This window comes from Chionomys nivalis, chromosome 14, assembly GCF_950005125.1.
Source record: "Chionomys nivalis chromosome 14, mChiNiv1.1, whole genome shotgun sequence".
Taxonomy (NCBI): domain Eukaryota; kingdom Metazoa; phylum Chordata; class Mammalia; order Rodentia; family Cricetidae; genus Chionomys; species Chionomys nivalis.
The window spans coordinates 47657668-47801419 of NC_080099.1; the positions used below are offsets into that span (position 1 = coordinate 47657668).

Below are 143752 nucleotides of genomic sequence, written 5' to 3' on the forward strand. Positions count from 1 at the left end.
TTAATTTTTATAGATCTTACACCTTAAGGAAAACTGTTAAAGAGTCAATATAAAATCAAAGGATTATGAGATTAATGGCAATAAAGCCGTCCTTAAATTTTTGCTTTTCTTCTGTCCCATATCAGGTAGCTCTTCTAACATGAGACATAGATTTTGAATTTCACTTTAAAAAGCATGCTTGGGTTTAGAGAAAGAGAGAGCCACACTCCAACTCCAGAGCCAGCTTTAATCTTTAATTGGACGGGACTACAAAAAAACTGTTTGCATTATATGTCTTAAAAAATAGCAAAAACAAACATTTGGAAAGATTTATGAAATTTAATCCTGTTGGAAATGTGATATACCAATAAGCCAATTTACTCTTATTCTTGAGACATTTTTTTTTTTCTGGATGATTTGTCCTTTTTTTTTTTTTTTTTTTTTTTTTTTTTTTGGTTTTTTGAGACAGGGTTTCTCTGTAGCTTTGATGCCTGCCCTGAAACTAGCTCTTGTAGACCAGGCTGGCCTTGAACTCACAGAGATCCTCCTGCCTCTGCCTCCTGAGTCCTGGGATTGAAGGAGTGCACCACCACTGCCCACCTTATATTGACTTTTGATTGTATTTATTTAGATCTAGGATGCTCTCAGTAGATCCGGATCTTAATTTCTTAATTAATAAATTTTGTGTATGTGTGTGTGTGCTTATGCAAGGACAAATGTGGCATACATGTGTCTGAGTGTTGTGCATGTGGAGGTCAGAGGACACAACTTTCAGGAATCGGCTCACTCTTATTATGGGGTCTGGGGATCGCGGTCAGATCCACGGGCCTGAGCAGCGAGGACCTTTAGCTTTGTCTATAAGTGTCTTTAAGCCCTGTTTTCCTGTTTGACCTCTGTTTAGAGGCCAGATCTTGTTTGTTTGTTTGATTGTTTTTGTTTTTCAAGACAGGATTTCTTTGTGTAGCTTTGGAACCTGTAGATCAGGCTGATGGAGAACTCACAGAGATCCACCTGCCTCTGCCTCCCAAATGCTGGGATTATAGGTGTGCGCCACCACTGCCTGGCCAATCTTTTTTTTTTTTTTTTTTTTTTTTTTGGTTTTTCGAGACAGGGTTTCTCTGCGGTTTTGGAGCCTGTCCTGGAACTAGCTCTTGTAGACCAGGCTGGTCTCGAACTCACAGAGATCCGCCTGCCTCTGCCTCCCAAGTGCTGGGATTAAAGGCGTGCGCCACCACCGCCCGGCTTTTTTTTTTTTTTTTTTTTTTTGAGTGGTTAAAATTTAAAAGCATGGGTTGCTCTTCCAGGAGACCTTAACCTGGGTTCCACTCCCAGCGCCCACATGGTGGCTCCCAGCTGTCTGCAATGCTAGTTCCACGACCTGATGCTCTCTTCTGGTCTCCATGGGCACCAGGCACAAACATGATACACAGACACACATGCAGGCAAAACTTCTGTATATATTTAAATTTTTAAAAAGATTGGCCAGAGCCGGGCGGTGGTGGCGCACGCCTTTAATCCCAGCACTTGGGAGGCAGAGGCAGGCGGATCTTTGTGAGTTCGAGACCAGCCTGGTCTACAAGAGCTAGTTCCAGGACAGGCTCCAAAGCCACAGAGAAACCCTGTCTCGAAAAACCAAATAAATAAATAAATTTTAACCACTGAGCTGTCTCCAGATTTATTTATTTATTTACTTATAAGTTTTCAGGATCAAACCCAAGATTTCCCACAAACTAGGTTTGTACACTACTTTTTATCTATGTCGCCAGTCCTTAGAAGCCAGATTCCCCCACCTTTTCTCTCTCTTTCTCTCTGAGACAGGGTCTTACTATGTAGCTCTGGCTGTCCTGGAACTACTCTGTAGACCACACTGGCTTCAAATTCACAGAAATCCGCCTACCTCACCCTCTTAAGTGCTGGGATTAAAAGTGTGCACCACCATGCCCAGCTCACCTTTCTCTTTTGAGACAGGCAATCATAATTTAGATTGTCCTGAACTCCCAGTGTAGCAGATGACCTCAAACTTGTTATCCTGCCAGGCTGATCTCTGTGAGTTCAAGGCCAGCCTGGCCTACAGTTCCAGGACTGGCTCCATAACTACTGAGAAACCCTGTCTTGAAAAACCAAAACCAAAAACAAACTCGTTATCTTCTCGTCTCAGCTTCCCAAATGTTGGGATTACAGACACGCGCGAACCCTGTCTGCAGTCTCTGTCACCGATTGTTACTTGGCATGTGACTCCACTTGTCAACATCGCTACAAATCTGGAACCCAGATGGCTTTGGTGGGTGCTTCCAGCTCAGGATCTTGAGAGGCTGCAGACGGTGGTGGGTACTAAAGTCTCAGCTGCAGATTCAGCAAGGCTGAAGAGGGAGACTGTTCACAAATTCGCTCACATGGTGGTTGGCAGGGTTAGTTCTCACCCGGTGGACTCTCCACGGGCTTGGGGTTGTCCCATCACAAAGCTGCCAGCTTTCCTGCGGTAAATGATCTAAGAGAAAGAGAGAAAACACCCAAGAAGCCATAGACTTTTTCTAGCCCCATCTGAAAATGACGTCATATGACATTTGTATTTTGTTTGTTACAGATGCATCAGTGTGTCCAGACAGTTTACACTGAAGGGAACCCCACAAAACACCAAGAGATGAGGTGGGAGCGATCACTCAGCGGTTAATAGTGTAAACTGCTCTTCCGGAGGACCAATCCCCAGCACCCACACGGCAGCTCACAATTGTCTGTATCTTTGGTTCCAGGGGATCTGATTCCTCACACAGACATGTAGGCAGGCAAAACACCAATGCATATGAAGCACCAAGAGAATGCTGTAATTGTCTTAGAAATGGTCAGCAACACACTCATTTTCTTCTCTCTCTCTCTCTCTCTTTTGTTTTTTCAAGACAGGGCTTGGGGCTGGAGAGATGGCTCAGTGGTTAAGAGCATTGGCTGCTCTTCCAGAAGTCCTGAGTTCAATTCCCAGCAACCGTATGTGGCTCACAACCACCGGTAATAAGATCTGGTGCCAACTTCTGTCTGCAGGGTTACATGCAGGCACACCATTGTATACATAAATAAATAAATCTTTTTTTAAAAAAAAGACCCAGCACTTGGGAGGCAGAGGCAGGCGGATCTCTGTGAGTTCGAGACCAGCCTGGTCTACAAGAGCTAGTTCCAGGACAGGCTCTAAAATCACAGAGAAACCCTGTCTCGAAAAACCAAAAAAAAAAAAAAAAAAAAAAAAAAAAAAAGACAGGGCTTACTTGTGTAACAGCCCTGGCTGTCCTGGAACTCACAGAGATCCGCCTGCCTCTGCTTCCAGAGTGCTGAGATCAAAGGTGTACGACATCATACCTGGCTTCATTTTCTTATTTAAGATAAAAATTACATTTGTTTATGTTAGGAATATTTTCCTAATGCGAACTCTCTGCCAACACAAAATAATCCCAATAAAGCCAAATCAGACCATATTAAAAGATATCCAGGTTGAATTAGACACCTGTGCTCCTGTTTGGCCCTGAAGGGAGGAAAGTCACCAGTTGGTGACCACCTGAGCAGAAAAGGGAAAATCACGTGGGGAGCTGCCCATGGGAGTGGTCTTGACCTTTCCTGGGAAGGGGTCAAGATTCAAAGGGCATAGGGGAGGGGTCTCCAAAAATGGAGACCAGAAGCTGGGATTTACAGTTTCTTTCTTTTTTTTTTTTTTTTTTTTTTTTTTTAAATATTTATTTATTTATTTATTATGTATACAATATTCTGTCTGTGTGTATGCCTGAAGGCCAGAAGAGGGCGCCAGATCTCTTTACAGATGGTTGTGAGCCATCATGTGGTTGCTGGGAATTAAACTCAGGACCTTTGGAAGAGCAGGCAATGCTCTTAACCACTGAGCCATCTCTCCAGCCCTCTTTTTTTTTTTTTTTGGAGCCTGTCCTGGAACTAGCTCTTGTAGACCAGGCTGGTCTCGAACTCACAGAGATCCGCCTGCCTCTGCCTCCGGAGTGCTAGGATTAAAGGCGTGCGCCACCACTGCCCGGCAGATTTACAGTTTCTAGTGGTATATTTGTCTTTATTTAATGAATGAATCTTGCCTGAAGACCAGAGGCAAAGCTAAAGCCAGTAGAGGCCAGGGAATGGTGAGGCACACCTTTAATCCCAGGATTTGGGATTCAAGGACACCCTAGGCTACACAAGGTCAAAGCAGAAACAAATCCGGGTGGTGGTGGTCTACGCCTTTAATCCCAGTCCTAGGTAGTCACTCCTTTAATACCAACCAGCACTAGAGGAAATATAAAATGCAGGGACAGAAAGTCGTCGCGGCTTAGTTTGCCTTCACCCAGCCTTGGTAGAGGTAAGTCTTCTCTAGTGGTTTGACTTCCTTGCTTTTCTGGTTTTCGGGTTGAACCCCAATTTGTCTCTGGATTTTTATTATTTGTGTATATTTGTTTATTTATGGCTTCATTTTCTTATTTAAAGATTAAAAAATTAGCCGGGGGCCGTAGTCCAGCCTCCAGCCTCAGCGTGTCTCAGTCCACTGCCATCCCTTCTGTCCCAGCCGTGCCTGCTCCTTGTCCCACGGAAGTCTAGCTTACACCATGCCGGTCAACGCGGAGAGCGAGAGCCTCAAAAACATGCTCTTTGGATTTAACTTCATGTTGTGGCTGGGCGGATTTGCGATATTTGCCTTTGGACTATGGCTCCGATTCGACTCTCGACTCTCAAACCAAGAGGAAGAATCGAATCCCAGTTTCTACACGGGAGTGTACTTCCTGATTGGAGTTGGGGCTCTCTTTATGCTGGGGGGTTTCCCGGGCTGCTGCAGAGCTGTGCAAAAATCCCGGTGCATGTTGAGATTGTTCTTCGGATTTCTCCTGGTGATACTCGCCATTGAGATAGCTGCAGCCGTCTGGGGCTATACCCGTAAGGATGAGGTGATTAAGGAAGTCCAGGAATTTTACAACAACACTTACCAAAAGCTGAAGAGCATGGATGGGCCCCAGCGGGAGGCACTCAAAGCCATCCACGCGGCGTTGAACTGCTGTGGCCTAACGGGAGGCAAGGAACAGTTTATCTCGGACATCTGCCCCCAAAAGCAAGTTCTTGTAACCTTGCAGGTTAAGTCCTGCCCAGAAGCCATCAGTGATGTCTTCAACAGCAAGTTCTACTTCATTGGAGCAGTGGACATTGGCATTGCCTTGGTGATGATCTTCTGCGCAATTTTCAGCCTGGTTCTGTGCTGCGTCAACCAGGAGCCGGGAAATGATCCAGAGTCGGCCCGACCCAGAGCGGGAGCATCGGCCCCGAGGACTAATGGGGCTGTTTGAATTTTTTAAATACTAATAATAGTATTTAAAAGACCTGGATAAATCCAGACCCCCCTAGCAGGAAAAAATAGAGCCAAAAATCTAAGCAGGGAGAGAAGAATCAGAAATCTGGGACTAGTCGGTTCAGTAACTCTGTTTCAGGAACTAGCTGAAGATAAAGTTAGATTGTAATCTTGGGAATAATCTTGAGAAACAGGGAGTTGCCCCCTTGTGATCATCACTGGTATTTTTGAAATTTTCTATGATGCCCTCCCTGCCCTCTTCGGATTACTGAGCTGTGGTTTCTTCCCTTAAAAACCCCTTCTCCCAGTTACTTGGGGTCGAACTCCTCCCCTGTGTGGGTTAGAGTCTCGGCCCCAGTGCACTGGTAACCTGTCAATAAACCTTGTGTGATTGCAGCAAGGACTGTTTCTCGTGAGTTACTGGGGGGTCGTGTTATCCCGAGACATCAGTGAGAGTCCTTCCACACCCGGGGTCTTTCATATTCATTATGCATTTCTAAACAAAAGTTACTCTGTATTTGTCTTTAATGCTTTATTCACCATTGACATTTGTAGTTGAGGGAACTGGGGGTTCATTTTGCTTTGACTTTTTTCTTCTTTTTTTTTGGTTATTTTTGCTTGTTATGTTAAGCAAAAATCCTACAATGAAAGATGCTATATTTGCCAGACTCTAGACAGTAGATATTGTACATAAAGAGATTTTTTTTTCCTTTAAATAGATAAAAGAGTCTATCAGATTTAATCAAGTTTTAAGTTATATTGAAGACAATTTGATATATAATAAAATATTATTACAATGTCTAGGGAAAAAAATTAGCCCGGAAGTAGTGGCACACACCTTTAATCCCAGCACTTGGAGGGGAGGCAGAGACGGATCTCTGTGAGTTCAAGGCTAACCTGGTACAAGAGCTAGTTCTGGGACAGGCTCCAAAGCTACAGAGAAAAACAAACAAAAAGATTAAAAAGATACATTTACTTATTTATGGAGGGTGGTGTGCACACCGGAGCTCAGAGGACAGTTGTGGACACAACTCTCTTTCTACCATGTGACTCTAGCCTTTAGCAGGAAACACCTTTATTTGCTCAGCCATCATCACCTCGCTTTTAAAATGTATTTATTATAGTGTGTCTGTAGGTGAGACATGTGCACGTGGGTGCTGCTGTGTTGTGTGTGTAGTCATGACATGCGCATGTGGGTGCTGCTGTGTTGTATGGGTAGGCATGGAATATGGGCATGTGAGGGCTACTATGTTGTGTGCATAGGCATGACATGTGCACGTGAGTGCCACTGTGTCATTGTGTAGGCGTGACATATGTGCATGTGGATGCCGCTGTTTCATATGTGTTGGCATGAATGATGTACACGTGAGCACTGCTATGCTGCATGGATGTCCGAGGACAACTCCTTGTTGGAACTGGTGCTCTTGCTCTTCCTTTATGTGGGTCCTGGGTTGGAACTCTGGGTGCCCTGCCTGCTAAGCAAGTGCTTTCCTCCCTGAGCCATTGTGTTGGCTTCTATTTCATTTTCAAGATTCACATGCTGATCCTTTCAATAGTAACGTTTGTTTTTTTTTAAGCTATTATAAACAGTATTATTTTCCTGATTCATTTCTCAGCATTAAAACCAGTGTAAAGAAAACAAATTGTTAAAAGCTGGGCCTTGTGGCACATGCCTGCAGTCCTGGTACTTGGAAGGTAGAGACAGCATCAGAAATTCAAAATCATCGGCCGGGCGGTGGTGGCGCACGCCTTTAATCCCAGCACTTGGGAGGCAGAGGCAGGCGGATCTCTGTGAGTTCGAGACCAGCCTGGTCTACAGAGTTAGTTCCAGGACAGGCTCCAAAACCACAGAGAAACCCTGTCTCGAAAAACCAAAAAAAAAAAAAAAAAAAAAAAAAAGAAATTCAAAATCATCCTCAGCTACTTTGTGAGTTCCAAGCCAGTTTTGAGACTCTGTCTCAGCCCAAGAAAAGAGCACTGCTTCTTCTTCCAGAGGTCCTGAGTTCAATTCCCAGCAACCACATAGTGGCTCACAACCATCTGTAATGAGATCTGGTGCCCTCTTCTGGCCTGCAGGCATACACACAGACAGAAATTTGTATACATAAGAAATAAATAAATAAATATTTAAAAAACAAACAAACAAAAAAACAAAACACAGGCTGGACTGATTGTCCGCGGGATGAGTGTAGAACATCATAGGAGAAACAAGGTTGACCTGCAGAGAAGTTGGGCTGTGATGGGGAACCTCTGAAGACCTTCAGCTGTTCTACCATGGTCATGCTAGAGCTGGCAGGATCCTGTAGAGTTGGTACCAGCTGCGGTAAGGGAGCTGGGCCTGCTGGGCTTTCACCTTCCATACTGTCAGCCGCTGGATGCTGGTTGGTTCTGTAATGCCTTCAGTCAAGTGTTCTCTAAGTAGGGTTGCCCATGGATGGTCATGTCAACACTCCCAGGAGCTCAGGGTAAGATCTGCATTCCCAGAGAATAAGCTTAGTATCCATGACTTCTATGATCCAGAACAGATCCTGAAGCTTCCGGAGGTGAAACACGTGGCTTGCCCAGAGGGACAGGAGATGCCCTCAGAATGCTCAGAACTAGATGCTAACATGTGGTCAGATATAGTGGCGCTTCCTAGAAATCCCCAGCACTGAGGTTAGCTGAGGCTGGAAGAATCTTTTTTTTTTTTTTTATTATGTATACAATATTCTGTCTGTGTGTATGCCTGCAGGCCAGAAGAGGGCACCAGACCCCATTACAGATGGCTGTGAGCCACCATGTGGTTGCTGGGAATTGAACTCAGGACCTTTGGAAGAGCAGGCAATGCTCTTAACCTCTGAGCCATCTCTCCAGCCCCTGGAAGAATCTTGAATTCAGGGCCAGCATGGGCAGCATGGTGAGATCCCATCTTAAAGCCAAAACCCAAACAACAAAAAATAGCCACAAATAAAACAACAACAAATCGTACAAAACAGGCTGGAGGGATGGCTCCATGGTTAAGAGCATCTCCTGGGAAACAGGAGGACCAGAGTCCACATCTTAGTGCCTGTATATTAAGCTAGGTGTCCCATGAGTACCTGTAACTCCAGCTCCGAGGAGTCTGCTGCTTGTGTCCACAGACACACCCCACCTCTGCACACGCACACAAACACGCATACTTTTGAAAAGGCTGTCAACTTGACTACCTTTGGAATTAACTAAAAGCCCCCGACACACCTGTGAGGGATTTGTTGTTGTTGTTGTTAATTGGATTGTTTGAGGCGGGGAGATTCACCTTAAATCCAGGTTGCTTGAGGTTGGAAGATCTACCTTAAATCTGGATGATGTGAGATCCACAGACCCATCCTAAACTGGGCTAGCCTAAGCTGGCAGCCTCTGTAAAGGACAAGAAAGTTTTCCTCTTTGCCTGCACTGTGGCCTCCTCCTTCTGGGTTCTGCTGTGTCCTGAAGACATCCAGTTGAGACATCCAGCCCCATGGACTGGACGACTACTGGATTTTTGGCCTTTCTGTCAGAAAACATCCATTGTTTGACCAGCAGGGACCCCAGCCTGTAAACCATTTTAATACCCCCATTAATATATATTAATATATAACAATATAATGTATTATTATATGTATATATCAATTATATTTATATAATCAATATATATTTTTCAATAAGTTCTGTTCCTTGAGAGAACCCGGACTGATACACACATGAAAGGTGATTTTTTTTTTTTTTTTGGTTTTTTCGAGACAGGGTTTCTCTGTGGCTTTGGAGCCTGTCCTGGAACTAGCTCTCTAGACCAGGCTGGTCTCGAACTCACAGAGATCCGCCTGCCTCTGCCTCCCGAGTGCTGGGATTAAAGGCGTGCGCCACCACCGCCCGGCTGAAAGGTGATTTTTATTTAAACTTTTTTTCTTGGTTTTTTGAGACACGGTTTATCAAGTGAAACAGACCTAGCTATCCTGGAACTCACTCTGTAAACCAAGCTGTCCTTGGACATGAGTTCTGACCGCCTCTGCCTCCCAAATGCTGGGATTAAAGGTGTGCGCTACCACCATCCACGAAAAGTGATTCTTAACCTAGAATTCTATCCTGACTCAAATTATGAATCAGAAGCGTGGGAATACTGGAGATATTTTAGATAGAGTGTTTACTTCTCTCTAATTCTGAAACTCATATAGTCTAGGCTGATCTCCAACTCACTACATACCAGAGGCTATGTAGGCGAGGCCCTGCCCAGAACTCAGAGATCCACCTGCCAATGCCTCCTGAGTGCTGGGATAAAAGGCAGAGATCACTACACAGGGCCTGGCTTTGAAGTCTTGAGACTCCAGCCTCTACCTTGCTCCCGAGAACCAGGAATTTGGGTGTGCTCCACCACGCCTGCCTTTGAGCGGTTTCTTTTTTTTCTTTTTTTCTTTTCTTTTTTTTTTTTTTTTTTTTTTTGGTTTTTTCGAGACAGGGTTTCTCTGTGGCTTTGGAGCCTGTCCTGGAACTAGCTCTTGTAGACCAGGCTGGTCTCGAACTCAGAGCGGTTTCTTAAGAAGTAGTTTGGCAAGGAGTCTGGTAAATCTGCAGGTGTGCGAGGACCACCACACTGAATGGTTCACAGCTTCCTGTGATTCCAGCTCCACAGGGTTTGGCCTTCTTAGCCACAACTTGCACTTACATTCACGTGCATGCACATACACAGATCTCAGTCTTAAAAATTCAATTAAAAAGAGGCAGGGACTGTGTCCAAAGGAGGGTCTTGAGAGGCACTGGGGTTCAGTCAGTGTTGTGAGACCCCAGACAAGACTGCAGAGCCGCTATCTGGTGCAAAGACAAACAGGTTTAACTGATTAAAAACCAAGCTTGGTCCACTTGGAGGAGGGCGGCCCTGAGTGTTTACAGGGTTTATATAGGGAAAACCAAGTGGGTCACAGCCTGGTCAGAGGGTCTTGGGGTCGCTGACATTTCACCTGATTGGTTCTGGCGAGGGGAGGTACAGAACTGAAGAGTAAAGCAGTTAAAAATACATCAGGCGTGGCTGAGGCATGTGGCTAGCGGCTGGCATAACTATGTGGTTAGTGGCTGTCATCACTCATACGCAGGGTGGAGTTCGGCTCATTGCTGGAACTTGGGGGATCTTGGGATCCTAGAGAGTGCAAAAGAGGGGTGGTCTCAGCTTGGTTCGAATTTGACCCTCACACTGGCATGTATTTTGTGACCTGATTCTGTTTTAATATGTAGGTATTTGCTTTTTAGTTCCATGCAATGTCTCCTCTGCTCCTCCCTGGCCTTTCCTCCCTCTCTTCATGCATACACACCTATACCACTTTTCTATTTCTGTGTGCACACGTCCGTTCACAGGTTTGCACACATCACACTGTAAGGGTGCCCATGGAGTCAGAAGAGCGTTGGGTTCCCAGGAGCTGGACTTACAGGTGGTTGCGAGCTGGCCTAAGGGTCTAACTTGGGTCCTCTGGAAGAGCAGCAAGTGCCATCTCTCCAGTGCCTCTGGTATATTTTAAAATAAATTATTTAAAGGCAGTGAGGCCATCTGCAGCTATACCACCCTGAAGGCTCCTGTCTCATCTACAAACAGCTAGTTGTGGTGGTATACACCTGCAATCCCCAAACTCAGCAGGATTGCCGTGAGATTGATGCCAGTGTGGGCTACATAGTGAGGCCTTCCCTATCTTAAACAAGCACTGGAATAGGGCATGGTGGCACATATCTAGAACTTGAGGGACAGAGGCAGGAGGATCACTTCAGGAAGTCCTGAAGTAGGAGACCAGCTAGGGCTAACCAGTCTCAACGAAATAAAACAAACCAAAACAACCTAAAATCACAGGGCTGGAGAGCTGTCTAGGTGGTTGAGAGGAACGTGTTTTCCTGCCTCGCAACTGTCTGTAATTCCAGTTTCAGGGGAACCTAATACCGCCTTCTGGCCTCCTCAGGCACCAGGTATGCCATGCACAGACCGAGGCAAACATGCATACACATAAAAAAATGATAAAAATCCCAAACCAAACCCAAATTAGCAAACAAACAATCAAAGACAACCAAAAGGTGCCTCTACCCTCTGAGACATCTTCCTGGTCCTGTGAAGGTATTTCTTTTGGCCTCAGAACACAGTGGAAAATTTCCAACACACTCTGAGTTCTTTGCGTAGAGAAAGTTTGGGAACTTCCAGTATATGAAAAGTCCCTGGCACACACATCCCAGGTGGCCAACAAACACTATAATCTACTAAGGCGTTTTCTACAAGGGAGCAACAGACACACGGAAAATGTCAGGTGACTGAGCGAGGGGGCTGAAGACAAAGGGTCTTCTTCTTCAAACACCCGAGCGAGGCCACCGGAGTGAGTAGCCTTTTTTTTTTTTTTTTTTTGGATTTTCGAGACAGGGTTTCTCTGTAACTTTGGTGCCCATCCCTGAACTAGCTCTTATAGACCAGGCTGGCCTCGAACTCCCAGAGATCCGCCTGCCTCTGCCTCCAGAGTGCTGGGATTAAAGGCGTGCGCCACCACCGCCCGGCAGGAGTGAGTAGCCTTGGTCTCATCCTCACATCCTATAGTTGGCACAGGCCATCAAACCAGAATTTGTTCTTTCCCGATGATTTTAGTGTTTGGCTCTGTTCTACATCATAGCTTTCTGTTGCAGAATTGTTGCTTAAAAATGTTCCATGGTAACGGGCAGTGGTGGCACACGCCTTTAATCCCAACACTCAGGAGGCCCAGGCAGGTGGATCTCTGTGAGTTTGAGGCCAGCCTGTTCTACAGACCAAGTTCTAGGACAACCAGGGCTACACAGAGAAACCTTGTCTTGAAAAACAAAGAAACAAACAAACAAAATGTTCCCTAGACCCCAACAGGTTTGGAAACTGTTGGTGGCAGTCTGGCCTGAGTTAAAAACAGACCTGGCAGGCGGTGGTGGCGCACGCCTTTAATCCCAGCACTTGTGAGTTCGAGACCAGTCTGGTCTACAAGAGCTAGTTCCGGGACAGGAACCAAAACCACAGAAAAACCGTCTCAAAAAAGCCAAAACAAAACAAAACAAACAAACAAACAAAAACCAACTCTTTGCTGGGCGGTGGTGGCGCACGCCTTTAATCCCAGCGCTTGGGAGGCAGAGGCAGGCGGATCTCTGTGAGTTGGAGACCAGCCTGGTCTACAAGAGCTAGTTCCAGGACAGGCTCCCAAAACCACAGAGAAACCCTGTCTTGAAAAACAAACAAACAAACAAACAACAAAAAACAAAACAAACAAACAAAAAAAACAGACCTGGCTACATTACGGAAGGTGTCTCAAGCATGAATCGCATTATAGAAAAAGTAAATCAGCCATTGTGTTAGCCTAATTCACCGAGCACTGCTGCTTTTGAGTCACTATAGAACCAACAACAAATGATAATCTAATATTTTGTCACTTGGAAAAGCCACAGGAGCTCAGTGGGGATGTGGCTGGGTGGGTGGAGCGCAGACTGGGCAGGTATGAGCCCCAGCACCGCATAAACAAGGCATGGGCTACTTGCCTGTAATCTCAGCACTGGGGGAGTAGAGGAAGGAGGGATCAACAGCTCATTCTAGGCTATGCGGTGAGTTTAGGATCAGTCCGGGATACAGTAAATAAATTTATAATAATTTAAACAAAAAAAGATATAATTACGTTCCCTATGGACTGGAGTCAACCACCCTCTCAGGCAGCTCAGTATGTTCAATGAGCATGGCTTTTGTTTCTTGTTTGTAGACTAAGCTACAAACAAGCTCTGTAGGTAAGAGCTAATAGCTTTTAGAAAGCATTCCATTTTATTTGTTTGTGCACGCGTGTGAATGTGGTATGTGCCCGTCAGTGTGCACATGCAGAGGTCACGAGCACAGCCTGTGGGACCGGGTTCTCTTCCACGATGCAGGTCTTGGGGATCAAACTCAGGTTTGTCGGGCTTGGTGGCACCTTTACCAGCTGAATCATCTTGTCAGACCCAGGGTTTACAGCTTTTACCCAGTGGGAAAATGTCAGTCCCCAAGCTGTGCCCCCCTCCCCATAGCTTTAATCACCAAGCAAAGCTTTTGGAGCATACAATCCTTTGTGCTCTGTTCTGTCAAGTAAGAGTTTGCGTAACAGGAAGATAGGTTTATTGAGTTCTTTATTCTCCAGAGTGCAAGCCATAAACTTGGACTTTTGTTTGATCACGCTTCCTTGCTTTTTTTAAAATTTAGGATATCTTTTGGAAGAGTTCGTGAAAAAAATGGAGGATGCGGTTTATGAGGATAACTTTTAGAAAATTAGTTGTTAAAATAACAAACACAAAAACCAGAGGCTAGCCTGGCCGTGTGGTGGTACACAACTTTAATCCCAGCACTTGGGAGGTAGAGGCAGGTGGATCACTGTTAAGAATTAGAAGCCAGCCTGGTCTGTAGAAGCTCCAGGACAGTCAGAGTTACACAGAGAAACCCTGTCTCAGAAAACAAACAAAACCAAAAACTAAAACCAAAAACATGTCGCAACAGACTGGTTAAATCTCTCTCTCTCTCTCTCTCTCTCTCTCTCTCTCTCTCTCTCTCACACACACACACACACACACACACCACACAAAAAAACCCAACCCAACCCAAACCAGAAAACCCAAAAAGCCAGAGGCTGTTTCTTCCGAATATTTCTCAGATTTTAAAATTTAGTCAGAATATCAAAGGATGGGGTGGCGCACACCTTCAATCCTAACACCCAGGAGGCAGAGGTGGGTGGATCTCTGTGAGTTCCAGGCCAGCCTTGTCTACAGTGTTGATGACTCTACCTCAAAGAAATGACAAAATGGCCTGGCTGTGTCAGTCCAGCGGAGGCAGGAGGATTTGTGAGTCTGAGGTCAGCCTGGTCTACACAGTGTTTTTGTGTCAGAAACAAAGAAACAAACTCAAAAACAAACAAAAGATGGGACTGGAGAGATGGCTCAGTGGTTATGAGCGCCTGTTGCTTTAACAGAGGTCCCAGGTTCTATTCCCAGGACCCATACAGTGACCCCCAGCTGTAACTCCAGCCCCGGAGGGTCCCGCGCCCTCTCTAGCCTTTGCAGGCACTGCACTTGGTGTAAGACATTCATGCTGGTCCAACAGTCATACACATACGAATAAAATAATAAAAACAAAAAACAACAGCCCAAAGCTCACCGGAAACAAAGGTGTGCACCACTACGCCCTGCATTCATTCTCACTGTTCTGATTTTTGTTGATTCAAAGTACAAAAAAAGTCTTGTTCCTTCTGCCAATTCCTTTGCAAGCTTAGATAAAGATTAAGAATTTGCTTGCATCATCTCTTCCTATGTGCCCCGTATTTAGCAATCTGTTGCAGATGATTCCCAGTAATTGGGGGTGGGAGGCGTGCAGACCTCACGATTGGCTTTTGGTTTAAGTAGGTATGCTTATCGCAAAGTGCGAGGGAACGGTCTGCTGTCCGCAGTCTCCCACCCATTTTCCTTAGTTGAAATCAAGAGGCAGTGAGGGAAGGTGGGGTCGCATACGTAGTATTTGTTCCCTCAAAGGGTTAAAGGAAAGCTTTGCCCAGAGCATTCAGCCAATGGGGGTTTATCTTAATGAGGTAATGCTTTCAGCCTAGGCTTCGTTGGCAGCCCTTCTCATGCTGGCTTTTCTCTGGGAGGCTCGGAAGGGATGCGTTTTTCTGGAGCTTGCCAAGTTCCCTTGTAATTTCTCGCCGGCTCCCTGATGCCGGCTCCCTCATGCCGCCGCCTCTGGCGGAGCTGGTGTGCGGAGTTGCTGAACGCAGGTGACCTCTCAGAAGAGCTTGGCATCGCATCTCTTTCTTCAAGTACCGGGGTTCTCGCAGTGAGAGCGCGAACACCGGCAACCCGAGGGTCCGCAGCGTTTCACTTAGCCTTCTCAGGGCTGGATGAGACTGCCTCCAGAACCACCCCTACCCTCACACCCCACCCACACCCCTACCCCATACTCCAGGGGCTTTTCTCCAGCCACCTTTCCTCTGTGGGTTTCTCTTTGGCCACTTCCCCTCCGGTGAAATTGTATGGAGTCCTAGATGCAAGAACAGGGGTCTTGGGGGTTGTTTTTTGTCGCTGTTGTTTTGTGCTGGGGCCTGAACCCAGAGTCTCATGTCTGCTAAATGCAAGTCTGGTCATTACATGCTCGGCCTGAGCTAGTTTTTGTCAGTAAACTTGGGCAACCTTCCTTACACTTAGACAAAGGAGTGAGGTCCTGAGTTCAATTCCTAGTAACCAACGCGGTGGCTTACAGCCATCCGTAATGAGATCTGGTGCCCTCTTCTGGCCTGCAGGCGCACATGCAGGCAGAACACTATATATAATAAATGAACACATAAAATTTAAAAAATAATGTAAACTACCGGCACTGCTGGTCAAGGAAATAAGAAAAACATCAAAGCCAGGCGGTGGTGGTGCACGCTTTTAATCCCAGCACTCGGGAGGCAGAGGCCGGCGGATCTCTGTGAGTTGGAGACCAGCCTGGTCTACAAGAGCTAGTTCCAGGACAGGCTCCAAAACCGAAAAACCAAAAAAAAAAAAAGAAAAAAAAAAAAGAAAAACATCAAATCAAATTACAAGTTTAAGATAGGAAAAGGGGACTTATAGCTTTGACGCCTCTTCTAGAACTCGCTTTGTAGACCAGACTGGCCTCAAACTCACAGAGACCTTCCTGCCTCTGCCTCCCGAGTGCTGGGGCTAAGGCGTGGGCCACCACTGCCCAACTGGGAAAGTGTTTTTTCTTTTCTGTGACTTTGTTGACTGCTTTTAGGTACAAGAATCACCACATATAGCCGGGCGGTGGTGGCGCACGCCTTTAATCCCAGCACTCGGGAGGCAGAGACAGGCGGATCTCTGTGAGTTCGAGACCAGCCTGGTCTACAAGAGCTAGTTCCAGGACAGGCTCCAAAAAACCACAGAGAAACCCTGTCTCGAAAAACCAAAAAAAAAAAAAAAAAAAAAAAGAATCACCACATATATACACACACCACATACATACATACACTACACCATACACACACCACATACATACATCACAGACACCCCCCACTATACCACTTACATACACACATACAAAACACACACACACATGCATACATACACACAGCACATGCATATATACACCACACACATATACACTACGCCACATACACACACCTCAATATACATATGCATATATATACTATACCACATACACTCATACATACAAAACATACACACACACCACATACATATATACACCACACACATACACTACGCCTACACACACACACACACACACACGCACGCACGCACGCACACACAGAGCCTCCTATGCCCTCCTGGTCTCTTTCCAGCTCACCCCACCCACCAACTGACAGGTCTCACCCTTTCCAGATTAGATTATTGCAGGAAAACAAAAGACCAGGAAGAAAAGGGATGATAAAAAGTCTTGAAGGCTGCAGGAGTTTTCCCAGAGCTCCAGGCTGAAACCACAGTCTCCCAACCTTTTCTGTAGGAGTCTCACTCGCACGCGTCTTTGGAAGGAACATGGTGAGTGGAGGCCGAGCGATCCCCAGATCTCTAGAGCCTAGCCCAGGGCCTGTCATGCTTTTATTTTATAATTATTGGGAAAGTTTTAATCAGATAGAAGTGGAAAGAATAGTTTAATGTGCTTTCATGTATCCATCAATCATTTTCAAGCAATTTTCAATTTATCACACGGGTATCTATCTAATGTTTTAGCAGTTTCTCTGATGTGATTTGGCTGAGCCTTCTCTTGAAAGACAATGAGTAATACGAGCAGGTCAGAGTTATATGTTTTTTGTTTCTTTTTAATTTATTTATTCCATATGCATTGGTGTTTTTGCCTTCATATATGTCTGTGTGAGGGCATTGGATCCTGTGGAACTGGAGTCACAGACAGTTGTGAGCTGCCATGTGGATGCTGGGAATCGAACCCTGGTCCTCTGGAAGAGCAGTCAGAGCTCTTAACCACTGAGCCATCTCTCCAGCCCCCATATTTTGTATTTTATAGGTTACTAAGAGTTCAAGAAACCACAGTAAAGCACAGTAAAGAAACAAAAACCCCAAACAAAAACAAAAAAAAATGTGCTTTGTTTTTGTTTTCTGTTGATTTTTGTCTTGTTTTGTTTTTTGTTTTTGCTTTGAGAGAGTTTTGCCACGCATCACTGATTGGTCTGGAACTGTTCAGCCCAGGTTGACCTTGAACTCAGAGGAATTCAGCACCCTGCTTGTTAGGATTACAGGTGTGAAATACCACACTCAGAGGAGACAGGAACAGCCTGTCCTGAGCTATTTAATGAGATGATCATACAGTAATCTCTTTGATTACCTACAAAAGGAGATGCTGAGACTATATATTTGGTTTTTATACCTGTGACTAAAAGTTCACCAAGGGGCTGGAGCGATGACCACTGTGGTTAAAAGCAGTAATGTTTTTGCAGAGGAGCCTAGTTCAGTTCCCAGAACCCACACCAGGCATCTAACAAGCACCTGTAACTCCAGCGCCAAGGACTCTCAGACACTCTCCTTCGGTCCCTACGCTCGAGCTCACGCCCCACTACCACGTACACATAATTTAAAATAAAATAAATCCTAAGACTATGTTTCCAAAGACCGTATGGCACAGTGTCATAATTCCAGCTACTCGAGAGGTTGAAGTAGGAGAACTGAAAGTTCAAGGCCAGCTTGGGCAAAATAGTGCGATCCTGTCTCAAAAATCAATCTAAGGGGAGGGGGAATGGCTAAGATGAAACTTCCGAAAAGTAGTTGCCCAGGGTTCAAGTCCTTGGAAAAAAAATCAAAGTAGAGCAGGACACGGCTTTAAAAGATGATGGCACATTTGTGGGAGGAGAGTAGCCCCTAAAGCGCATTTGTCAGGTTCTGGGATCCCTGCACCCACTCTGCCGCTGACTGAATGGGGCCAAGGTCTTCGTGTTTCTTGGTGTTCCCATTTTATTTATCTTTGACCCTTGTCCTGTGGGCTGGTTCTTTATCTTCTAAGGACAGAGATAAAATAGCCGGCTAAGTCTAAGTCTTCCTGAACAGCCTTTTGGGCAGTGCCAGCCTTGGTTCTGGGGAAAGGGCGGCTGCTGCAAAGCCCTCCGTTGTTGTGGACTGGAATGCGGACTTGCTGGGCTGGGTGAGTTCCTTCCCGCTGAGGTCTCCCTGGGTAAAAGGAAGTTTTGGGAAATGGCAGAGAAAGTGGAACTTTCAGAGTAAAACGACTAGGGTTTGATTAGGCCAGAGGTGGTGGTGCTTACCATACATTAGCTCTTGGGAGGCGGAGGCAGGAGGATTGTCAAGTTCCAGCTAAGCTTGTGCTACATTGCAAGACCTGTTTTAAAAAAGAAAAGCCCCATCTAAGGTGGTGACTGGCGCACTGCCAAGTGCTCCATGTTCATGATCAAAATGTGAAAACGGAAAGAAAAAAAACCCAAAACCAAAAAACAAGGTAGCAGGGATGGACGGGCAATCTCGGGGTGACACTGTCACCCCCACTAGGGACACAGAAACTCAGTGCAATCAAAAAGAAGCCATGGCTTCTGCTCCTCAGCCCCATGAGATGACTACATGCCAGGTGTGCTGGCTTGGGAGCCTACAGCAGGAGAATTGCCGTCGTGGGCTACATCATAAGCTCCGGGCAACCTGACAGGGTGAGATCCTGCCTCAAAGAAGAAATAAATCATGTACAGCATCTGTTGTCAGAGTTCAGGCAAATCTTAAGTGTTCAGGTTTTGTTGTCTAGATTTTTTTCTTTTAAAATTTATTTTGAGACAAAGTCTTCTAGAGTTCAGGTTGGACTTAAACTTGCTGGTAGTTTAGGATGACCTTGAATTCCTGATCTTCCTGCCTCCTGAGTGTTGGAATTACAGGTGTGTGCCGCCACACCCAGGCCAAGTGTTTTCCTTGGTTGTTAGAGTTTGCTCCACACAAAGACATGCATGAATATACAAGCGCATCATAGCACTAGCTTCATGGAAAAAAGCTGGAAACAATGTACTAATTCGACACATGTCTGTGGAATATTATATGTAAAAAGGAAATGGACGCTCTGGAGGTGCACGCCTCTACTCCCAGCATTTTGGAGGCAGAGACAGATCTCTGCGGGTTTGAGTCCAGTGTGGTTCAGATTAGCCAGGGCTATGTATGTGCATACATGTATTACTCTGTCTCATAGAAAAAAACCATCCACCCGCAAAGAGGAGATGGGATATTAGGGGGATGCTTTTATTTATTTAAAAATTTGTGTGCACTTTTAGGATTATCTAAAAGGATACCCTTGACAAGATTTACTTTTGTCAGAAAGGGAGTAAAAGTTAGAGTGAAAAGTGTTTTCTTTTGGTTTGTAAAAACTTCTTAATTTTGTATTATGCCTGTGTATATTGTGCAATGCATGTGTGTAGGAGCCTGTGGAAGTCAGATGAGGCATCGGATCCCCTGAAAGTGGAGTTACAGATGGCTCTGAGCTGCCTTGTCGATGCTGGGAACCGAACCTGGGTCCTCTGTAACGGCAGTTGGTATGCACTCTTGACTGCCGAGCCATCTCTTTCGCTGTCTTCCTTTGGTTTTATGAGACAGGGTCTTATTCAGTAACTCAGGCGGACTTCAAACTCATGACAATTCTCCTGCCTTAGCCTTCCAAATGCTGGTATTCCAGACATGAACTGTAATACAGGACATCCTTATGTAGCACAGGCTAGACCAGAACTTAGCATATAGACCAGACAGCCTTCAAATCCGCAGTGAGTCTCCCACTTCTATCTACCTGAGCATCGAGAGTACAGGTATGGCCTAATCTCTGGGTCATGAGAACTTTGATTTTTGTAAGGTGTTATTGTGTTGGGTGTGTGTGTGTGTGTGCCTATGGGCAAGCTGGGCATTGTGAATGGAGGGCCTTGCATGTGCTAAGCAAGTCACTGAGCTCCATGCTACCACTCGGTGCCCATTTTTAATGGCTCTGAGTTCCCAATTACTATAACACAGTCATTGTTTTGAGCCTAATCTCAGGAATGTGTATTACTTAAAACTTTGTTCCATTCCATTTGTTTTTCAGTGTATGTATGGGAATGTGTGCTACTGTGTGCACAGATCCTACCATGTGGGTACTGGGCTGGGTTGTCAGGCTTGGTGGCAGGCACTTTCACCTGCTGACCATCTTTCTGGACCCATGTATTTCTTTTGTACTTGAAAAAACAATGATGAGGTCGGATGTGGAGGTGCACACCTTTAATCCCAGCACTTGGGGGCAGGTGCAGGTGGATCTTTGAATATGAGGCCAGTCTGGTCTACAGAGTGAGTTCTAGGACAGCCAGGGCTACACAGAGAAACCCTGTCTTGAAAAGAAAAAGAAAAGAAGAGGGGGAGGAAGAGGAGAAGAGGGAAAAATAGTGATGATGAGAACTGGCCTGTTTCTCTAAGCCCTCTGGGTTCTTGCCTAGGTCTAGCGTCACAGTTGGGTGGAGCATGGTGAATCTTCATCCCAGATGCATGAGACGGAAAGCTTTAGCCACAAAGAACCAGATAAAAAACTGGAAGAAGAAAGGAGGAGAAGAGTGGAAGAGGGCACAGAGGCTTAGTTCTTCCAGCTCTTGGAAGGTAGAGGCTGAAGGATCAGAGTTCAAATTGCTCAAGACCAGCTTGAGCTAAATGAAAACTTGCCAATAAAGAGTAAAGGAGGGGGCTGGAAAGATGGCTCAGCAGTTAAGAGCACTGGCTGCTCTTCCAGAGGTCCTGAGTTCAATTCCCAGCAACCACATGGTGGCTCACAACCATCTGTAATGAGAGTTGGTGCCTTCTTCTGACCTGCAGGCACACATGCAGACAGCACACTATATTTATTACATACACATAATAAATAAATATTTTTAAAAAGTAAAGGAGAACATCCATGCTATCATGTTATGGTTGTTGGGGGTTACTCTTACAGGCTTACTACATTCAGGTGAGGTATTCTAAAGATGGCAGATTTGTTTCCCCACCCCCACCATTTTTCCCCCTTTTCCTTCCTTCCTTCCTTCCTTCCTTCCTTCCTTCCTTCCTTCCTTCCTTCCTTTCTTTCTTTTTCTTTTTTTCTTTTTTTTGGTTCTTTGAAATAAGGTTTCTCTGTAGCTCTGGAGCCTGTCCTGGAATTAGCTCATGTTGACCAGGCTACCCTCAAACTCACAGAGATCCGCCTGCCTCTGCTTCCTGAGTGCTAGGATTAATGCTGTCCCCCCACCTTTAATGCTACACTGGGCTCCTGAGGACTCAGAGGAATGGAGCCCTGGACCTGTCAGCTCTTGCCCGAATGAAGCATGAGGCATCCTTCCCTCTTCCAGTCTGGGCATTCATTTCCCAGTGTCCTTTTTGCTTGCAATAAGCACATTGCCCTACTCTAGCCCCTCTTGCAGGAGATTCTGGCTTCCCCTCTGGGGTCTCTCATCAGTGTCCCTGAGCTCTGCCACTACTGCTCAGGTCAGTCTTTTATTCTGCTTTTCTTCTACAGAGTCATGGTTATTATGAAGCTTCTGAGCAGTCTCCAATGATTGGGACCCATTCATACCCTCAACCCCCTCTAAGTTCTGAAGCTTCTTTCTACTATCCTGGGAGACTACATACAAAAGCAGTAGGCAGTTGCTCACTGGTCTTCTGGTACATCAATCTGGGTCTATGGGTGTGAATATCTGGTAGACCTTGACGAGCCCTCCAGGAACCCACAGACAATTCCTGGGGCTCTTGTATTACCTCACTCACCTTAGGCAGATTGGTAGCTTCTCTAGCAGTGACCATCATTCCTCTTAAAATGAAAATGTCTTGGCAAAATTGTTCAGAGCATCCTTCCCTAGGTAAGAGTTGGGGTCCCAGTCAGGTTGAGCGGAGGGGAAAATCCCTCTGTAGGCAAACATTTTTGTACCACCAGCCAGCTCCCAAATAACCACGCAGAGACTTATTAGTTATAAATCCTCGATCAATAACTGAGGCTTAGCCGGGCGGTGGTGGCACACGCCTTTAATCCCGCACTCGGGAGGCAGAGGCAGGTGGATCTCTGTGAGTTGGAGACCAGCCTGGTCTACAAGAGCTAGCTAGTTCCAGGACAGGCTCCAAAACCACAGAGAAACCCTGTCTCAAAAAACCAAAAAACAAAACAAAACAAAACAAAACAAAAAAACAAAAAACTGAGGCTTGTTTCTAACTATGTCTTATAATTTAAACTGACCCATATTTTTGTTAGTCTATGTACTACCAAATGATTTGCTTCCTTTTTTCAGCATGGCAAGTTCATCTCCCTGAATCTCCCTACCCCTCTCCATCCCTGAGAGCTCCCTCCCTGCCTGCAAGTCCTGACTAACCTCTCCCTGCCTAGCTATTGGCCATTTAGGACTTTATTAAACTAGTGAGAGCAACATGACTTCAGAGTGCGCGAAAAGATCATTCCAGAACACCCTCTATCGGGCAGTGACTCCAGCTGGCCAACACTCTGCAGCCAGATTCTGTCTGCTCCTCAGCAGGAAGAGGATGGCCAGGAGCTGTTGGCTGTCATCCTGGTTGGCTGACGGCTGTAAAAGACTGTTTTGAGGAGGCTGATGGGAGCCTGAGGATTTTTAGAGGATGGTGGGTTCTGAGTTTTCTAATTATACAAATCATTGATTGAAAAGGAGGTGTAAACTATGAAAGGAGAAGAATGAGAACTCCAGGGCTTGGGTCCACAGCTGAGTGTGTGTGTGTGTGTGTGTGCGCGCGCGCGCGCTCTCCCTTAGAGTCAGGATGGGGGACCTAACCCTGCCCCAGGGAATTTGTCCCAGAGCCCTACCAGAGCCACTCCTTTTGTGTGAAGGGGAAAGGGGCCTGAGGCAGAAGATACTATCTGCCTTTCAGTGTAGCCGGGGGAACTATTTCCTTGGGGATGGGGTCAGCTTCCTCTGGTGGGACGGAGAGAACAGGCAGAGGTTTGGGTTTCCTCTGGTAACCTGGACCAAACAAGAGGGTTCAGGTCCCCAGGGAGAGGGCACAGGTCTTAAGTCAAGGGGATGGATCTTGCACCAGAGAAATGTTGGTTGTTTTTCACTCTTTGGTTCTTTGCTCTTTTGGGAGCCCACAATCCAGCTCCCAAATAAATATATACACAGTGGCTTATTCTTTCTTATGACTGCCCAGCCGTAGCTTGGCTTGTTTCTAGCCAGTTTTTCTCAACTTAAATTATCCCATCTATCTTTTGCCTCTGGGCTTTTATCTTTCTCTACTTCTTATACTTTTTTTTTACTTCTTGCTGTGTAGCTGTGTGGCTGGCCCCTGATGCCCTCCTCCTTTTCTTGCTCCTTGATCTCTTCCTAGATTTCTTTTACTTACTCTCTCTGCGTGCCGACCCTGCCTGCCCTTTCTCCTGCCTCACTATTGGCCATTCAGCTCTTTATTAAACCAATCAGGTGTTTTAGACAGGCAAAGCGTCACAGCTTCACAGAATTAAACAAATGCAACATAAAAATTGCAATATATCTTTGCATCATTAAAACAAATGTTCCACAGTGTAAACAAATGTAGCAGATTTTAAAGTAATATTCCGCAACAGAGAAAGCCATTGGCCAATGATGGGACATTGGTCAGGGTGGCCATAGTCTCCAGTCACTATGTTCCAGACAGCCTGAACTATCTGGGGTTCAGAGATACATCATTGGACCTCCTAAGTGCAAAAAAACAAAAAACAAACAAACAAACAAAACAAAAAACAAAACTAATCTATTTCACAGAAGGTCCGAAGTTTCCCAGGAAAGGTACAGACACCATACCAACTTCCTTCAAGTGTTTTAACATACACTTTTGGTGTCTTGGGACTGCTCACTTCCCCTCTTAGTCATAGGTAGGGTTTTATTGCTGTGAAGAGACACTGTGACCACAGCACCTCTTATAAAGGAAAACATTTAATTGGAGCTGGCTAACACTTTCAGAGGTTTGTTCCATTTTCATCATGGCTGGACATGGTGACATGCAGGCAGACATGGTGCTGGAGAGGTAGCTGAGAGATCTCTATCTTGATCCACAGACAGCAGGAAGGGATACACTGGCCAGGCTTGAGGATCTAAGGCCTCAAAGACTGGCCCCCAGTGACACACTTCCTCCAAGGCCACACTGCCTAATAGTGCCACTCCTTAGTGACCAAGCATTCAAACACGAGTCTATGGGGGCATTACTATTCAAACCACCATTCCCTCCCATAGCAACTTCCTCCCAGCCAACAGAATTGACAAACACACACAAGAGTCACACAGACAGGCAACAATAAAGACAACCAGGGGTAGTCACCATACAGGCTTAAACCAGAGTTCCAATGACATCTCCCTCATACCCACACGCTAGGATTTGGGCTGTGTCCAGCCCTTCCTAAGTGTACTTTTCATAAGGTGCCATAAATACACTCATCTCTGAAGGAGACAGATCCAGGTGACTCTCCGTAATTGTCCATTTAGGGTGGAGGCTCAGGAGCCTCTGGGGCACCAGGAGTAGAGGCAGAAGTTCTCTGGGCCCTGGAATGTCTTAGGGTACACAGTTCTAGGGACTGTCCTTTCTCTCTGCTGTTGCCCCAGATGTGGTCTCAGACCCCCATTTCTCAGTCTTCAGAAAGTTGTGAGGTGAACACACTTTTTTTTTTTTTTTTTTTTTTGATAGAGAATTTTACGTAGTCCTCACTGTCCTGGAACTAGTTCAGCAGACCAGGCTGACTTTGAACTCACAGAGATCTACCTGCCTCTCCCTCCCGATTGTTGTGATTAAAGGTGTCCAACACCAGCACCTGGCAAGACATACACTCTTTTCTGTTTGCTTTTGTTTTTTATTTTTCAAGACTTGGTTTCTCTGTTTAGTCCTTGCTGACCTGAAAAGACCAGCCTGGCTGCGAATCTGAGACCCACCTGCCTCTGCCTCCCAAGTGCTGTAGAACTAACTTTCTTTCTCTCTGTCTCTCTGTCTCTCTGTCTCTCTGTCTCTCTGTCTCTCTCTCTCCCTTCCTTCCTCCCTCTCTCCCTCCCTCCCTTCCTTCCTTTCTCTCTGTCTCTGTCTGTCTCTCTCCTTCTTTCCTTTTTTGTTTTTTCGAGACAAGGTTTCACTGTGCAGCTTTGGAACCTGTCCTGGAACTCCTGGAACTCTCTCTGTAGTTCAGGCTGGCCTCAGATTCACAGAGATTTACCTGCTTCTGCCTCCCGAGTGCTGGGATTAGATTTACTTTTTATTAGTGTTCTGCACCAGACTTCAGAATTACAGATGGTTGTGAGCCACCATGTGGTTGCTGGGAATTGAACTGAAGACCTCAGGAAAAGCAGCCAGTGCTCTTAACCACTGAACCATCTCTCCAGCCCCATAACACTCACTCTTAAAACCAAATGTAAAGTCTTTATTGCTGGCTAGCAGCTGCATGGGGAACTTGCCCAAGTCATGAGACCCTGATCCTTACAAAGGTCTTTTATGTGCAAAAATCACATCCTGGTGACACATTTCAGTAAGCAAAAACAGTTAACAAGAAGCAGAACTACAGAAGCCAAAAAGCAAAGTTAGAACATTTAGGGGCTTTCCCGGATCCTGTAATTGTAGATTAGATCTTCAATTGATTAGGTCTTTGTTTGCATTTTAGCAGGTGTTGGTATACCTGCTGTGCTAGGTTTTAAGGTCAGAATGGCGCCTCTAACATGGTGTGTCAGTTGTGCTAAGTTCTGGGGGTCTGCTACAAGTCCACAGAACTCTAAGATACCAGAACATCCTGTCACTTGGTGAGGTCATCTTTTACTGCAGGGTGTCCTTGAACACCACAGCCTCCGTCTAGCAAACAGCGACGATGGGCAGTGGGACTGTGAGAGAAGCTTTATTTTCCTGTTTGTGAGCAGCTCCTCGATGCATTAAATGGAGTTGGATGTTGGGGGAAGTATCTCTCAGGTCTGGACAAATGACTTTGCCCATTCCCTTGGCTCTCTTATAAGCTTCTGGGATATTTTAATAATTATAGGTACATGCATTCTGATCTCCAGTACAGATAAGCAAAGCACGGTTAGAGAGGCGCCCATGGAAGGACACAAAGCCAGCCAGCTCTGCAGATACCAAGTGAATTGTAGGGTCCTGCAGAGGAGGTGAAAGGCTTAGGCATATTTCAGTGCATCCACAACAGGCAAGAACCATGTCCTGACGGCTAGAGTGCAAAAACAGAGTCTACGGCTGCGTTTCCAACACTTAGCGCCAGGCCTGGCAGATTGTAGGTGTTCAGCAAAAATTTACTGCATGGACACTCCAGGAGAAGCAAGAAAGAACAAACAAATAGCAAAACCTTACTATAGAGGCCCAGCTAGTAGCACACCCTTTTAATCCCAGGATTCTCGCAGTAGAGGCAGGTGGTTTTGTCAATTCTGGGCCAGCCAGGGCTGCATACTGAGACCCTGTCTGAAACACACACACACACACACACACACACACAGAGATAAAAATATTGATACCCCCTTACTATAATTCAACACATTTGGTTAAACTATGAAGTATGGATGTACTCTTCCTTTCAGTGTGGGTTTTCGTTTTGAAGCAGGGTCTCCTGTAGTTTTTTATCAAAGGCTGTCCTTGAACTCCTTATCTTCCTCGCTCTGTTACTACTGCTGGTATTACAGCCTGGGCGACCAGACTCTCTTTCTCTGAGACAAGGTCTCACCATGTAGACTCGGCTGGTCTAGAGCTCCCTATGTAGATCAGGCTGGACTTGAATTCAGAGAGATCCACCTGCCTCTGTCTCCTGAGTGCTGAGATTAAAATTATGTACCACCATACCCGGCTAATGTCCTTATTATTTTAATGAGTGTTTTCACGGCGATTGTCTTCAGTTATATATACTCTTGTAGTAAGACTGTAGTCTGAGCTGGGTGGTGGTGGCGCACGCCTTTAATACCAGCACTTGGGGGGCAGAGGCAGAGGCAGGTGAATCTCTGTGAGTTCAAGGTCAGCCTGGTCTACAAAGCGAGTTCCAGGACAGGCCCCAAAGTTATAAAGAAACCCTGGCTGTAGTCTGTAAGCATTTGGCTATCAGTTTATCGGTTTGCTACAGGCAGGGCTCCAGTGAGAGATGGATGAGGCGACAGGATGGTCAGACACCAGACGCCAGAGCCTCTGAGGAAGAAATGGGCTCTATAGAATGCTAAGACCATTTCAGGCTAAAAAGACAGACAACGGTTTATTGTTTTGTGAAGGTCACAATCCGAGCCTCTGTAAACTTTGTTTCCCTTCCATGGATACAAGAAGAGGGAGAAAGAAGAAAGGAACAGCTATTCACTGATATTTATTTAACTTATTTCTGACAATATTGTTAGATTGTGGAAAACAGATGATCATAGGCACTTCATGAAGAAGCCAAAACAAATTTGTCTACAGCAAATGCTTACATTATCGTCATACAAAGAATTCCAAATTGTTTGGCCAAAAATGTGGACTTGGCAAAGATGAGCATCACTGTGCATTGTTCTAGTTCCTCAACCTGATGTGGCTGGCACCAGGGGCTCCGCCAGTGAATATAGCAGCCGAAATCCACATTGGTCCTATTCCAAAGCCATTAGTTTTCCAAGCCATTATTTTTCCGAGAGATGTACGATGAAGCCTTTTCAGGGCAGACATCATTAATACTATCCCAGTACATCATAATAGCTGCTCAGGAAATTCGCACTAAGGATACGCATGACACCAAGGTTACTTTGGGTTGCTAAGAGCAGAACAGTGTCGGCCATTATTTTGGGTTCTGGCGTGGGATTTGTACACTCTGGAACAGTTTCTTCTCTTTGCAGCTAGTAATGATTTTTGTTTATGAAGAAAACACATTCTTGCCCTGGTACAAGGGTCCTGGGCAAAGTGGCACAGCCAGGCTTCTTGTACATTCCTCAGAAGAGGCAGCAATGCCACTCTCTAATGGTGAGTTGCTTCTCCTTTCGGAAGATGGGAGTTTTGGTGGGTTCTTAGTCTTTGCTTTCTTCACAAGAGAGGCAGGAGCGCCAGGCAAGGAGAAATTAATGAGCTAAGTTTGACTAACTTGATAGCATTCCAGGGCTCTTCAGGAAGCAGAGTTGGCGAGCTCCTTTCCCTGTTTGGTACTGCCTCCATCCCTCCCCCAGACTGCTTGTCTTTTCTCAGCCATAACTAAAGCCATGCCTTGGTTTACATGTCTTCTAATTAGGGAAGATCATTTTTTTCTTTTTCCCTTTTCTTTTCCTTTCTTTCTCTTGCCTCCCCTCCCCCACCCCCAGACAGGGTCTTTCTGGGTAGTAAGGTTAGGTTTGAACTTGCTTTGTATCCCAGGCTTGCAGTGATTATTCTGTCTCAGTCTCCTGAGCGCTGGGATTGCAAATGTCTACCATCACGTCTGGCAAGAAGAAATGTCTTTGAAGTTTAGTAGGTCTTAAAAATAGCACCAAGAAGCCAGGTATGGTCCGAGAGTTTTGGGGTTCTTGATTTTCATTTGAAAAGAAATTGATCAGGGATAGGGTATATAGGACACAGTTCTGGGTTGATCCCCAGAAACAAACAGGGCCAACTGTGGTGGTGAAAGCCTTTAATCCCCACATGGCAGAGGCAGGGAGGCAGGGAGAGGCAGGGAAAAGCAGAGAGAGGCAGAGAGGGGCAAAGAGGTAGAGAGAGGTAGAGGCAGAAGCAGATCTCTGTGAGCTCCAGGACAGCCAGGACTACACAGAGAAACCCTGCCACAAAAGCAAAGCAAAGCAAAACAAAACAAAAAGCCATAGCCGAACAGATGGATAAGCGTTTGGTGACTTCTGGGAAGAGTTCTCACACAGGGACCCATCCCTAGCAATAAAGATCTGAAACAAAGTATTTCCAGAGATGCTTTCTGGCTCACAGCAGGAGTGGGAAACGCTGCAGCACACTGTTCACTAAACACCCTTTAACATACCAATTCACGTTAGCTTTCCTGTTTGCCGACAGGGACCCTTGGTACTTGACCAGAGCCACAAGGCTAGTAACAGGGTCTAGAACTCAATACAAGTTTCTAATTTTAAGTTCAGTATGCCTATGTACTAAATGGTTGTGTTTTTAACTTTTTTTTGTGTGTGTGTTTTAAGTTATAGAATTGAGGATAGAAATGTCTTTTTGTGTGTGTTAATTCCTGTGGCTCATTTTTTTTATTAACATGGCATTAAAGATATAATGGCAATCTTGACTGAGCAAAACTGAATCCACTCTGAAACTTTGGGGTTGGATGAGATCAGTAAGGACAAGAGGGACAATCAATTCTGAGTTTCCTCCTAGCACCCAGAAGAGACGGGCATAGACGCCCGTTATACTATGAAGAACTAAATTCTACCAAAGGAATTAAAGGAGCCAAGAGGCCTATTTTCATTCTCTGCATGGGTTGTAAGGTGACAAAAGACAGTGAGGTCTCATCCCAGGCATACTTCTGCCCCTAGGCGGCAGATATGCCTGGCATCCAGGACATGCTCTCAGCTGCAGCAATCACTTGTTCCCTCTCCAGTGATCTGAGACACAGATTACCGAGTTCAGAGAAGTTAGGTGGAACACTTGCTTTACTGTGTGAAAAGTAATCTCGAAAAGAAAAGGTGAGAGACACCCCATTCCTAAACAACTTTCCTCATCTGGATTAATTTAGGGGTATTTAGAAACACAAAGGCCTGGGTGCTTCTCATAGCTATAGTTTTGACACTAGAAATATATCAAAATGTGAGTTCTAGCCCAGGATGACAGCATACACCTGTAATCCTCAGGAGGCGGGGAAAGCAGGAAGATCAGGAGTTCAAGGCCAGCTTGGTCTACAAGAGACCATCTCAAAAATAAAAGTCAAAAAAGGAAAACAAAACAAAACAAAAAAATCCAAATCAAATCAAAATATGACTTCTATGCCTATATATAGTTAAAACATTCGTAAGAAAAAAAGAAAAATATATGTAATTCTGGAACATGACTGCTGAACTTATAGATCTTTACTACATCAGAAGCTATATTCTCAGCCAAGGAAGATAGGGCTTGGCTCACAAAGCTACTTGGGGCCAAGTATGATGAATCCCAGGACCCATGTCTTAGAAGCAAGAACTGACTCCTGCACATTGTCTCTGACCTCCACACAAGTGTGTCCCCACCCCTAGTCAATCAGCATAGAAGAGGCTACTGTGTTCACTGTGGAGCATTCTGTGCTGTACATGGGGTCTGTTTCATGTTTATCTACCAACGACATGAAGATCCTGGCTGAGAACTGTTGTTTTGATTGAAAACATTCATTATGTATGCGTTTGGGAAGGGGTGGGCAGTGTGCTGTGGCATGAGTGTGGAGGTCAGAGGACAGCTTCAGACAGTCAGTTCTCTCCCTCCACCTGTAGATGGGTTCTGGGAATTGAACTCGGGTCACTGGGCTTGTACGGAACCATTGACTCTGGTATACTACTGTTTTAATGGAAGTACTAAGACATGACAACTCGCCCAGATTACCGGCCCCACCAAATCACCTCATTGAAGCACCCTCTGAGGTGCGTCCTTTTAGGGATTCCAGACAACAGCAGGACTGCGACACTAACTACGTGAGCTGAAAGGTGAAGGAAGAATGACAGGATTTCTTTGAGGATTGCGTCTGTATGCAGCCATCTTACCAGAAGCAGGCATCTGCCTGCCTCTGACCTCCAGCAGGTGACAGGGCCCTCAGCGGACCACTAGGTACTTGCCATGCTTTTCTTACAGTTAGACAGCATAGTGGGCTGTGTCTGACGCCCAGGGCTGACACTATTCTGGCAGCAGAGCAGAGGAATGCTGAATCCAAGCTAAGACAAGACTGCCCTCCCGAGTCTGAATAGGTTCGTTCATGTGAGCTTCCTGTGGTCCCCGTGAAGGCTGCACAGAGCCACGGCACGGTCGACGAGGTCGCAACAACAGCAAGTTCTCCCAGACACCGCAGGGCTGCTATATTTTTAGTTATAGTAACTCGTACCGAACCCTTTACCGCCACCTGCAGGAAAGCTGTCGGAAGTAGTACACATGCAAGCAGACAGACACACACATCTACAAGGAGGCGGCTATGGAGGACTGATCTTGTACAATGATAAGGGGTGGCCCAGGGCCTTACATCTTATCTGATAGGGTGGGCCCCACAAAGATGAACAGTCTTTAACAAGTGGCTGAAGGACAAAGTAAAACTCTTGTTAATATGTTTTTTTGCTCAGATCAAGGGAATTAAGGGTGAGAAATGATGGGCAAGACAGGAAAAGTCAGCTTTAAAGGTCTAAGCCCAGGGAGTATTAACTGATCACATGGAAGAAAGCCCCTTTCTGCGCCTTAATTCTCTCCCTTCCCAGTTGCTCTAGCTAGCAAGGTGCAGGAGGAGGCAGATTGGCAGGTTTCCAAGGCGAATGATCTGTTACCACTGTACAAGTTCAAAGGGATGGCAAAAGAAAGGTTTTTGTTTTCACGACAGGGGTTCTCTGTATAGTTTAGGAGCCTGTCCTGAAACTCACTCTGTAGACAAGTCTGGCCCCAAACTCACAGAGATCCACCTGCCTCTGCCTCCTGACTGCTGGGATTAAAGGCATGCACCACCACCGCCCAGCCTGAAAGTTTTTTTTTTTTTTTAATGAAAAAGAATGGAGGCAGAGGCAGGCGGATCTCTGTGAGTTCGAGGCCAGCCTGGTCTACAAAGGGAGTTCCAGGACAGGTTCCAAAGCTACAGAGAAACCCTGTGTCCTAAAAAAAAAAAAAAAAAAAAGAATGTAATTTTGTGTGCATGTGGTATATGTGTATCGGTCCAAGGCAGCTCTGGGGAGTCAGCTCTTCCTTGTCCCTTCCACCTTGTTGAGGTGGGGGCTCTCGTTTCGCTTCTGTCACACCAGGTTAACCGGCCCACGAGCTTCTAGGCAATCGTCCTGTCCCATCTCTCATCTTGATAGAGGAGTGTTGGGATCACAGATGTCCCCAGCTTTCTGTGGGCTCTGGGGACTGAGCCCAGGTGCTCAAGCTTCTACCTGCACAAGCATCTCCACGCTAGTCTTTTTGTTTGTTTGGTCTGGTTTTATGAGTCAAGGTTCCCTGAGTACTTCCAGGTTGTCCATGAATTCATAGTGATCCTCAGGTCTCTGCCTCCCATTGGGATTTCAGGTCTGTGCTACAACTTCTCACCAAACTTTGTTTCTATTTTAAAGATTATAGCCCAATGCTCCACAAACTGAATACTCTGTTATTAAGATCTAGAATTTGTTCTCTAAGACATGTTCTTGAATATCCCAGAGGGAAGATGCTCAGTCAATCAAATCACCGGTATTGAAAATCTGTACTTTAATACTAGAGCACTTAGCCGGGCGGTGGTGGCGCACGCCTTTAATCCCAGCACTTGGGAGGCAGAGGCAGGCAGATCTCTGTGAGTTCGAGACCAGCCTGGTCTACAAGAGCTAGTTCCAGGACAGGCTCCAAAAAACCACAGAGAAACCCTGTCTCGAAAAACCAAAAAAAAAAAAAAAAAAAAAAAAAAAAAAAATACTAGAGCACTTAGAGGCCAGAGAGAAGCTCACATCTTAGGCTTCACACGAAGCACGGCTACAGTCAGTTATGCCAACAAGGGCTGTGTAAGTGGGGCCAGGAGGATCTGCATTTTTAGGTATTACTCATGACTTGCTTGCTTATGATTAAGCTTTTGGAGCAATCTACTGCCCTTATTTTTCAACCATGGACTTGCAGGTAAAGGCTTTATTTAAAATGTTTAACCTGGTGAAATTCTTTTCTTAAAAACATTCTTACATTTATTTACTCACTTATCTACTTAACATGTGTGGGTCTGTGCCACAGTGTAGCCAGAGGTCAGAGGATAGCCTGTAGGAGTTTTCTTTCTACCATGCGGGGTCTGGGTCTCAGGCTCAGGCTTGGAAGCAAGAGCCTTTACCTGTTGGTCCATCTCACTAGCCCAGCTGGCTGGGATTTTCAATGTTAACAGTTTCATAGTCTTGTGAAAGTGTTCAGGATTTTAAAATCTTCTAAGTATTAGGAAATATCTGACAAATTAATATGGCTATATCCCCAGAAGATATTATTTGAAGAAAATGTAAAAGCTGAAAACATACTGTCTTTTCAATAGCTCTTAAAATTATTAGTTCCTTAAGAATTTTACAGCCGGGTGGTGGTGGCGTACGCCTTTAATCCCAGCACTTGGGAGGCAGAGGCGGGTGGATCTCTGTGAGTTTGAGACCAGCCTGGTCTACAAGAGCTAGTTCCAGGACAGGCTCCAAAACCACAGAGAAACCCTGTCTCGAAAAACCAAAAAAAAAAAAAAAAAAAAAAAAAAAAAAAAAAAAAAAAGAATTTTACAGTGTATTTTGATCTTATTTATCCCTTGCCTACACTTCATCTAGATCCTCACTATCCGTAGCCAGCTAACCTTGAGTCCTCTCCCCACCCCCACCCCTTTTTTTTGAGATAGGGTTTCTCTGTCATTGGAAACAGTTACCTCTTTTCTGGACAGAGTGGGAGTCCCATTGGATGTATGTACACCCGTGAATATTTTAAAGGCTTTGTTTTTAACTATCTGTGTGCTTCTGTGTGTGGGTATGTACCTGTGTGTGTAGGTGCTCACAGAGGCCAGAAGAGGGGTCCAGATCCCTTGGAACTAGAGTTATAGGCAGTTGTAAGCTGCCTAACATGGGCGCCGTAAACCAAACTCAGTTCTTCTAGGAGAGCGGGCAAAGCTTTAGAGCAGTGGTTCTCAGCATGTGGGTCGCGACCCTTCCGAGGTTAACCGACCCTTTCACAGGGGTTGCATTATCAGATAGCCTGCATAGCGGAAATTTACACGGTGATTCCTAACAGTAGCAAAATTAGTTATGAAGAAGCAACAAACATAATTTTAGAGCTGGGAATGAGCACACACGAGGAACTTTCTAACGGGTCACGCATCAGGAAGGTTGAGAAGCACTGCTCTAGCGCCATCTATCCATTCAGCTCCCGCAGGGTATTCTTACTCAGGTTCTGTGGTTCTAGACTTCTTGTGGACCCCACCCTTCAGTTATGACAGCATCACCTGGGCATGTGACCTTAGGTTACAGATAATTTCAGTCTCTCTGATGAAGTCTGGGAGCCACTTTGGTCTCTGTAACATTTGCAGAGAGATCATTGCTGAGGGTGACTTATTTTTTATAAATCTTTGTGGGTTTTTGAGACAAGGTAGTCCAGGTTACCTTAAACTCATTATGTAGCCCAGGGTGGCCTTGGACTCCCAAACCTTCAGCCTTTAGCCTGCAAATGCTGGGACGGCAGGCAAGGGGTACCACATCTGGCTGATCACTTTTTATAAATCTTGTGCCAAGGTCCGTGATTTTTTATTTTTTACACTTTCCAGGTTACTGACTTCTGACAAAGGCAGGTAGGTAGGAATTGCGGTGGTTTGCTTTTATTATTTTTGTTGTCTTTTTAAGTAGCTCAGGATGGTTTTGTACTTGCTATATAGCCCAAGTTGGCCTCCAACTCGAGGTGATCCTCCTGCCTCAGCTTCCAGAGAGGGATGCCACCACACCCCTGCAGTGGTTTATATTTTAGAGACAACTATAGTTCACCTTGCCAAAAACTGCGTTTTTCTCAACGTAAGCCCTCAAAGGCCTTAACAGAAGAGACGACCTAGTCACATTAAGGGTGTGAGGGCGCTGCAAGGTTGGTCTACGTGGCCACACAAGGAAGGTCATAATCCTGGGATCATAGCTTCTGTCTTCCTGCCTTGTAGCTCTGATTTAGCATCTGAAGTTCTCTGTGAGTAAGTAGCCTATTAACTTCCATATTCCGATCCCTCCGGGCACCGCGCTCGGAAATCTCTCCGGAGTCTAGGTCAGGTACTTAGGTAGAGCGGGGTAGGGGTGTGATGGGGCGAGGCAGAGCCCCAGAAATCCCTCATCCGACCCAAATCGCAAGCAAAAGGCAACACTTGGGTCTGACAGGCAGCTTCCTGTGACGGTTTATGCATCCTCACCGTAAGGGTTTCCAGAACCTTCTACGGAACTCGGGACACAGCTCTGCAGAGACCAGGCGCCCTTTCCCTTCTGTGCCTCCTTAATCCTCTCCTTCCCAACGTTCCCGAGTCGACGACCCCCAGCCCTGGCTCGCGCCTGGCACCGGACCAAGGAACCTACAAGTGGGCGGGCCAGAGCCGCCGCAGTCCAGAGCCGAATCCGGGTTGACCTGGGCGCCGCGAGCTCGCCCCGCCTCCCGCGTCACTTCCGGCCCGGCCGCTCGCCCTCCACCCTGCTCCCCTCCCGCTCGCCGTTAGGGAGGCTCCGCGCCTCAGCCACCACCGCCTCCGCTGCTCCCGCCCCCTTCTCCGCGTCTGCCGCCGCCGCTGCCCGGGGTCTCCGGGGGTCGCTACCGGGCTGGCCCTGCGCCACAGCCGTCGCTTCAGCCTCGCGCCGGAGGCCGCCTCTGGTGGAGACCCGCCGGCCGCCGTGTCACTTCGGGCCTCCGTTCTCGCCTTGTCGACGTCGCCAAGGGTTCTGGAGAAGCGGCCGAGGCCGGGGAACGGGGCTTCGCGGTTCCAACGGTGGGTAAACGGGCGGGTGCCCGGCATCGCGCATGCGCCGCTGTCTGCCGCGGCGGCCCTCCCCCCCCCTCCCCTCCGAGGCCGCCCGGCAGCCCCGGGTCCCACCCGCGGTGGCCGCTGGGCGCTGCGGGTTGGGGTCTGGGAGGTCGAGGCACAGCCCCGGTGGACATTCAGTCGAGGGGGCTCCTTTTCCGCTGGGAAGGGGAGGAAGAGGCGGTGGCCCTTGCTTTCGGGGGGTGTGGCAGCCTTGGCTTTGCAGCCGCTGCAGTGCGTGCAAGCGGGCGTGCGCCTCAGCTCCCGGCCTCGCCTGCGCCCCGCTTCTGCGCCACCTCTGCGCCCACTTCCTCCAAGCTGGGCAGAGGAGTTGCTGCGGGGGTGGGGTGGGGAAAGTGGTTTATTCCGGGCTCGACTGCGCCCCTTCTTAAGGTCACGGGAGATGAGTGGTTGCTGACTTCCTTAAGTCGCGCAGAGACCATAGCCAAAATTGGGCTGTTGGTGCCCGGGGACCTCATTTAGAACGCCCTGTGCCAGAGCCAGGCCCGAGGGGTCCCTGCGCAGGGCGTCGAGTTTCAGACGGGGCGCCTGGCTAGATAAGCTTCTAGGAAGTGGAATCCGTTGGCACACTCGCCTAGTGGGAATTGTTAAACTCTCTTTGTTTGTAATCAATTAAACCCAAACTGACTTAGAAGAACTGTTGCATAATTTCATCCGGTTTCCTCTTCGGCTAGGAGGAAGCCAAACTGAAAAGGGCCACCACAGCTACAGAATATTTGTCTATGTAACAGTAGATAGCGGTGGCTTGGAAGTTTGTAGGAGATATTAAAAGGATAGTTTTGAATATTAACTTTCTGTGTTCGGGTTAGTGTGAAGGTGTGCCTCCAACCCCCGCCCTGTCACCCCACCGCTACCCCCATCCCCTTTGTAACCTCAAAGTACTGTTTGACCTGGGTTTTCACAAGTACTGTGCGCTTAGTAAATACTTGTTCTGGTCATTACTTGTTTGCCTTTTAGGTACCTTCTCTTTTCTTTTTTTTTTTTTTAAGATTTTTATTATATATATATATACATACATATACACACACGGTATTATATATATTATATATATACAGGTTTCTTCCTGCATGTATCCTGCAGTACAGAAGAGGACACCAGATCTTATTACAGATGGTTATGAGCCACCATGTGGTTGCTGGGAATTGAACTCTGGACCTCTGGAAGAGCAGCCAGTGCTCTTTACTTCTGAGCCATCTCTCCAGCCCCCTCTTTTCCTTTTTTTTTTTTTTTTTTTCCGAGTCAGGGTTTCTCTGTAGCTTTGGAGCCTGTCCTGGAACTCCCTTTGTAGCCCAGGCTGGCCTCGAACTCCCAGAGATCCGCCTGCCTCTGCCTCCCGAGTGCTGGGATTAAAGGCGTGCGCCACCACCGCCCGGCTCCTCTTTTCCTTTTTAATTAGGGTATTTTCTCCAGTTTTACCAGTTAGGTGTCACAACACAGCTGAAGTCCTTGCCGTGTGTAGAAGGCCTATTCTAGTGGCATTATTCTTCGCTGGATAAAGTAGCTTCATTGTAGTATTTTTTTTTTTTTAATTAAAATGTTTTAGGATAGAAAGTGGCTGAATTAAGCCGGGCGGTGGTGGCACACTCGGGAGGCAGAGGCAGGTGGATCTCTGTAAGTTCGAGGCCATCCTGGTTTACAAGAGCTAGTTCCAGGACAGGCTCCAAAGCTACAGAGAGACCCTGTCTCCAAAAACCAAAAAAAGAAAAGAAAAGAAATGGCTGAATTAAATAGTGATTTACCAGTATGTCATCATCAGTAAACTGACAGTTCTCTTCTAAGACAGGGTGTCAGGTAGCCCGACTGACCTCACCCCTTCTCTATCTAGCCGAGGAAGAATAACCCTGCCCCTCCTGCCCCTTCCCAAGGGCTGGGATCAGAAGCACACACCACCATGCTAGGCTTCAGATTCTTAGACAAAAAAAAGTTTGTTGTGCAGTGTTCTTGTCTCCTGGCACATACTGCAGGTCAGAGGACAACTTTCAGTTCTGTCTCTTTATCCTCTGGGTGGGTTCTGGGATGAAACCAGGTCATCTGGTTGATGGTGAGTGCCTTTCCCCTTAAGTCTTCTCGTCAATCTTCAAATTATTTTTGAAAGCATTATAGTAAATATATACCTAAAACTTATCATTGCACAATTGACATACAATTTTATTTTTGATATGACCTTTGTGTACACCTAGCTGGTGTCACTCAAAAAATCTTACTGAAGCTTCCTGAATGTTGGGATTACATTACAGGTGGGCACCACTACATCCAGCTGTAACAAGTGTTTTTTTCCTTCTTCATAGAACCACCAGGTTCTACCTATAGCATGTGCACATATCCCCTCCCTCCAACTACAAAAACAAATTGTGTGTGCACGCTATTTACAGGGCTTCTGACAGTTGAATCTAGGTGTTCTCCCTCCTCCCTTCACCTCTGTTGAGATGACCAGCTTGTATCACCTGTTGCTGTGGTGTTGGGGACTGAGGAGGGCTTTGTGCATGTGAGGCAAGCACTCTGTCTACGGAGTCACATCTTCAGCCTCTCCTGTGCCCTATCTACGGAGTCACATCTTCAGCCTCTCCTGTGCTCTATCTACGGAGTCACATCTTCAGCCTCTCCTGTGCTTTTGATTATCGTTTCCTAAAGGCTGATAGTAGGCAACTGAACATTTTTTTTTTTAAACTTAAGTGTAAAAGTAGGCTTACGTGCATGGTGTGTGTAGTGGAGACCAGATCCCTGGAACTGGAGTTCCAGGTGATTGTAAACTGCCTGGTGGGTCCTCTGGAGGAGCAGCTGGTGCTCTTAACTGCTGAGCTCACTCAAGCTCTCATTCCATCTTTTTGTAGGTTCTGGGATTTGAACTCAGGTTGCGAGGCTTGTGGGGCAGGGAGCACCTTTCCCTGCTGGGCTGTGGCTGTCTCTGAGCCATCTCGCTGGCCCAAGGATAGCTTTTCTAAGCTTAGAAAAGAGAGTCCTGGATAGGGTTCTCTTGCTGGGGTGAAAACACCGTCACTCACAGTTCAGGCAGGGAAGGGTTTATTTCACCTTACTGGTCAGTCTTTCACCGAGGGAAACCAGGGCAGGAACTTGAGGTGGCACTGAAGCAGAGGCCATAGGGAGTGCTGCTTCCTACCTGCGCATGGCTTGCTCAGCCTGCTGTCTTACACGACCCAGGACCATCTGTTGGGACAGCACCTACCACAACATCAGTCCTTAATCAAGAAGATGCACCGCAGCCCTGCCCACGAGCCAGTCTGGTAGAGGCATTTTCTCAGTTGAAGTTTCACCTTCCAGATGGCCCTAGCCTATGGCGAGGTGACAGAGCTAAACAGCCAGCAGCACACTTCCATTTGCATATTTTGGGAGAAGTGTTTATTGCAAACCCATACCTATTTTTTGTTTTATATTTTTGGTTTTTTTAGACAGGGTTTCTCTGTGTAGCTTTGGACCCTGTTCTAGAATCCATACTTTTTTTTTCGTGTTGAGTTATAGGTGAAGTTAGTCTTTATTTTCTGCATGAGTTAAATCTTATTTGAAAATCTAATATTTCTGAACATGAATGAATTACTGTAATTTTATATAATATTCTGTTTTACAGATAAGCAGCAAAGAAGCTGATTTTATATCCAAAAAAGGTTCTCAGCCTAAGTTTAGTTCTCAACTAGGCACATGAGTACCAAGAATGTGTTTCTGTCGCATCAGTATTAAAAAGGCATATCTGATTACACACCTTTATTTCTAGTACTTTGGAAGCAGAGGCAAGCATATCTCTGTGGGAGTTTCTAGGCCAGTCTTGTCTATGTATTATTAAGTTCCAGGTCATCCAGTACTACATAGTGAGTCACTCAAAAATAAAAAGGTAAAATCTCCCCATTAAATGAAGACCCTATTCTAATCAATGAACAAGTGTATTTCAGAGACCACTTGTTTATCAATAAAGTATTTTTGTAGCATGCTAAGAACGTGGGAGGAGTTTACTACTGTAGGAAAAGGAAGGATGGACCCACGCGAGTGAAGTGGGACTTCTCCAAGAGAGAACAGGAAGTTCGTTTATGAGTAGCTGATTTTTAACTAGAAATGGGAACAGTGAAGGGTGTGGAACAGAGTGTAGTGTATGCCACATTACAACAATCACCCTGTGGCTTCATGATCTCAAGGGAAACGGAAGCAGCAGTTTTAGTGAGATCTGTATTTGTTAGCTGGAAAGGACATCCACGTAAGAGCTAGCTGCACCTTGTAGTCACAGGCTCAGGACTTGACCAGTCTTCAGTTGAGCATTTTCTTCTTTTCCTCCTTATCTCACAGGATAGTTGGAGGATTCCAATGGGTAGTGAACTGGAAAGTACTGGAAATGACAGCATCCATTCAAACAATTGGATTCTAGTTGGTCAGTTTAGAAATGTGGAAACAAACATGAGGTAGTCTTTGTTGTTGATTTGCTCGAAGCTCACAAAACAAATGATAGTCCTGATCATTCTTTGTTTGTGGAGTTTAGGTTTGGACCCATGGTCTTATGCATATCAGGTTGGTGCTCCTTTTGCGTATGTGCCAATTTTGTGTGTGTACATACTTGATGTGTACATGTGGGTGTGGATGCTAGTGTACCTGTGTGAGTTTTCGATTGAAGGCCAGAGACAAGTTGGGGCGTTGTTCCTCAGGAGCCATCCACTTTGTTTTTTGAGACAGTCTTTCGCCAGGAGCTGGGGCTTGCAGATTATATACTAGACTAGCTAGCTGGTCTGCCATTGAGCCCCTGGGATCTGCCTGGCTCTACCTCCCCAGCACTGTGGTGCCATGCCTGGCTTTTCCTATGGGTGCTGGGGATGGAACAAGGGTCCTCATTCTTGTGGGGAGAGCACTTAACTTTCCAGATCCCACCCCTCTTTTTATTTTCAGAGGAACTTTTTGCAAATTGTGTAAAATGAGATGAGGAAAGTTTTCCTCTCTGGGAACCCATTTGTCTACAGTAAGAGAATTCCTCTAATACCCTTTTCTGATTAAAAACAAGTAAATTGTAGTTTTATATTAACAATAAAAATGATAAACTATTCTATTCAGTCATGGTTTCACATGCCTGTAATCCCGGTACGTGGGAGACTGAAGCAGAAGGATCTTGAATTTGAGGTCTTGATTATATAGCATTACCCTGTCTCTAGAAAGAAAAAAAATAGTTTGGAGAAGATGGTTCAGTGATAAAGAGCACTTGCTCTGCAGAGCACATAGATTTAGTTCTCAGCATTCATATTGGGGGGCTCACAATTGTGTCTAAATCGACTCTAGGGGATTGATCCAACACCTTCTTTTGGCTTCTGTGTGTGTGTGTGCGCATAGATAATCTTAAAAATAATAAGGGGCTGGAGAAGTTAAGAGCCCTGGCTGCTCTTAATTCAATTTCCTGGGTCCTGAATTCAATTTCCAGCAACCACATGGTGGCTCACAATGTCTGTAATGAGATTTGGTGCCCTCTTCTGGTGTGCAGGGTTACGTGCAGGCAGCACTGTATTCATAATAAATAATAATAAATCTTTTAAAAATATTAAGATAAGGTTATCTTCTTCAAGTCCTGTTCCTCTTAGACCTTGGTTGTGGTCTACCCTGAAATTAGATGTCAGTATTCTAGGTCACTTATCTCAAAAGTAAGGTCTGACATTTGGACAGGCAAAATAACTCCTTAAAGTACATGTCTATAGTATTGAGTTGACTGCCTTCTGTAGAGCATGCTGCATTTAAATTCACAGAGATCTGCCTGCCTCTGCCTCCTGAGTGCTAGGATGAAAAGCATGTGACTGCACACTCAGCTTTATTACAATTTTCGTTTCATTCTTTCTGTGCCTCTTTGTGTCTGACTTGTCCACCCACATGTGTATGAGGAGGGTGTTAGGAGAAATCTTTGAGGAGTTGGGTCTCTCCTAAGGCTCGAGTTGAGGTCATTAGGCTTGACAGCAAGTTCTCATGCTGAGTGTCATGACTCTGGAGATGGATATCCTGCACATGAGATATTTATATTATGATTCATAAAGTAGCAAAATTAGTTATGATGTCACAATGAAATAATTTCATGGTTCCAACCAATTAGGAAGATTGAGAATCACTGTTCTAGCTCCTTAAGTTCCTTAATGTGTTACGTCTGTGTATGTTAGCGTTTAATGTATTGTTCATTACTCTGCTTTAGAAATGCCAGGCGACATGTCCTTATAACTCCCCTCCCTGAAATTACAGAACTGTGGGCAGTGGAAAACAGTTGAGAAATTTTATGCGTTTGAATGATTAGATTTGACTGGGAGACTGAGGCAGAATAATTTCTGTGAGCTTGGGGTCAGCCAGGTCTGCAGAGTGAGACCCTGGGTTTTTTGTTGTGGTGGTTGTTGTTTTTGTTAAGGTTTTTTTTTTTAGTACCTAACTAGGAATAGTTGTTAGATCCTGTAACCCCAGCATTCTGTGGTGGAGACAGGTGGGTCCAGGAGCTTATTGACTGGTCAGTCTACCTGAACTGAAAGCTTCAGGTTCAGTGAAGAAATTCTATCAAAAAATAAAATTGGGGGGGGGGGGGGGGCTGGAGAGATGGCTCAGAGGTTAAGAGCACTTACTGCTCTTCCAGAGGTCCTGAGTTCAATTCCCAGCAACCACATGGTGGCCCACAACCATCTGTAATGAGATCTGGTGCCTTCTTCGGGCGTGCAGGCATACATGGAGGCAGAATATTGTTTTTGTTTTTTTTTAAATATTTATTTATTCATTATGTATACAATATTCTGTCTGTGTTACCAGAAGAGGGCACCAGACCCCATTACAGATGGTTGTGAGCTACCATGTGGTTGCTGGGAATTGAACTCAGGACCTTTGGAAGAGCAGGCAATGCTCTTAACCTCTGAGCCATCTCTCCAGCCCCCGAGGCAGAATATTGTATACATAATAAATAAATCTTTTTTTTTTTTTTTTTTTTTTTTTTTTTTGGTTTTTTCGAGACAGGGTTTCTCTGTGGTTTTGGAGCCTGTCCTGGAACTAGCTCTTGTAGACCAGGCTGGTCTCGAACTCACAGAGATCCGCTTGCCTCTGCCTCCCGAGTGCTGGGATTAAAGGCGTGCGCCACCACCGCCCGGCTAATAAATAAATCTTTAAAAAATAAAATAAATGTATCTGTGATGTGTGTGTGCCTGATTGCACTAGAATTCATTAGGAAGCTAAGGATGACCTTGAACTCCTGATCTTTTAAAAAAAAAATAAAATGGGGAGTGATTGAAGACTTTAGACAAACACACATAAGGATGAGAATTGAAACAGTTGTTTTCTTTTCTTGTAGATTAACTGCTGAAGTACTGATCGAGTTCTGCGTTTCTTCAATGAGGAACTACAGGCTGATCTTCTGCCATAATCTCAAACAACCATAAATGACAGAAGGATGCTTGCTCAGTGAGGGTAGCTGGTGCAGAAGCCGTTTTTTAAACTTAGGTGTTTAAGTACTCAAAGGTAAGCTTTCTCAGTGGCAATTTTCTGTAAGTCTGCAAATCAATGATTCTTGTGGTTAGCTGCTGTTTGATTAACTTTGAGATTTTTATTTAATTAGCTGGCACCAAGTGCATCAAAGAGTAGATGTTGCTTGTATAAGACTATGTAAATTTATGGTTATCTTCTTGTTCCTAAGTTCATTTCTACCATTCCTGAAAATTGGTTGGATTGTTTCTTGTTATGCTATGGTGCCCTTGATCTAGCTAATACAGCTGATTCAATGTTAGTTTGAAACTTAAGAATCTTGGGATTCATCTTTTATCTGGCATATCAGTACTTGAAAAAGTGTTTCTTTCTTTTTAAAAGATTTATTTATTGTGTATACAGTGTTCTGTCTGCATGTGCATCTGCAGGCCAGAAGAATGCGCCAGACCTTACTTCAGATGGTTGTGAGCCACCATGTGGGTGCTGGGAATTGAACTCAGGACCTCTGGAAGAGCAGCCAGTGTTCTTAACTGCTGAGCCATCTCTCCAGCCCCCTAGTTTTTCTTTCTTTTAAGATAAATCTTTTCTCCTTTTGTTTAGTGAATGGATTTTTATTGAGATCAGTTAGTTATTTGGACTACTTGTTACCTAATGCTTCAGATACTAGAGACTCACTTGAGGCATTGTCTCCTGGCTTTACGGGTCTTCCTCCTACAAGGAGGCAACCATTTCTTCTGAACTAGCCTGGGGGTCTGGAATTTTTTGCCTCACTAAAAGCGGAAGCTTAGAACTAAACATTTTTCCTTTCTGGAAAAAAAGATGAGTTACAGCTGCTCTTATAGAACGAAATGATTATTCTTGTTCTTATCAGGCCTCAGTTTATAAAGTGATTGATAGCTAGACATGCCATATATGGTTGTATCCTAGCAGTTAGGAGGCTGAGGTAGAAGGATTTTGAGTTTAAGCGCAACCAGAGCTATACACTGAGACCATGTCTCAAAAAGGCCCATTAGTTTACAAAAAGTGATTCTTTTTCTGATTACCCACTTTGTGAATTGAGGGTTCAGAGATGGATTAGGTTTGCCTTCTTCCTACAACTGCAATATTACTACACTTTCAGAGTGAAAGTTGTCTTGGGGCAAATTTGGCCCTTAATTATCTTGGGATATTAATGTCATTTTCCACAAACTTTTGGATGACCTTTGACACTGTTAAAGTGTTCAGATATCACAGAGCATTCAGACCAGATTCTACTGAAATTTGTTTGTAGACTGTATCATGGGCCTGATAAGCAGAACATATTTAAATAGTGTACATTCAGGTGTAAAAGCATTTTTCTTTAATGTATTTACTCAAATAATGCCGCCTGTTAATTATTATAGTCTTTTTTTTCCTTTTTTCTATTTTCTTTTTTGTCTTTCATTTGGCAGAAAAGAGCTTTGATCTCTGGCTGCAAAAAGATATGAGGAAGAGCTCCTCCCCTTCCTTGAGTAACTGCAACTCCGATCTTGCTAACAAAATATTTGGAATTCCACTGGATGAGCTGCAGCAGGGAGGACATCCAGACAATGAGGTTCCGTTCATAGTCCGCCACGTTGTGGACTATATTGAGGAACATGGTATACATTTCCTTACTTTGAGGGCTAGCTTTTGTTGTAATAAACACAACTATCCCTTTTTGGTTTTGATTTAGTTTTTTTCTTGGTATGGATAATGCAAAGCATGAAGAAACAGTATAAACTGTAAGGCTGTAGTATATTTTCCTTAAATTGATTTACCTAGAAATGGCAGCTGCCCAGCTGAGAACATTTTTAGTTGGGGTAATAGAAACTTTTTAAATGGATATAAGGGTGGGATGAAGTAGACTATCCCTTGGAGATAGTGTGTTGCTAGATGACCAGTTTGCTTTTTTAGCCAAGTCTGGGGAGCCAGGAAAGCCTTTCCAAAAGCTTAAGAATTTTAAGTTGAGAATGAATATATGTGGCCAGGCAGTTAAGTTGCAGCTTAATTCTTACCTTGAACCAACATAGGAGGTCTGGAGCAACAAGGGCTGTTTCAAGTCAATGGGAACGCTGAGACAGTGGAGTGGCTTCGACAGAGATACGACAGTGGAGAAGAGGTGGATTTGGTTAAGGAAGCGGATGTCCCCTCAGCCATTAGTCTCCTTAGGTTTTTCCTGCAGGAGCTCCCTGAGCCCGTCATTCCTGGCAGCTTGCATAGTCACTTGGTGCAGCTTTCTCAAGGTAACAGTTGGTTCTTTCTTATTTATTTATTTATTTATTTATTTATTTATTTATTTATTTATTTATTTATTTATTTTAGATTTCTGCCTCCTCCCCGCCACCGCCTCCCATTTCCCTCCCCGTCCCCCAATCAACTCCCCCTCCCTCAGCAAACAGTTGGTTCTTATTTCAGTTATTTATTATTAGTTTAGAGTCCTTTTAGAAATTTGATATGTGGTCAGTTAGTATAGAATTTCAGAGATTTTTTATTTTCTCCATTGCTCTTTGAGTCTTATGTGGTATAGTAAAGGCAATGACAGATTCTTAGATCTTTGTATTTGTTTACAATTTTTAAATAAGTATTTTTGTGTATATGATGTGTGTATGTATTTGTGTATGAGAATGTACATGTACTACGGTGTGTGGACATCAGAGGACAGCCTTGAGTGCTGTTCCTCACCTTCCCACTTTTACATGGATTCTGGAGACCCAAACACTCAAGGCATCAGGTGTGTGTGGCAAGTGTTTTATCACAGAACCATCTCTTTAAAAAATTATCATTTAGGGGCTGGAGAGATGGCTCAGCAGTTAAGAGCATTGCCTGCTCTTCCAAAGGTCCTGAGTTCAGTTCCCAGCAACCACATGGTGTCTCACAACCATCTGTAATAAGGTCTGGTGCCCTCTTCTGGCCTGCAGGAATACATGTAGACAGAGTATTGTATACATAATAAATAAATTAATTAATTAAAAAAATTATCATTTATTTTGTTGTGTGTATGGATGTGCACGCTACAGTATGCCTGTGTAAGTTAAAGGACAACTTGCCAGACTTGATTCTCTATCATGTAGATTCTGGGTATTAAGCTCAGACTGTCTTGCTGCTCTCCCTTCCCTGATTTTTTTAGAATTGATGTTATTGAGCCAAAGACACAAAAAGGTATTCTCTTGGGAAGGTTTCTAGATCATTGGACACAAATTCTATTTATTTATTTATTTAGGATTTTCGAGACAGGATTTCTCCGTAGCTTTTTTGGTTCCTGTCCTGGAACTAGCTCTGTAGACCAGGCTGGTCTCGAACTCACAGAGATCCGCCTGCCTCTGCCTCCCAAGTGCTGGGATTAAAGGCGTGCGCCACCACCGCCCGGCTCTTAATAGATTCTTATAATTGTTTCCACCAGTTATAGGCATGATGTTTTAAAAAACACTAAAATTATAAAACAATTAAATATAACATAAGAATAATAAAATCATGTGGTGGTTTATGCCTCTAATCCCAGGCATGTTCCATTCAGGTATGACTTCAGAGTACTGGTGTATTTCAATGGACAGTTACTGATATCACAAAGTATAGGAAAGTTGTTGCATTTAAAAATCTTAAGTAAATCATGTGACTTTCCCCCTCCTGATAGACTTTGTGTATGTGTGAATACATGTGTATGGAGGCAAGAGATTGATGTCAATTGTTGTCTTCAATCATTCTCTACCTCATTTTTTGAGACAGAGTCTCTCATTGTGTTTAGAGCTCTGGCTAGCAAGCCCCCGGGTCCTCTGGTCTCTGTCTCCCTGGTCCCGGGATTACAGGGGTGTATTACTGCATTTGGCTTCTTAAGGGGATATTGGAGACCTGAACTCAGGTACTTAGTCTTGTGCAGCAAGAGTTCTGCTGATTTAAGTGGTCTCTCCTGACCCTGATAGACATTTTAGACCTCTGTTATCTTCCAGAAACGGCCAGTATTATCATGACAGTAGATAACCTTTTACCATTTTTTTTCTGTAAGTTAATTTTAAAAATCTGCAGAAAAATTAAAAAAAATGAAAGTAATAAATTACTTCATTTTTAAATATATCTGAGAAGTTCTCCAAAATTAGACCATCATCCATTATTGGGGTTTCTCAAGGCCCCATTTCTGTTAGTAAAAACTTACTGACGTAACAAACACAAGGCCTTGCTTCTGTAACCACATTCACTTGGTAAAAATGAAACCAGAGCCAGGTATGGGTGGTTTGTGCCTGTATCCCCAGCACCAAGGCAGGAGGATTGCCAGATTTGAGGTCAGCCTGGGTCAATCAGTCTAGGCTATCAAGTGAGGCTGTCTCAAAAACAAAAACCAAAAAGTTTTGAGGAGAAACCCAAGTGAGAAACAGAAACCTTCCTTTCAATTTAGTTGGACCATACTGTGTAGGTTGATTGGTTCTTTTCTGAATCCTGTCACCCTGTTCATTTCTTATTTTCTTCATTGTTCGCATAGGAGATTGTCATTGATCCTTACTTGCTTGTTGATGGCAGGTCAATCAATGTATTGTGACTTCTTAGAGTTGGCATTAAATGGAAACAGTAGTGTAATCATGCAGGAGACAGTATGATGAGAAAAGTTAGAGGCCTGTGAGTGCTAGGTGAGGAAAACATCCTACAGTAATTGAGGCTGAATCCTTCTCCGCCTCCCCCTTTCAAACTCTTCTTTGACTTAATTAAGTGAAATGCAAAGCCCTAAGGCGTTGGCCTCTCCAGAGGAAGTGAAGAGGTTTTGAATTATAGTAAAAAAAAAAAATGACGTGGGTGGAGTAATGTGAACCTGGCAAAATATCTGAGCTTGACTTTTTACTTCATGAAGAAAACCTGTCATTATGTTTTACAGATCATAATAATGAAGATGAATTTGGAAGAAAGTTGAGGTTCCTCTTGCAACAGCTTCCACCTGTTAATTACAGTTTGTTAAAGTTTCTGTGTAGGTTTTTAGCCAATGTAGCATCACATCATGAAGAAATTTGGTCTGCAAATTCTTTGGCTGCTGTTTTTGGTCCAGATGTCTTTCAGTAAGTTATTTCACAACTTTGTTTAATTTAAAAAAATTTGGATTTGTGAAATGGGATCACTATATCGTTTCCCAAGAATCATAGGATTCTTGGTGAACCATTATTATTTTTATTTTTATAGTCTATCTGATTAATTCTCACAACATTACTGTGTTCAGGGTACAAATTAGGTGGGTTTTACAGATGGGAAAACTGAGGTACGGAATGATGACATAAATTGCTCAGTCTCATAAAGTGACTCACTGGGTCTTTTCTCATTTTACCTGTAATTAATTTAAGAACTCAGCTCAATTTAAGCTTTTATTCTCAGCATTTACACGGATGTGGAAGATATGAAAGAACAAGAAATTGTGAGCAGGATAATGGCGGGACTTCTGGAAAATTATTATGAGTTTTTTGAGAATGAAGAGGAAGATTTTTCATCAAATGATCTGAGTTCAATTACTGAGCAGGTGAGCATACTTAACATTCGATTTCTTAGAAAATATTTGTATGAGTGTGCTCTTAGTGACTTGACAGAAACATAATTTACCTCCTAAACTGAGGTGGTTCTTTTGGTTATCTTTGTAATGAATGAGCTACACATCCATGTAGCGTGTGATTGGATTCTATACCCTTATCCCTACTTCCTGATCTTAGTTTAAGGTACTAAGCCGAAAACATGTATTATTTATTTGTAGTTCTGAGCATTGGACCTCAGTCTTTGTGCATGCTAGGTAAGCATTCTGTTACTGAGATAAATGTTCAACTAGGAAAATGACAGAGTTGCATAGTAGAAATTCCTTTGTACTTCACAATTATTCACTTAGAAATTGTGCGGTGGTGGCGCACGCTTTTAATCCCAGCACTTGGGAGGCAGAGGCAGGTGGATCTCTGAGTTCAAGGTCAGCCTGGTCTACAAGAGCTAGTTCCAGGACAGGCACCAAAGCTACAAAGAAACCCTGTCTCGAAAAAACAAAAAAGAAATTGTTGACAGCTTGACCTAGTATTTATAGACTTCTCAAATTTGCAGTGTATGCCTTGATTATACTTTATATTGTTGTATACTTTTGTGGTTTTCTGTCCTATAATTTCCTTATGTGTACTGAACTTTATGTCTACATGTCAGTATTGTCTTACATGTCACTACTTTTATATTTTTTCAAACATTAGAAAAGTTGGCTTTAAAATATATCGCATTTTACATTACATAGGATGATACTTAAATTAAGCAAGACTGAAGAGATATGTTGAATTCTGTTGGGTTTGCCCATAGATAGAAAAGGTATTAGTATATTGATCAAAATATCTCCAAGAAGTAGGGTAGTGAGGTGTTTTTCACGTTGCTAATTACTGGGATTTCTTTTCCTCCTTCCCTCCCTTCCGCCTTCCTTCTTTCTTTCCTTCCTAAGATTAATTTATTATGTATGCAGTGTTCTTTCTGCATGTACATCTGCAGGCCAGAAGAGGGTGCAGGATCTCATTACATGGTTGTGAGCCACCATGTGGTTGCTGGGAATTGAACTCGACCTCTGGAAGAGCAGCCAGTGCTCTTAACTCCTGAGCCATCTCTCCAGCTCCAGATCTCTTTTCTTTTAAAAAAATACTTAATTTTATGTTGTATGTATGGGTATATGTCATTACACCGTGTGCATGCTTAGTGATTTCAGAGGTCAGAAGAGGGCATTAGATTGCCTGAAACTGGAGTTACATATGCTTATGAACCACCATGTGGCTGCTGGGTCCTGGAAGAGCAGCCAGTGCTCTTAACCACTGAGCCTTCTCTCCAGTCCCTGGGATCTACTTTCTTACCCATCAAAAAAAATAAATAAACTTCTTGATTAGAGTGAAGTAACAGAAGTACAGATTTGTGAAGCTTGTTTTTCTTTAAGCAATTTGGTAAATTCAGTTTGATTCGTTAGTAGAATTGATGAGATATTTGAGTGCAAGTAAAATAGTCTCAAACTCAGCAGAGCTGTGTTTAATACTTAAGTTTGATTTATATGCTTAAGGATACTAGCAAGTATGGCTGTCGGGCAGTTCTTTGCTTTTTATTTTAATTTTGATAATTGATGGAAGCCAAGTTTATTCAGCACTTTTGGAGTGTCACCCCATTAACTAGTATTTAGTTGTTAAACTCTTCTGAAGGTAGTCGGATGTCTTATGTGGGGTATGTGTTGAAACAGTGAGTAGGGAATGCTTGAGAAATAACTTGACAGAAGTCAAGTGGACTTTGATTGGGCTCTTCAGATGAATGAAAAGTCCAGTAGGGAGGTTGAATACCTTCCTCTTTGAATATTGTGGTAGGGTCTCTCACTTATCCCCAGAACTTACTGACTTGGGCTAGTCTATAGTCTAGCGAGCTAATAGCTTTGGGAATCCGGTCTCTGCTTCTTGAGCACTGGGATTACAGGCAGACCACCATTCTTACCTGGTTTTGCACTTGGACTCTGGGAATCTGAACTCTAATCCTCATGCTTGTGTTGTAAGCATTCTATCCTCTGAGCCATCTCCAGAGTGATTTATGGGAGTGATACATGTTCAAATAGGAACAAAATAGGTAAACTGAATGTTTATTGTTTAAATAAAAAATAGTTTTAAATTTATATACTGTGTATGTATGTGATGTGGTATCATGGCACCTGTGGAGGTCAGAGGACAGCTTGGGGAAGTTGGTTTTTTCTTTCAGTTACACAGGTTCTAGGGAACAAATTTGAGGACGTCCACTCAAGCTTGATGGCAAGCGCTTTGTCGGCTGACACTCTGTCCAGCTCACTGCCCCCTCTGAAGCTTTTTTTTTTTGTAGCTGTTTTATTGGTAGATGAGGCATTGCATTTGTAAGTACAAATTAAATGGAGTCTGTCATATTTACAAATTGAAGTCATTGACTTTTTAAAGAAAATTTTTTGAGATTCCCTAGGTTGAACCTCTAGTCTTGGGTGTACTAGAGAAGCAGCCTGCCACTAAGCTGCAGTTTCCAGCCACTGACTGTTTTCATCTGACAGATGATAGTAAGTGTTGAAGAGCTCCCACTTGGGCTTGTGTAGTCTAGGTTAGGTAGCCATGTTGGTAAGACTTTATGGGTGTAGTCTGACATTTCCCGGAGATAAAGCCTCGCAGCACTTCCTGCCCCTCTGGCTTTCACAGTCCCCATGCCCACTTCCCCGATGATCTCTAGCTGTAGGTGCGGCTGTGGTGTAAGTGCGGCAGTTAGGGCTAGTACCACACAATCCCTTGTTCTCTATGTTTTGGTCGGTTTTCTGTAATGGTCTGTCTGGCTAGTTTGACGAGACTTTGGCCCAAGATCTGCTGCTCAGTATTTTAATGATTAGTATTAACTTATAAAAGCTTTTAGGTTATTTGTAGATAATTTCTTTTTTGATGTAATTTATTTTTGAGACAGGGTCTTGCTGAGTAGCTCAGGTTGGTCTGGAAGTCACTGTGGAGCCCAGATAGACTTGAACTTACAGGTTTGTGCCACCACATCCAACTGCTACTTTTGGACAACTTTAAAATAGGTTTCACTTAACAACCGTGTTTTTGGCTGAGCAGTGGTGGCACACACCTTTAATCCCAGTGCTCGGGGGCAGAGACAGGTGGATTTCTGTGAGTTAGAGGCCAGCCTGGTCTACAGAGTCTACAGAGCGAGTTCCAGGGCAGCCAAGGCTACACAGAGAAACCCTGTTTTGGAAAAAAAAAATGTTTTATCAACTTACCCTTTGTATCTTAGTTGTTCGTTTTTGTTAGTGATTACTTAATATAAAGTTGGTTTCATGTTGGAGACATTTTATAAATCCTACTAAAAAATAAAATTACAATTTTGTGCTTAATAATTAAAATGTAAGTCCTTTGTTTCAGGATTTCCCTTGCAAATGCTAGGCTAGTGTTCTATCACAGAGCTGCATCACTAGCTGGGGTCCCGTGTTGTCATGAAGAATGTGATCAGAAGTTAGCCAGCAATTACAAAACGTAGCTAACACATAAAGAAAGCATCTTGCCCCTGTTTCCCCCTTGATAGGGTCTGCTTGCCTAGAGCTCACTCTGTAGACCAGGCTAGCTTGTAACTTACTGTGTAGACCAGGCTGTCCTGGAACTAGAGAGATCTGCCTGCTTCTGTCTTCTGAATACTAAAGACAAGTGTGCCAGCCCAGCCACAAGCAACATTTTAGAATATCCCCCATCCCCATTTATCCTGAGCTGGCCTCTCAGTTTGCCAGGATGATCTTGACCTTTAATAATTGTGCCTCTGTCTCTCATTTACTGAATTTACATATGTATTTCATGAAACGCAGGATATTTGTGCCTTCTTTTTTATACTTAATATTAAAATGAATTATTTAATATCCTTAGAAAGTGTAGAAAGGAACTGGAAGTCTTTTGTGTTAGATTTGTAAGATTAATTAGGAAATTACTAGATATATAAAAGTGGTTAGAAAATGAAGCTTTAAAAAATTCATTTTGAGACAGGTCTTCTGTGTAGTTCTGGCCAGTGGAGCTTGCAGAGATCCTCCCAACATCTCCCTGGTACTGGAATTGCAGGCGTGTACTGCTGGGCCCAGTGAAAACATTCTTACTGTTAAGTGCAGGCTTTTTCATAGGTTATAACATTATTCATATTTATCATGCATCGAAATGCTGTTTGACATAAGCAAAATTAAAAAGTTGCATTGTTCTTTTTATACACTTGTTTACTTTTTATTGTTATTTAGTTTTGTAGTGCTAGGGAGTGAAACTGGGATCTTATGCATGTTAGGTATATGTTTTCCGGTTCTACAATTTTATTTCGATACAAAAAAGTTGATACTTTTTTTTTGTTTGTTTTTGTTTTTGTTTTTCGAGATAGGGTTTCTCTGTGGCTTTGGAGCCTGTCCTGGAACTAGCTCTTGTAGACCAGGCTGGTCTCGAACTCACAGAGATCCGCCTACCTCTGCCTCCCAAGTGCTGGGATTAAAGGTGTGCGCCACCACCGCCCGGCGAAAGTTGATACTTTAGAGAAGAAATTCATATTAGGAAATAAAATTTAAAATGAGTTCCTTGCATTTACAGTATTTTTTAGAATAAGACTTTTAAAAGCTTTATTAAATTTAATCCTGAAGTTCCTTTTTATGTAGGTTAATGGGCTTTCTGAGGAAGAAGAGGAAGATGAAAAGCTGGAACATATAGAAGAACTTCCAGAGGAAGGTGTAGAAAAGGCAGATGGCATGCCAGAGGGGTTGCAGCTGAGGATGCCTGAGAACACCCTGGAACCAGACAGTGTTACGGCGTCAGCAAGGTAAAGACCTCAGCTGAGCATCTTTAGCTTCTTAGTGTTTGATTCTCACTGTAGACTCAGGCACCAAACACCAAAGCACTGCTTTGTGAGGCTGAGCTTGGCATAGCGGGGGATACAGTTAGTGTTGGAGAATTAGCTAGCAAGCGTGTTCCCCTGTAATCCCAGCATTTGAGAGGCAGGACCAGGAGGCCAGACCGTGCAGGTTGTATATAGTAAGACCCTTTCTCAGGGAAAAAAAAAAGAACAAAAAGAAAAATAAAAGCCATTAAGGGATTTTCATTTACCAGTGTTCCACGTTTCTCAGAAGTAAAGTCTCGTGTATATTTTCCTTAGAGTTTGTTTTTATGCTATCTAGTTAGTGGGTTTGGTTAAAGCTTTAGAACTCTGATACAGAGTTTCTAGAGATGGCAGTACTGTGATTGAATTGACCAGCTTAGTTACTTTACTGCAGGATTACGGACTTGTGCCGCCACAGCCAGCCTAGGTCATGATTGGTATCTGTTTGTTTCAAAGGCCTTATCCTGACTTTTTAAAAATCTTATTAGGGTTGATGCTGCTGCTCATACTGCTAATTCCAGTGATGGTAACATAAAGTGTTCAAAGCCTGTGGCTGTCACTGCCACAGATAATGAAGTCATGCAGCAAGATTTTATATTTGAGGATCAGAAAAATAATGAGGTAAGAAATGCTAGAAGCATCATTCTAACTGCCCATGTGTTTCTTTGATAACAGAAGTTAGTAATTCTGCTGACATACTTGTCTGTGTTGTAAATGCCTAAGAACATAAATTCTCTGTAGAATTTAGGAATCATGTTAGAGAAGTGTAAAGCATCTTATTTTTATTATTTTATTATTTTTAATCTTTTATGTATATTTTGAGTAAACTTAACGTGTGCCATGGTCAGAAAACTACCTTTGGTGTTAATTTTTACATTCAATCTTATTTGAGACGGGATGTGGTGTTTTGCTTGTATACACACCAGGTTGTTTGACCCAGGAGCTTCAGAGGATCAACCTGTCTTCCAGCCCATTTTGCTGTAGGCACTAGGATTGCAGATTTGTACTGCTACGTTTTACATGGGTTTGTGTGGCAAGGACGTGTACCCAGTTAGCCATCCCCCATCCCAAGGGCCATTTTGTTTTAGGCAAGGTCTTACAGTATAGCCCTGGCTGACAGGGAACTCTCTACATAGACCAGGCTGCCCTTGTTGTAAAACAGTGCGAGAGGGACCCTGGCGGGTAAGGGCTGTGGATGGGAGACAAATACGCCATGCAGGCAGAGCTTAAGTCATGAGTTTATTGAGAGAAGGGTAAAGAGGAGGGAAGAGGGGGAAGAGAAATACAGAGAGGAAGAGGAGGCAGGACCAGCCTGCAGTGGGCGGACCTTGTCTCTTAAAGGGACCTTTGCACCTGCGCTGTGCCTTAGCAGCCATAGGACCCTGGGCTGGTCAGGGTACTGCCTGGGTTCATCCTGCTAGGTGACAGGGCCAGCATAATACCTGAATCCTTACAGCCCCCGCTCTGCCTCCCAAGAAAAGGTATTAAAGGTGAATGCCACCATGTCCAGCATCAAACACATTTTAAAAGTATTTCTTGGAAAGGAAGTTTACGATGTCCACTGAGGTAGTTAGTGGTATTGTGTTGAGCTTCATTAGTTTCAAAGTTTTCTGTATTTCTTAGTACTTTTGAAGAACATAATTTTTCTCCCTCTTTTCCCTTTACAGTTCTTAGTTGAAGTAGACTCCTATAATAAAAAACAGATCTAAATAAAACCTTTTTGTCGTTCTTATGGGTATAGGTGTTTTGCATATACCCTATGGTGTGCTCAGTGGAGACCCAGAGGCTAAAATAGGAGGCATTGGAACCTCTGGGAAGGAAGGAAGTTAAAATTGTGAGCTGTGTGTGGGATCTGGGGATTGATCCCAAGAACAACCAATGCTCTTAACTGCTAAACTGTCTTGGTGGAGGCCACTTATTCATTCCCCGCTGCCCAGACCACAAAAGAATCACACAGAAACTATATAATTTGCAATACCGTTTTGCCAATAACTTAAGCTATTTCTGGCTAACTCTTAATATCTTAAATTAACCCATTTCTATTAATCTGTGTATTGCCATATGGCTATGGCTTACTGGCAAGATTCCAGGTGTCTATCCCCATTGGTGGCTACATGGCTTCTCACAACCCCGCCTTCTTTCTCCCAGCATTCAGTTTAGCCGCCCCACGCCTGTACTCCCCCCCCCAAGCTCTACTCTGCCCTATCACACACCAAGGCAGCTTCTTTATTCATTATTCAATAAAAGCAACACATATACAGAAGAACCTCCCACACCACTGTCTCTCTACCCTCTCCGTTTTTGATATTTAAAAGACAGGGGTCTCGCTATATAATTTGGACTGGCCTGGAACTTGCTATGTAGACCAGGCTGGCCTTGAACTAACAGTGATAGTTTATTTTTTTTTTTCCTTAATTGCTGAGACACCTGGCAACAAAAGACACAAAAGAGGAGAAAAACAAGCTTAATAAATTATTCCTCAAATACAGGTGGGAATCGGAAGCAAAGTAAATCTCTAACGGTGGCTTAACTAGCACCTATCCAGAAGTGACTAAGTGTGTAGATGACGACCAGGAAAGGCATTTGCACCATAAATAGGGTTTAGTTCTGTTAGGGCAGAGTGATAGGGATTTCTTCTTCCTGGCAGAGGAGATGCAGTAAAAATGGAGATACCTTATGTGTGTGAGATGTTCTGATGCGAAGGTGGTGCTTGTTTCCTTGTTACTTTCTAAAGCAGTCAGCTCAGAGTAATGTCTGAGAGGCCTGTGTTGTATGCACGTTCAGAGTGCTAAAGATCTGCAATTGCAGAAACCTGTGAACACTTGAATTGTTGGTGCTGCTGTATAAGCCACTGCATAATTTTCTTGTAAATATTTATTTATTTATTATGTATACAATATTCTGTCTGTGTGTATGCCTGCAGGCCAGTAGAGGGCACCAGACCCCATTACAGATGGTTGTGAGCCACCATGTGGTTGCTGGGAATTGAACTCAGAACCTTTGGAAGAGCAGGAAATGCTCTTAACCTCTGAGCCATCTCTCCAGCCCCAATGATTTTGCCATCATAATTTTCTTTTTTTTTTTTTTTTTTGGTTTTTCGAGACAGGGTTTCTCTGTGGTTTTTGGAGCCTGGCCTGGAACTAGCTCTTGTAGACCAGGCTGGTCTCGAACTCACAGAGATCCACCTGCCTCTGCCTCCCGAGTGCTGGGATTAAAGGCGTGCGCCACCACCGCCCGGCCATAATTTTCTTAAAAAAATAATTTAGTGCAAACCTAGGAGCTGGGTCTGTATGTCAGCAGTATAGAATCTGCCTGCATTGTGAGAGTTTCTGCATTTGGTACCTAGGTCTGAAAAAGAAAGGTATAAAAGCAGCATCTGAACTATACTTTTTAAAAGACATATCTTAACACATTTATTTAGTCTTTTTGAAACATCGTCTCACTGTATAGCTCTGGGCTGGCCTGTAACCACTATCTAAACCAGGTTGGCACTCAGAGAAATCTGCCTCTGCTTCTTGAGTACTGGGATTAAAGGTGTGTGCCTCCATACCTGGCATTTTTTAACACTTTGCCTCTAAGTATGTGTTGTCATGCTTTGATATTTTTTCTTTTGTATGTAGAAATGGGCCTCAGTCACAAAACAATCCGTTTGATTAGTGCTCTGATTGCAAGCATGACCTACCACATTTTTTTCCTGAAGATTTAAGTTTTAATTATGTGTATGTTTGTGGGTTGAGATGTTTATTGCCCATAGAAGCCAGGTATTAGATCTTCTTGGAGCTAAAGTTACAGACAGTTGTGAGCTGCCTGATGTGGGTGTTGGGGATTGAACTCAGCCCTTGTGGAAGAGCAGTAGGGAGTTCTTAACCACTGAGCAATTTTTCCAGCCCCTATTTTTACTTTTTACTAGCTTTATGACTTTGGTTAAGTTACAGAGCTTCTGAGCTGCTTTTTACTTCCCCATAGGAAATGATAAGGTAATATCTAGTACAAGATTAAGATATGGAGAAGTAAATAAAGATGCTGTGAAATTTCTTACGTTCATGAACTTCTGTATTAGATCTGTTTTTCTTATTCTGTTCCTGGTTCTCTGGTGGTTCCCTTATCCTTCTGAAGTTTTTATCTTATATTCCCCTAAATATAAGAAATATCCCTGACCTACAAGGTAACCAAAGACCACCTACACCTCTTTTTGTCTTGGGAATGTGAACATTGTGTTCTCTAGACTGCTTCCTGCTGAATGTGGGTGAAGTATTTTTAGGGTCCCAGAGAGAAAATTTGAGATAACGGCCAAGTCCTGGGAAGACCAGTTATAACCTTTGTTGATAGAGATCACCTGTCAAGTCCTGGGAAGACCAGTTATAATCGTTGTTGATAGATATCACCTGTCAAGTTTCAGGAGATCGCGTCCCTGATCAAACCAGATCCAAATCAACCTGGAACTGTAGTGGCATTTCAATTGTATTTTAATAAATAAAGCTTGCCTGGGGATCGGAAAAGTATAATAGCTATACTGGCCAGCCTTACAGACCAGGAAGGGCTGACATATACTTTTAATCCTAGTGGCCACACTAGTTGCCATAGAAATAAGGTGGCGTGTGCCTTTAATCCCAATGATGCACACCTTTAATCCCAGAACTAGAGAGGATTATGAGACGGGAGGAGACAGCTCTCAGACACAGTCTCATTCTGAGATTCCTGGAGGCAGGATCACCATTTTGGACTGAGGTTGAGATAAGAGCCAGTCTGACTGTTTTGCTTTTTAGATCTTCAGGTTGAACCTCAATTTCTCTCTGAGTTTTTATTAATCGTGTTTCATGAAACAAACACACAACCTATTGTTTCCTGTGGAAACAAAAGCAAAATCTCTTCTCCAAAGCATTTTTGATTTCCATTTGACAAATACACTTTTGACTTTTTTAAAAGTTAAGGCATTCTTAAAATATCTAGGCTGGTTTATTTTCACAGCAATCAAAAAATTCAAAATGAACACAATACTATACAGGGTCCAGACTCCTTGTGTTTCCCATCTTTACGTGGCTTTTTTCTTTTACATTACTTTTACTCTTTTCTTTAAAGACTTTATTATTTTTAATCTATGATGATCTATACCCATTTTCTTTCTTAAGCCTATGCCCAGTGTAAAACACATTGGAACCTGTTAAGAGGTTTTTTTTCTGTCTGACCTCTTTTACTGCATCTCTCTCTCTTTTTTTAAGATTTATTTATTTATTATGTATTCAGTGTTCTGCCTGCATGCATCCCTGCAGGCCAGAAAAGGGCACCAAATCTCATTACAGATGGTTGTGGTCCACCATGTGGTTGCTGGGAATTGAACTCAGGACCTTTGGAAGAGCAGGCAAAGCTCTTAACCACTGAGCCATCTCTCCAGCCCTACTGCATCTCTTTTAGCCTTTTTTGATCGCAGGAGCAAACTTTAGACTGTTAAGCTACACCTGGAACCTCAGCATGCTCTCGCAGCTGGCTCTGCCCACTTCTCAGATTGGGTTGTGAAAGCCAAGCCCAAAGCTTGCGCCCTGGTCGGAGTTGTGGAAACCACAAGCAGTTTTTGCTTAGCTTGCAGTTTCTAGTTTCTATTTAGCACTGCCTGCTAAACAGCAGCGGCTCCTTTTAAAGGAGCAGCATCTTTATTTTTTATTTTCAGCTTTCTGAGGTCCTACATGGAAATTCAGGCCCATGTTGAATGCTAAAGGGTTGTGTGCTGTTTACTCTTTGCTTTTCTGGGGGGCCTGCCACTCAGCTTCCAAATAAATCACACACTGAGAGTTATTTTTAGTTATGAGTGCCTGATCTTAGCTTGGCTTGCTTCTAGCCAGCTTGTCCTACCTTAAATTATCCTGTCTACCTTTTGCCTCTGGGCTTTTGTTTTTCTCTATTTCTGTATATCTTACTTTACTTCCCTCCCCATGGCTTGCTGGTACCCTCGTCTCCTTCTCTCATTACTCTCTCCTCTTCTGGATTTCTCCTATTTATATTCTGCCCCGCCTATCCTTCGTCTTGCCTTTCTGTTGGGCCACTCAGCTCTTTATTAGACCATCAGGTGTTTTAGACAGGCAAAGAATCACAGCTTCACAGAGTTAAACAAATGCAGCATAAACAAAAGCAACACCTTAAAATAATATCCCACAACATAAGCTGCCCTGTGTGTGCTGGGAATTGAGCCCTAGCCCATTGAAAGAGTATCCGGTGCTCTTAACCACTGAGCCATCTCTCCAGCTCCAGGATAAAACATTTTAGACTCCTTCCCCATTCCCCATGTTCAAGGAAGAAGCTTTATAGTTTAGCTACATCTCTCTACATCTGCTTCCCTTTATAATAAAATTGCTAGGAGTTGTTTTATTCCTCACTCTTCCCCTTCTTAAAAATATTTTTGGGACAGAGTTTCTCTGTGTAGCCCTTGCTGACCTGGAGCTCACTCTGTAGACCAAACTGGCTTTGAACCCAGAAATCCTCCTGCTTCTGCCTCCCATTCTTTCTTAACTCATTCCTGCAATCTAGCACTCTTGAAACAGGAGCCTCTCCAGTTGAAGGCTAGTGTAGGTTAGGCCTTGTCTCAAAGAAAGAAAGGAATTTTTAAAAAAAATATGGCTATAGGACATTTGGATATTACTTCTGTTAATCTTTGTATTGTCTCTGTTATTTCAAGGTAAGTGAAAGTATAGATTAAGAGTTGTTGGTGGGATAGTTTGCTTAACTGTGTGCTCTGACTATCCTGGAACTCACTCTGCAGACCAGGCTGGTCTCAAACTCACAGAGGTCTGCCTGCCTCTGCTTCCCGAGTGCTCGGATAAAGACATATGCCACTATGCCCAGCAAAGTTTAGTTTTTAAATTCTGTCTTAAAAACTAAGGCATATAAAATACTGATTTCTTTTCATGTGCCTAGTGGTGGGAAAAAGCAGAGAGCTAGCTGGATTGAGAGATAGGTGTGAGGCCAGAGTGAGGTGGAAGGAACAGGATCTTGTTTTGTGTGGGCACTCCAGTGGGATGTGCAGTGGTAACAAAAGGAAGGCCTGGGCTACTACAGGATGCATGCCTGGTTAGGGGTGGGGATGGGGTCAGGAACTTCATCTTCTCCTCTCATCCCTGATGTATGCTATGGAATGGGGCTTCTGAAGCTTGCAGCTGTTTCTCTTCTATCTTAGATTTGGATTTATTTTCCCACCCTGCTGAGACCTGCCTGTGAGTTTACACTTCTTAGCAGGGGCCTGTCAGCTCTAGGTCTTGACTTGTCCTGATTCTTCAGGCTTTGAACTAATACATAGGCCTATGACCTAGAAACTTTTGAAAATGTATATCTACTTTCATGATAACATTTGATTTTTAGATCATTGGTTTTCACACTGAGTTTATCTCTTAAAACTTGTTGAAACATTTTAGAGATAAATTTTTAAAAATGAGTACATCAATATTTATTATACTAGTAAAAATTGACTAGTTTTAAAATAATTTATTAAGAATAAATTTATTCATAATATTTTCATTTTATTTTTGTTTGTGTATGGGTGTTTATGTGTATGCGGTCTGCCTGCATGTATGTATGTATATGCATGATGTGTGTGTAGTGCTCTTGGAGGCCAGAAGAGGGCGACAAATACCCTGGAACTCAAGTTAGAGTTGTGAACTACCGTATGGGTGCTGGAAATTGAACCCCATTTTTTCTTTTCTTTTTCTTTTCTATTTTCTTTCTTTCTTTTTTTTTTCCAGTAGCAGCAAGAGCTAACCACTAAGGCACCTCTCCAGCCCCCACCCCCCTATAATATTAATAGGGTTGTTTTCCCCTCCCTCACTTCTTCTTTGAAGTAAGATATCAGTATGTTGCCCAGTTTACTTTGAATTTATGTTCAGCTTGGGCCTGGTATAGTCCCCTGAATAGTTAGGACTATGGGTTTGCATCCATCCGAGTGTGTGGGTGCACATGTGTGCAAATGTACGTGGAGGTCAAAGGTTGGCATCATGTTTCCTCATTATTCTGTGCCTTATTTTTTGAGACAGTCTTTTGCTGAGCCTGAGGCTTGCCGCTTTGGTAGATTTGCTGGCTGGTTAGCCCAGCGGATCCTCTTGTCTCAGCCTTTCCATTGCTGGGCTTACAGATGTGCACTGCTGGGCCTGGCCTTTTTACGCTTGCAGAGAAGCACTCTGTTAGCTAACCTGTTGCCCCAGACCCCACTTTTTTTTAAAAATAACTTCTCATTAAATGTTTTAATTTGGGAGGTTGCATTGTTTTATGTTTATAAATATAATTAATGACTGCCTAGAGGATTTTCATATTTGCTTTTGTATTCAATATGCTGCTGTAGAGTGGATTGGATTAGAGAGTAGGAAACAGTTCATCCTCATGGAGATTTAGTTTTTTTCACACAGTCAGGCACTTTTCATGCCAAACAAAATGGATTCTTAAGAATCTAAGAAGGAGCCGGGTAATGGTGGTGCACGCCTTTAATCCCAGCACTTGGGAGGCAGAGGCAGGCGGATCTCTGTGAGTTCGAGGCCAGCCTGGTCTACAAGAGCTAGTTCCAGGACAGGCTCCAAAACCACAGAGAAACCCTGTCTCGAAAAAAAAAAAAAAAAAGAATCTAAGAAGGTTGCCAAGATGGTCAGTGGATAAAAGTACTTGCCACACAAGCCTGTCGATTTCAGTCCACATAACCCACAGTGGAGGGAGAGACACAATTCCTAAAATTTGTCCTCTGATCTTTACATATGTGCTGTCGTGCGTTGGCCATACAAACACATACTAATACGAATTTAAAAATTAAGAATTTAAGAAGAGTCTAAGAATTGAAGTTTTTGTTGATTTTGCAGATTATCAAGAATATGAAAATGTTTATACACGTAATATTGAAAGGAGTTGTATTATACTTTGGAGACTTGGTCCTTCATGTAGCTTAGGCTTGTCTGTAGATCAGGAGGAGCTCAGATTTTGAGTCTTCCTGCCTCTGATTCTTGAGTGTTGAGATTATAGGCATGTGCCCCCACACCTAGTTCTCTTGGATCATTTTTAATTTGTAAATTCATTGAAGAGTAGATTCTTCTGTTCTTCTGAGGCTCAAATGCCCCCCACCCCCTGCCTCCAGTATGGAAAGAAGTTGCTATTTCAAATGTACCCAAGCCAGAGCCCTTGCTCTGCTAGGCAAGTGCTCTACCACTGAACCAGCACCATAATTTTTGGAGGAGAGAATTCTAAGGAAAGAAGATACTAGTGATTATTGCTTACAAGGAGACAGAAAAACAAGGTCCCTACAAGTACTTAATATATTTCAGATTTTGGGTCGAGTGATGGTGGGGCACACACACCTTTAATCCCAGTGCTCGGGAGGCAGGGGGATCTCTGTGAGTTTGAGGCCAGCCTGGTATACAGAGTGAGTTCCAGGACAGGCACCAAAGCTATAGAGAAACCCTGTCTTGAAAAATAAAAAATAAACAAACAAAGGAAAAGGGGAGAAAAAGGTTCAGGTTTGAGGGAGGTTAAGTTTTGTGTACAGAAACTGCCAGTTCCTAAGGCTGTTACAGTAGTGGAGAAGGGATGGTTGCTAATTTGTCATCTGACGTCTCTCTACTGTGACTGTGGGAGTTGGTAGACAGCCGTGTTCTTCTGTTAGTCTGCAGGTGTACTGTTAGAGCCTTGTAGTGACCATGGAGACAGTGAAGATGGCCGTCCCGAGAGGTAAGCCTTTATTGTTGCTGATAAATCGTTTTGAGAATTGGAACAACCTTTTCACAGGTTTTTGGTTGAGAACTTTGGGTGAATATATCTATTATAACACACAGTTTGGGTAATCTTAGAAAGAAAATCAGGCTTTTTACTTTAGTGGTATATTAGAGTTTATTTAGAGCCACAAATAGACTTTCTCAGCTGCAGACCACCATTAATTATGAACATACATTAACAGAACACAGCCTTCTTAGAGATGACAAAACTTTGATTTATAAAAAAATGAGAATTTGTCGATATTGTAAATGGACATGTCAGTGAGTTAACTGATAGTTTGGGAACTGTGGCCAGCCAACCGAAAATCTATAGAGTACTTGCTCCATTGAATAAGTGTGGGATAGCTTTCTGTCCCTGTTACTGTGTCCAAGAATAATCTTGCCCATTTGGTGCTTGTTCACCCCCATCCCTCTAAGATGTCTGAGATAATGAGGCGCATCAGATGGAGAGTCCCTTTGAGGAAGAGCAGAGTCTCAGTCAGTGGACAGAAGGCTTTTCCAGTCTCTTGGCTCTTGTTGCCCTTTGCAGCGTTCTGTCCCAAGCTGCCGAGAAGTAGATCCTTACATTCTTAGCAGAGCTGATTTGATGTTCTGAAAACGATCAGGAATGAGCGTTCTGATAGAACATTACTGATTTACTGATAGCCTATTGGTCAGGTAAATTTTTGTTAATGATGTTGTATCTTAATTGTGAGTAGGAACCTGCTGTTGGTGGGTAAGTAAATTCTTTGGAGCCATGTCTCTGGAGTGTCCTCATACTCTGAAGGTCCACAGATTTCCTGCTTACGGAGCTCCTTGTGCTTCCTTTCAGGAGGCAGGACTGATCCTCTTCCAGCCCAGGGAATTTTGGAGCTATGGGCTGAAGATGTAAGATTAACAGGCATCCCCAGAGTGATGACATCGGGATATGGTAGAACAATAAGTATCCATTTAGTGAGGACCCAGTCTTTTTGGAAAGCTCTTTGCTCTTCAACTCATGTCTAGGTTAGCGAACTTGTAGATCTAGAATACTTTGGTTAGGTGGATTGCATTTTACATGGTTAACACTTATGTTTTTCAGATTTAGTTAATTAGGTCTTTCAGAGTGAGTCTTTGAGAGTGAATCTAACTTATCCTACAATTTGCTCCAACCCCAAATAAAAGAAAGCCTTGAAGCGATGATGGTGCACACCTTTAATCCCAGCACACAGGCAGGCGGATCTCTGAGTTTGAGCCAGCCTGGTCAACAGAGTGAGTTCCAGGTCAGCCAGGGCTACACAGTGAAATCCTGTCTCGATCCCCCCCCCCAAAAAAAAAAGCTTGTCAGAGAATTAAGTTTATTTCTCAGGCCACCAAAGATAAGATACTTATATAAGGAATTAGCTTCTTGTGTTTAAATCAAGGCTTGTTTTCCAAGTGCTCACCACCTATTATGACCACTTAAAAGTAGCACTTAGGTATATTTATAACAGATTGACACAGACCTCTATGAGGAACATTTCCCACTGTGGGCGTATTGATAGCTTACCCTATTAATAACAGATGCTTTGTTGACTGACCAAAGAGGGTAGGGATCATTTGTGACAGTTTACAATATGGTTCTTACACAGGGTTTCATTTTTCTGGAGAAGTAAAAGGTGAATGAAGTTTTTTCTTTCTTTTCTTTTTTTTTTTTTAAATGTTATGTGTTAGGTTTTGTGGTGAGGGTTTAAGAAGCAGTAACTTCCTGTGATAGTGGTAGCCTTCAAGGACAGATCCATGGAGAGAATAAACCTGTTGGTCAGAATTTTTAATATTTTTTTAATATTTATTTTATGGATTCTTTTTCCAATATGCATCACTTCTCACTGGCTTCTGTATTACGGTTTTTAATTTTCCTTTCATAGAGATTTTTCTTTTGGGGGTGGTTTTATGTGGGGAGGGAGTGGTGGAGAATATCATTTAATTTTTCCAAACCTGAAGTAAGTCTGTGGATCTTTTCAGTATTGTGTGATTTTCAGATATAGGGCTCCAAAGAATGGGCATATGCCCCATTGTCACTTTCCTCTTCAATTTTAAATGCTAACTATATTGGGGAAGAGAAGAGTTTAGGTAAGAGGTAATAGCAGTTACCTTTTTAGTCTTCAGATGCTAATAACTATACTTGTGTTTTTAGGAAGGAATATTTGTTATGTGACAGTGATAAATTGCCACACTTGATTCTGGTAAGAACTATCTTTATATTATAGTTCTTAAAAATGTTGCTTAGATTCATGTATCAGTTATGTCTAGCCCCTAATTTTTGCATTGGATAAGTTAAAAGAGTCATGTGTGTTTTAGTTAAACAGCAGTTAATATGGTTACAAGATTGTGGGTTATGAAAGTACTTTCCCAAATTTGAAATTGAAACTTGGTTTCCTAGTAAGACATTATAAAATGCAAATTTATGTTTGAATGTAGTTTGCTCGTACCTGGAGAGATGGCTGCTCTGGCTGCTGTGCTCTTCTAGAGGTCCTGAATTCAATTCCCGGAAACCACATGGTTGCTTGCAACCATCTATAATGGAATCTGATGCTGTCTTCTGGTGTGCAGGCCTATAAGCCAACAAAGCATTCATAGACATAAAATATATACAAACCTTAAAAAAAGAAACAAAGCTCTGACTCCTCTTCTGGAGGACCTGGCTTTGATTCTCAGCACCCACACTTGGTGACTCATCTGTTAGTCCAGTCTTGGGGGATCTGATGCCATCTTCTGGCCTCCTTTGGCACTAGGCACACACATGGTGTGCATAACGTAAGTGCAAGCAAACATACACACACACACACGTAGAAACAGGACAGTTAGCTTTGTTGGCACAATAAAGTAATGAAAAATACGTAGGGATATTTGTGTGCTGATTATGTCTGAGCCAGTTATGAAAAGCGTCATGGTTATGAAATGCATTCTTTATTTTAAAATGCAGGATTCTAGTAGCAAGAGCCATGATTTGAATGCCAACACGGAATCAGAAGTAACAGATGGTCAGAGTGGTGGTGTTCAAGGAGAAGCAGCATGTGTACAGGTCGCTCATTTAGATCTGAAGAATGTTTCTGATGGTGATAAGTGGGAAGGTAATTTTATCTAAACATTTTAATTTCCTGATACCTTTATTTGTAATTGAAGTAACCCAAAGCAGTGATGAGATACCTGCCCAGTTCTGGACAGTGTTTGTCATCCTGCTCTGTTTTCTCTTGAAAACAAATGAAGTTTGTTGTTTTTGCTTTTTGGGGTTTTGTTTTGTTTCCTCAAGCATAATAGAAGGACAGTTCTTTCATGAGTAGAATGTAACTATATGATTCGCTTTGAGAATGAATGCTACCGCTGGAATGGTGCATGCCTATAATCCCAGCATCTGGGAGATCAGCCTCGGCTGTATCATGAGACCATCTGTGAGCCACTTCCCGAGGTACCATTTTCAAAGAAAAATCAAAATTGATTAAAAATCACCCTAGAATAGATTTGGTTAATTATTAAATCAGATACCATTTCTTGGTCTGTGAAGGTTCAGTGTATTAGAGTTTTGATGATTCTACCAGTTTAAACAGGGTGTTTTGCTACCTTTTCTTATAATCATCAGTAATATGTTTTTGTTTTTTAATTCTTCAAGGGTACTTCTAAGCAAAGATTGTATTGTAGATTACAAAAGTATTTGGGGGAGACCATAAATAGTTTGCACAAAGGAATGAAGTTTAAATTTAACAAGCAACATGGGCATATTGTTTTTTGGGTTTTTTGTTTGTTTGTTTGTTTTTTTGTTTTTCGAGACAGAGTTTCTCTTTAGTTTTTCTTTGGGGCCTGTCCTGGAACTAGCTCTGTAGACCAGGCTGGCCTTGAACTCACAGAGATCCTCCTGCCTCTGCCTTCCAAGTGCTGGGAGTAAAGGCATGTACCACGACTCCCCGGTGGGCATAATCATATTTTAAATTTAGAAAATGTCCACTGAATTTTTGCTAAAGGTTTTACATTAAGAAAAATCATAAGTTGTAAACAATTTAAATGAATTATTTACACACTAAAGTTTTTTCTTGGGAAAAATACCAGACTCTACAGTTTACTTTGAAGTTGGTAAAAAGAAGCTGGCTAATGAAACGCATGAATAATGCATAGCAGTGCGGCAGGTGTCAGTGCAGATCTGTCGGGCACGCCTTTACCCTTGCTGTGTTTTTATCCACTTTAAAATATTGGAAAGGGGGAAAAATAAGCAACCAGTTTCGATCCATGAATCTTTATGAGCCATAAATCATCCTAAGTAAAGAGAAAGTGAGATAACTCAGGATTCCTAAGCCCAGTCTTTGATCATGTGGATAGACTCCTGAGACTGTCTTTTGGCAAGTTACTTGATGACATACAGTGGCAATAACCAAAGGGCTGCAGTGCCAATGCCCTGAGTTCCGCTTGCTGCCTGACCATAGTTTCAATGTAGGTTTTTGTTCTTAGTTTTTAATCCCAAGTCCAGTCATTTTAAAAAACTTCCTACCAAATCTTTGTGCCAATTTTTAGTGTTATCCTCCCCTACCCACCAGTTCTAGGTCTCTGATTGTGAGCCTTAACTTAAACTATATCAGGAAGTTAGTTGGTTTCCGTTTGACCTATTCAGAACCTTTAAAGAAGCTCCCTTGAGTTAGGAAAAGTTAGCATACTGGTGGTGGTGAAGATCACATGTCCATTACTTCAAAGGATCGGTGGCTAAACGAGCACCTCTAGGAACCATGGCAGGAAAGGAGTCTCTGAACATGAGGGTAGGATACTGGTGAAACCCTTTTGTCTCTTCTAGTAGGAGATGCCTGGAGGCTCTGGCCTGCCTTAAACATAGAAGAATGAACATTTTCCATTGTTTGGAGAGACTGGTGTCTCTAGCTCCAGCTCTCTGGAGGTTCTCAAAGAGAACCTGTTACTGGGTGTTTCCCTCTGTCAGAATTGAGATGTAACTTGTCAGAAGAAAGGAAAAAGCCGTGCTGTTGTTTGCATGGGCTGACTCATCTTCATGATAAATCCATGCAGTTCCCTTTCTCATTTCCAGAAACTCAGTCCAGTGGGTAGATGAGTGACTCCTAACCCTGGGAGAGAGTGGTTGTCATTAGTCATGTTCTGACTGCCACAACTGTGAATATTGATTTTCTGCAATTAGGTGTTGGAATATTAAAAAAAAAAACAAACTTAATTTTTTTTTTTAGCTTTGTGTACTTTGAAATCTATAGACAATTTTGTTTGTTTGCTGTGAGTCTGGTAGAGAAATGGGGATGACGCCACAAACTGTGGCCCTTCTCTCTATTCCCTAGTAAGTGAGGTTTTGTTTTTTCTCACAGGGTAGTTAACAGAGCATAGTCAGCAAGCAGGTTGCACATGTCTATCACAACCAGTGTGAATTTGTGGTAGCTGCTAAAAAGTCTTAATGGTGGATATCATCTTTGCCTCAGTAGTAAGTCTCTTAAGGAGCATGACGCATAACAAAGGGAGATTTTTGTTACCTTTCCCTTTTGGTCCTGGGGATAGAACCAAGAAGCACTCCATCACTTAATGATACCCGCAGCCTTTTATTTACTTATTTTTTTGGGATGTTGGGGTGGGTTCAAGACAGGTTTTCCCTGTACCTTTGGAGCCTGTTCTGGCACTTGCTCTGTAGACCAGGCTGGCCTCACACTCCCACAGATTCACCTGCCTCCAGCCTCCCAAGTGCCATTGCCCGGCATCCTCAGCCTTTTAAGAGAGTTGTTTTCTTTCTGCCAGTCTTACTGAAAGGTTTCAAAGTGTACCTGGCTAAGATGGCTCGGTTCTTCATCCCGATTCTGAGATTTAATAACAGCTATTTTGGAGTTTGCCTTACTTGATGAAATATAAATGTATATTTGCTAAAGTTTGGTTAGTTCTTTGCACAATGTTTTTGAGCAGAATGCCTAACTGGTCTTAGGGAAATGTTTTTGGTATCCTTGGCTTTGTGTTATGTGTATGGTTTGTTCTGCCTGTGCTGTGTGTTCACTGTAGTGTTTTTTGCCATTTTTTCCCATTTTATTAGCATCATGCCTTATCACTTTCCCCCTCATTGATTTCAAAACAATGCATCTGCAGAGAGAAGGGGAGGGTAAGTATGGTTCACCATAGTTTAGTTTTTTTTTTCCTTTTTGTGGGTCACTTTGTCTGTCTTTTTATTAGCCCTTCTCCTGCTGTCCCCAAATCTTAGGAAAACTTGTGTTAAAAGCTCAGAAAAAAATGTTTTTGTTAATTTTTTTTCTTAAAAAGTGGTAATTTCTCAGTTCATTATTAGTGCATTTGCTGGGACACAGGTACAAGGGTTGCTTTGAAATCACTGTATTGCTGAGTTTGTTGTGGGATCACATACTTGTTACCCAACTTTTAGTCACCAAACTGATCTAGGTTTCAAAAGCAAGCTAAGTCATTTTCTAAAAACTGTTAAAAGATAATGCTTTAAGTGGCTGATACATAACATTAAGCGACATTGCTGAAGTGGTTGTCTTGATTATTGTCAAAAGGACAACTTAAAATTTTGATATGCTAATTCATTGTTCCATTAGGTTTTCCATTTTACAATAGTAGCAGTATCATCAAGAATTAAAATTTTAGTTCTAAGTCTAATATATAGCTAAGAAGCCCTTCCTCTCCCACACTCCAGGATGTTTAAAGTTAGTGTTGTATTGGGCATCTATTTGTAGATGGTGTATGTGAGCAGAGGCATAAGCTGTATTATCATGGCTTGAGTGGAGAGTATACAGGATGCTGATGATGAAATAAATGTGCTTAAGGAGGACCAGTGCTGTTTGATTCTCACTTAAATACTGTTGCGGGATTAAAGTGTGTGTGTGTATCCTGTTTATAGGAACCTCATAACAGAAAGTAATTGTCACTGTTTTGATGCCTACTGCTAACATTTTTTCATATTATTTAACATAATGTGAATAGGGTAAGTTGGCTCCTCACTCCGAATATTAGAATTCTTACAGTGTTAACTTCCATTTCTTTTCTTTTTTTTTTTTTTAAATATTTATTTATTTATTATGTATACAATATTCTGTCTGTGTGTATGCCTGCAGGCCAGAAGAGGGCACCAGACCCCATTACAGATGGTTGTGAGCCACCATGTGGTTGCTGGGAATTGAACTCAGGACCTTTGGAAGAGCAGACAATGCTCTTAACCTCTGAGCCATCTCTCCAGCCCCTTAACTTCCATTTCTTAGTTCTGTGTAGTGTGGGGGAAACTTTCATATTTTAACATAGCCAGACATACCATCTGATAGAGAGTTCATACACCCAGTGAGTGTTGAGTGTTCACTGTTTCTAAGACTTGTATTGAAAAAGTGTTTTTCTGTGTAACAGCTTTAGACTATTGAGTTAGGATTATATCGAATAACATTTTTAGAATTAAATTTAAAAAACTTAATAGTGTGTTTTCTTCGTTTGTTACTGGGTTCAGGCATTTAAGGTGAATCTCTTAATGAGAGGATATCAAGAATGAAGCTTGGATATTTCTAAACCCCAGCAAGCATTATGAATATGCTGTAGTGTCTCTTGCATTGATGTTTTCCAGTATATAGATATATATGTGTGTATATATTAATAAACAAAACATATATAAAATGAACCCACTAGATAATGTTGTAGACTCAAGGTACTCATAATTCTGCCCTTGTGTTTGTTTCACAGAGCCGTTTCCTGCATTTAAGTCTTGGCAGGAGGACTCAGAGTCTGGAGAAGCTCAGCTGTCTCCGCAGGCTGCAAGGATGACTCACCATCCCCTGGGAGAGGACTGCCCTCCAGTGTTATCACATCGTAGTTTAGATTTTGGACAAAGCCAGCGTTTCCTCCATGATCCAGAAACACTGGATTTCTCGTCCAAGGCCCTTTCCTTCACTAGGTACGTAATGTCACGTATTTGCGAGGCAGTTCTTATTCTGTACACAGGTACTGCTAGGCCTGTAGTTTAAAGCTGCTGTCCCTATTCCTGGAGCATGTTTTGTAATTCCCTAGTTGTTGTATTTTGAATTTATTGAGGTTTATGTAGTACTTGGGGTTTACTGTTAGACTGTAGGCACTTCTTCATGCTTCAGTCCTGATTCATTCATTTATTCATAATTGGAATGCAAGACTCTGAAGGGGAGAAGCTGACTAGTTCCCATTATTCTAATTGAAACTTAATTTTAATTGGGTTCCTCAACTGTCGTGGAAGTAGGAGGGAGATAGTGGTGCTGGCATCCTGGTGTAGCATCATAGAATGCACCTTATTCTCAGAGGGAGCTGACGTGCCACTGAGTGGGCTAGGGTGCCTGCTGCCTAGTCAGTCTCTGACCTCCTCTCTACTCTGTGTGTGTGTGTGTGTGTGTGAGAGAGAGAGAGAGAGTTCAAAAACAAAACAACAGCAAAATCTGAGAAATGTTCAAGCTGTGGCAGAAGCATAAGGAAAATTCACATAAGAGAGAATATTGGTTCATCAGTTCCAAGACAGTAATGTCTGTCTTCCAGATTGAAGCTATAATGCTTTTTCAGTTTATGGAGTTGGAACAGGGTCAAGAGCCAGACTTTGCTAAGAACACAAACACAGTACTTCATGAAATAATAGAGGAAAGAACAACAGGTTTTCTTAGCAGGTGTCCTTGAGTTGCAGCTTGTCGTTCATGTTTGACAAATTAAGTTTGCTGTTGAAAATTGAAACTTTGCGGGGGGCTGGAGAGATGGCTCAGTGGTTAAGAGCATTGCCTGCTCTTCCAAAGGTCATGAGTTCAATTCCCAGTAACCACATGGTGGCTCACAACCATCTGTAATGAGGTTTGGTGCCCTCTTCTGGCCTGCAGACACACACAGAGACAGAATATTATATACATAATAGTTAATTAAAATTTTTCAAAAAGAAAGAAAATTGAAACTTTGATTACTTTTATTCAGATAAGTTTAAAATGTATTATTATTCCCATGGCTGTGTGTGATGTGCTGGGGATGAGGCTCTCTCGTGCCATAGCGTGCATGTGAAGTAAGGGGACAGCTTTGTAGTCAGTCTGCTCTCCTCCTCCTTACGTGGGTTCCGGGTGTCAAACACAGGTCATTAGTCCTGCACAGCAAACTCCTTTATCTTTTGATCATCTTGCCGTTCTAGGCAACTTTTTTGATGGTCAGAAAAGATAGACATTGATGGTGCTCACGAAGATACCGACTATATCTCTTCCAGAGAATGCCTCCAGATCAAGGGCGGTGTGCCTCAGGGCTGCTGCTGCATCTTTAGAGACTGACTAGTCACATAGCTCTGTGATTTAATACTCCTTTCTCCCAGCTGGACTCCACAGTGAGCAGGGAGTGTTACCTAGTTCTTAACACAAACAACATTCTCCTTAGGGCAAGGAGGAGTTGCTTGGGATGGGAGAAGCTTTTGGAGCCTATTGTGTATATCTCCTGGTGGAAAGACTCATCACCCTCCTGTGCTTCTGGGTATGCCTGCATTCTGAGGTGGAAGCTCCCCAGCTGGCTGGCCTGGATACATACCAGGGAATGCTATAAAGAACTGGGGCAGGCACTGAAAACACACGATGCCTGCAAGCAAACCTTTTCTGCCGTATTGAAAAACTGCTGAGGCAGCAGCCCCAATAGCCCAGCAGCATGGCAAGATACTTTTAGGTTAACTTTCTAAGAAAAAAATTCAAGTTTTATAAGTGCTTGAAAATATTTTCACAGTTAGAATGACTGCAGACAAGTACTCTGGTCAATAAAAACGATTCAGAAATTATGAAGTTCTAACCTGTTTTTGTTATGCCTTCATATCACTGTATTTGTGATTATTATTATTTGTTTATTTATGAACAGGGTTTTGTTTTAGCCCAAGTAGCTCCAGACTACCGAGATACATACTGTGCCTGGTTTCTATGGTGTTAAGGACCAAACACAAGACTCCTATATATGTGCACTGTACTGACTGAACTACATCCCAAGACTTAATATTCTGATTTACATGTATTTTGTTTTATTATTTTAAAAGCCAACATTGAGGTGGGGGTGATTAGAGAGATGGATCAGGTGTTAAGAGCACTTACTATGCAGCTTACAGCTATGGGTAACTCCAGCTTCAAGGGGTCTGATGACTTCTTGTGGCCTCGTGGGCCCTGCACTCACTTGTCCATATTAGGCTGAAAAGATGACTTAGTAACTTAGAAGTGTACTGCCCTTGCAGAGGACCCAAGTTCCATTTTCACTCTGGTGGCTCACAACCACACGTAACTCCCATCTCCAGGAAGATCTCGTCCCTCTGGCTGCTGAAGGTACATACCCCCTCCCCGCCATACACAAAACTAAAATAAAAATTTAAGCAGCTAACATAGCATATACTTCCAAATGCTCTAATAGTAGGATACAGCTTCGAATATTTTCTGTAGGAAAAAAATGCAACAAGCAAACATCATTATAAGTGATGCTAAATAGGAAATGATCACATTGTAGCACAACAGGGCCCTTTTTTCGTTTGCTTTTAAAGAGCCTTTGTGTAGGGGCTAGAGCGCATGTACTGCTCTGCCAAAGGACCAAAGCTGGATTCCAGTACCCATGCCAGGCAACTTACCTGTTACTCAAGCTTCAGGAGCATCAATTGCCTTTGTCTGACATGCAATGGCGTGCTCACATACAGACACAGACAGACATAAACACATAATTAAAAATAATTTTTTTTGAGACAGGGTTTCTCTGTGTAACAGCCTTGGCTGTCCTAGAACTTGCTTTGTAGACTAGGCTGGCCTTGAACTCAGAAATCTGCCTGCCTCTGCCTCCTGAGTGCTTGAAAGATAGTGGCGGGGGGGGGGGGGGGGATGGGGAAGGAGGAAGGAGAAGAGAGAGCTGTCTGGAATGAGAGAGTGAACTGTTAGTACTGGTGAAGTTCAGAAATGCAAGATAGGATTTGAAGGCTTTACTGGGAGCTGCATGGTTTGTGTGGCTTCCTATCCCCATGAGTCCTTTTTTGGAGGGTTTTTATTCTCAGCATTGAATGTAAACACAGGTTTTAAACTCTGTGAGGAATGTGTATGCAACACCACTTCCTTCCAACTAACATTCTTAACTACAATTCTTTGGGGTTGGGACATGGTTCAGTGGTTGAGTACTGGCTGCTCTTGCAGAGGACCCAGGCTCAGTTCTCCACACCCACATGGAGGTTCACAACCATCTGTAAGTCCAGTTCCTGGAGATTTGATGCTCTCTTCTAGCTTTCAAGAACACTGAACACACAGTGATATATAGGCGTAACAAAATACAGGCAAAGCACCATACATATAAGATAATAGTAATGACAACATCAGCAATAATAATAAATAATACAAACCTTTTGACAGGGTTCCCGGTATTGTTTATTATTGTTGATGTCATTACTATTATAATTCCCTGATGGTTAGTTTAGACAGCCTTCTGACAGGCTGGGTCAAGTTGCCTAAACTGACCATCAGGGAATCAATAAGAAATCTTGGTCATTTAAATACATCCCCCACCCCAATTTTAATTATGTGTATATATGTTTTTCTGCGTGTGGGTTTGTGTGTGTGAGTGCAGTGCCCACAGAGGCCAGAAGTGTCAGGTCCCCCAAGATTGGAATTACAGATGATCATAAGCTACTGAGAAGGTGCTAGGAACTGAACCTGGGATCTCTTGGAAGAGTAGCCAGTGCTCTTAACTGCTAATTCATCTCTTGAGACGCATTTTGTTACCATATGTGATAGCTAATTTGTTATTGACTGTCCTTTAGTATTAGGAGTTTAATTTCACTTAAAATTACTATTTTCATTATTATTGTATTACATGCTCATGCCACAGTGTTTATATGAAGATCAGAGGGAAAACTGCTGAGTCTTGGCGCTGGTTCTTCCTTCACTTTTAAGATGTCCTTACTAGTAATAGCAACACATCAGGACAATAAGTAATGCTATTAATCATTAAAAATTACAATAAAAATTACAATAAAATTACACTTGAAAATTTAACACACCGTGTTGGCCTGTTGTTTTAATTCAGAATTCGAAGGTCATCCTTTAGTTCAAAAGATGAAAAGAGAGAAGACAGAACACCTTATCAGTTGGTCAAGAAACTTCAGAAAAAAATCAGACAATTTGAGGAGCAATTTGAAAGAGAAAGAAATAGCAAGGTAAGTTTGCCGTGTGGCCTATAACAAGTTTAAATTCATACTCTAGCCGGGAGAGGAGGGCCTTGGAGCAGGTGCTCCAGCTCTCTGCTCAGAACACCCGAGATCCTAGAGAAGCAGTAGTGGCCTAGACCCCTGCGAGCCAGCCGGTCCTCAGGTCTGGACTGCTGGGACAGTGCTCTTGTTTTCATGTGCAAGCAGCGTTTTAGAATTTTTAAACTAAATTCTTTACATTAACAGATCAAAGGATCAAAGTTCTGCTCTGAGATAAACCACAAGTAACAAAAGGGGAGGGAGGAAATGAAGAATGGTTAGAACCTGTGTGTCAGAAGTCTAATGCCTAGAAATGAAACACTACCTTCAAACCATGCTCCTTCTAGCTGTCTGACCATGAAAAGCTCGATAACAGATTAAAGTGAGAATTGAATGAAATTTATGTTATAGGAACCATAAAATACTATGGGGAGTGAATTAATGTAACTGTTGTGTATAACCAGTATCAGTGATCCTTCTCCATCACTTCGTAGCCCTCCTACAGTGACATCGCAGCCAATCCGAAGGTGTTGAAATGGATGACAGAGCTCACAAAGTTACGGAAGCAGATTAAAGGTAAGTGTGCATCTTGTGAAAATCTGCATCTTTTAAAAGCAGAATTCTATACAAAAAGTCGTTATAATTTTTGATAATTTTAAATCTTGGAACTGGTGTACGCCTTTAATACCAGCACTTAGGAGGCAGAGGCAGGCAGATCTTTGAGTTCGAAGCCAGCCTGGTCTACAGAGCAAACTCCATGACAGCCTGAGCTACACAGAGAAACCCTATCTTGAAAAACAAAACAAAATAAAAAATAATCTATTTTGGCACTTTTGGGGGAAAAAATAGATTTCCTTTTATTTTTAAGGTCAGTAGTGCATATTAAGAAATGGGAATCTTTGTGCTGTGTTCTTCCCAATCTCTTGTCTTGTGTGAGTGTTATTACTCTTTTGAAAGATCCCTACATTACATTCATAGGTGCATTGATTCTATACAGTTTATCTGAAATATGTTGTAAATGTCAAGTTGCTTTGGGTTTTGGTAGGTACTTCATTAAGATCTTTGTGTGTGGGTGGGAAGTAAAATTTTATCTAAGCTAATATTACTAGGAGCTGGGAGCATTGCTCAGTGGTGGAGTCCTTGCCTACTGTGTGTGTGGCCCTGCGGTCCGTCTCTAGTCCCTAGGCTTAGTCAATTTTTGAAACTATAAAAATTAACTGCTAAGTTGTAAATTTTTCCTAAGTCATAAATTTTGCCAGATATTTTAGTATAGTGTTAATATAGTTAAATTTTATTTATTCTGTGTTTACTGAGTGTGCTTTAATAATTGCCACTACTTTAAAAGTTACTTGTGTGAAAAAAGGGCTTACAATGTGGATCATTGCTTTGATTCATTTGAACTTAGTGAAATTTTTAATATCTAAGATTTAAGACACTGTTCCTACCATTGTAGACTTTAGTCTTGTGGTTAAAGTCATTTTTTTGAACCCCTTTAAAAAAGAGTTATCTCCCTCTATAGTTCTAGTAAACATTTCCTTATTATTTAAACCACTTTCCAGCCATTAATTATTACCTTAAATTGACTAAACAGCCTAATGTTCCAATTCTCTTCCACTCTTACTGTCCTGTAGTCCATCCTTTGCATACCACCAGAAGTATCTTTTAAAAAATATTATTACTTTTTTGTTATATTCTCCCACCGGGTTTCTCTTTCTAAGTCCAAACTCTATACCATAGCTCTTAAGAACTTGCACACACTGCCCTTTGTAGATTTTTATCTTGTTAATGTCTTATTTTCTGTTCTCAATCTTAGAAGAATTTAGGGCTTTTGACCAGGCTATTGCCTCAATTGGGCACAAATGCTTTTTCCCTAAGTCTTCTGTGCTGGGTATAGTTGAATGTGGAATGTTCTATTCATTCCATGTTCAACCAGAATGACACCATTCAGAGAGGCCTTCTTTGTTTTTGTTTGTTTTTTGTTTTGTTTTTCCAGACAGAGTTTCTCTGTGTAGCCCTTACTGTCCAGAGCTCTGAAGACCTGACTAGCCTCCCAAATGCTGGGATTAAAGGCATGTGCCACCACTGCCCAGTTAGAGACATTCTTTTCTTTGTTAATCCCGTGTTGTTCTTCCTCCACAAAGGACGCTCTCTAGCACTGTGACTCCCACTTTTATTTTCCTTGTGTGCAGTCTGGAGTTCAATGTCAAACACCTTTCTCAATAATTTAAAAAAAAATCATTTTTTTTTTCTTTGAGACAGGGTATCTCTGTGTAGCCCTGACTGACCTGGAACTTACAATGTAGACCAGGCTGGCCTTGAACAGAGATCCACCTGCCTTTGCCTCCCTAGTGCTGGAATTAAACCCAGCCCATGCTCAGATATTTTAAGACAGGGTGTCTCATTGAAGCTGGAGGTCACTGAATGGTTAGCCTGGCTGGGCAGCAAGCCTCAGAGACCTTCCCGCCTCTGCTGCTGGGGACCTGAAGTCTTCAGGCTTGCACAGCAAACACGTTCCCAACTGAACCATGTCCCCAGTCCTCTCTTTTATCTTCTCCATAACACTTAGCAGTTGAAATAACTAAAACTACTAATAGAATTGTCTTTCCTTCCTTGAAAAACAGTATGTACACCATAAAAATGTGTTTTGTTTAGTTCTCTTTGGTGCTTATAAAGGTATCATGCTTTGCAGTAGGCTGCTTGTAAATACTATTTAAAGGGACAAGTAGGATAGTTCTCTTGCCGTGTGTATGCTGCATGTTAAATGTGTGCCTTTGAAATGTATGTTACTGATTATTAATCACCTTATTTCTGAAATTTAGATGCAAAACACAAAAACTCTGATGGAGAATTTGCACCTCAGACGCGTCCTCGGAGTAACACTCTTCCAAAAAGTTTTGGCTCTTCTCTAGACCATGAAGATGAGGAGAATGAAGGTGAGCCCAGAGTCATTCAGAGAGAGAAGAAGCCGTCTAAGGAAGCCACTCTTGAACTTATCACAAAACGATTGAAGGAAAACCGTGCTGAGCGTCACCTTCCTGAGGATATCAAGGTAATGCTGAGCTGTGGTCTCTGCTGGGGCGGGGGTAACCTTTAAGAGTTCCTGAAACAAAATAACCAGCGTAGCCGGGTAGAGAATGGGCAGCCTGACTTTCCTACCCTTCAGACCTGCCACTTCAAAATATGCTTTTAAAACCTGGAGTACGCCGGGCGGTGGTGGCGCACGCCTTTAATCCCAGTACTCGGGAGGCAGAGACAGGCGGATCTCTGTGAGTTCGAGACCAGCCTGGTCTACAAGAGCTAGTTCCAGGACAGACTCCAAAACCACAGAGAAACCCTGTCTCAAAAAACCAAAAAAAATAAATAAAACCTGGAGTACTATATATTAATGTATGTTGCAGATTGTTGGCAAGATACTGATGTGTAGAGTATAAAATGGCTGAGTCTGAGTGGTAGCTGTATATACTGAGTTCTTGCTATTAGCCTGTTGGTCTCTGGCATAAACTATGTGGGTTCTGCCACTTGGGTTTTTTTTTTTTTTTCAACATTCCTATGAAAAATATAAATGTGATATTAGCCATTTAAAAAAAATATCTTGCCAGGTGGTGGTGGGACACATCTTTAATTCTAGCACTTGGAAGGCAGAGGCAGATGGATCTCTAAATTTAAGACCAGCCTGGTCTGCAGAGTGAGTTCCAGGACAGCCAGGTCTACATAGAGAAACCAAAAACAAAAAAGATAAAAGGAAAAGATACCACTCAAAAGCCTGGCATGGTGGCACATATCTGTAATCCAAGTACTAGAGAATTGGAGGCAGGGGGATCAGGAGTTCAAGCTACATAGTGAGCTTGAGCCCAGCCAGGGCCATGTGACACTCTGTTTAAAAAACAAAAAAACAAAAGAAACAACTGGCAACAAAAACCTAGATGATCTAATTGTTAGCAGGATTACATGAAGTACATTTTTCAGGAGTGATTACTGTTATGTATGGTATAGGTCTGTGTGGATCCATGCTTCTCCATGTGCATGGAAGCCAAAGGCAGCCATCCGGTTAGGACTCTGTCTGCCTCAGTCCCTAAGACAAGATTTCATTGCACCTGTGAGCAGGCCCCATTACCACACAGAGTCCTCTGTGAGACAGTCCAAGTCATATGTGAGGTGAGATTGCTGGGGAGATAGTCTCAGGGGACCCAGACACACCTACAACAGAATACACCTCTCTGATGTTGTAAATATATGAGTCTTTGTTTCCCTGGAACAGGGCTAAATTAGTCATTTTTACCCCCTCCTTCAGCTTTTTCTTTTCTTTTTTTTTTTTTTAGAACAGCAGTCTCCTCCTGCTGCAAGTGGTTTGGTCACATTAGCTTGGTTCAGATTTACAATCCTAGATCTAAAAGGTCAAACTTAGAAATGGAGTGACAGTTTTATAGGGTCTACACTCAGCTGTGCCTACTGCATGAGGAGAGTCCACAGTGTGATTGTTGTGGGGTGACTGTCTAGTGACTTCCTCTGGTAAGAGGCTGAGAACTGTGTGCTGTTCCTGGAAATATGTAGAATTTATTTGGTCTAGTTGAAGGGTATCTTGTGAAACATTGGTTCATTGAGATAATGGATGAGTCTGTGGAATAAAAGGAAAATTTGTATACAAACACGTTCTGCCTGCTGTGCCCTTGAGAATATTAAAAGATAAGGTGGGTGTATTACACTGTAAAGAACATGTCAGCCAATACAGAGGGAAACATGAGGTCATAGGATAGAGGTCTAAGGTTTCAGTTGGACATTTTTGAGCTTTCAATAGGATCTTTACACTGTATTCCTAAGGGGCTTCCTTAGAAGAGACTCGGGGTCATCAGTTTATGTGTTGAAATGTGTGTCTGCCTTCACTAGTCTTTTTCTTTGGTGTCTCATTTATCTGTCTGTCTGTCTGTCTGTCTGTCTGTCTGTCTGTCTGTCTATCTATCTATCTATCTATCTATCTATCTATCTATCTATCTATCTATCTATCTATCTATCTATCGTCTGTCTGTCTGTCATATCCATCCATCCATCTATCCGTTTTTTGTGCCAGTTGAATCCAGGGACCCTTGCACAAGCTGGGCACATGTGCCACTGAGTTCCATCAGCAGCCCTTGTTTTTTGAGAAAGGCTCTCTCTCATCGTGTAGGCCACATTGACCTTAAATTCCTGATTCTCCTGCTTCTGCCTCTAGAATGCTGGGATTATAGGCCTCTGACCACAATGCCTTGCCTGTAGTCACTAGTCTTTTTTTTTAAAGTGTGTGTGTGAGTGAGTGAGTGTGTCAGCAGGTGCAGGTGTGCATGCCACAGCATACACAGGGAAGTCTTAAGGACAACGTCATGAGTTCTCTCCTTCCGCCATGTGCTCTGCAGTTGACTTTGGATTAACCTGAGGTCCTCAGTCTTGTGGGTCAAGTGCTTTTAAACATGCTGAGCCAGCTTTCTGTCCATATTTATGGTTGTTTTGACAAAAACCTTTGAAACATTATAAAGTGTCAAGCAATATGAAAGTTTCCTATGTGCTAGATAGGCACCATTACAAGTGCTTTTACATGAATGAATTTGGACCTTTGAGGAAGAATGGAGTATCACTGATTTATAGATTGGGATATTAAGCGCAAGGTGGCTAAGGTACCCAAACTGGCATTATTAATTTATACAACATATAAAGTAAGCCACAAAAATGTATTGATTGACTTAGTACAAAGTTTGAATTGTATGGGAAACTGAAAAGTAGAGCTGCACGCCCATAATCAAAGACTGCATTAGCCAGTTCTGTTTCACTGTCCGCACTGTGGGAGTGAGGAGATAATGACACCAGTACTTTCCCATTCTAGAAAATGACAAAAGATCATTTGATAGAAGAGAAAACGTCTCTGCAGAAAAGCCTGCTTTACTATGAAAGTCAACATGGAAGGCCGGTAATTCTTCCCCCGCTAAGACCATTTGCTTTCTCCCTCTTTAAGCAGTATAGAACCAGACCATGTTGGTGTCTGCACTCTTCAGTGCTTTTATCCAGCACTGTTCCCTAGAGTTGGGAGATCACCTACTAACTTAAAAATTAAATTTGGGGTAAGGGGATCATATTATTTGTTTTTGGTGTCTAGATTTCTAATAGTAAGGTTACTTTGCTTCACTTTTTTTTTTTTTGGCTTCAGGTGACCAGGGAAGAAAGGCTCATTGTTAAGCCTCTCTATGATAGATACAGGCTTGTAAAACAGATGCTGACAAGAGCTAGCATTACTCCTGTCCTTGTAAGTAAATTAAACAAATGTTTGGTTTTGTTTTTAAAGACAGAATCTCACTTTGTAGCCAAAACTGGCTTGGAACTCACTAGTCCAATCAAGCAGAACTCTTAAATTGCATTATATCATAGGTGTGCATTGCCATGCCTAGCACGAGTATTTCTTCAGTTCATTTTGACAAAATATATTTAAGAAAAGAAGGGAGATGAAACAAATTTTCATAATATTTTTGAAACATACATAGCCAAGGCTGAAAAGTTGTTGAGATTATGAATTTTAAAAGAATAGGAAATGCCTATGACTATTATCGGTACCTTGGTCAACACAGGCGTGTGGTATTAAGTCCTGACAAACAACACACGGGTTAGAATATGATGACACTGAGATCCAGGTGGTGCTTGTATGCAAATTTACCTACATAAATGGCAGAAGTAGTACTTGTATGTTGTGCACGTCACCTAGCCTCTGCTTCAGTTCTTGTCTATGGGTATTTTTACTGACCACTATGAAGGTGTACCTCTAGCTGCATTACAATATAAATGGGTTTCACACATTGATTTATGTAAATGTGTACCATGCTAAGAGTAGCGGTCAGAATACAGATTTAGGGAATCAGTTCTCTCCTGCTATTCAGGTTTCCAGGGTTCATATTCAAGGTTTTTAGCTTGGCAGTGAGACTGAACCATCTTGCTGATTCTATAAATGGGTTTTAAAGAAAGAACCTATCAAGATAATGCCAACTACCAGGTGTCTGGCACCCGCTTTTAACCCTAGCACTAGAGGCAGGCAGTCTCTGAGTTCAAGGCCAGCCTGGTCTACATAGGGAGTTCCAGGACAGTGAAGGCTACACAGAGACAGACCCTGTCTCAAAAAACAAAACTAAATTAATCAAATTAAACAATGCTAATTTCACAGGGCCAGAGAGATAGCTGAGCAGATAAAGGTGCTTGCCATCTGACCTGCCCTGCACACACATGCTGCGGCACATCCACACCTCTCTCACACACAACCACATAAGCACACACAAAATTAGTGGAATAAGATACTTTACATCTGTACTTATACTTTATCTGTATTGGTATGCACTAAAACAAACAGAAAATAGCTAATTTAAAATGGGGTCTTGCCAGGCGGTGGTGGCGCACGCCTTTAATCCCAGCACTCGGGAGGCAGAGGCAGGCGGATCTCTGTGAGTTCGAGACCAGCCTGGTCTGCAGAGCTAGTTCCAGGACAGGCTCCAAAACCACAGAGAAACCCTGTCTCGAAAAACAAAAAAAAAAAAAAAAAAAAAAAAAAAAAAAAACAAACAAAAAAATGGGGTCTTACTGTACTGTCTAAGGTTATTTTGAGGTGTGATCGTATGTGTGTGATCTTTTGGCCTCAGCCATCTAAGTAGTTGGGACATTGAACATGCCAACGCTAAAAATGAAATTTATAATACTTAGATACAAGTCAGGACTATTCTTGGAGAATTGCAAGTTTGATGCTAGCTAGAGCAACTTAGCATGACCCAGTCTTAAAAGTGGAGTGCTGGTGTTGTTAGTGGGCTAATGATTATCTTGCATGCTAGGATGAATAATATCTTAGGATTTGATTTAGTTTAGTTTTGCTTCTAAAGAAGAATCCAATGAGGTCCTGAGACTCCAAAATAAAGAGCTGGGTGTGGTGGCACATGCCTGTAATGATAGCATATGAGAGGGCTGAGGCAGGAGATCTCATAATCCACATACTCAGTCTGTGCTACCTAGTGAAACTCTGTCTCAGACAAAGGGCTGTACATCTGTACATCACACTGTGCTTGTGAATCTGCCGGGCTTTTCTGAACTATCACTTAATACCCTTACTATATCATGAAAGTAAAATGTAAGAAAAGCGAGTCTAGTAAAGAATTTTTTAACATTTTAAAGATTTCTCTAAGATTTTGAAAATAGTTTATATATTTTTTTCTTTTTTTTTTTTTTTTTTTTTTTGAGACAGGGTTTCTCTATGTAGCTTTGGAACCTGTCCTGGAACTCATTCTTGTAGACCAGGCTGGCCTCGAACTCACAGAGATCTGCCTGCCTCTGCTTCCCTGGTGCTGGGCTTAAAGGCGTGCGCCACTACTGCCCAGTTTTTATTTTTCATTTTTATTGAAAAAATTTTCAGACTATATTTTGATTGTTCATTCCCCTAACCTCCCAGATCTTCTCTATCCTCCTAACCTCCAACTTCATGTTCTTGCTTTTTCAAAAAAAAAAAAAAGAAAAAGAAAATAAAAAACAAAAAAAACAAAAAAACAAAAAGTAGTTGGCCAGCAGAAAACACACTTCATGTTTTTGAGTACTTTTGTTTTACTTTAGTATTTTAATCTTACTAATTTTTTTTTCCTGTTTTGAGTTTTGTTTGCTTGTTTTCTGGGGGGCTGCTGGGGACTGAGTGAGTCTGTTAATGTACCATGAGATGAGTGTGAAGCAGCATTCACCTTTCAGTCTGTGAACTGTGGAACTTGTGTTGCTGATTTTACAGGGATCTCCCTCCACAAAGCGCCGTGGTCAGATGTTACAGCCAATCATAGAAGGAGAAACAGCACATTTTTTTGAAGAAATCAAGGTAATTGTGTAGAAAAGTCATTTTTAAATTTTTTAAATTTGCTAATGGAAAGTGGAAAGTCATGACCTAGGTGGCTCTGCTTGGCCATTGTTTTAGGAAGAAGAGGAAGATGGTGTCAGTCTGTCCTCTGAGTTAAGTGACATCTTGAAAACAACCATACACACACAGTCATCGTTGGAAAATTCAGAGTCTGATGCTGAAGAAAATCAAGAAAAACTGGCTCGGGATCTCCGCCTATCGAGTACTCGGGCAGCTTCTATGTAAGTAATAAAACTTCCATATCAAGAATGCTTGGAAGATAGTAATATTAAGAGATTATTAGAAATTGCTTTGTGAGAAACTTTTATAAGTGTGATTTACAATACAGATTGTAGTTCCTGTTGCCTTCCATTTTATGTGTATGGGGGCTGCTGCTGGTGCTGCCATGGATGGAACCCAGGGCCTTGTGTATGGAAGACACGCTGTATCCCCAGACCTCATTTTCCCTTCTGTTCTAATTGTGTGAGAGAATACCCTTTGCCCACTCCGTGGGTCTGGAGGTCAAAAGACAGCCTTAAGTGTTGGTTCTCACCCCTGCCTTGTGTCGTGATTTCTCTTGCTGTTTTGTGCTGTGTGTCCACATTGCATTGTCATAAGAGTGCTGGAATTAGAGATATGTGGCACCTTGTTTGGCTTTTTACATGGGGTTCGGGGATCCAAGCTCACGCATCAGGCTTATACATCAAGCCTGCTTTGTTGAGTCCATCTCCCTAGCCTATTGTTCCTATTTCTTTATGAAATATTTCAATTTAAAAATGTACTCAACTTATAACAGTTATAGGAACCAAAGGAGAATTTTTTATTGGCCTGCTTATCTTTAGGTGGATTTATGACAGTGGTTCTCAACCCTTAATTCACCTTAAAATTAGGAAGGTTTGTGTGTGTGTGTGTGTGTGTGTGTGTGTGTGTGTGTGTGTGTGTGTGTGTGTATGTATGTGTGTATTCATGTACGCTTGTAAGTCAGAAGACAAACTTGGATATTGTTCTTTAAGAGCCATCCCCCTTTTTAAATAAGACTCTTGTTAGGTTTTTTTTTTTTTTTGTACTTTTTAAAAAATTTCATTTAATAATGTGTATATTTGTGTGGATTTGTACACATGTTGAGTGCCTCTGGAGATCAGAAGGATACATTGTGATCCCCTTGATGTGGAGTTACAAGCTATTTTGAGCTGCCTACACATGGGTGCTGAAAACCAAACTAAGGTCCTCTGCAAGAGCAGCAACTACTGAGCCATTTCTGCAACACACACTCACTTTTACTTACGGGTGCTTATGTGTATGGGTGCTTTGCCTGTGTGTATGTTTCTGTACCATGTGTGTGCCTGATGCCCCCCGAAGGCCAGGAGAGGGCTTCAGATCTCTGGGTTTTTTCCACAACCCTAGAACAGTTTTGTGATTTAATTTGTAGTGGAGTATAGACATTGGTATGTTTTGGAAAGCCTTAGCTGCAGGGAGGACTAGAACCAGTGTTAATAGAATAAAGAAACTGTATCCTTTAGTAATGCTTTGCTTCCATTTTAACTTTAGGCCTGAATTACTGGAACAGCTTTGGAAAGCCAGAGCTGAGAAAAAGAAACTACGTAAAACGTTACGGGAGTTTGAAGAAGCGTTTTATCAACAAAATGGAAGGTTTGTTAATCATTGTAGAAGCTGACATCTTTCTCCTTTTACTCACAAAATGTATGTTAAGATAGTAGAATATATGGGATTAAAAGCAAGTACCGATGCTTGCTGTAGCCAATGCTGGCTACCAGTTTGATCCCCAGGACGTACACAGGGGAAGCAAAGAATCAGCTCCTAAAGGGTCTTTTTTTATCTCCACATGACACATGCGCTCTCATATTCCCACACACTAAGAAAAAGAATTACACATGCTTATAGGATGTTAGCCCTGAAATATAAGTTTTAGCTCTTAGACTATAGCTTGGTGCAAGAGCATTTGCCTAGCATGTGCAAAGCTCTGGGATTTAATCCCAGCACTGCAAAGACACAAAAAGAAAATTATATATATTATTTTTATATTGTATAATTAAATATCTATATATGTGCATACACACACATACATATACATATATACACACACATATATAACTATGTAGACCAGGCTGGCCTGGAACTCAGAGATCTCTGCCTGCCTTTTCTTCCTGAGTGCTGGGATTAAATACCATTGTCTGTCTGGATTCTTAGTTTTTATACTGAAACAAGCTCAAGTTGTCAATATACTGCTTGTTGGGTTATCCCGGCTACTCACTGGAGATACATAGGTATGTGGATCTGAACAGTATGCCATATGCCTTTGCATAGTTGACCTATATCCCCAGAGTTGGGGGCTGGGGAGGCGTGTAGACAGGAAGATCCCTGGGCTCACTGAACAACCAGTCTAACCAAAAACTAGAAAGCTTTAGGCTCTGTGAGATAACCTTGTGCTGTGGAAGCACAGTGAAGAGTGAGAGAGCCAGGAGATAATTGTAGAGTCTCACATCTATATGGGTTATCAAGTATGATTTAAAAATGTGAGTACTGGGGAAATGGCTCAGTCAGTGAAGTGAACCTTCACTGCCATGAAGCCTGCTCTGTAGACCTGAGGGTGGGTATCTGAATGCTGTATCGCTGGGGCTTGATAGCCAGCTAGTGCTGTGGACCTTTGTTTAATAACGCAAAGGTGTGTTGCATTCTTTTATGTTGCATTTGTTTAACTCTATGAAGCTGTGCTACTTTGCCTGTCTAAAACACCAGATTGGTCTAATACAGAGCTGAATGGCCAATAGCAAGGCAGGAGAAAGGGTAGGCAGGGCCGGCAGGCAGAATAAATAGGAGGAGAAATCTGGAAGAGGAAGAAGGAATGAGAAAAGGAGGAGGGCTCAAGCGGCCAGCCACCCAGCTACACAGCAAGTCTCAGAAGAAAGATAGGCAGAAATAGAGAAAGGTAAAAGCTTAGAGGCAAAAGATAGATGGGATAATTTAAGACAAGCTAAGGCCAAGCATTTATAAGTAATAAGACCCTGTGTGCAATTTATTTGGAAGCTGGGTGGCAGATTCCCCTCCCCCCCAAGAGTAAAGAGTAAAAACAACCACCAGCAAGCTAGCTTTAAGCAATAGGAAAAAAACAAGGTGGGTAAGACACCTCTGGCTCATGCACACACATGTGTACAACATATGTATACACAAAAACGTGTAAGAAAATCTAAGAGCTATAAAGGCATTTTCCATGCAATTCCTTTATATTGAAAGAAAACAAATTATACTTGAGGTGATGGATGCTGAAGTACCCATTAGTGGAGTGGTTAACTAAATATGTAAAATGACTCATGGTAACTGGGCAGCGGTGGCACATGCCTGTAGTCTCAGTACCAGCTTTTATTTTACCCTTAATTTATAATATTATGCTCCATACTAGGACAACTTTTAAGTCAGATTTTATCTTCCCTAGGAATGCCCAGAAAGAGGATCGCGTCCCGGTGCTTGAGGAATATAAAGAGTACAAGAAAATTAAAGCCAAACTTAGACTTCTGGAAGTTCTTATCAGCAAACAAGACTCTTCAAAATCCATATAAAATATGTTCCCTGAAAATGGGCATCATAAAGTCAGTTGTGTTCTTTGAAGGTTCATCATGTGTACTTGGCTCGCACTTGAGTTCACTCTGTCAGGCACTCAGAGAACCCATCCCCTGTGTACTTGTCTGTGGTTCAGTAGGGAAAGGAAGGCTGCTCTCCACAGTACCGCAGACTCCTCTCCACACTTAGCAGATATGCAGATCCCTCACTGTTTACTATAGATACAGCTGTTAGCAAAAGACAAGAATTTTATTCTTTTCACTTCAAGAACTTTGGAAATACAAAGCTTTTCTTGTTTACTGTTTTGTTTTTTCTTTTTCATTACTGAAGAAAATTGGGAGGAAAATCTTCACACTGAATTCTTCGGTTGCCTTTTTCTTACAGAATGACTGAAAATTTAAAAGAAAAGCCTATAAATGAGACGTATGCAACTGTATTCTGTTTTTCCTAGAAAACCAAACCGAATTTTGAAATCCTAGTGTGGACCACCTTTCTGTGTAATTCCCAGAGTGGCACCTGCTCAGATAGGTACTTAGCCAGAGTTTGCAAATTCATGGTCTCACCTGAGCGAAGATACCGTGGGTAGACCACAGAGCAGCCTTTTGAAACATTAGTCATTTGAAACATTGCACACATCCCTCAGAGCCGAATCACATCACATGCTGCCTACAGGACTTCAGTTACTGTCTACCAGCAATGATGTGACTTGTCTGGATCAGATCCTGCGCTGTCCCCCACCCATCTCCAGATAATGTGAGAAAATAGCCGTGCCAGTATGGAGGGACTTGGATGGTGCTCAGGTTTGTGTATTTGATCACGGGCCTCAGTTGGCACAAGAGTGATTCCACCTAAGTAAATGTGTTCTTTACAAGGGCTATGCCACTGCAGCTGTCCATGTCCATTCTAAAGTGACCCCGCTCAACCTGCCGCTCACTGGATGTGTGGTGGTGTGCCCCTTGTCACAGACTCTCAGCATCTCTTTTCCTTTGGCTTTGCATGGCTTTTCTTCAGGTACTCTGCTAATCATTTTTATGGAATAGTAACTTGTGTTAATAAAACAGACGTGTTTTATCTGAGTGGATCATATCTCCCGTCCCCCGCCCCTGGTGCTCTTTTGAATTGATAAATGTTTCACTTTTGCCCATGCTTTGCATGTAGTGACTCATGCATGATTTTCTTAATATTAATAGTTTGTTTCATACAAATGGAATTTCACAACATCTTTAATAAGGTGAGGAAAGCATGAACCTCGAACTTCTGGCACTATTACCCAGTAAGAACATGAGGTAGCTTGCTAATAAATAGTGTCTCTAGTACTTCCCATCTCACTCGTGTGTGCAATGCCTTTTTCAGAGGAGAGGGAAACGTCCAGCGGTAGTGAGTGTGTAGTAGGAAGATTTTTAAGAAGCACTAAATCCAGCCTTGTTTGTGTGGTTCCTTTTGATATTGCTAGGTCATTCATAATGTAATTTTAGGAAAGTAATTAAGAATGCCAAAAAATGTGTCATTTGATTTGAGCCCATCATGTGGTGTACTTTTTAGTTTCTTTTGGTCTCCAGACAGGATTGCTACATGTAATTTTATGTGCACTGTATATTTTTATGAATGTTTTATTTTGTATACCACATGCAAAAATGTCCATGTGCACTATTTAAATGTTAAATAATATATTCCTTCTCTATAATGCTAAATCTATTTGAGTACAATATTTTTATAAGTCTGTAGCCTGACTGGTTTCACTGAGTTCCGCTGCGTCATGGTTTGGTCATTAGTGGTAGTTGGGCTGAGTGGTGAGGAGACGGCACTCTAACCGTGCTGTGTGACTCACGGCTTAGCAGCGGTGGTAGAGCTAGGCACCTGCGAGAGTTTTACTTTGGTACAAATAAAAATTATATCTATATAGGAATATTATATAGATATATATATGTTCACCAGTATAATTACATTGCTGTGTTTGTTTGGCACTTCATTGTACAGACTTTTGTAATAAAAGGACTTTAATGTTCCAAGTCATTTGTAAATGTATGATGTTTTTCTAGAAGGTTGTCTTAGGCTTATTTAAATCGCCCTACCCAGTGATGATGTAGGGGACATACTAAAGTTGCTCAGCAGGGAAAAGTCCATACTGCTTCTCAGAGCTATTTAGGAGAATATGCAAACTACCTTCACTCCCCCCTCCCCCCAGGGTTTCATGTATCTGGTCTTGAAATCGGTATGTAGCCAAGGATCTTTAACTCCTGTTCCTCCTCTCTGCACCCTAGTGCCAGAATTAGTCATGTCTTGTTGCAGTGAATTACCACATTAAGAAAAGTTGGCCCTCCTTGCTTTGAGGGAGGTGGGTAGTAACATTTACTGGGCATGGTGTGATGTGACCACAGCAGAAGGATCACTTGAGCCCAGGAGTTCAAGGCCAGCCTGGGCGACTTTTTTGGGCCGGTAGGGGGGAAGTAGGTCTTCAACACAGGGTTTGTCTGTGTAGCCCTGGCTATCCTGAAACTCATTTTGTAGACCAGGCTGTCCTGCCTCTGCCTCCCAAATGCTAAGATTAAAGGTGTGTGCTAACACTGCCCAGCAGTTTCTTCATGTTTTAAACATATACATTGAGCATTAACGTGCTGATTGAGTGCTGTGGTTGAATGTGGTGTTGTTTTGACCCAGATCATACATACATACAGATCATACGGCTCTTCTGGAGGGGCTTATATAGCTTAGGAAAGTAACATTTTCCTCCAGTTTCTAAAGTACTAGTCACACACAACTTTCCAACAAGAAGGCTCTCAAAGGTCCCTTGTCTGTAATTTCCAAACAACTTACGGCCTTAATATGCCATCCTTTTTATTTTTAGGAAACTTGAAATACTGCTGTTTAGAAACCAGATGAAATCTGCTTTTGAAAGTGGTAGTGAAATTTCTGTATTTAGCTACAGAGTTGCTGTATATGACTTTTTCTAGGCATTTTGGAATCTAGAATGGAGATTATTTTATGTATGTTGTTCATACATAGTATTTTCCCAAAATCTTATGACTTTACCTCTGGCCAAAGGAAGTGAGACTCTGGGACGTGCCAGGGTCGAAACTACCAATAGTCCATCTGTCTGTCTCCAACTACTGGCAATCTACCCTGTGGCCTTAGAGACTGCTTCCCTTTCCCACCCCCGTGAGTGTACCCACGTGCATATTGCAGGAAGCACTTGGTGAACGTGGGGGTGGTACAGTGGGCTCCCTTCAGCTGCCCTCGGTTCATGGAAGTCATCCTGTTAGAGCTGAGAGCTGCTTCTTGGCTGGAGGTGTGGCACGGTGCCTAGCATTTGCGGGGCTCTGCACTCGGTCCCCAGCACCGTGGAAGAAATGAGGTAACTAGAGATGGCGTGTGTAGGAGAAAATGCAGTAAGTACCTCACGAGTCTTGCTAGAGCATCGCACCTCATCAGTCTTACCTCCAGTATTGTTACTGTAGCTTTCGCATCACTTGGTTTAGTTTTAAACTGATGTAGTGTAATTCCTTTTCCAGCTCCACAGCATATAAAAAGAGTCTAGAAGAGAGTTTAAAAGTTAGTGATATGCGTGACAGTTGTGTGCAGCAGACAGCCTAACACCTGCCGTGATGTGCTTTGAGAGGGAGGTGGGATGACAAGCTCCTGAGTCACATTTCCCAGGGCAGTGGTCATGCCGTAGTGCTGACGGGAAGCTTGGGAGAAGAGGCCCGCTGTGCCCTTCCATCTGCCTCACTCTGTAAAGTGTATGTGTGTGTTTTTACCTGCATGTATGTCTGCACCATATGCATGCATGCATGGTGCAGATGCTCTCCAGGACTGGAATTAGATGTGAGCCAGCATTCCAACATGGTGGCCTCGCTAAGCAAGTGGAGTTGTGCGCTTTAATTTGGAAACTGCAGCAAATGAAAGAGGCAAGTATAGCAGTGTGGTTCTGGCTCAATAAAACAACACATAGGACCTGTGTCCTCGGACTGCATAACCTGCTCTGCCATATGCGACAAATGCTTACTCTCGAAATTCTTGCTGAGTGACAGGCTGGTAGTCATCTTGAAGGTCTGTAGAATAATACTTTTTCTCAAGCCTCTCCTTCCACGTTTTCATCTGCTCTGCCCCTTGGATCTCCTGTCAGTTTAGAGGACAAATACAGGCTTTGTATACATACAGTCTGTGCGTCAAAGACTCGAAGGTGACAGACTTCCAACAGCCTGGTGCTTGGGTTCTGCGCCAACAAAGTCACCCCAGAAGACTGGGCCGTGAGATGCACAATGCGGATGGGCAAGGGTTCGGGTCATATTTGCTAACCTCCTGTCTTTAACTTATTAAGGCTAATATGCTTCTGTCCCTCCTCCTCCTTCAGTGCTGAGTATTGAGCCCAGAGTCTCATCAGTGCTGTGCACTTTCTCTGCCCGAAGCTACACCCCTGCCCTCTTAACTGTAGCACGTGTGCCTCAGATGCATCTGTGGGCATTCTTTGCCCTCCCATGTGACCCTTTAAATAATCCCTGCCTTGGTTAATGGCCTGTATGCACCAGCGCCATGTACCACACAACACAAGTCTCTCACCAGAAAGTGCGTTATTATTGCCCCTTCCTGTTGTGGAGGGGGAAAGAGATGGAGGGAGGGAGGGACGGACGGACGGACGGACGGAGGGACGGAACCCAAGCTGCCTCTTCAAGAGACAGAAAAAGGGAGAGATTCAGGCTGCAAGCAGGAAAGAAGATCTGCCTGCCTCAGCTGATGGGGGAGTGGGCGTGGCTTGTCTCAAAGGGACAGAACAGATCATTACATTCCCATCTCTTTTTTATAATAAAAAGGCAGAGGTTAGGCACCACAGGTTAAAGGAATTGGGGCGGTGGATTCTCAAGACTGCTTCCTGCTTGTTGGTGGGCATCGTCTTGGGGGGGGGGCAACTACTAGATGCCCAGGCTGGTTATACTGTGGGCCCAAACACACCTGCAAAGCTTTAAAATTCCGGCTGTGAGAGTGCACACTTGTAACCCCGGGGATGGGGATGGGGACGGAAGGACCTTTGGAGTTTATTGGCAAGCCAGTCTAGTCCAGCTGATGAGCTTCAGGCCAATGAGAGACCCTGTTTTAAAGGGGGGAGATGGCCTTCCTGGGATATATCTCTGGTCTGTGCACAGACCCATCCATACATGAACATACCCACACATACATGCACAAGAAACACCCCCAGATTTGTCGGAATTGAGATGAGTCTTTTTAATAGAAATAACCTATTAACTCAGTTCTATAAATAGATGTCTGTATTCTCTAGGCAGTTTGTTGTGCTCTGTCATAAATGGGGAAGACTCCTGATTTTGAGAGATGTATTGGAGGTTACAACTGTTGCCATAAATTATTTCTGTTAATCAGAACTAATAAAGCTATCACTTGTGTTTAGAAAAAGTGAATTAAAACCTTACGCTTTCATTAAAGCCTTCTTTTCTGGCTTGCTGGGCCAACTCTCCGGTGGTTTTCCTGCTGTAGATGCAAAGTAAGCATAAGAATAAGAAAAGGCAGCGAACGTCCACAATCAGATCTACAGCAAGGAGCGGGATTGTGTCATGGGAAAAGACACCCTGCTGCGCATCGAGGAAAAGGACTACGACTGTAGCTGTGAAGCAAATTCACTTCTTGGCATCAGGAGACAAACGTGAGCATCATGTTAGGCACAAGTCCTGTTCGCAAGCGTCACTGTAAAACGTTTTTATTTTGATAGTTGAATACACCGTGTACTGCATTGTTGCTTTAGACTTGTATGAGAGACCTTACTCTCCTATTTTCCTGTCAGAATCTTCCCTGAGTGGCAAAGTTTGTCCTGTGCTCTGTTTTCAGTGCCAGCCCAGAACCTCACATGTGGGGCAAATCCTCTACCACTGGATGACTGTCGGCTCCACTGAGAGTGTCACAGCGGCCTCAGAAATCAAAGGCTTGCTGGGTGCCAGAAAGACAGTGTGTTTAGACTCCCCACACGGCATGGAGCCTTAACTCTCACTGTTTCTTCTGTCATTCAGGGAGATGCTCCCATTTTAGCCTCAGTTTAACTTATGCTTTCTTGACTTTATAATGATGCAGAAGCAGAAACCATGACTTTAAAGTGTGAGTTTTGGTCTCTCCCTGGGGGCAGTGTGTGGTAGGATAGATACTTTGACTGTGATATGCAGTAACAGGGAGCAGAACTCTGCCAGCCATGGACATGGTCATGAGGGGAACAGTCAACACTACAGGTCGTGGTGTTGCTGGTAGGTTTCAGAGCTACAAAGCCAGTAAGTTACATGTTACAATACATGATTATCAAACAGGGATTCTCGGCTGACATTGTCCCACTACAGACTGATGTTAGTGTTTTGTGCATGTTTAATATATGCAGGCTAGGCTAGGACCATTTGGTAGGTTAAAGGTGCTAAATGCACTTTGAAGTTAATATAGTGTTTTACAGGTATGTAACCCCTGTTGAACATCTATGTAGAGGCTTGAATGAGAATGTCACCATAGGCTCACACAGGTGAATGTTTGGTCCCCAGTTGGTGGAACTGTTTGGGAAGGATTGGGAGGTGTGGCTTTGGAAGAGGTGGGTCGCTTGGGGTAGGTGGTGAGGTTTTAAAAGCCCACATATTCCTAGTTAGCGCTCTGCCTAGTGCTTATAGGTCAGAGGTCAGCTCTCAGCTACTACACCAGTGCCACACCTGCCTGCCATGATGGTCATGGCTTCACCTTTGGGACAGAGCTTCAGGACCTTTCCTCTGAAAGCTGCCTTAGTTGTGTCCTTTCACAGCAGTAGAAAAGTGACCAAGACATTTTGTATGAAACTTGAAAGTGATAAAATTTTAACGTCTTACGTTTTCTTGTCTTCATTATCTTGAGCTTTCTTCAGTCTGAGTTTCTCGAGAACATTAAGGTAACTCTGGGTTAATTAAAAAGAGTTTAAAAATTCATCAGAAATTATTTCCTGTATTCTTTTTTTTTTAAATATTTATTATGTATACAATATTCTGTCTGTATGACTGAAGGCCAGAAGAGGGCGCCAGACCTCTTTACAGATGGTTGTGAGCCACCATGTGGTTGCTGGGAATTGAACTCAGGACCTTTGGAAGAGCAGGCAATGCTCTTAACCACTGAGCCATCTCTCCAGCCCCTATTTCCTGTATTCTTAACATTCAGTCAAGAATAGCCATGAGCTATGACGTGTTTGTGGTAGGAACTCCTGCCTAAAGAGATGTCTGGCACAGGGTCGTGAGCCCGTCACCATCTTTGATTCCACCCTTGTGGAAGCAGGGGTGCTCTGAGGGGCATCACTGGAATGTGGTGCAAAGGTGGGGGTGGCTGGGGACGAGACCAGGAGGGATCAGGTTGGGGGAGGATGGAGGGAGACAACTGGAATTGAGGGGCATTTCGGGGGCAAGATAGAAACCTAGTGCAATGGAAACTCCCAGGAATCTACAAAGGTGACTCTAGCTAAGACCCCTAGCAATGGGGTATGGAACCAGAATTGGCCACCGTGCAACGCAGCCACAAACCCTTTGACCTACAATCTGTCCTGCCTGCAGGATGTGCTGGGGTACAGATGGCCGACCAACAACTGGTCCAGCTTGAGACCATGCCCCTAGGAAGCCCACCCTGACACTGCCTGGAGGGCCAGGGACTGGAGGCTGGATAGCCCAGAGGCCTAGGATAGAACCAAACACGATCGGCAAAAAGAAAAAACAATGAAATGATTCTTAATGGTACTCTGCCATATTCATAGACAGGAGCCTAGACAATCGTCACCAGAGAGCCTTCAGCCAGCAACTGATGGGAGCAGATGCCGAAACCACAGCCAAATATTAGGTGGAACTTGGGGAATCCTGCAGAAAATGGGAAGGAAGGATGGTAGGAGCCAGAGGGACCAAGAAAACCCACAGAAACAACTAGCTAGGGCTTATAGGAGCTCATTGAGACTGACAGTCAGGGAGCCTGCAAGGGTCTGACCTAGGTCCTCTGCCTATATTTTATGGTTGTGTAGCTTGACCTTCTTGCTTGACTTCAATGGGGGCTGTCTCTGAATCTTTTGCCTGCTTTTGAGACCCCCTTCTTCCTACTGGGTGGTCTCATCCAGCCTTAATGTGAGGGAATGTACCTAGTCTTGTTACAACTTGATAGGCCATGTTTAGTTGATATCAAGTATGTTAACACTCTACTGCATACAATCAACACCATCCTCAGGGTATCAGAGATGAAACCCTACAGCTGAGCTCATGTTGGGAGGCCATCTTAACAGCATTCTCTCAGACAAAGCGCTGTGCCTTCAAGACCACAGCTACTGACGTCTGGGAAGTACTCTTGGAACTGCAGAGTGTACAAGCTGGTCAGGAGTGCTGGCGAGTTCTGTGTCAATTTGGCATGAGCTAGAGTCATTTGAAAAGAGGGCACCTCAATTGAGAAAATGCCCCGACTATAGTGGAGTCTGTGGGACATTTTCCTGACAAATGACCAATGGGGAGGGCCCAGCCCACTGGGGCAGTACCACCCTGGGCCCTGCCTCGGCTCCTCTGACTTCCCAAGCGGTAAGCAGAAATAAACACGCTCCTCTCCAAGCTTATTTTAGCCATGGTGTTTTATCACAGTCACGAGGAGATAAGACAGGACAGGGCAGAGTCTGCTGTCCAGAACAGAACCTTAGCAAGTACAGCTGTGAGGATCTTTATTTCAGGGTAGGAAGTGGTGTGAGCAGAAGGCAGGGTGGGGACACGTGTTATGCAGCCTGTACTTAGGTTAGCAATACTCTGCTAGGACTGCTGTGAATTCAAGGCCAGCCTGCTCTACACAGCAAGTTCCAGGCAAAAGTGCACCATGAGACCATGGCTTGGGAAGACCCAAAGCAAACAACAAGCAAAAAACCAACCAAACTGGGGCTTGCGGTATAATATACTGAGGATGGAAATTAGCGCATGACAGTTGAGGGTCGGTGGGGACTGTGTTGTGTGCAGGTGGCTTGGGAGAGCCGAGTGAAGAAATGTGGCCCAGGTAACCTGCTAGACTGACTCAAAGCTGAATGAGCTGGGGTCAGGCTAGAACAGGTAAGAGGACATGGGAATGATCTCTTGGTGGCAGAGTTTAAAGGGTCCTGGAGATAGTGCGAGCAAGACCTGCACTGGCAGAGAAAAATTACAAGCCCTGGGGACAGACGATCAGACAGCCACCAACGTTTGAGTCAGGAGAGGCTAAATAATACTGCCATGAATATAAGGAGAGAGCCAGCCACGTCTTTAATCCCAGCACTTGGGAGGCAGAGGCAGGTGGATCTCTTTGAGTTCAAGGCCAGTCTGGTCTACAAAAGCTAGTTCCAGGACAGGCTCCAAAGCTACAGAGAAACCCTGTCTCGAAAAAAACAAAAAAACAAAAACAGAAACAAAACAAAACAAAAGAGCGAGGCAGACAAGGAATACAAAGGCTGTGTTTGGTTGTGGAAATTTGCTAGTATCTAACGACAAACTTTTGAGAGCAACAAAATAGTTTCCATCTATCACCCGACAGTGCTTTGTACTCAGTATTCGGGCTGTGGAAATTTCAGCTAAACTGTTGGAGCTAGAGGGGCTGGAGATGTAGCTCAGCTGATAAGAGTACTTACCTTGCATATATGAATCCCAGGTTCCATATCAAGCAACACATAAACTGGGCATGGTGGTACATGCCTGGAATTCCTTGGACTCAGGGGGTAGAGGCAGGAGGATCATAAGATTACTCTTGGCTGCATAGTGAGTTTGAGGCCAGCTTGTGAAGTGTGAAACTCTTTCTCAACCAACAACAAAACAACCCGGGGGACACATGTCTCATGGAGGGTTTAAGTGATACAAAGTGTTTTAGAATTATAATAAGGAAAGTAAGTTAACTAACCTTCTTAATTATTTTACCAAGCTCAAAATCAGGTCTTCTGCCGATTGAGTAGTCTGCCTTCACTTCAGAATATGTGTCGTTGATTATTGCCAAGAACATGTTCTGAGGAGACAGTCAAATGATTTTCTCAATAAACACTTACTTAGGGGTGGGCGTGTAGCTCAGCGTTAGAGTCTTGTCTAGAGTGTCCTGAGTTTGGTGCCCAGCATCCCATCACATGCACACGCGCATGCACATGTGCACACACACGACTTCTGCAGCTGGGTACTGCAGCAAGTGCCTATAGTTTGGCTACTTGGGGAGGTGAGGAAGAGTCACGAGCCTTCCTCCAGCAAAGTCACACCACCTAAGTCTCCCCCGAATAGCTGGGAACAAGTGTGCAGGACCACAACTTGTGACGAGTCTGAGATGAAGGAGAAGGGCGGGCGTCGTGCTTACCAGCAGCACAAAGAACACAAAGAAGATGAACGTGATGAAGTAAATGGGCCCCAAGATCCAGTTGGCCTGCTGGATGCCAGCGAAGTTAAAGTCTCCAAGGACAATCCGAAATTGTGCAAATCTTTGATGAGAAGAAAGAACAACATTAGAAAATGTTCCAGCTCTTCAGTTACATACGTGACAATGTAGGATTGCTAATAATGTTTCTGGCTGCATAAGGCTTATGCTCTTGATTTTTTTCCCCAGTGCTGGGGACTAAACCCTTGCAAGACCTCATGCATGCTAGGTTAAGTGCTTTACCATTGAGCCACATCCCAGCTCCTCCCCTCTGGCTTTAATTATGCTGCCACAGCCTCCTAAAATCAGACCGAGCATGGTAGAACACGGCGGGGGAGGTTGAGGCAGGAGATCAGGAGTTCAGTGTCAGCCACATTACACAGGAAGTTTAAGGCCTTTGCAGACTACATACTCATAGCAGCCTCTCCCAAAGGTGGCTCTGCTGGGAAAGGGGCCGCCATGAGACCAGAAGAACCTGAGCGTGGGCCCTGAGCACCCATGTGCGAGCTGAGCATGGAGGTTCATGTCTGCGATCCAGGTGCGGGGCAGGGATGGGGTGGGAGGCAGAGATAGGTGGATGCTCTGGCTGCCACCAAGTGAGCTCCAGGTTCAGTGACAGGCAGACCTTGTCTCAAAAAATGTAATTGAGGGATGGAGATGACTTAGCAGGTCAGGGTGCTTGCCCCTAAACTCGAGAAAATAAGGCTCCCATATGCTGTCCTCTGACCTTCACATGTATACCCCCCAAGCACACACAATTGAAAAACCAAGTGCAGAGAGATTAGGGAAGCACCGGATGTGGCCCGCTGGCCTCCACCTGCACACACATGCACGAGCCCACACAGATCGTATGTACAGCACATATGTACACACATGCATGAATTCACACAGATCATATGTACAGCACACATGTACACACGTGAATGAATCCACACAGATCATATGTACAGCACACATGCACACACATGCACGAGCCCACACAGATCATATGTACAACACACACGTACACACGTGCATGAATCCACACAGATCATATGTATAGAACACATGCACGAGCCCGCACAGATCGTATGTACAGCACACATGTACATACGTGTATGGATCCACACAGATCATATGTACAGCACACGTGCACACACATGCAAGGAGCCCACACAGATCATAGGTACAGCACACATGTACACATGCACGAGCCCACACAGATCATATGTACAGCACACATGTACACATATGCACGAGCCCACACAGATCGTATGTACAGCACACATGTACACGCATGCATGAGTCCACACAGATCATATGTACAGCACACATGCACACACATGCAAGGAACAAAGCAGGGAACTTCAGTAGCTGATCATGCAGCTGAGGAAATGGCAAATGTTCTGTTCCTCTGCGTGCGCCCACACATACAACAGAGTATCACTCGGTCACAGGGAGAGGCAAATGCTGTCACTTGCAGGCAAGCAGATGGAGGAGGACACCACAGTAAAGTCCGCCTCAGACAGAAGGACAGCGTCGCTTTTGTCTCATGGATGGGAACACATGGATAAAGGACGACCCAAAAGTGGAGGAGGGATCGTCCACTGCGAAGGTGTAGCGGGGATGTACTAGCACTTTCTGTCGCTGTCCAGGGAAGGAGTCCACAGAAACTGGAATTCTCTCATACAGACAGAAGTTGTTCTATCTACTCAGAAGGAAATAAACTGTAAATCAGACTGGACGTGGTGGCTTATCCTTATAATTCTAACATTCAGAAGGCTGAGGCAGGGGCATTGCTGTAAGCTTGAAGTCAGCTTCAACATAAATCTGTTTTCTTTTTTTTTCTTTTATACTGGATCTACTAGCTAGGCTGGCCTCGAACTTGCGATCCTCCCGCCCTAGTCTCTCTTCTTTCTTTTCCTTCTGTCTGTCTATCTATCTATCTATCTATCTATCTATCTATCTATCTATCTACCTACCTACCTACCTACCTACCTACCTACTTACCTATCTATTTTTATTTTTTGAGACAGGGTTTTTCTGGAACCCACTCTGTAGACCAGGCTGGCCTTGAACTCACAGAGATCCATCTGCCTCTGCCGCCCAAGTGCTTGGGATTAAAGGTGTGTGTCACCACTGTCTGACTTGCCTCAGCCTCTTGACTCCTTGTATATATCTTGAATATATGTGTATGTCTCATACCTTCCTTTTATAAAGCTATTTTTATGTAAAGTTATACATTTTTGTATTTAAAAGAGAGTCTGTCTATATAGCTCAGGTTGGCCTCAGCTCAGATCCTCCTGCTTCGGCCTGCTGAGTGCTGGATACAGGCGTGCACCACCACACCTGGCTTTAGACCGCGGCTGTGAGGCACAAGGCTGGCACGTACCAGTTACCAGGGAAAACCTACTCTGGAGACAACTTCTGTGGGAAGCACAATTCCCTCTGCTGAAGGGCGAGCGCTATGGAAACCCTGGGATCCTCTTCCGTTACATATTCCCGCTTTCGGTGAAAAATTATTCTTCTAACTTGACCTACCAATGATTAAAAAACAGATAGCACCGCCCATTTTGGTTGTCCACGGACAGAATTCATTTTGTGCGTGATGGATATTTAGCCTTAAATGAACTACAGGACCAAGCTTTAAAAGAACTATTTTTCCCGGGGGCTCGCTGTGGTTTCCCAGGCAGAGAGCGTAAAGACACTTGTGCTAAGAGCTTACATGGAATTTTGAAAAGTGGAAAAGTCATCGACCTGTGACCCGAAAACAAGGAACCCCAGCTGGGCATATGCGGAGAATATAATAAAGAACATGACGGCGAACCCCACTATGTCCTTCATGCAGCGGGACAAGGTTGACGACAGCTGAGACATGGTCTCATTGAAGCTTATGAATTTGAATATCTGAAAGAGATAAAACAAGAGTCATATACACAATATACTCAGAGCCGCTTAGAAGCAGGAAAGTCAATTTCAGAAGAATCCTTCAAGTAAAAGGAGACAGTGGGAATTTAGGGTGTTTAGAGATGTCAGTGAGCATTTAAAGGTCAAATTAATATCTTATTTACTTTTTGGGATTTGTATGGGTGAGGGGTTGGGGGGAGAGTGCCACCGAGCACAGGTGTAAGTCAGAGGACGGCTTGCGGGAATTAGCCCTTTCCCAGGATCAAATGCAGGCCACCAGGCTTGGGAAGCACCTTCACTTAGTGCAAAATTACTTTCAGAATTCATTTACTGTCTGGCGGTGGTGGCGCACACCTTCAATCCCACTACTTGGGAGGCAGAGGCAGATGGATCTCTGTGAGTTCGAGGCCAGCCTGGTCTACAGAGTGAGTTCCAGGACAGCCAGGGGTACACAGTGAAACCCTGTCTTGAAAAACAAGCAACAAAACCAAACAAAACAAAAATTTACATACTAGTGGGGAACTGCTCCCCCTCCATACGAGGTAATAGCTTTCCTAATGCATATTTACTTGGATTATGTAATAAAAGAGATGTAAATACCTTTATCCATGCAAAGAAGATAGTAATAGCAATCATGTTGTTATAGTAGATTTGCCAATACGCAAGGAAATAGAAGTCTGGGTAGTTTTCAGTGTTTTTCAGCAGTCGTCCAAGTAGGATAAAACTCTGCAGGTTACAGTATGCATAGAAAGAGACAGCCAGGAAACACAGCTGCAGGGGAGATGGCAAAGGTCACGATAGTCAAGAGGTAGCTGGAGACTCTCTCTCTCTCTCTCTCTCTCTCTCTCTCTCTCTCTCTCTCTCTCTCTCTCCTCTCTCTCTCTCTCAATTTCTCGCAGCCTTTGAAAAAACATTCATTAAATGCTTAACAAAAGGGAGGAAAAGATAGCATATAGGCTTTTAAAGTAACTTTGTAAAAAGTGGCTTACCACCAGGTGGTGGTGGCGCACACCTTTAATCCCAGCACTTGGTAGGCAGAGGCAGGTCGATCTCTGTGAGTTCGAGACCAGCCTGGTCTACAAGAGCTATTTCCAGGACAGGTTCCAAAGCTACAGAGAAACCCTGTCTTGAAAAAAAGAAAAAGAAAGAAAGAAAGAAAGAAAGAAAGAAAGAAAGAAAGAAAGAAAGAAAGAAAGAAAGAGAAAAAAGTGGCTTCTCAAGTCTGTTTTTGTCAAGACACAAGGGAGACCCCAGCCAGTCAACCCTGCCTGTGATTGCTCGGCAGGGGACTTGATCAAACTGAGTCCAAGAACATACAAATGCCTCTCATCAAGTCTACTGCAGTTCTCTGTGCTTTTACACGGAACCACTCTTAGAATTTCATGCATTCCCATTGCCTGGTCCCTGGTCCCAGTTACAGCACAGCGAGGTAGCAGGCAGCTTGTATAGCAGCCCCTGTGATCAGTTTTCTGCTGCGCCCTCCCCTCCTCTTCCAACCCACGATTTGCGGGTGTGAGGTCACACTGTCTCCAGCTATCGGAGCCCACAGACTGTGAGCTGCGCGTGACAGAGTGACAGCAGGCTTTACTTGGAGATGAGGAAGCCTTTCCGGCGGAGACTGGTGTCTCACCTCCCGCCTCCTATGTGTCTGCATGTGGCCTGCAGAAAACTGTGCCCAGCTGGCTGGCTAGGGGGCAAGGCCTTGCCGTGGTTTTCCCACTGTCCTTTGCAGCTTGGCCTTCCAGCTGCGGTCTTGACTTCTCTGCTTGGCAGGGTGATAGCCCATGCAGAACATAGCTATTATAGAAACGGAAGCCACTCAGTTTACACTTAAAATATTAGAGTCACTATGTCTCACAAAAAAAGACACTACTTCCTGGTCGTCCTAACCTGGCTGCCCGTCGCTCGATGGTCTGAGGGCTTCTGCGTCACCCCATGCAAAAGATGAGTCTTTTGTACTGTGGAATACTAAAACCAAACCAAACAAAAGCTTGCAGTCGTCATAAACGCACCTCCTCAGGATGCTGTACCGAGCTCTTTGAACACCTTTGGGTCCAGGTTATCGGAGGCATCGGAGATTTATAACTGCTTGGAATTTTTCCTTTGACAAACACACAAATGTGACATTACTGGGGACACTAGAAAGGCAGATGGGACACTTCTTTCTTTATGGTGTGTGATGTATGGTATGTGTGCGCGGATGCATACACCTGGGTGAGCAAGCAGAGGCCGACAGAGGACGTCGGGTGTCTGATGTCCCTCTTCCTTATTCCCGTGAAGTAGGGTCTCTCCCTGAATCTGGAGCTGACAGCAAGGCTCAACAACCCTCCTGTTTCTGCCCCACACAGTGCTGGGGTTCAGGGATGCATGGCCTCTCCCTGCTTCTTTACATGGGTGCTGGGACTCAGCCTCAGGTCCCCATGCCTGCACAATGCCTGCACAACAGTCTTACCCACTGAGCCATCTTCCTGTAGCATGAAAAATAAAAACCCAGAGACAGATACTGGGGTTCAGCTTGAAGGTCAGAAAAGTAAAGCAGCCAGCCACTGGCTCTACCTCTACCTAGAACAAATGGGGATCCTGCCTCTACGAATCCTCAGACTGAGCCTGAGACCTGTCTCCTCCCATTTCGTATTCCTCTCTAGGGCTGGGATTAAAGACGTGCACCACTACTGCTCGGCTTCTGTGGCTAACTAGTGTGGCTACTGGGATTAAAGGTGTGTATCACCACTGCTTGGTCTGCAAGGCTCACCAGTGTGGCTGTTGTACTCTCTGATCTTCAGGCAAGCTTTACTTATTAAAATATGAATGACATATCACATCTTCCTAGACCATTTTCTTTTTTTCTTTTAAAGATTTATTAATCATGTATATAGCATCTGTCTGCATGTATCCCTGCAGGCCAGAAGAGGGCACCAGATCTCATTAAAGATGGTTGTGAGCCACCATGTGGTTGCTGGGAATTGAACTCAGGACCTCTGGAAGAACAGTCAGTGCTCTTAACTTCTGAGCCATCTCTTAGCCCCTTCCTAGGCCATTTTCTTATTTTAAATTTTAGATTAGGTCTCAATATATTGCCCAGACTGGTCTTGAACTTCTGGAGCCTCCTACCTCAGCCTCCCAAGCAGTTGGGGTTATAAGCACTCTGTGCTAAACGTCACACAAATACATTTTGGGAGTGTGGATATCAAGACTTCTTATGTGCACTGAATCACAACATGGCACACACTTTCAATTCCAGCACCCAAGAGGCAGAGCATGGCAGATCTCAGTGAGTTTAAGGCCAGCTTTACCTACATAGCACATTCAGGGACAGCCAGGGTTCCAATGACCCTGGGGAGGAGGAACAGGAGGAGGAGGAGGAGGAGGAGGAGGAGGAGGAGGAGGAGGAGGAGAGAAAAACAAGAAGAGACTCATTTCTTATAGAGTCCTCTAGGCTCTTGCTGGCCGTCTCAAGGACTACATCAGAGAAAACCAACAGACTTCTCTTTTAGGGGCGTAGGATTAGACTGCCCTATGACAGCTCATTTTATGTTTGGTGCTTGTAGCTTGGATGAACAGAAAATCCTGTGTTTTATACATCTCCAGCTGCCAGGAGCAGACGAGAGCCCTTAGATCATACCGTGGCTATACTCACCGCCAAAAGCAGAAGCTCCAGCCAGTTCCAAATGCTTTTGAAATAGGCGATCTTAAACTCATTCAGCTTTCTCAGTTCTTGTGTTATGAAGACAAAGAGGAAAATACAGAATATGATTTCACAGGACGCGATGAAGTAATCGTAGCGGGTGACGTATCTGAGGAGCTTCACGGAGTAGAACTGCCACGAGGTGAGGAGCCCGCCTGTCGCAGGGAACTCTGCCACCAGCCTGGAAATGGAGTCCGTGAAAGCTTTTCTAGGTTTTGGTATTTAAGTTGCTGTAAAATTTCTAAATCGCTAATGACATATATGCCTCAATGTTGACCACTGATTTTGTACAAAAACCGTTTCCTTGGGGGTGGGAGAGACGGCTCAGTGGTGAAGAACACTTCCTGCTCTTCCAGAGGACCCGGGTTCAGTTCCCAGCTTCCACACGTGGGCTTACAACTGGCTGCAACTCCAGGAACTCACAGATTGGTGACATTAGCAATATTAGTCTGGTTAACTTCAATGTTTGTGTGCGGGCTGGTTTTATATCAACACAAGCTAGAGTCATCGGAGAAGAGGGAACCTCAACCGAGACAATGCCTCCGTAAGATGGGGATGTAGGTAAGCCTGTACGGAATTTATTTTTTTTTAAAAATTTATTTTTTTGTTGAAAAAATTTCCGCCTCCTCCCCGCCTCCCATTTCCCTCCCCCTGTAGGAAATTTCTTTCTGTTTTTTTTTTTTTTGTTTTTTGTTTTTTCGAGACAGGGTTTCTCTGTAGCTTTGGAGCCTGTCCTGGAACTCCCTTTGTAGATCAGGCTGGCCTCGAACTCACAAAGATGTAGGGAATTTCTTAATTAGGGATTGATGCCACCCATGGGCTGGTGGTTCTGGGTGCTGTAAGAAAGCAGGCTGAGCAAGCCAAGGAGCACAAGTCAGTAAGCAGCTCCCCTCCATGGCCTCTGCATCAGCTCTTACCCTGCTCCCTTCATGATGATCGGACAACGTGAGCTGAAATAAACCCTTTCCTCCCCGAGTTGCTTTTGGTCACAGCTTTTTATCACAGCCATAGAAACTCTAAGACAGTGTATGTGCTGGAATATACATGAACTATGTTTTTAAAAACATGGAGACGGTTTGGCAAGGTGGCTCAGGCCTGCCAGCAACCCTGACAATCTGAACAGGGCCGGGCAGTGATGGCGCAAACCTTTAATCCCAGCACTTGGGAAATAGAGGCAGGTGATCTCTGTGAGTTCATGGCCAGCCTGGTCTATAGAGCACGTTCCAGGACAGGCTCCAAAGATATACAGAGAAACCCTGTCTCGAAAAACAAACAAAACAAAACCCAAAGATACTTAAGTCTTATTTATTGCTGTCACCTTTCCTATGCCCTGACAAGTCACACAGCTCAGAGAACACAAAGGCAAGGCTGTGGAGTACTATCTTGCCTCTGCCCTGTGGTTCCCGCAGCTAGTCAGGGCTCCTCTCAAAACACAGCTCTTTACACCAGAGGAAGGAAATAGGTGCTCTCCTTGGCTGACTTATCAGAGACCTCGCTGACCTCGAAAAGTCAAGATCATACAGTCTGCTAAGACCAGTATTTTCTGATTACCTCAGGCACTGGATGATGGCCACAGAGAGCTGTACAAATAGAGGTATGACAACTTTTATTTATTTATTTATTTATTTATTTATTTTTTTGGTTTTTCGAGACAGGGTTTCTCTGTAGCTTTGGTGCCTGTCCCGGAACTAGCTCTTGTAGACCAGGCTGGCCTCGAACTCCCAGAGATCCGCCTGCCTCTGCCTCCCGAGTGCTGGGATTAAAGACGTGCGCCACCACCGCCCGGCCCGTATGACAATTTATTTCCCAAAACAAAACATAGAAAGCTGTTCATTGCTGTTCCGGGTTCCCCACAATTTTTGGTAATTAAGAACTGGCAGTAATCTAAGGAGCCACTGTGCCTGCCACAACCTAAGGGTACCCCATCTGTAACCCTAAGGGCACCCCAACTGTAAGTGCAACTGTTTTCCTGCCTGAAAATGCGAGTGAGATGCCTCCTAGCAGGTACAGCCCAGCATCAGAACTATTTCTTTCTGCACACAGTACACACTCGCCATTGGGTAAGGGAATGAAACACAAGAAATGTGCAGACCAGCACACAAAACGGGGAGACAGCAGAATTGACTCAGTTTCTCTGACAGGATATAGGAGAAGTAAATAGAAATGACCATAGTGTTGACCATTGCTTCCTTTTCTTAAAAAAAGTTTCCTTTTGTTTACTTTTTGTTTGTTTGTTTTTTTGAGACATGGTCTCTCTTCATATCCCGGGTTGTCCTGGAACTCACTACGTAGACCAGGCTCAACTCAAACTCAGATAGAGCTGCCACTGCTTCTGGAGGACGGGGTAGAAGGCGTGTGCCACCACGCTCAGCTTGACCATCACTTCTTAAACTGAATCCAGAGTCATAAAAAAAAAAAAAGCGACAGTAAAACATTTCCAAATGCACAATGAACTTAATTCAAATCAAATGTGCAATGGATCAGATGTGCTTCTGTCTGGGCCAGCCAGCACTGCAGGACTTCACTGCAGCCCATGCCGAACACACAGCTCTAGCAAGGCACTGAGCACTGCATCACACCACACACCACCAATGCAGATGGCCTCAAACACCTGCGTCAGATTCCTGAGCACTGTGTGAATTAGCATTTTTACTGCATGCGGAGTCTTCTGCTCCTAGAGGAATGGATGCTGGGATTGTGGGAAACAGACCTGGAATTCTCCCACCGCCATTCCTGCGTATGTAGGTACCTAAGCAAGACAGCTTTGAATTATATTGTGTTAGAACATTTGATTTTAGAAGTTGCTCTTTGTAGCCAGGTGTGGTGGTATACACTTTTAATCTGAGCACCTGGAAGGCAGAGGCAGGGGTGTATCTGTGAGTTCAGGGCCAGCCTTATCTACAGAGTGAGGCCCTGTTTTAAACTGGGGTAAGAAGAGAGAAAGGAGGGAGAGAGAGGAGGAAGGGTGGAGAGGGAGGAATAGAGGAGGGTAAAGGAGGAAGGGGAAGAGATGGGAGGGGAAGAGGAAGAAGAAAGAGAAGGAGGGAAGAAAGGATGAGAAGAGAAAAGGAGAAAGAAGAAAAAAAATGCTTGTTTGAGTTACTCACTTGAGCTATTTAAAAAATAACAATGAATTTTGACTTGGGATTAGGTCAGAATTTCCAGCAATTTATGTCATGGCTCTGAACCTACTTCTACCATTTGGTACTACTTATGTGACGTGGTCTTCTCGGCACTGACAATTATAAAATGCAGATGTCAATCAAGTCTGAAGCATGCTGAAGATGCTCTGTCTCTATAGCATCAAACGTTCAGCCGAGATTTGTCTATATGTGTATCAGAGAATTTGATGGTGCCTGTCTCTCTGGCAGCTATCTCCTGTGCCTCCTTCCAAACAGGAAACTGCTGTGTTTAGCTATCCGCCCGTCCTATCACTCAGGGGATGGAGGTTCTCTTTTCTGCTGAACACAGTCAGCGTGTGCTGTTTGTTTCCCCGTGTTTGATCCTAGAACCTCTTCCACGGCCTGGGTTTGGAGGCGACGCTAACTGAAAGAACTGTTGGCTGCTCTTCAGAGCGTCCGTGACATCTGCCCACAGCTGCTTCTGGACCAGTCACCCCAGTGAGCTGAAGATACGACTGACCCCAAGGAGCACAAAACAGAAATCACCTGAGAAACTTGGAGGCAGACTTTTTTTTTTTTTTTTTGGTTTTTCGAGACAGGGTTTCTCTGCGGCTTTGGAGCCTGTCCTTGGAGGCAGACTTTTGAGCTTACTATGAAAATTATTCGCCTTGATTCTGAAATTGCTCCTACATGGCAGAAATGATTTTTGTTGTTGCTATTTGAGGCTATTTAAATTGGGATTTTCTTTTATTACAAAAGCCTCCAAACTGATCCAGAGCTCAAAGAGCTGAGTTCCAAGTTAGGCCTTGTATCCATTTCTTTCTGTTATCTAACAAGCCAGGCCTCAAAGCATGGCCTACAATGAATATTTCCTGTGTGTCTACAGACTTCAGTGGACAGACAGCCCAGCTGGGTCAGTCAGAACGATCTCAGCCAGGCTGCTAATAGAACTACCATTTGACTGGCTCCACTCAGCATCTTGGAGCTGGCTCTGCTCTGCCTGCCCATCTTCCTCCTGCTTCCAACAAGCCAACTTACACATCCCCCTTTCACCGCAACTGCAGACATGCAGAGAGCGAACGTACATAAACGCACAACCTGCTCGGTTGCTGCATATCTGCTAGCATCCCATTGGTCAAAGCAAGTCACATGGTTGAGCCCAACGGCAAGGGCCGGAATAGACCATCACAGTAGTACCAGTCCAAGAAGAACCAAAGCTACGTTTGTAGTGTATAATATACTCTAAAAAAGTCTAGGATGTGGCCACTATTACACGTCATTTGAAATTTAAATAGTTAATTCTAATTGTGAATAGTTAATTCAGACACATTCACTCGTGTGTGAAGGTCAGAGATCAGAACTGGCTTTCTTCCTCTGTCAATCCCCACCCTGTTTTTTGAAACAGGATTTCTCACTGAACCCGGTGTTCACTAATTTGGCTGACCAGTGAGCTCCTGGAATTCGCTCGGCCCCTCCTCCTGCCAGCACATGGTTTTGCTCATCACTGAATTCGGCTTTCACATGGGTGTTGGAGACCCGACCAGGTCCTCGTGCTTACACAGTGTCCTGGTTTTCTGGGAGGAGAGGGGGTTCTTTGTTGTTGGTTTATCAACTTGACACTGGCTAGAGTTAACTGAGAAGAGGGAACCACGAGATAATGCCCAGCTCATTGTGGGGGGTGCTGGTCCTGGGCTGGGGGTCCCAGGCGCTAGAAGAAAGCAGGCTGAGCAAGGCATGAGGAGCAAGCCAGCCAGCACCACCTCTCCACGGCCTCTGCTTCAGCTCCCACATCAGTGATGGACCATGATCATGAGGTGTAAGCCAAGCAAACCCTTCCTCTCCAAGCTGTTTCTGCCCACAATATTTTAGCACAGCAATAGGAACCCTAAGACTTATACTTATGACAAGCATTTTACCAGCTGACTTACCTGCCTTGCCTATAACCCAAGAGATTTTAACAATCTGACTTTATGAAAAAATTATGACATCAGATCTGTACAATTCCAGAAGGACAGAAATGGCAAGACTCTATATCCTCACACCATACAAAACTAAAGTTTTGGTGGCAAGATGACTCCACAGTCACACAAGTCTGACCACCTGAGTTTGCTTCCTGTCCACCGTGGGAGGAGAGAACAGACTCCCCAGCGCTGATCTCCACACCGGCACCATGGTGCAGACCTGTGCATGAGCCTGCGCGCACACACATGGATCATAAGACCTAGCGCATTGTATGTGACTCTTCGTGAAATATTTTCATTTGAAATAATGAAAAGTCGGATGATGTCGCTCTATTCTCCTCTGCACCCTTGGCAGAACACCACGTTATCTTAAAGCTAGGACTTTAACCTCAGCACGGGTATGCAGAAACTGCAAACTGCACTGGAGGCTTTGGATCCTTTTAAAATTCCATTTGCCAGGATCAATAACTTCTGAGTCACTCACCTGACGATGCAAAACAGATTGACGTTAGCATTGTATACGGAAAAGTCAATAAAAACAACCCTGGTCCCTCTTGTGATCCAACTGTGGAGTCGAAGGTCAGCAAATTTGGTTTGGGTTTCAGATTTGGATTTTGATAATGTGAATATATACCCTCCGTCTCGGTACACACCGACATATCCCCAGTGCCAAGGGGCGTTGGCAGGAGAAGGCGAGTACTTCCATCTGTTAGACATCAAAAGAACAATGGCAATGAGAAGCCCAGGCGGAAAGCATTCAAGAATTTAAGCTAACCTTTGATTTAAAAGAAGTAGCTTCAAAACACCTGAAATAGAAAGTTCAAAGTAGCCAAACAATTGAGTTAGGGCCAAGGACCCAGTGTGTTTTAGCACTTGTCGTGGGCAACAGACACATCTAATGGTTTTGCTGTGCACTTGTGGTGTGCCTGCATTTATTCACTCACTCACACACACACACACACACACACACAATTTTTGGGGGGTTGGTTTCTTTGAGACAGAGTTTCTCTATGTAGCCCTGGCTACTCCCTCTGTAGACCAGGCTGGCCTTGAACTCACAGAGATCCACCTGGTTCTGCCTCCTGAGTGCTGGGATTAAAGATGTGCACCACCACTGTCTGGCTATTTTTTTTTCAAAAAATGTTTATAGTTAAACCTTCTGGCTTTTAACTTGTAATTACAAGAAAACCAAAAGAAGAATGTCTTGACTCCCCATTTTCAGTCTCCCTATTCAGCTTTCCCCAAACATATCTGAAAGGTGTGTGATTATATGCACGACTTTATTACATTAACAAAATTATATAAGCCCTCATGAGTGCCCCAACTCACCCAGCCTGGGCTATATATATGACAATATCCTGTCTCTGAGTAAGATAAAATAAATTCCCAAACTCATACAAAGAGTAAGTCAACACACAAGAAGCATACACACATCCTGAGATTGGAGGATGTAAGAAAGGAAATGCAAGCAGAGTTTGTAAGGAAATTATAGACTAATGAGTAAAGGCAGTCAAGTGTAACTCAGACGGAGAGGCTAAGAGGCAGAGAGGAGGCAGGAACTGGAGGTGGCAGAAGAGAGCTGCGGTGACAGATCACCTGCCGCGTGGAAATGCGCACCGCTGTCAAATGACAGCCCTCGGAGGGTGCGCCTTAGAAACAGGAAGTGAAAGAGCAAAGAACAGCTGTCTCTAGAGAGTGTGATGAGCAGGAAAATCGATCTTTATGAACATTTGAATAACTAATAAATACTCAAGACAGAAGGGTCGGCCCCCTCCCCGGCCATGACTATCACAGAACACCTGACCCAGAGAGTGTAAACAGCACCAACACCAGAAACACCTTTGTCTAGAGGAGGTGGTACCGGTGGCTTCGGGCTTTCACAGTTCAGTATAAGGAGGTGGGTCTACACCCCCACTCCCTATAATTGCCACGAACTCTAACTTCCTCCAGCTGCAAGCCCCCAACTTGTGTGAGCTGTTTGGGTACCTTAGCACTTCGGCGGGCATCATCAGACACGATGACGAAGAGCATCGCTGCCCCCTTTTAGTGCTGGAGCCACAGACATGACTTAAGTTGGGCACAGTGAGGAGGGAGGAGAGGGGCGGAGGATAACTCAACACAAGCATAAAAGCCAGCTGTTGGGGCAGGACTGTAATCCCCAGAGCTCAGGGGGTGGACACCATTGGATCCCTAGAGCTCATTGGCTGATCAGCCTAACAGAATTGATGAGTTCCACCTCTAGTGAGAGACCCTGTCTCAAAAATGAAAGATGGAGTGATTTAGAAAGACACCTCTTTTTAAAAAAACATTTTAAAAGAGATTTATTTACTTATTATGTATGCACACCAGAAGAGGGCACCAGATCTCATTACAGAGGGTTGTGAGCCACCATGTTTGCTGGGAATTGAACTCAGGACCTTTGCAGCGCTCTTAATCACTGAGCCATCTCTCTGGCCCTACAGAGACACCTTTGTTGATATCTTGGCTCCACATGCATGCACACATGCAGACAGAGTGATGTTTTACCCGCTGTCCAGTGTGACTATACATTTCTTTTTTTTTATTTATTTTTTTATTTTTGGTTTTTCGAGATAGGGTTTCTCTGTGGCTTTGGAGCCTGTCCTGGAACTAGCTCTTGTAGACCAGGCTGGTCTCGAACTCACAGAGATCCGCCTACCTCTGCCTCCCAAGTGCTGGGATTAAAGGCGTGCACCACCACCACCACCACCCGGCTAAAACTGTGGTTGCCAGGATTCGAACTTCTGACCTTTAGAAGGGCAGCCAGTATTCTTAACCACTGAGCTATCTCTCGAGCGCCAACTCTCCCGTCCCCATCAGATGGGGTCGCTCTTGTGTTCTGAGCACAGCTATAGCCCAGGCTTCTTCCCCTGCTGTTTACAGAGAAAACCACTGCAACCAGCAGCTCCCAGCTCCTGTCACTCACAGGACAGACTTATTTCTGTAAAGATACAAGGTACCTACTAGAAAAGGTTTCATATTGCTTACTCTGTATCACTTTTGAGGCCAAAATCAGACCGGTCTTCGTTTTCAGCTGTGTATTTACCGTAACAGTCGCTCACCAGCGGCCGAAAGGCTGAGTAGACCTTACAGGTGTTGTTGCGGACTCTCAGCTGCCGTACCCTGGGGACGCCGAGAAGAATGTTCTCGTAGTAGATGCGGCTGCTGTTCTTCAAATTGTACAGCTGCTGGTTATTGTACCACGAATCCCAGTACAAGCCCTCCAGAAGGGGTCCTTCCATGAACTTCACAGAGAAGGGCGAATATCATGGCAAGAAGAAGAAGAAAAGCCTTCATGGCAACAGAACCTGTAGTCACACGTGGGATTCTGAGTGTAAGTATTGACTGAGACACCACTTCTGGCAATGCCAAATGTTGCGGGTGAAGGCCACAACAATGGCTATTCCTTGATGGAGGAGGGTCATCTTTCTATCTGTTGCTTTCATTGGTTAATTAATAAACTGCTCGGCCTCTGATAGGGTAGAATTTAGATAGGCTGAGTAGACAGAACAGAATGCTGGGAGAAAGAAGCCGAGTCAGGCAGTCACCATGATTCTCCCACTCCAGACAGATGCAGGTTAAGATCTTTCCTGGGAAGCCACACTTCATGGGGCTACACGGAATATTAGAAATGGGTTAGATCAATATGTAAGAGCTATCCAATAAGAGGTTATAACTAAGGGGCCAGGCAGTGTTTAAAAGAATACAGTTTCCGTGTAATTATTTCGGGTATAAAGCTAGCCTTGCGGGCAGCCGGGTGCCAGGAACTTAGCCCCACCCCCCCGCTCTTATTACAACAATTCCCCACTGTCCCTGTTCCATCCTAAGTGATCCCAAAGATGGCTTTCCCCATTTCCTGTTGTCTCCGCCACCAGCCCCACAGACAGTTAAAAGGGTAAGGACGATTTCTATTCCCCCTTTCCCACTCATGACCTCTTATCTCACATTTGTCCTTTCTTACTATGTCTGCTTTGTCACCAAGACAGAATACCGGCCTCAACTCCAGCGTAGGGGAGGAAAGATTTGTTTCAGTCCGCCTTAGCAGGAAGCATGTGGCAGAACAGGGTGGCTCAGACCACGGTGGCCAGGAAGCAGTGAAATGCCTGAGCTTGCTGCCAATTTCCCCGGGTAGCTAACCCTCTCAGAAAGAGGCCGTCACAGGCACACCTCAGGTCTGCTCCGTCACCCTGCTTCTCTAGGTACCTAAGCTAACCACCGTATCCACCCGCGCTCAGAAAAATGACGGTCTCCTGGGTAAATTTCAGCTTCCCCGTGTGGCATTCACGATCTGACCTTTGTCCATTCGTGTCCACTTCACCTTCTCGGGACTCACACTGCAAATTCAGCTCCACAGCATCGCACACAGCACACGCTCCCTATTCCTAGGACACCTTTTCCTTATGACCCTTTAAAATGCGTCCACACTGCCGTCAGTTTGGGAGAGCCGTCCCCCCCTGCCTCCCTCATCCTTCCTCATCCTTTACATCCAAATGTTTGTGATACCAAGACCAGAAGTTCTCCTCCTTGGTTACTCTTCCTTCCCCATGACTTGTGCTACGTGTAACAGAAAACGTGTGTACCCCAGTGCGAGTGCGGAAGGAGCCACTCTCGTGTGATTAAACACAAAAAGTAATGCACACATTGCTTTTTTTAAAATTGTATACAGCATATTACTATAACACAGCAGAAGGTTGCATTTATAAAATTATGAATATTATCCATTCTGGGCAATTAAGAATTTGTAAGAGCCGGGTGATGGCAGTGCACGCCTTTAATCCAGCACTGGGGAAGAAGGGGGGCAGAGGCAGGTGGATCTCTGTCAGTTCAAGGTCAGCCTGGTCTACAAGAGCTAGTTCCAGGACAGGCTCCAAAGCCACAGAGAAACCCTGTCTCAAAAAACCAAAAAAAAGAAAAAAAAAGCAGTATCACATTGTGAACATAAAGATTCACAATAAAGGGGCTGGAGAGATGGTTCAGTGGTTAAGAGCACTGCTTGCTCTTCCAGAGGACCCAGGTTCAATTCCCAGCACCCACATGGCAGCTCACAACTGTCTGTAAACTGTCTGGAACTCCAGTTCCAGTTCCCTCACACAGACATACATTCAGGCAATACACCAAAGTATATAAAATAAAAATAAAATTTAAAAAGATCCACAATAAATGCCACTGGTTGATTTTCTAATAAAAAGTAGTACTCATTTTTATCAATTCCTTTAACAAATATTCCCTGAGCATTTCCTACATGAGGCAAGGGTTTATAGACTGTGAATTTGTCTTTCTTTTCCCTAAAGCTGAGGCCCGAACCCAGGACCTTTCACTTAGTAGGCAAGCACTGTACCACTGAGCTAGCCTCTAACCCTTGGCTTATGGACTATCTAATGCTACTTCATCAAGTCACGCATCTTACCTTCCAAAAGTCAGTTATGCTGCGAATGGACCTAAAGCTGCTTCTGTCGTCATTGGGGAGGGACGTGTCCACAAACAGAGACGACATCACTTTGTTTAAGTAGTACATATGCGGATTGACCATCCCAAAAGTCACTGAGGAGAGAATGTCTTGTTTCAGTTTGTAATTTAGCATTCCACTTTAGCAGCATTCAAAAATATTAATTCCCCCTGCTTTAAAAAATTCAACATTGTCTAAGCATATTTTTTCACAATTATTTTACATTTTACACACACATACACACACACACATGCACGTGTGCCCTGGTACAAATGCAGAGGTCAAAGGACAATTTGTGGGAGCCAATTATCTCCTTTTATTATGTGGGTTCTAAGGACTGGGACTGAACTCAGGTCACCCTGCTTGGTTGCCAAGTGTCTTTATCCCTGAACAGTTTCACCAGCTTTGCAATATCTACTTATTAGAGCCAAAAATAGGCAAAGCAGGTAGAAGCTTTCTTCAACCCTTGTACTAAAGGGAGACAAGGGTTCTTCAGGTTTTATACATATATATTTAATACTTCATCTTTAAAAAAATGAAGTCAAGCCAGGCGGTGGAGGCATGTGCCTTTAATCCCAGTGCTTGGGAGACGGAGGCAGGTGGATTTCTGTGAGTTCAAGGTCAGCCTGGTCTACAGAGTGAGTTCCAACACAGGCTCCAAAGCTACACAGAGAAATCCTGTCTCAAAACGCCCCCCCCAAAAAAAGTCCAATTAGGGCTGGTGAGATGGTTCCACACTAAACAGTACTTTCCATGAAAAGCCAACGGGTAGAAGGGGAAGGAGAGAAACAACCACGCAGAGTTGTTCTCTGACCACACATGTATGTGCCCCTCATTCAGACACACAAATATTTTTTAAATGAGATAGCATTAGATCCATGATTCTACTGCTGGTTTTATTTCTCCACATTAAAACAGGCAATACCACCTTGAATTCAGCCAGTGAGAGTTATAAATCTCATCATAAGGATGCTATCTTTTACTACAGAGTTACATCATAGTTATGGAATGTTTGGAGTGTGTGCACACACAGACGTGCAAATGGGTACTCATGCATGTGGGGGCCAGAGCTCAACATCAGGAGACATTCCCAACGAGCCACCCACCTTGGCTTCATTTTTGAAACCGGACCTCTGATTAGCCTGGACCTTTCAAAGTGGGCCAGGTTGGCTGAGCAACAAGCCCCAAGGGCCTGTTTCTACCTCCCCAGCCCTGGGACTACATCATCACCACACTCTGCTTTTCTGCATGGATTCTGGGGACCAAACTCAGGTTCTCATGTTTGTGTGGCAAGCACTTTACAGACCGAGTTATCTAGCCCAACACGTAGAGTGCTTATACCCATGCTTTGGAGCATAGGAAATTCGTTTAACATTTTAAAGCAATAGTATTTTTTTTTTTTTTTTTTGTGGTTTTTCAAGACAGGGTTTCTCTGTGGTTTTGGAGCCTGTCCTGGAACTAGCTCTTGTAGACCAGGCTGGTCTCGAACTCACAGAGATCCGCCTGCCTCTGCCTCCCGAAGCAATAGTATTTCTTTCTCCCCTGTTATAAACTATCTTATTTTATTTTATTGCCAGAACTCCCCAGTTAAAACAAAAACAATACATGGGGCGAGCAAGATGGTTGAAAGGGAACATATTGCATCATCATCAAGTCTGACAAGCCGAGCCGGGCATGATGAAGGCAGGAACCAACGTCACACGCACGCTGTCCCCTGGCCACCACACACGCTGTCACATGTACACAGCAAGTGAGCATCTGCCGTTCTCCAACAGTTGTGTTTATTCTGCAGTGGCTAATGAACCACCTTACTGTAGATTTAGGCTGTTTTCTTTAAGTGTTCAAAACTCTCTGAATCAGTGGGATTATAAATAATCTTTTGGCTCATATTTTCTACTTCCTAAATGCTTGGTAATAACCATGTGTTTGTGTTACTGCTATAACTAAGCCTTTATTGACCGTCTAAGGTACCTTATCTAGTTGGCCACGATTGTCTTTAATCTTGAACACCCAGCCTTACAATACCAGTTAACTGTGTAATTGGTACACAGGCTACACATTTGGAGATGAGAAAAATCCTGTATGTTAGCTTCTAGCTACGTGCATTGGGTGGTTTAAATACAAAACATCACCAAGTTTTTCACCTACTAAATTGATGCCATGGACCCACGGCAGCAGGGGCGTGTAGTAGGTTGAGATGTTGTCCTTGCTTGCCTTTAGTCAACACAAGTGTATTTTATTATTAATTATGCACCAGTTTGTGACAAGGATGAGATTGATGGTCATCCCTAAACTTTACGTGGGGTCCCTTTTGTACTTTTTATTTATAGAACCAAACCAATACATCTCTATCACTCTGAAAGAAATTAAATTCAATTGTCAGCCCGGGGGACTATGTTTAAATAGATTCTCCAAATTTAAAAAAAAAATCCTATTCAGTCAGTGTTGACCATGGAAGTTTCCATTAACCCGTGGCCTAGCTTTGCCCCTTAGAAACTGGAAAGTCTGTCCATCAGAGGGTAATGATCTCTAAAGTTTCTCAGCTCTCTGAGTCTTTACTTTTCACGTCGACATTTGAAGTTCAACTGGCATTTTTAGCTAGGGCTGTGTACTTACGTATACACAGATTTATTAAAAACACAAAGTAGAGTAATAACTCCTCAAGCGTGGTGTTAACTTCTGCTTCCCGTCTGTAATGCAAGTCATGTTTGGAAGTCCCTGCGAGATGTAAAACAAACATTTCTTTATATTACTGGGTAGCAATAGTGTACGTAAGTAACCAAGATGGGGGGAAAGCAACGATTTTTAGTGCCTTCTGGTTCCTTTTTTACTTCTCACTACTAACTTTTGCTATGGAGCCGGCTCTCATCCTATGATTTCCACATACATCACAAGTGTTTCCCCCACGGTTCTGTTAAGACACAAATCAAACACCTCCTTGGGTCCCTAATGCTTTCTCCGCCCTCATCGCAGCTTCTGGGGAAGACCAGGTCCAGCTGCGGAGAAAGGGCTGCAGCTGCAGCGGCCAAGGGCGCGACTCCCTCAGCGACCCACACCCACGGAGGCGACAGCCCAGCAAGGGACTGCACTCTTCCCTCGGTGACAGCGCAGGGGATGTGGGTCAGAGTTCCTTCCTGGGTACACCCACCCTCACCTCCTCGGTACCACCAAGTGGCGTCGGCCATAGCGGACAGGACCACACGGTCCGTTCCACTCCGCCCGTTCCACCCCCTGCCCGTCCCGCGCCTGCGCGGTAGCCCACCTGACAACTGCACCCGCCCTACGTGCACAGGGCAGAAGCTAGTGCGCTTGTGCGACAAGGCACAGCCTTGCTTGTCGCTACACCTTCCAAGGGTTGGGTTGTGGCTCTTAACCCCGGCCACAGTTTTATTTATAGCTTCGTTTTCTGAATGCAAATAAATAAATAATTAAGTTTCACTGCATTAATTAAGCTTCTAAAAATGTGGTCTTATTATTGATTTAATAGAACCAAATTAACATATCACAAAAACAAACGCTGATGGGCATGGTGACCCAAATTCGGTCATATAAGCCTTTAGGAGGCAAAGACCATAGAGGGTCTGGACTTAGGGGCCAGCATTGGCCTAAATGTGGAGACCTGGCCTCAGAACACAAACCCACTGAGCTCCAGCCACAAATCCTCGGTGTGCTCACAAGTCACTTAAACACCTCTACGTGCAGAGACAAACGCTGGTCCGTATCTAGATGTGCAGCTGTGGGTTTGTTTGTGCATGATATGACCTGGCAGGAGGTGAGGCATGAGTAGGCGAAACTTTAGAAGTTTGTACTGTGTGTATCTGCTTTGTTGATTATGAAAATGGAGAAATTTAAAGTATACATAATACAGGGGTCTCCAGAGAAACATAGCTGATGGAATGAAATCTATCTATAAAAAGGGATTTAGTAGAGTGACTTGCAGGCTATGGTCCAGCTCGTCCAACAATGTCTGTCTATGCCCAAGAATCAGCAGTGCTTCAGCCCGAAAGCCTGTGTGTCTCGTTTGCTCTTCAGTATGCACCAGAATCCCGGAGATGTAGGTTCTAATGCCCGTGAAGCAGGAGCAGGGGCTGGCAGGCAAATGGCAACTTTTTCTTTAGATAGGCGGCCAAGAGAAGCTGTGCCAGATTTATGGTGGGTCTTTGGAGCCCAAATGATCCAATTAACTAAAAATCCCTCACAGGTGTGCCTAGTGGCTTGGGTTTTTAGTTAATTCTCGGTGTAGTCAAGTAGACAACCAAGGATAGCATCGCAAGTCAGAAGCACCCTTTCTAGCAACTCTATGTGATCCATGCTGTGTAAGGGCACGCTGGAGAGCTCACACCTAAGGCCTCACACAATCTACCATTGAGCAGATGGGGTCCCGGTTGTCTTATGTTATGGTTACATGACTGTACCACAGAATTTAACTGTCTTGTAAAGCCTTGTTAGCTGGTTCCAGCCTTTTGGCATGATGGGTTGTTAGGAGACCCTTTTACGTGTTCTTTGTACTTTTTCTTCAGCCCTGGGAATCATCAATTTCACGACTTGTTTTTCTTTGGTCAGCCCCAAATAGTATCATGTAGTTTTAATCAAAGGCTTTTCCTTATTGCAGGTGAGACAGGGCATTTCCCCCCGCCCCATGCCCTCCTAAAAAAAGACAGTGGAAGTTAAGACAGGGGCATGAGAGGGGAAGGAGTTCTTCAGGTCAAAATCCAGTGCACCCCTTCTTGCTGACCAAGAATCAATGAACTTTAACACAGTTAAAAAAGCCAACATTGTCTGCAGAGATCATGTATGTTTCCCTAAAGATATCTCTAATAACAATATTTAAAAACCACAACCTATGAGCCAGGTGAGGTGATTCACTCCTGTAATCCAGCACTTGGAACAGAGAGGCAGGGAGATCAGTAGTTTGTTCTTGGCTGCATAGCACATCCAAAGGCAGCCAGAGCTACGTGAGACCTCATTGTAGGGCAGAAAGACGATTGGGGAGATAGTTTAGATCAAGCGTGGTGTTGAATCTCAGTTGTTAACTTGATAGTCTGGGAAGCAAGATCCTCGTTCGAGGAACTGACTCCACCAATGGCGTGTGGGCGTATCTGCGGGGCATTTTCTTGATTGCTAATTGATGGAGCCCAGCCTACCCCACTGTGGGCAGTGCCACCTTAGGCAGGAATAAGGAAGTAAGCTGAACAGAGCCAGGAAGCAGCATTCCTCCAAGTTCCTACCTTGATGTCCCTTGGTGATGGATTGTGACCTAGGACTTGTAAGATGAAATCAACCCCTTCCCTTTTAATTTGTTTGTGGCCACTGTCTTATCACAATAACAGAAACCAAATTAGGACATCCAGGGCTTACTGTGCAAGTATCAGGACCTGAGTTTGTGCCTCAGACCCCAAGGCAAAAACTCTGGTGAGGTGGCACACACTCATAAAACCAACTCTGAGAAAGTAGGTCCTTGGGCTCACTGGTCAGTCAGCCTAGCCCACTGTGAGCCCCAGGCCAACGGGAGGCCTTGCCCTGACCAACAAGAAAGATGGTTCCTGGGAGCTGAACCTGAGGTTGCTCTCTGGCCTCCACATGCACTGGCACACACATTTCATGCTCTCTCATACACACATGTGCACACACATGAACACAGGAGTGCACAGACACACAAAACAACACAAAAACAACAAACGAACGCTGCTTACTTAAGCCCCGATGTTTGTGACCTGTGTCAGCAACCATCCCTAAATCTGTCTTTCAGGACTGTCAAGCATAGTACCCGAGTATTCTGCCTAATCCCTCCCTAAAACTGTCTAGTTTTAGAAACCATAGATAAATCAACTCAAAAAAGGGATTGAGAACGGTGCGCAGACCTGGGTAACCCAGACACAGAAAGACGATTATCACATGCACACATGCACTCATAGGTGGTTTTTTAAACATAAAGCAAAGAAACCACAGTTCCCAGGAACAAGCAGTGAGGTAGCACATGCTTGAATATCTGGGCGCTTGGGAGGCTGAAGCAGGAAGGGTTTGAGTTTGAGACCACCCTGAGCTACACTTTGAGACTGTGCTGAAGAGGAGGAGGGAGAGGAGAAGGGAGAGAGAGGGAAGAAAGAAGAGGTAACCCGGAACTCTGAGATCTAGGGGCTGAAGCTGCACGGGAGTATTCATGGACAGCCACTGATGCAATGCAAATCTCACCACGTGAAAAATACCCTCTGGAGAGGCTTCCTCCTTCCTCAGAGACCTTTCAAAAGCCCCCAGTTCCTGGCCTCTCCCACAGCAAACATGCTTTGGTCAAGGTGATAGATGCATAGGTCAGGCTAGGACCTCTGGAAAGTCTGTGATAAACGGTGGCAGGCCCTTCCTCATTAATTCACATCCTGTGGCCAGCCGTAGGTCATAGGGCCAGAGACACAAAATATACGTCCCTGGTGACCCTGGAGCCCCCAAACCAACCTGAGTACCTATTTCTTGACTTCTCTTACACACAGAGCAAGACATCTGTCTTGTCCAAGTCACGATTTTTTTTTGCTTGTTTATGAAGACAGTAGTCTTAACTAGCATAATCCGTTTTCTCTTCATGTGGAGATAGAGGTCATTCTCAGCCAAGGCTTAAGATAACTTGTTTGGTTTGTAAAACAAAATATTTTAACAAAGTCCCCAAACTAGTACAAATAGATTAAGCATTAGAAGGTAAACAGTTCTGCGGAATGTTACTGAAAAAGACTTAATGTTGGGTTGTTTTCTGAATTTACAGCAAAAGGAATGTTTTTTCTTTTCTGCTAACAGTCAAAACAGCCTGCAGAAGCACGAAGCCAAACTGAGCAAAGTAAAAGAAGAGATAAAAAAAACAAATTTCGTTTCTTTGTTTTGTTTTCTTGAGACAGGTTTCTCTGTGTAGCTCTGGCTGTCCTGGAACTTGCTCTAGATCAGGCTGGCCTCGAACTCACGGAGATCCACCTGCCTCTGCCTCTCTAGTGCTGGGTTTAAGGCGTGCGCCACTATCACCCAGTCTTACTTCATTTCTTTTGCAGGCTCATACTGAAAAGTGCGTGTGCGTTATGTGTGTGTGTGTGTGCATGTGTGTGTGTACATGCACGAGGAGGTCAGAGGACAGTCGGTTTGGGTGTGTCATCCTCCAGAATGGCATCCACTTTCTTTGAGACAGAACCTCTCATGTCTGGAGTCACCAACTAAGCTAGACTGGCTTGGCAGCCAACCCCAGGGACCATCCTGTCTCAGTCCCCCTAGCTCAGGGATTAAAAGCATGCATCCCAGGTCTGCTGTTCTTAAATGGGCTCTGGGGATTAAGCTGAGGCCCCCGTGTTTGCAAGGCAAGCACTCTACTGAGTGAGCTATCTCCCCCAGCATAAGGAACCAATTTGTGATCATATTGTTCAGTTCCTGGGATTTAACTGAGGTCCGAACTGTATATAATCCTTGAATTTTTAGTATTTCAAGGAACACATTTCCCTTTGCTGTCAGTCCTTGACATTCTTCTCTGAGGGGCTAGCCTGATCTTACTGTGCAGTGAGCGCCAAGGGAGAGTGCTACAGAAGAATTTGAGGCTGGGTGGGGGTGCGCACCTTTGGTCCCAGCACTCTGGAGGCAGAGGTAGGAGGATCTCCGAGTTCCAGGACAGCCAGGGATACACAGAGAAACCCTGTTTCAACCCTTCCCCCCTCAAATGAGGGTGTGCCACTGCCATGGTTGCCTTTCTGGAGTCTGCGTATTAGAAACTAGGTCCTCCCGGTGGTGGTGGTAAATGGTGTGGGACTTTTCGGAGGTAGGGCCCAGTGGGAGGTTCTTGACTAGCTGGGGACAGGCTCTCAGAAGGGATTATAAAGTATTTCTCATCGCTCCTTGACATTCTTCCAATTGTTATAAACCCCAAGCCTGCCCCACCCAATTTTGCCACTTCCTGTCTGGTGATGTGGCACCTGCTCCCTCCCTCACTCCAACTTTCTTTTTGCATGTCTTCATTTTTATTATTTATTATGTGTACATGCACGCCATGGCACACATGTGGTCAGAGGTCAGCCCTGGGAGTTGGTCCTCTCCCTCCACTATGTGGGTTCTGGTGATGGAACCCAGGCTGTCAGTTTGGGGTGCAAGAACCCACTGGGCTTTGCTGCTGGACCCTTCTCTCTGACTTTTGCCACCCACCATGATCTGATGTATGGAAAATGGCCCTCACTAGAGCTAAGCTGATGCCAGCTTTATGAGGTACCCTTACACTTTCAAGATTACAAACCAAGTAATTCTTTTTTGTGTATATAGAGCTTGCATTGGTGTTTTGTTATATTAACAGAAAGCCAGTTGTGTAATGTTTTAAAAAGTTAGGACATCACTGTCAGGAGCAGAGCATCAGTACACAGCTGAGGACAACCTCAGACGGAAACCGAAACTTGGGCCATTTTTTTGGCACCGCACTAGACAAGGATGACATTCAAGACTTGGAGAGCTCTCAGCAAGAAAAAAAAAAAAAAAAAAAAAAAAAAGACTTGGAGAGCTCAGAAACACCCCGTTTACAGTAATAAAGTCAGCACATCATAGATGAGATGGGATATCCGCAGAGATCTGTGTCATAGATCCAAGCAGAAGGCGCTCAACTGACTAACCACTAGTCAATAAGAAAAAGAAGTCAATAAGATACAGAGGGGACGTCCTGAAAGTGTCCTAAGATGCAGGATGTGGTGCGGCCCTGCATCCCACAGGCTGGAGACACTCTGAGCAGTCAGCCTGAGCATCCATCCTCTTGGCAATACTTTCATGCACTGACCTTTATACTTCAAATCGCTCAAGATAGCACCGTTTACACTCAATACTCTTCAAACAAACCGCAGATCACGATTTTATAGCTCGTGTCAGCACGGCTAAGCAATGAGAGTCCAGATCAAAGCTCCCATGGAGGGCAGAATGTCAAACTGCAGGCCAGGTACAAACACCAGGTCTAGATGGCAGAGTAGATCCAGAATTTAGGAAACATCTATGGAACTAGAAGGGACAGTCTCGAAGCCAGAGACAGTAATAAAAGATCAAGTTGGGAATGAAGAAAAAGATTTGGGCAGCTAGTCAAACTGGGAAGGTCTTTGGAAATCGGGAGGGAGCTGGCTTGCCGGCAGAGAGACAGGTGGGTAGGAACAGGATCCACTTCTCTTGGTTCTAGTTATTTGCATGGTAGAATTCCTGTTGACTGGGGTCCAGGTACTTTCTTCGTTAATGTTGGCAATGCCCTAAAGCTCTTTTGTTCTCACTTTAAAGTGCAAATATCCACAAAGAAAGTGAATGCGTTAAACTTTATCTCCCATCCAGCAGCCTAAGCAACCCTCTCAGACGCAGAATCAAACACCCTCTAGTTTACTACTTAAAAGAGCCTCATTGTTTAGAAGTGAACGACTTTCTAGAAGTAAATTTTCCTAACTTTGTATATGAAAAATTAATACAAACAAATGTAAGACTTACTCAGAATAAATAATGCAGGCAAAACATATGCATAGCCAAGCCACAAATATTACCATGCAAAAGTAGATAGCTATCATTTCAAACATTTGCTCGTAAATTCAGCATAGCTGTGGCATTACAGTTATATAAGCCATGAGGCTATAGCTTCCCACATTCTATGAATCTTAAAGTGTTTGTTTAGATTAGAATATAATTTCTTCATATATATTTTCTTGGGAAAGAGGAACCAATAATGACCAACAGGCAGGCTGCCAGGTCTGAAAAGAGCTGTTGGCTTGGCTTTGTTTCAGTACCTTCATTAGAATGTGTTCACAACATTTTCCGCGGAAGACGATTTGCAGTGCTTGAGCTTGGAGGACACGGCATGCACCTCTACTTTAGAGAATACCCACTCAGCCAGACCCTATAATTAGAAAACAATACCCGAAGCTGTGCAAAAACACATGCAGGCTTTCTCAGATTCAAAGTTTCGTGTGAAAAGTTTCAGCTCACCCTGGATAGGTGCTGCGCTTGTAATGAATTTCTGGGTTATTGCTCACTTCCCTCTCCTGCGTGTGTCTCCAGGCTTGCCTGTAACCTGTGCTCTTCCTTTTCCCTTTTAGCCCCATCCCCTTACTCCCAGAAATGTCAACAACTGGGAGAGATAGCCAACATTAAGTATGTTTGGAAAATGAAAATCTACTATTTTATAAACTTCATATCTATTTATTATGTGTTATACATGTGTAATTGGAGTTCCCCTACACAGGGACAAGGCTCTTCCCCCAAGCCAAAGGCTGCCAAAGAAAAACATCAGCACCAGATGTGCGACGTCTCCCCAGCAAGGATTCCCAAGCCAGCATGGGCTGTGGCCATTGCACTTGGTTGCCCAAGAACTTGATGAGAAGACCCTACTGCGGAGACATAACATACTTTCACAGTCACAGGACTTGAAAGAAAATCAAGCTAGCACTGACAGGGAAGCTTCCTCCCAGACGGCTGGTTTTCACAGTGCTGGAAGGTTCTATACAGGCTGCTAGGGGAGCAGCTAGCAACAGTCTTGATCCAGCTGTGAATCCTGCAAGGAACAATAAGGATTGACTTGGTAAGATATACCCATGGGTGCAGTCGTGCCACGAGGGTTACGGGGTTAGCCAGCTGCTTTCTACCAGGGGGAAATGCATGCCTGGTGCTAAAAATCTCATCGTTGACTTACTATTCCTATGACTTTTATGATCTTTTTTTTTTTTTTTTTTTTGATTTTCGAGACAGGGTTTCTCTGTAGCTTTTGGTTCCTGTCCTGGAACTAGCTCTTCTAGACCAGGCTGGCCTCGAACTCACAGAGATCCGCCTGCCTCTGCCTCCCGAGTGCCGGGATTAAAGGCGTGTGCCACCACCGCCTGGCTGACTTTTATGATCTTTGCACCCCCTCTTCCGTGGTGTTCCCCAAGCCTTAGACATGGGAGGTGCACTGTAGATCCACCAATTGTGGCTGGACACCAAGCAATCACTTGTTCTCTGTATTTTGACAGGTTGTGGTTTTCTGTGATGGTTTCTGTCTGTTACAAAGAAACGTTTCCTTGATGAGTAGTGAGAACTACACTTATCTGTAGATATAAGGATAACTATTTAGAATATAGCTAGAAATTATGCTGGTTTAGCAAAGTGCCGACTGTAGACTCTCCTCTAAGATCCACGAAGTCACTAGCCCTAAGTGGTTGGCTAGGTTTCCAGTACCAGGCATGATTTTCCTCTCGGGGAGTAGGCCTTAAGTCCATTATAGAACAGTTGGTATGCCAAGGTATGAATGTCATTACCATGCCCTTAGGGTCATTGTGACATGCTGGCCATTGTAGTTCATAGGCACCTTAGGTGGGTAGAATTCCTGGTTGCTTCTCTCCCATAGAAGCTTGCATGGCACATTCCAGTACTGTGAAAGCTGGTTCTCATGCAGGGAGTGTGTTTTGCCTACGTGTATGTTGGTGCACCACGCGTTTGCCTGGTACCTACAGAGGCCAAAAAGAGGATGTAGGCTCTTCTAGAACTGGAGTTACAGATAATTGTGAGGTGCCATGTGGGTGCTGTGAATTGAACGTGGTCCCTTAGAAGAGCAACCAGCGCTTTTAACTGCTGAGACATCTCTTCAGCTCTACCTTTACCTCTGTTAACTAACAGACATATCTACATGGAGATATCATCCTTTAAAATTATATACAATAAGCCGGGTGGTGGTGGCCCACGCCTTTAATTCCAGCACTCGGGAGGCAGAGGCAGGCAGATCTCTGTGAGTTCGAGGCCAGTCTGGTCTACAAGAGCTAGTTCCAGGAGAGGAACCAAAAAACTACAGAGAAACCCTGTCTCAAAAAATCCAAAAAAAAAAAAATTATATACAATAAACAGACATATATACATAGAGATATCATCCTTTAAAATATATAAATAAGAGGTTATAATGTCTCTGTCTTGCATTTGTCTTATAAAAACTTACAGGGGAAGCCGGGCGGTGGTGGCGCATGCCTTTAATCCCAGCACTCGGGAGGCAGAGGCAGGCGGATCTCTGGGAATTCGAGGCCAGCCTGGTCTACAAGAGCTAGTTCCAGGACAGGCACCAAAGCTACAGAGAAACCCTGTCTCGAAAAACCAAAAAAAAAAAAAACTTACAGTGGAAACCCAACTCAAATGAGTTCACTTATTCTTTGGGTAGATGACTGTGGTGGTTTGAATAAGAACAGCCCTTGTAGGCTCACGTATTTGAATGCTTAGTCATCAGGAAGTGACACTATTTGGGGATTAGGAGGTGTGGCCTTGTGGGAGGAAGTATTACTGAGGTTTCAAAAGCCCGTGCCAGGCCCAGTCTTTCTCTCTCAGCCTAGGAATCAAGAAGTAGCTCTCAGCTACTTGTCCCACAGCACACCTGCCTCCGTGCTCCCTGCCATGGTGATAATGGACTAAGCCCCGGAAGTTGTAAACCAACCTCAATTGAATGTTTTCTTTTATAAGAGTTGCCTTGGTCATGGTGTCTCTTCACAGCAATAGAACAGTGTTTAAGGCACTGATAGTCTGTGCTGTTTAATATTCTATTGGGTAGGTAGATGTGCCTCAAATTATTGATGGACATGCAACTTGGTCCCAGTTTTACATTTTGTCCCCATAAAAAAGGTTGCAGTGACAATTCTTGTATGCTTGTTATTAGGTGCCAGTGTGCTTATTTCTGAGGACTAACAAGTGACTGAGGCAAAGGTTTATGTATTTTGAACTACAAGGGGCACTGACAGAGAGGGGGCATTCCTCATGGTCTAAATTGGATTCATAACTTCAAATGTCATAGGTGAGCATGTTCCCTTCTGCAGTCACCCCACCCATTACCGCCAGCTGCAGGGGTTAACATTCTTTTCAACTGTTGAATTTGACAAAAAGTGATTGCTGGACTCTTCATCATTGTCAATTTATTTTTATAATTTTCTTTTATAATTTTACCTTGAATATGCATACAAGAAGTTCTGAGTCGGGAAGACTAGGAGGAGCAGGGTCTTATTGTGTAGCCCAGACTAGCCTGGGGGCTGGGTAGAGACAGATTTATTACTACACAACAGTAAATAAGAATACTGTAGCCAAATCCGATCCTTGGAAGCCACGTGATGGAAGGAGAAAAATGGATCCTACAAGCTCTCCTCTGCCCTCCCCAATGCAGTGTTTCACATACATTCCTGCCCCACAAATGTTTTGTTTTTCTAACTTAAAACAATGGATCTTTTCCTAGTTGAGATATTGTCTGCCTGTTAGGGCAAAGGAAAGACCTGTGTGGATCCTCAGCAATTTAGAGACTGCCTCGCTGGTGAGTCTCGGGTGACACCGGCAGCCACTGCATCTGAATCCAAATCAAAGGATTCCTCGGAAGCGGTTCTTTCTCCTCCATCAATGTGTAGGTGACAGGCATTGAAATCTAGAGGCCAGGCACGGCAGAGGGAATGACAACCTGAATTCAATATGCAGAACCCACAAGACAGAAGGAAAGGATTGACTTCCACAAGCTGCCCTCTGATGTGCACACAAAAGCACGGCATTGCACAGAGATGCACACACAAACAAGTAAATGTCAAAAAAAAGCTTTTAAATGTGTAATCTAAAATTTTGCTTGGTCATGGCTAATGCCGATGGACTATGTGCAAGGTGAGTAAACAGAGGTAGCCAACACAGACAGAAATGGAGAAAGACAGGAAAACAAAGGAAAGACAGACATGAGAGAGGCAGAAGGAACAGATGTCAAGACCAGCTTTCCAGTTCACAGCCCCCTGGAGCCCTGTTTACCCACCACCACGCCCCGGGATGCAGTCAGTAGGCTTGTTTTCACTGTTACACATTTGAATGGGTTTGGGGATTTGCCCCTTATGAAACGTGTGACTGAGGAGGGACAGGAAGAAGGACAGCATGATCTTTACTACATTTCAGCCCTGATTATAAAGCTGGGGCAAGGAAGGGTTGGGATATGGAGGTATGCCAGGGTAGTGTAGGGTGTGCATGTTTGTGTGTGCAGGTGTCTGCACACAGATGTCCATGCACGTGTAGAGGCAGGAGGACAACCTTAGATGCCAGTCCTCTGGATCGGTCCACTGCCTGGAACTCCCCAAGTATGCCAGGCTGGCCCTAGCGATCCGCCTGTTGACATCTTTCACACTAAGCTCATAAGCATGTCTCTGGCTTCTTCTTACGTGGGTTCTGAGTACTGAACTCAGGTCTTCTAGTTTACAATCTACGATGAAGGGAAACCAAAGCAGGAACCTGGAGGCAGGTTCTGAAACACAGACCACGGAGGAATGAGGCTTACTGGTTTGTCCTCCATGGCTTGATTAGCCTACTTTCCTATATCACCCAGGACCTGCAGAGGCATGGCACTGCTCCGTGGCTGGGCTTTTGCTGGACTTTCTTTTGGGGACTGTCAGCTCCCAAATAATGACATTGGAGACTTTATTAACTACAAATCTTGGCCTTAGCTTAGGGTTGTCCACAACTTGCTCTTATAACTTAAATTAACCCATTCATATTAATCTACATTCTGCCACAATGTATATCTGTCTCCCTCTGCATCTAGCTGGCAAAATCCACCTCTTTTCTTCCCAGAATTCCTATCTCTGCCTGGAAGTCCCACCTATTCTTTCCTGCCTAGCTATTGGCTGTTCAACTCTTTATTATACCAATCAGAAGGTGCCTTTCAGGCAAGGTAAAACAGTAACAGATTTTCATACATTGTGATCAAATATCCTGCAATACTGGGCCCTCGATTAATCAACCATTAATCAAGAAAATACCCCACAGACTTGCCCATAGGCCAATCTGATGGAGGCATTGTCTCATTTAAGGTTCCCTCTCTCCAAAGCAAGCAAGTCAAACTGTTTTCAAATCCAGTGATCGTGGGTAATGTAAGAGATCTTCTTCAGATCTAGAACAAGAACTCAGCCTGAGGACGGTCTTACTTTTAAATTCCACTTCTGCTCAGAATAAACCCTCCTCATTCTTAAAATCTTCACAAGAGTCATAGACTATCTAACAAAAACTTTAGTCCCAGGCATGAGAAACCTCCTTCTGAGTTGCTGGTCAGGAGAGTTGAAGAGACTCCCCAAGCAATGCAGACTATTGTTGTTGCCCTAGGCTGCCTCCCAGAAGCTGGAAGTAAGTTCCCGGTTCAGAAAACAACCATGCACTTTGGACACAGGACTCAGAGGGGTCTGACTCAAAAGTCTCCTCCCTGAGGACAAGCTTTCCTAATACCAGAAGGTACTGTGCAGACTGCCAGGGGAGGCAAGCCCTCAGTAGTCCAGCTGTCAATCACAGTGATTATCAGTCCTGCATTACTGTGATAGTGGCATTTAGATCTCGGGGTTCACCAAAAGTGGCGCTTATATCTTGGGGGGTTACCAACGGCTGTCTAATTGCACTTAAGGCCTAGTGAACAGCAGGGAATTCGTCTCAGGTACTCTCTTTCCTAAACCAGTGTAATTATTCCTAAGTGTATTAAAATATTTATCTGGCTTTTACTCCCCGTGAGTCTTATCTTTAAAGCTAATATTTGTAAGGTCTTTGACACTAGAGGAGATCTTTCATATACCTCTTGAACAGCCTACAGTTGCCTTGCAGAGATGACCTTCAATAAAAGTGTGGCCGGACTAACGCTACTTCAGCCAGACAAGCTTGACTTCTGACTTGGCTGTAGTTATTCATTACAAAATGAAGGCCAACTCCGCTAAAACAAACAGCTGGCTTCCAATTGTTAGACTTCCCAAGGGACATGGATTACTGCCTGTTGATAGTGGCTGGAATTCTGAAGACCAATAACAGACACACCTGTGTGTGCCAGTCTAGGGTCCACAAGCTGTTTTCTTAGACTTCTACAAATGTGCTTCTCTCCTGCAACAGAATATGGTCACTCCATGAGCATGTGTGTGCACGCACACACACACACACACACACACACACACACACGTAGTGTAGCTCTGCCTGGACTGGAACTCTATGTAGACGAGGCTGGCCTCACACTCACAGAGGTCTGCTTGCCTCTGCTGGGATTAAAGGTGTGCGCTGTCTCACCCATCCACATGTAGTTTTTGAAATGTTAGTAGTGGCCTTTCTTTCTTCTGGTCCATCACACTCCAAATGCTGTTGTATACCATTCTCATGTATATTTTCATATTTTGGCCACATATTTATGTACCAATAGTTTCATATATTACTACTGTGATTGTTTTAAAAATGGCAATGCTATCTTTTCTCTTTATCATTTTGTAATCTCTATATTCACAATAGCTGTAAATTATTTATCCTATACTCCAGAACTTTTATTTTGATACCTAAGGTTTAATTTTAGCAAATTTATTTTCTTATTGACGCACATTTAAATAGATTTCAGGTTTTCCAAGGTTCAAAACACGCTGCAAGAAATCTTGCTCATATCTGCTTATGCAACAGGAGCTCCTCTGTGGTGTGTAGCTACACAGAACTTCTGGGTAAATATATCCTCAGCTTTTAATTTGATAATGCCGACTAGCTCTCCAAAATGGCTATCATAACCTAGTGCACGAGGGCTCTCATTTCTCCCACATCCTTGTTGGTTAATGCCGATTTTGTCAGTCACGGTAGAGAGGCTTCGATCCCACAGCCTGCACTGCTCACGTCTGACTCACAGGGGTGGACATCCTGCGTACATTGGTTCTTCTCTGCTCAGTCATATTAGGGCCGCCAAGCTCCCTACTTCATTTAGTTCGCCAGCTGAAGGAGATCTTCCTCGACTGAGTTTTGTGTTAACACCGTAATTGCGCCATTTTCTCTTGCTATCTTCAAACTGTGATTATTACTGTTGTTTTGTTTTATTGCGATACTCAAAATTGTGCCAGAGCCTTATGTGTGCTGGGCACAGGCTCTACCACTAAACTACCTCCAAATGTTTGATTTTTGTTGAGACAGGAACTCCATATGTAATTTTCACTGGCTTCAAATTCAAAATTCTCCTGCCTCTGCGTCCTGACAGCTGGAATTACATGTTCATGTCATCATGCCCAGCCAAAATTATGATCCCTAATTACTATCTTTCCTACTGATTGTAGTGATCATTTTTTTCAATATTAAATTTATTTATTTATTTATTTTACTTTCAGGGTCAGCAAGATTGTTCATCAGGTAAAGGTTCAGGTGCAGGTGCTTGCTTGCTACATGGGCCCGATGCCTGGAGTTTAGTCCCTGGAGCTCATGTCAAGGTAGGAGAAACAATTTTACAAACTTGTCCCATGACCTCCTGTTGAAGGAGCTGTGGGCAGCATTCCTGCCCAGCTCCTGGCCGCCTGGCTAGCTTATGCCCCGAAATAATTACACAGAAACTGTATTCTTTTAAACACTGCCTGGCCCATTTCTATTAATGTGTGTAGCACCGAGGTGTGCTTACCGGGAAGATTTTAGCCTACGTCCATCCTGGGTCGGAGCTTTATCACGTCTACCCTGGGGAGCAGCTGCATGGTGTCTGTCTGAGGCATCTTACCTCACTTCCTCTTCCTCCCAGCATTCTGTTCTGTTTACTCCACCCACCTATGTTCTAACCTATGAGGGCCAAGCAGTTTCTTTATTAATTAACCAATGACCTCCCTCCATCAACCTCCACGTGCGTGCCATGGTACAGGGAAGCATACATACACACCATCCATACACCATCGTATACACATAAAATAAAAAGCAAACTTTCTTAAAAGTTTATTTTTATGTTAAACAATGCTTCTTACTTTATGTATGTGCACCATGTGTGTGCTTGGTATAAGATGGCCAGCTGATCCCCTGAAACTGGAGTTATGCGTGGTTAACATCATGTGGATGCTGGGAATTGAACCTGGGTCCTCTGAAAGGACAGCAAATGTTCTTAACTGCTGAGCCATCTCTCCAGCTCTGCTTCTCCTTCTAAATTCCACTTCTCTGCTGTAAAGTCCATTAAATGCTGTCAACAGACCTACATATTCTTATTTTTATATTTGCATTTATATTTTGTATGTATTTATATTTGATTGTTTTGTTTTCAACTTTCTGGATGGTTTTGCATGTGCCTCTTGAGCCGTAATTTTATTGTTTGCTTATGGCATGGGTACTCATGAAATAGATGGTTTTGATCTTTGAGTAAATTATCCAGTTAACGCATAGTGATCTAGAGCTAATGGACTATGGCTTTACTATTCTTTTATTATTATAATTATTTCTTTTCTCTCTTCTTTAGGACATGACAGATCCTCCTCCGAGATCCATGACTCCACTGGTGCCGGGTATGTGACCAGCTCTCTAACAGTCCTGTACCCGACATATTTCCCTCTTCCTGAGTGCATCTGAAGCCCATCAGAGAGCTGCTGGTTACGCCAGGGTACATGTACCACTACTGCATCCCCGGGGTGGTCGTGTCGTTCTGGTCATTGCTGTGGTTCATGGGCATCTTAATTGGGTAGCACTGTGGGTTCCTTCCCTCTCTGAGACACTTGCATGGATCCTTCTGGTACCATGAGAGCTTGTCCTTGGGGTGGGGGGGCATTCAGGTCAGCTCCAGCTCACAGTCCTGTTTCCTGTGTCTGAAGCACAGCATTTTCTACAATATATTCCCCTCATTTGTTGAATATAGATTGTGTTTCTTTCCTGTCCTTCCTTTCTTTTAAAAACATAATTATGTGTTGTGTCATTTGTGTGAAGGCCAGAGGACAGCTTGAGGGAGTGTTTTCTCCTCCCACCCTGTTGGTCCTGAGGGTTGAACTCAGGTTGTCAGGTTTTGGAGACGAACACCCTTACCTACTCAGCCACCTTGCTAGCTTGAGCTATAATTTTTTGAAAGACAACTTTAGCTTCAGGGTTTAGAAATAAATTGTATGTGATGAAACTCTGAAGAGAACAAGTGATGGTTGACAGCAAAAGTCAAGATATGCTCGCTTTCAAGGGGAAAGAATTGGAATGGGAGCACGGTGAGCAGAGGCCTGTGGGAGCACGGCGAGCGGGGGGTCTGTGGGAGCACGGTGAGCGGGGGGTCTGTGGGAGCACGGCGAGCGGGGGGTCTGTGGGAGCACGGCGAGCGGGGGGTCTGTGGGAGCACGGCGAGCGGGGGGTCTGTGGGAGCACGGCGAGCGGGGAGTCTGTGGGAGCACGGCGAGCGGGGGGTCTGTGGGAGCACGGCGAGCGGGGGGTCTGTGGGAGCACGGCGAGCGGGGGGTCTGTGGGAGCACGGAGAGCAGAGGGCCTGTGGGAGCACAGAGAGCAGAGGGCCTGTGGGAGCACAGTGAGCGGGGGGCCTGTGGGAGCAGGGGGCCTGTGGGAACACGGAGAGCAGAGGGCCTGTGGGAACACGGCGAGTGGGGGGCCTGTGGGAGCACGACGAGCGGGGGGGTCTGTGGGAGCACGGCGAGCAGAGGGCCTGTGGGAGCACAGAGAGCAGAGGGCCTGTGGGAGCACGGTGAGCAGAGGGCCTGTGGGAGCACAGCGAGTGGGGGGCCTGTGGGAGCACGGCGAGCGGGGTGCCTGTGGGAGCACGACGAGCGGGGGGGTCTGGGGGAGCACGGAGAGCAGAGGGCCTGTGGGAGCACAGAGAGCAGAGGGCCTGTGGGAGCACGGTGAGCAGAGGGCCTGTGGGAGCACGGCGAGTGGGGGGCCTGTGGGAGCATGGCAAGCAGGGGGGTCTGTGGGAGCATGGCAAGCGGGGGGGTCTGTGGGAGCACGGAGAGCAGAGGGCCTGTGGGAGCACAGCGAGTGGGGGGCCTGTGGGAGCACGGCGAGCGGGGTGCCTGTGGGAGCACGACGAGCGGGGGGGTCTGGGGGAGCACGGAGAGCAGAGGGCCTGTGGGAGCACAGAGAGCAGAGGGCCTGTGGGAGCACGGTGAGCAGAGGGCCTGTGGGAGCACGGCGAGTGGGGGGCCTGTGGGAGCATGGCAAGCAGGGGGGTCTGTGGGAGCATGGCAAGCGGGGGGGTCTGTGGGAGCACGGAGAGCAGAGGGCCTGTGGGAGCACAGAGAGCAGAGGGCCTGTGGGAGCACGGTGAGCAGAGGACCTCTGGGAACACGGAGAGCAGAGGGCCTGTGGGAGCACGGCGAGCGGGGGGGGGTCTGGGGGAGCACAGAGAGCAGAGGGCCTGTGGGAGCACGGAGAGCAGAAGAATATACCCAATTGAGTTCTAGTAGAGAATAAAACCAAGATCTAGTTCTCAGAATTTGCATTCTACCGAGAGATAAACCAACAAGTGAATAATATAGCCTCAGTATCTTGGTTTTCCATGGCTAGAAATAACTGAGTACCACAGATTGGCTCAATACTAAGAAAGATGCTAGACATAGAGATGCAGCCTGCAATCCTAGCACTTTGGGTGGAGGCAAGAGGACCAGCAGGTCAAGACCAGTCTCAGCTCCATAAGGAGTTTGGGGCCTGGACTTCATGAGACTTGTCTCATAACTAACTGTCTAAATACACAAATGAATTTTCTTAGCTCACAGTTCTGGAAGGTGGCGCTGGCTTCCAAGGAGGGTCTAGTCACCTCAGCAGCAAGAGAAGCAGGACAAGAGGGGCTCCCACAGCATCCAGTAATCCACCAGAACCCACATCCCTGATAACCTCCCAAAGATGCCTCCTCTCCGTACAGCCGCATGGGGACCAGCTTTGCTGCACACAGTTCTGGGAACATGCACACACTGCAACAGTCAGTGACAAAGACAAGGAAATAGAAAATATAGTTGGCCCCATGCCTCTAATTAAGCAATACTCACTATAAAATCCACAAAATGTAATTATTTGATATCAATTAGTAACAATTTCTTTTGAAGATGTTATTTTGACTTTAACTTTTTAAAAATATTGCTTTTATGTATATAAATGTTTTTCTTGCATGTATATGTATGTGCGCCACATGCAAGCCTGGTACTCACTGAGGTCAGAAGAAGGGGCCAGGTTCTTTGGAACTGGAGTTATGGATGGTTCTGAGCCACCATGTAGGTGGCATTAAATTTGGGTCCTCTGGAAGAGCAGTCAGTGCTCTTAACCATTGAGCCCCTTACTCCAAACTTCTTTATTGTATTTCTCTTTTAAATCTATTTATTATTTGCCGTGTATGGGTGTTTGTGCATCATGTACGTGCCTGGTGCCTCAGAGGCCCCGGAACTGAATTACAGATTGTGAATTGCTGTGTGGCTGCTAAGAATTGAACCCAGGTCCTCTGAAGAGCAGCCAGTGCTCTTAACCACTGTGCCATCTCTCGAGCCCCTGCCCTCACTTCAAAAAGCCGGGCAGTGGTGGCACACACTTTTAATCCCAGCTCTCCACTCAAGAGGCAGAGGCTGGTGGTTCTCTCTGAGTTCAAGGCCAGCCTGGTCTAAAAGAGCTAGTTCCAGGATGAGTTCCAAAGCTACAGAGAAACCCTGCCTCGAAAAACCGAAACAAAACAAAACAAAACAAAAACCCTTAACTATTCCCAATACTAAAGACCCTTAAGAGAACAAAGAAAAAGACAGAAACAGACAGAAATGAGTCACAAAAGCAAGGCTGTGTGTAAGGAGAGAGGCCACTGGTATAAAGAAAACCACACTCATGTGCCTAATTCCCTCACTGCAGTTACGCAAGTTCCATGTGGATGCAGGTGTGTATTTATCTTCAGACATATAGTCCACAGCTGGAGACTGTCCCGCGTGTGGTCACGGTAGCTGCTACTTTGCCCCAAGCACCTTCTGTGTGTACAAATACCCTTGGCAGATGTGACAGGTGATGTACAGGGGAAGATTATTTTTTTTCTGAAAACATATTTCCAGTTATATTGTGAAAATGTTATTTGTGTGAATGTGGCTGTGCGAATGCAATGGCACAGGCGTCAAGTTATGCTTGGCAGGAGTGTGTTCTTGGCTTCCGTCGTGCGGGTCCTGGGGACTGAACTCAGGTTATTCAGCTTGGAGGAAGATGCCTTCTCCCCTCCCCCAGGTACTTTGCAAGCTGATTTGCAAAGCAAATGAAGGCTAGAGTAGAAGAATGTTCACTGGCCCATGGAGAAGAATAAAGGGTGGGGGTGCCTGGGCAAGCACCCCACTTCAGCTGGGCGTGAGTCTGCACGCCAGCGGCCCTTGCTTGCAGCACCCAGAGCAAGAGCATCTGTGGCAACTGTTGCTGAAGGACACCATGGAGGTGCTCTCACTCAGTCCACCTTGGAAGGCTTATTTATAGCTCCGTGCTCCGGCTGTAAAAGGAAATCAATGTAAAGATGGCCTAAAACGGGAGGTTGTGGTTCCCATCTTCCTCTTCCGACAGCTTCCGTTTGCCCTGCTGTTGTGGGATTTATTAGAAACAACTGAGTAAACCACAAAAACAAGTTCTAACTCATCTAGAAATTCCTTACGTACCCATAATTGACTCTATACCTTTTTATTTCAATTTTATTGGATGTGTGCAGGTGTTTTGCCAAAAAGCCTGTCTGCCCACTACTTGTGTGCCTGGTGCCCACTGCTCTCCCTTATATTTGTTATTCCTGGTGCAGTTTAGCACATTTTGTCAAATCTCCACCGTTGAGCCTGTGTTAACACTTATGGACCTATTTGTAGAGAATTAATGTTTCTCTAAATTTCCCCGGGGTTTATTGTTTCTCAGCTAGGTTTTATAGTTTTCTTCAAACATATCTATTACATATTTTATCAGTTTGTGTTTATCTATTTTACGTTTTTATAGGCTGGGCTTTGGCAACATGCAATGTTCAGGAGCTGAGGCAGGAGAACTGTGGGTTCAAAGTCAGCCTGGGTCATATAGGGGGACACTATCTTTTAAAAATTAAATTATTTCTTGACGTTTTGATTAAAATCGGTGTATTTTGTGTTTTGTTATCAATGGCTATAGGAAAGAAATTAATGTGTGTACATATGTGTGCGTGTGTGTATGCATTGGTATGAGGTCAGTGGACAACTTGGGTGTCGTCCTCAGGCATGGCATCCACCTTCTTTGAGACGGTTTCTCTTTACCCTGGAGATCACCAGACTCTCTTGACTGGCCTGCGAGCCTAGGGAGCCGCCCCTCTCCGCCTGTCCAGCACTTGGCTTATAAGTGTACACCATCAGCCCTGGGAACCAGGGGTCAAATTTAGGTCCTGATGCTCACAAGGCAAGAACTTCACCAGTCCAGGGGGGGAAAATGTATTTAACAGTGTGACTAATAATTTGCAAACCCTCAGTTGAATACGCAACAGAGTAAAAGTTGAAAGCCATGAAAACGTCTTTAACTATATTCTAGAAAATAAAAAAAAAAAAAATCTTCCCTAAGGCTTGAAAAGTTTTGCTGTAATTATACTAACACCAAAAATTAAAAAAAAAATGTAATTGGGTTGGAAACTTTGTATTCAGGACACAAACTCAGGCCTGGCCTTCCCCTTGCCTGGTGCAGCCCGATGAGTTCTGTTCACTGCAAGGGAAATGTCTCCACCAAGTCTTCACTAGACATGTCTTCTTAGTTCCTTTGCTTCAAACTGGGGGAGTCCCTTCTCTAAAATGCAAATCCTGCCTGAAAAAACAGCCTGCAGGGACAGGGAGTAGAGGCGCAAGCCATTAGCACTAGCGCTCAGGAGGTAGGCGGATCTCTATGAGTGCCAGGCCATTCTGATCAACACAGCAAGCTCCAGATTTGCCAGGGCTTCATAGTGAGACACTGTCAAACAAAACAAACAAATGTTTAAGCTATTGTCTTCTATAGGACAATGTGAATCGACCATCATTTTCTTCCTAGTTTACAGCTAACTAAAGAGTTTTTAGTAAATGAAGTGGACAGAAGGTGGTGGAGCTGGAGACATGGCTTAGAGTTCAAGAGCAGAGGACCCAGGCTCAATTCCCAGCACCACTGTGTAACTCCAGCTCGAGAGGATTCGATGCCCTCTTCTGGCTTCCGTGGGCAGTGCATGCATGCAGTGCACAGACATACATGCAGACAAAATACCCATACACAGAAAATAAAATCTCAATTTGGGGAGGTGGGGTTAGAGACAGGGTTTCTCTGTGTAGTCTTAGCTGTCCTAGAACTTGTCCTGTAGACCAGGCTGTCCTTGAACTCACAGAGATCTGCCTTCCTCTGCCTCCTGAGTACTGGAACATGCACTGTTACCATGGCTCTCAATTTTCTTTTTGAAGAGAGCAAAGGGCAAGAGATACTAGCACATGGGCTGTGTGAGTGTGTGTGGGTCTAGAACGCCAAGAAAAGGGAGCGGAAAAGTTTCAGGAAGAAATCTGCATCCTTAGCACATCACAGCCCTTCCTTGGATGTGTGTCAAACGGCTCGTGGATGACAGATTCGCTCGCTTTGCGGCTTTGTCTACAGCCTGGCCTGCCCAAAGCCACGCATCCCGAGTTATTTTGGGGTGGCCACTAAGCTGCTGCTCTGACTTCCTTTCCTCAGAGATACTCACAAGAGTGTGTGCCAGAATCTTCCTGCTAACAGATGTTAGGCCTGGGCCATAACAGCTGCTAACACATTTTTGCACTAAAATAGAACAATCAAGTGTCTATTTATACAGTTTTAAGCGTCTCCTTGTAAGATAAAAGAGTTCATTGCCATCAGGTGCTGGGTCAGGTTCCTGGTGAGCTCTCTCTCCTAGTCCTCAGGGGCCTGACCAATTCACAAGGGAGGCCACCAGGGAAGTCCTGGGAGAGTGAGGAATGTGCCCATGACCCCACACAGTGGGGGTAGGTTCCCCACTCTTGGTATTTATGAATTCATTAGATGCAGAAAAACAATAACTCAACCAAAGGTCTCTGCTTTCTCAACTCCCAGGGGCTTGGGGAAGGTGGAAGGAAAAGCTAACGGAGCTGAAAAGCATCTGCTTGCTGGCTGAAAGCAAATGGTACCCTGACAGTAAGAAGAGCCGAAACGGGGCCCTGGGAGGGGACTCTGTTGGTAAATGCCTGCGGCCCCTGGTGTGATTCCCAGAATTCAGGTGTAAAAACTGGTGTAGACAGTTCCTCAGGGCTTACTTGCTAGCCAGCCTAGCCAAGTTCAGCTCTGTCTTCATCACTGTTCTAGTGCTGTGGAGAGACGCTATGACCAAGGCAACTCTTATGAAAGAAAGCATTTAACTGGGGCCTGATGGCAGTTTCAGAGGCTTAGTTCCTTATCACCATGGTGGGGAGCATGGTGCTGGAGCAGTAGCTGAGAGCCACACCTTGGTTCTCAAGCAGAGAGAGAGAGAGAGAGAGAGAGAGAGAGAGAGAGAGAGAGAGAGAGAGAGAGACTCTGGGACTTGGTATGGGTAACCCACCCCTACTGACACGCTTGCTTCAACAAGGCCACACCTCTTAGTCCTTCCAATCTTTTCAAACAGAACATTCAAATATATGAGCCTATGGGGGCCGTTCTTATTCAAACCACTACAAGTTCCAAACCAAGGAGAGACCTTGTCTCCAAAAAAGCAAAACAGACAAGCAAGGTAGAAGGCTCTGAGGACTGCTCCTCTGGTCTCTATGTACACACATGTGCACACGTACACACACACATGAAACAGTTAAATTGGGGGATTTTATTGATAATAGTTTTCTTTCTTAGTGATGAGAAAATTTTGAATATTAAGTGACTGAATTTTTTTTGAACCTTCCAGTGAGAGCTGCTAAGTGCTGCTGTGGCTATTGCTCATCACGAGAGCCCCAGAGCTTGGTTCCTACCGCCCTTGGCTCCCGGGTCTCTTTCGTGCCTGGCAGATAGTAGGTCCTTAATAAATAGCGGTCTAATGTGTGAGGAGCAAGCAATAGGTGCTCTTTGCTTTCAACTACTTCACGTCTCTCCCCTGGCCAAAGTCAAGTTACAACTCGTTAGCTTTTTGAAAACAACATGAAGTCTTTAGCAAGTATTTCTAAATAATTGGGTCCTTCGGGGGTGGAGGAGACTTGCTGGAATCAATTTTACAAGCGATAGACCCAGCCTTGCCTAGTCTTTGGTCTCACAATAAGTTGTCCTGAAAAATCCACCCGTGGGGTTGGGGATTTACCTCAGTGGTAGAGTGCTTCCCTAACAAGCGCAAGGCCCTGGGTTCGGTCCTCAGCTGCAGGGAGAAAAAAAAAGACAAAATAACAAAAATAAGGTCAAAAAAACCAAAGCAAAACAAAAATAAAAACCCAAAAATAAAACAATACTCACCACGTTAACTGGCACACGTAACCTTTTAGCTAGGCAGTGGTGGCACAAGCCTTTAATCCCAGCACTCAGGAGGCAGAGGCAGGAAGGTCTCTGAGTTTGAGGCCAGCCTGGTCTACAGAGCAAGTATTAGGAGAGCCAGGACTACACAGAGAAACTCTGTCTTGAAAAACCTAAATAAAAAAAATATACCCATGTCCAGTTGTCCTTTGGACGTCATAGTCTGGATTGTCTACACCAAATAATTATTGATGCTTTTACAAGTTAGGTCCCAAGATGGCCGCTTAACTCCACTCAGCTCTGCGAGGCTAGAGCAGTCTAAGGCAAATGCAATCCCATTGTATAAGCCGCTGCTGGCCTTCAGTCCAAGGTGATTTTAAAAGTTCTTCTTTTAGAGTAGAACAAATGGAAAAATTGATTTAAGGTAACTAAATGATTTGTTTCAAGGAAGTATTACTCTGAGCCAAATGTGGGGCTCGCACACAACCCTAGCATTTAGGAGGGGAGATCAGGAAGACTGCTACAGGTTCAGGACAAGCCTGGGCTACACAGTGAGTTCTAGATCAGGCTGGAGAATGAGAGCCTTGCTCAAAAAACTAAAGGTTGGGCTGGAGAGATGGCTCAGTGGTTAAGAGCATTGCCTGCTCTTCCAAAGGTCCTGAGTTCAATTCCCGGCAACTACATGGTGGCTCACAACCATCTATAATGAGGTCTGGTGCCCTCTTCTGGCCTGCAGGCATACACACAGACAGAATATTATATACACAATAAATAAATAAATATTTAAAAAAAACAAACAAAAAACTAAAGGTTACCCCGAAACTCAGTCAATGTTGGCTTCTGTTTTATTTGATCAACATAACCGTGAGTCTTCTATTTAACATAAGTCTTTTGAGCTGGGACTGTTGGTGCACGTCTTTAATTCCAGCACTCAGGAGGCAGAGGCAAGTGGATCTCTGTGAGTTCAAGATCAGCTTGGTCTACAAAGTGAGTTCTAGGATAGATAGCATTACACAGTGAGACCCTGTCTCAAAAAATCAAACAAGCATAAGTCTTTTGCGGCTCATTGAAGATGTTTGCATCTAAAATTCATCACATTGTTACTATAAATATATAAAATAAAAGTCATAAACTTGATAACAAACAACTTAAAGACATGAATTATAAGTAATCCCATCACCAAAAACCAACCAACCAAACACCCCCCCCCAAAAAAAAAACAAGCAGAAATGGACCCTATAGTGGGATATTTTACTCTTTTGGCTTTTTGAGGGGCCCACCATCCAGCTCCCAGATAAATCACACAAAGGCTTATTTTTAGTTATGAATGCCCGGCTTTAGCTTGGCTTGTTTCTTGCCAGCTTTTCTTAACCTAAATTAACCCGACTACGTTTTGACTCTGGGCTTTTATCTTTCTCTATTCTGTATACCTTTCTTTGCCTTTTTTCTCCGTGGCTTGCCATGTAGTTGGGTGGGAGGACCTCGTTCTCTCTCCTCCCAGAGTTTCTCCTTCTGTTTACACTCTCTGCCTGTCAGCCCCGCCCATCCTTGCTCCTGCCTCGCTATTGGCCGTTCAGCTCTTTCTTAGGCGCACCAGGCTTTTGAGACAGGAACAGTAACACAGCTTCAGAGTCAAACAAATGCAGCGTAAAACAAAAGTCACACACCTGAAAATAATGTTGCCCAACAGAACTCCGCTTAACAGCCCATTGCTCCATTCATGTGTCAGTGTCTTGAGTCATTCTCATGTCTGATATACATGCGATAGAGATTGAGTATATTGTATTAAATATCAATTTACTTACTACCGCATGCAGTTTGATTTGCCATTATCACTACTGATGTTTAAGCACAATGTATAAGAATGATAACAGGTTAGAGGGTCACTTGTAATTTTTATAACATTTTATGAAGGAATTTATAATGAATACAATAGCTGCTATGGTTTAGAGACAGTAAACATATGTTAAACTAGGAGAAGGGGCAGAAAGGTTAGTTTGGGAAAAGGTTTGACACAAAATTACCCTTCCGGAGAGAGGGCCTTGTGACCACGAGATCCATGATCTGGCCTCGAGGTGGGAAAGCTTTCAAAAGAAGACAGTGTGGATGGCTTGCTTCCCTTTAACTCCTGAAATGAAACTTCACTAAGAATTAAAGCTAGGGCCAGAGAGATGGCTCAACAGTTAAGAGCACCTGGCTGCTCTTCCAGAGGACCAGGGTCCAATTCCCAGCACCCACATGGTAGCTCACAACTGTCTGTATCTCCAATCCCAGGGGAATCCGAAGCCCTTCT

The 143752-nt window shown here is 44.1% G+C and overlaps 2 protein-coding genes and 1 pseudogene across 6 annotated transcripts; 2 read left to right on the forward strand and 1 right to left on the reverse strand.

Annotated features, from left to right (window-relative positions):
- The first annotated feature begins 4562 nt into the window (after positions 1–4562).
- LOC130886522 (CD9 antigen-like) lies at positions 4563–5307 on the forward strand (annotated as a pseudogene).
- Positions 5308–28076: 22769 nt separating this feature from the next.
- Fam13b (family with sequence similarity 13 member B) lies at positions 28077–89912 on the forward strand. Of its 5 annotated transcripts, XM_057788596.1 has the most exons (22): positions 35471–35777; positions 43117–43283; positions 44678–44866; positions 45278–45490; positions 48106–48283; positions 48594–48735; positions 53374–53534; positions 54080–54212; positions 63214–63278; positions 65457–65505; positions 66246–66393; positions 69336–69401; positions 70979–71189; positions 75308–75437; positions 75962–76043; positions 78287–78516; positions 81319–81402; positions 81640–81735; positions 84232–84315; positions 84412–84575; positions 85882–85983; positions 87785–89912. In XM_057788596.1, the coding sequence occupies exons 3-22, from the start codon at positions 44710–44712 to the stop codon at positions 87906–87908; spliced, it is 2619 nt and encodes an 872-aa protein (XP_057644579.1). In that variant the 5' UTR covers positions 35471–35777; positions 43117–43283; positions 44678–44709; the 3' UTR covers positions 87909–89912. The 5 variants fall into 5 exon arrangements, with proteins under 5 accessions (XP_057644575.1, XP_057644579.1, XP_057644574.1 ...); XM_057788592.1 differs by lacking the exons at positions 35471–35777; positions 69336–69401 and adding an exon at positions 28077–28171; XM_057788591.1 differs by lacking the exon at positions 69336–69401.
- A 1443-nt stretch (positions 89913–91355) lies between these two features.
- On the reverse strand, positions 91356–118605 carry Pkd2l2 (polycystin 2 like 2, transient receptor potential cation channel). The gene is made up of 14 exons (XM_057788442.1): positions 118547–118605; positions 118009–118110; positions 115354–115487; positions 112935–113191; positions 110413–110634; positions 104798–105026; positions 101761–101931; positions 100979–101160; positions 98218–98338; positions 97780–97881; positions 94746–94810; positions 93330–93384; positions 91913–92025; positions 91356–91440 (listed from the first exon to the last, which is right to left on the reverse strand). Exons 1-14 carry the CDS (start codon positions 118575–118577, stop codon positions 91356–91358), a joined length of 1869 nt encoding a protein of 622 aa, XP_057644425.1. The 5' UTR covers positions 118578–118605.
- Positions 118606–143752: the final 25147 nt, after the last annotated feature.

Excerpts from the sequence above, each read along its gene's own strand:
- Fam13b (XM_057788596.1), top strand. The coding sequence starts at position 44,710 with ATGAGGAAGAGCTCCTCCCCTTCCTTGAGTAACTGCAACTCCGATCTT. Across the intron at positions 78,517-81,318 it reads ACCTTCCTGAGGATATCAAG|AAAATGACAAAAGATCATTT; the intron begins GTAATGCTGAGC and ends TTCCCATTCTAG. Across the intron at positions 84,576-85,881 it reads AGTACTCGGGCAGCTTCTAT|GCCTGAATTACTGGAACAGC; the intron begins GTAAGTAATAAA and ends TTTTAACTTTAG.
- Pkd2l2 (XM_057788442.1), bottom strand. The coding sequence starts at position 118,577 with ATGGCCGACGCCACTTGGTGGTACCGAGGAG. Across the intron at positions 118,111-118,546 it reads CACTTGGTGGTACCGAGGAG|GGACTTCCAAACATGACTTG; the intron begins GTGAGGGTGGGT and ends TACATCTCGCAG. Across the intron at positions 98,339-100,978 it reads TCCACTTTTCAAAATTCCAT|ATTTGCACAATTTCGGATTG; the intron begins GTAAGCTCTTAG and ends TTCTCATCAAAG.